Source organism: Lithobates pipiens, unplaced genomic scaffold (genome assembly GCF_037356315.1).
Source record: "Lithobates pipiens isolate NorthernLeopardFrog02 unplaced genomic scaffold, aLitPip1_a1.2 Scaffold_16, whole genome shotgun sequence".
In the NCBI taxonomy this organism is placed as follows: domain Eukaryota; kingdom Metazoa; phylum Chordata; class Amphibia; order Anura; family Ranidae; genus Lithobates; species Lithobates pipiens.
In genome coordinates this window covers 489,722,240-489,866,418 of record NW_027507748.1, presented here as the reverse complement: position 1 = coordinate 489,866,418, position 144,179 = coordinate 489,722,240, and the positions used below count along the sequence as shown (strand labels likewise).

Below are 144,179 nucleotides of genomic sequence, written 5' to 3'. Positions count from 1 at the left end.
ACCTGTAGAGTTCAGCAGACAACTGACAGATTTTTAGAGGGTGAATGAGGCAAAAACATAATGGAGATTGGAGAATAGAAAACAACTCATCTAGACAACATCAGATGCTAGTAGATTAATAGAAACTGTACTAGACACAAATTAATTTGACTTTTTCAAATAGAGCATCTTAAAGGGTCACTATTTTATTCCATTGATTCCCCAGCATAATTGTAATTTTTATTTAATTTAATAAAAATGGCTCTGGAAAAGTTTCTATATGTCCCAGCTCCATTTTATAAATGGCCACCAGTCTCAGTGGTTCCTGTGGGCCCTTGCCAGCACTGGCATTGGAACTTCTGGCTGTCTGTTACAGCCAGTATTCTGCATTGAGCCCTGAGCTGAAATGACCAGTTCAATGGCTCCATAGAAGCACACTGTAGAAGTGAATGGAAACACAACACTTGCATGTAGTGTTTATATTGGGAGTGTAGTGAGGCAAGTGGTACAAAAAGTAACAACTATGAGGGATGAGAAGATGAAAGGATTAAAAGTGCAGGTCATTAAGTGGAAGTGGGGTAGGATTTCCTTAAGATATGAGTTTTCAGGGATCACCTAAAGATGGACAGAGTAGGAGATAGCTGGATAAATTGCGGTAGAGCTTTCCAGAGGATGGGAGAGGCTCTGGAGAAGTCCTGGAAGTGAGAATGAAAGGAGGACACAGGGAAGCTAGAGAGCAGGAGGTCTTGGGAAGAGTCGAGAGGACGGCTTGGTTGATATGTTACATAGTTACATAGTTACATAGTAGGTGAGGTTGAAAAAAGACACAAGTCCATCCTATCTGTGTGATTATTAGTCAGTATTACATGATATGTCCCTGTATGTTTTGGTCGTTCAGGTGCTTATCTAATAGTTTTTTGAAAAACGCATTATTTTTAACTTTTTGCTATAATAAATATCCCCCAAAAATGTATAAAAAATCTTTTTCCTCAGTTCAGGCCAGTATGTATTCTTCTACATATTTTTGGTAAAAAAATTGCAATAAGCGACTATTGATTGGTTTGCGCAAAAGTTAGAGCGTTTACAAAATAGGGGATAGTTTTATGGCATTTTTATTAATATTTTTTTTTACTAGTAATGGCGGCGATCAGCGATTTTTATTGGGACTGCGACATTATGGCGGACACAGCGGACATTTTTGACACATTTTTTGGACCAATGTCATTTATACAGCAATTAGTGCTATACAAATGCATTGATTCCTGTGTAACTGACACTGGCAGCGAAGGGGTTAACCACTAGGTGGCAGTGTAGGATTTAAGTGTGTCCTAGGGGTGTGTTGCTAACTGTGGGGGGCGTGGCTGTGTTTTAAACATCACTGATCTCTGCTCCAATCACAGAGAGCAGAGATCAGTGTCACTGTTGCTAGGCAGATAGGGAGATGCTTGTTTACTTTAGCATCTCCCCGTTCTTCCTCCCCATGAGACGATCATGGGTATTGTTGCAGCGATTGAGGACCTGCGATCAGACTCACAGAGGTCCCGACCGGCGGGCGATGGCACGGCGGCAAATTTAAAGGGACGTACCTGTACGCCTATTTGCCTGTCCGTGTCATTCTGCCTACGTACATCGGCGTGCGCCAGGCGGGAAGTGGTTAATGTATCTTTTAGCCCCTGTACACACGGTCGGAAATTCCGACGGAAAAGGTCCGATCAGACCATGTTGTTGGATAATCCGACCGTGTGTGCGCTACATTGGACTTTTTCCTTCGGAATGTCCGACCAATCAAGTTTGAGAGCTGGATATAAAATTTTCCAACAACATGATCCGATCGGACTTGGTTGGATCGTTTGTAGAGAATTCCGATCGGACATGCATGCTCAGATCGAATTACGAGACCAAAGCTATTGGCTACTAGCCTGAACGTAGTCCCGTCGTAATGACCGAACGTCATCACGTTCTGAGCAATCAGATTTTTCGACAACTTTGTCCGACCATGTGTATGCAACACCAGTTTCAGACAAAATCCGTCAGAAAAAATCCAACAGATTTTGTGGTCAGAATTTCCGACCATGTGTACAAGGGCTTAGGGTATACCCCCAAATATCTTCTTTGTCTATTGTATGGATTCTGACCAAATACTTTTGGACCCCCTCCCTCATTAGTACCTCTCATTAGTGTCCACTTGTGTCATGTGTGGAGACCTCTAGTTCTCCAATATAGAGGAGTATAGCTCCCATGGTTCAGAGAAGCAGGATCTCATAGTCCATGGATAGTGTAGGACTCACTAATTATGGAGTACTTTGTCGCAGTAAGTGGGCTTAAGCACCAAATAGCAATATGGTGTGACCAAATCCCCATATATTTTGAAAATGTTTTTTGAAAATGTCTAGGTGTTTTAAATAAGCCTTGCTGGAGGTAAATGTCTTTTTTGCATGTGTACGCTGTAATATTTTGTTCTGTTGTATGGTCTTATGGCTGTACCATCTTTAATGCATCTTTTAGGGTGTGCCCCCCTAATATCTTCTTTGCCTATTGTATGTATTCTGACCAAATCCTTTTGCACCCCACTCCCTCATTAGTGCCTCTCATTAGTGTTGTCCACCTGTGTCATGTGTGGAGACCTCTAGTTCCCCCATATCTCCCGCATGCTTTTACCCTCTTCCTGCCTAGGCCAGTTTTCAGCTTTCAGCGCTGTAACACTTCGAATGACAATCGCGTGGCCATGCAACACTATTTCCATATGACATTTTTATCATTTTTTCAAACAAATAGAGCCTACTTTCTGTGGTATTTTTTCACCACAGTTTTTATTTTTCTTGTAAAACAAACAAAAAAAGAGCAATTTGTTGTTTCTGTTATAAAATTTTGCTAATAAATCATTTTTCTTAAAAAAATGTAGGCCATAATGTAGACTGCTACATTTTTTTGGTGAAAGTAACCAAAATCAGTGTATATAATTTAGTCTGTAGGAAAGTTATAGAGTATACAAACTGCTATATATCTGAAAAACCTAATGTACTAACGGCCTCATTTCTTGAGGCACGGAAACATCTAAATACAATTTAATGAAAATATAAACATAGGGCCCTACAAATATTTACATAACAATATATTAGGGCAGTGATGACGAACCTTGGCACCCCAGATGTTTTGGAACTGCATTTCCCATGATGCTCATGCACGCTCCAGTTTAGTTGAGCATCATGGGAAATGTAGTTCCAAAACATCTGGGGTGCCAAGGTTCGCCATGACTTCATTAGGGTATGTCCAAAACATGTCTGAGTAAGCAGTGTGTAATGGGAGCTCCTAAGCAGCAAATCATCTTCAATCTTAGGGTGCCAGAGTCTTCATATAGCATATGGGTATCATATATCTTTCTGAATCTTCTAGCCCACAAATATACTAGTCAATTTACACTCCAGATCTCTAATCATAAGGTGACCTCTACTTAAACCATTGACCTTTTATTTCCACCATTGCACATTTTCTTCAAAGTGCATTTGGAGCTCCATATCACCATACTCTGCCACCTATTCAGATACCTGTTATACTAAGTACACGCTCACCCAACTTTATTATTTAAAAGTGGAACTAACTTGCTCTATTTGTTCTCTCCAACCTCTTGCAATAACTCTTGCTTAGGGATGAGCTGAACACCCCCCCCCCCCCCGGTTCGGTTCAAACCAGAACCTTCGAATGGACCTAAAATTTGTACAAAATTTAGAACCCTATTAAAGTCTATAGGACTCGAACGTTCGGAATCAAAAGTGCTAATTTTAAAGGCTGATATTGTCCTGCCCCAGGGGACATGGATCAATGCAATTTTTTTTTTTAAATGGCTGTTTTTTCGAGAGCACTGATTTTAATGATGATTAAAGTGAAAAAAAGTGAAATATTCCTTTAAACATTGTGCCTGGGGGGTGTCTATGGTATGCCTGTGAAGTGACACGTGTTTCGAGTGTTTAGAACAGTCCCTGTACAAAATGACATTTAACGGAAAAAAAGGCATTTAAAACTGCTTGCGGTTTTAATGTAATGACTGGTTCCAGTAATACGGATGAAAATCATTGAGAAAAATGGCATGGGTAGCCCCCCTGCCCATTACCAGCCACTTTGGGTCTTGTATGAATATTAAGGGTAACCCAAATTTAAAAAGTAAAGGCGTGGGGCCCCCAGGCCCTATATACTTAAAACAGCAGTATACAGGCGGTGCAAACAAGACAGGGACTATGTAGGTTTGTTGTGTTAAGTAGAATCTGTTTGCAATTTTGAACTGGTACATTTTTAAAGTGTAGCTCCAGTCAAAAAATCTATTTTTAAGCTTTTTGGAAAACATAGGGAAGGGTTATCATCCCTGTATAATATTTTTGGCCGTCCATATTTTTTCATCTCACTTCCTCTTGTCTCCTTCCGTTTGCAAGTAGGAGACATTTGTAAATTGGATGCTTGAAAGTAGGGGCCTGCCCTATATGCTCTGCAGAAATGTGGCCCTAAGGTGTTGGTGGTGCCACAAGTTAACACTGTAAGCCCTCAAAGTGACTCTTGGTGGGCGCTGGAGCACCCTGCTGTGAACTATTATATCAATAATTGTAATTACATGCCATTGTTGAACAGTGGTAGAAAAATTGGGCCTTTGGTGGTTGTGGTGGTGGTGCTGGGGCCACAACACTGTAAGTCCTCACAGTTACTCTCGGTGGAAGCAGGAATAGGCCCTGCTTTGAAATATTATATCAAGAATTGTAATTACATGCACCTGTTAAACAGGTGCTGAAATATTGGGCCTTAGGCACTGGTGCCACAACACTGCAACACCTCACAGAAACTCTAGTTGGAGAGTAGGAATGAGCCCTGCTGCAAAGCATTGGATCAAAAATTGTAACTACACGCCCCTGTTAAACAGGGGCTGAAATACTGGGCCTTAGGCACTGGTGCTGGTGGCACGACACTGCAACTTCTCCAAGATACTCTAGTCGGAGTGCAGGAATGAGCCCTGCTGCAAAGCATTGTATCAAAAATTGTAATTACATGCCCCTGTTAAACAGGGGCTGAAAAATTGGGCCTTAGGCACTGGTGTTGGTGCCACGACACTGCAACCTCTCACAGATACTCTAGTTGGAGTGCAAGAATGAGCCCTGCCGCAAAGCATTGCATCACAAATTGTAATTACACACCCCTGTTAAACAGGGGCTGAAAAAGTGGGCCTTAGCCACCGGTGGCGTCAAACAGAACCAAAAATGTTTTCCAAGCTATCAGCAGGATCATTGAGGAGGATAGTCAGTCAACAAAACAGGACAGTCACTCAGCATAGTCAGTCTTGAAGGGATGTGACATTTCAAAAAAAAATATTCGATTACATCAGCTTCAGGTGCTTGGTGGCTGGTGGTGATCCAAGACTGATTCATCTTTATGAAGGTCAGTCAATCAACCGTGTCGGTGGACAGGCGCACCCTGTGATCGGTTCCTAAAGAACGCTGGATGCAAAACAGGCCAGTAGCTCAATTGTATACTGTGCAAGCTCTGGCCAATGATCCATCCTCAAGACCCAGAAAGCCAGAGGATTTTCGGTGGGAAAGGTGTCCAAGTCTGACCTTGCCCCTAGGTATTCCTCTACCATGTAAATCAGACCCTGGCAATGGTTGCTAGACCGATCATACCTTTGGGCTGTGGACTAAAAAATTGTCTGAACGCATCTGTCAGATGGCCACCTTCTCCACCGCTCCTTCTATGACTGACCAAAGCCTCAGCAACACGTTGTCCAGGACCAGGAGTTTGTAACCTCCCAGTCTCTGGGAACGCATTGCACAGACCTTTCTGCAAGGCAGCGGTACAATCTGATGCACTCTTCTCAAAAAAGGTCCACACCAAAGAACTTTTGGAATAACGTGCAGAGGCAGCGCCCGGCACAGGCAGAGCTCTGTGGTGTTATTCAGTCAGTGTGCTGCCCTTAAGCTGGCCCCTGGAGGGCATCCTGCCTCATTGGGGATGTGCCTCCTCCTCTCTCCTATCAAGCACCCATGTGGAGTCAGTGACCTCATCACCTCCTCCCTCTTCATCACTGGAGAAAACCTGGCAGTATGCTGCAGCTGGTGGAACATGACTGCCAGATTGCTGTCCTTCTTGAGCATCCCCTCTCTCTGCATTCAGGCAACTGCCTTCCTCTAGCTGGGTATCACCATCAGAGCCTTCAAAACGCTGGACATCCTACTAGAGAATGTACCTAACACTGTGCTTAAACAGTTTGAGGGACTCCTCAGGATGACATGGTGGGTCTAGGGAAGGATTGACTGATGACATTGAGATGAGGGAAGAGGATGCGTTGGTAGCTGCTTTGCTAGTACCCTGAGCCTGAGTGAGAGTGGGTGAAGAGGATGAGGAGGGCTTGGTCATCCACTCTACCAAGTCTTTGGCATGATGCGGCTCAAAATGTCCAGCTGCCAAAAATAAGGACAAGCGTGTCCCATGGCCACGTGCTGATGACAATGCACCGCATCCACGACCAGCACTGTTGTCTCTAGACACAGAGCCTGCTTGCCCTCTTTTATTGGCTTGTGGCTGTCTGCCTCTCCTTTGTTGGCCTTCCAGACATAGTAATGGCCTGCAGGGAGATGGGAAAACCAGCAATTGGGGTAGCTTTATGTGCACACTGTGCAGCTGACACAGTGCACCGACTGTAATTCCTGCTGCTGCCTGCCTGTGGTATAGGATCTGAAGAACACCAACAATTGGGGTAGCTTCAGGTGTATACTGTGCAGGAGGCACACTACACCCACTGTAAATGCTGCAGATGCCTGTTACAGAAACAGAACAACTCCAGCAATACGGGGTAGCTTCAGGTGTATACTGTGCATGAGGCACACAACATCCACTCTAACTGCTGCAGATGCCTGTGTTACCAAAACAGAACAACACCAGCAATAAGGGGTAGCTTCAGGTGTATACTGTGCAGGAGGCACACAACACCCAGGCAAAAAGACACTGTCCCTGCCTATCCTGCTCTTTCCCTGCACGCCAACACACTATACAAGGCCGCCGTGCTGGCGGCCTTACATAGTGTGGGGGGTGTACTAAACCTCCTGAGCTATAATTGGCCACAGGCATCCTGCCCGTGGCCAATTATGGCTCTCCTCGCTGCTGGTGCTGTGATTGGCCAAGCATGCGGGGTCACAGTGCATGCTTGGCCAATCATGAGCCATCAATGCACTGTGATGGCGTAGTGCATTGTGGGCCGTTCGCGACACACAAATATGGTGTGAATGGCCCACAAAGTTCTGATTTCGTCAAACAGGCGAACGGCCCGTGTTTGAGTCGAACATGCGTTCGAGTCGAACACCAAGCTCATCCCTACTCTTGCTCCTTGTTAGAGAGTATTTTACCCTATACCAGTCTCTCCTATACTCTGCCCACCCCTTCTTTACCCCTCTTCAAAACCCAGCATCCCTTATCTTCCCCATGGAAGACAGGACTGATGATCATTTATGCTCACTATGCCCACTACTACCCTTTCATTATGACACCTCTTTTGAAACTTTTTCTTTCCTATCTCTCCCACCACGCTGGGCATACCCACCATGTTGGTCAATCTAGACACTCCATAAAAAATTAGGATGATGCTGACTGACCTCTGCCAACAAAAAACAAAGGTGGCTGTCACTCAGGAAATGTATTTTTCAACCAGTAAGTACCACTGAGGAAAAATAGATATTTCACATTTCATTTAGACGAGGCGTTTAAGGGAGTAAGCATTCTCCTGACTGCTGGGCCCCCAATTGGAGGCCCACCTGGAACACAACCAAGAATACTTAATCAATCTTTCTCCTGAATATTCATCAGTTTCGCAAAATCCTTGTGTCCTATGTTTGATTCCTCACCTTTAGCAAATAGTTTATTTTGACCAAGTGGTATTCATGTTCACCGGGAACACTCAGGGTGGTACCATTCAAGCAAATTATAATATACACTCAGACCTATTGTAGGTTGAACAATTGTTTATAATCTCTGCTGACACTGAAAAGACCTTCAATAGGGTTGACTGGAATTTCATCTATCTCCCCCTGGAGTCCCCAACATATTTTCCTGGATAGGATCATTATATTCATCTCCTATAGCCCAGTTCAGAGTAAATTTTGACCCTTTCTAAATATCAGCATATTGGCATATATGCACACTGGCATTAAAATCCTACAGCATCTCTCCTTCTGCCCCCTTTTCCCTAACTTAGAGTATCCCAAATCCTCACATGGTCTAGAACACAATGCATTTCAAACATTGTGAAACAATAGAAAATATTCTTCCACTCACTTCTTCAGAGGATCAGCCTTGCTCACAACATCTCAGATATTGCATGACCCCAATGTCATCCCTTTAAGGATCCTACAAGAAAACCTACAAATCTACAGGTAACACATTTTCTCAAATCCCTATCTGCTACATCTACCTTCACCCATATGTTGACTCACTTTGAATGCTCTCTTTCCTCACCTACAAACTATTCTATTACCCTTGAAGACCTCTCAAACCCCACTATGCTTATTAGAGCATCGAGGAAGAGACATCTAAATCACCCTTTCACTTGAATAATGTTGTTTGTATCTTACAAGTTTTCAAACTGCAATAGAATATTAGGATATCAGTAACAATTATAAAGTGGCAAGCTGACAAGTATGAAACCTTCATGGAACTCATTATAAAGTCTATGTCATGTTTTCCTCACTGTTTCTGTAATACCTTGTATTTGCTCAATTCTGTTTACCTTCAATAAAATCTTTATGAAAATATATATATATATATATATATATATATATATATATATATATATATATCAGCTAAAAAATAAATAAAAACATAAATAAAAAAATTACATGCTGGTATCGCACATCGACCACACTACACACCATTTACCCTTTGCTTCCCGTGAAAACATGCTGGAGATGCAGTTTATCACCTGCTGACATGCTGCCTATCTTTTTCTGTTCAAACTTTTTGGATATAGAATCATACAATAGTCCAAATAAACAGGCATTCTTTGTCCCTTATCACAATATCACAATCCAAAGACATGCAGGTAGGTCAATTGGCTTCTGTCCAAAATTGGCCCTAGTATATGAATGGGGACCTTGGATTGTGGGCTCCTTGAGGGTAGGGACCAATGTAAGTGTGCAATGTACAGGGATAGGGACAATTGTAGACACTCACTCAGGTTGAACTAGATGGACTGGTGTCTTTATTCAACCTTACTAACTATGAAACTATGAATATGATTCCCATCAAAGCATACACGAATGCTGTAGTCACAAAATGAACCTGGTATGCTCTGCATGTATCCGTATGGGTTGGGATACATTAATGTATGGGATCATGTGTATGCCAGAGATGTGGAAATCCTATATTTTACCAAAAGTGCAACAGTGTTTTTTCCATGTTTAAGAAAATAACTCCTTAAATAAGGTATCTCCACCCACCAAGCATCGTTCAACTCCTAACTAGGGTTGGAATACAATGGTATTGTCTTTTATGTCTTCAAATTTTCATTTTTTTTTTTATTACACAATGCTGGACGATACCATATATTAATATGAACGGAGTAGTTGTTGTACTACCTTATGGAATAGTCACTGTACATGTAACAAAATGTACTGTACCATGCTGTATCATTGTTGTACCATATCAGGTCTATAAACCTTAAAATAAAGAATGCAATAAAAAGGAAAAGGAAAAAAGGCTTTATTATCAGTTTTACTTAATTGCTTTAGTTTTTTCTGCCTTGAGAAGGTACATATTTTTTAAAACAAGATTTTTGATAAAAAAATAATTTTAAAATCATCTTAATGTCTTAGCCTCATTGTAATTTTTGGATCTCAGTTATGATTCCTAAATTACCCCAAATTACAGTGTTAAAGTATTACTAAACCCAGGAATTTGCACTCCCTATATCTGGTCCCCACAGTACACAGAGCATGGGACTGCTAGTTTTAGTAAATATAAACTGCTAAATACATTTTCTCATCAGCAGTTAGAGCAATCCTGTGACCTCTATTGGTGTCTGGTTAAAGCTTGTAGGAGAAGTTTTAATTCTGCTCTCACTGTCCTATAAGACTGCAGGACCCCTGACCCTCTGTCTGGACAGTGCTGATTGGCCATGTGCTGATCACCTGCACTCTCCCAAGAAAAAAAAAAAAAACTCTGTAGCAATATACAACAAACTGAGCATGTGCAGCTTGCCCCCTTCCCTCTATAATATCCTGAGATGAGTTGGAGACACTGGAAGAAGGTGAAGATCAGAGGAGATTTGGACAGCTTTTTTACACAATGCAGAGGATTAACCTCTTAGGTTCCACAGTGAGTATAACAAGCATGCTTTACTGCATATACACACTGATTTTACAGTTGTGGGTTTAGTAACACTTTAATTAAAGTGCTGGATATCTCACTCATGATACAAACTGCTCCTTAGTGTAAGGTACACATTAGAACTTATTAGAGATTCAATGAAAATTAAGCTCTACAATACTTTGATTTTGGCCATTTTATTGCTACCAAATGCTAATCATGTAGCATCAATTTTAGAAGGTTGTTTGTCCCATGCATTTACAACTGTAGTATGAATTGCTGATTGATGAAAGCGTATTTTAGTAGCATGACTGTGCTATATAAAAACTATCCAAGTAGATTAGACCTAAGGGAGGTATCCCATAAGGGCTTTTTTCTGTTAGTAATTTCATGCTTATTATCCTGTCAGACAAAAGGATTTTCTTTAAGCTGTGTTTGTGACATGGTCAGGATGTTTCCTATTTGCTTTGTCCTAAATATTTTTGTAGTGGGGAATTATAACTTAACAAAATCAATGACATGAAAAAACCCTCTGTGACATCACCCTAAAGGTGAAACAAACATAGGAAGTCTGTAGTTATGTAAAGCTATTTTACATTTTTGATTGGATTGTTTTAAAGTCCTATTAAACCTCTTTAATTTAATGATGTTATGCAGTTAGCCTGTGTATACAGTAATTAAATATGTTGTTTTTTACTATCATTTTAACTAATAATTGTTTCAGCAAGGATTAAAAACACCAGCGCTGACAGCACCAGAGAGTCAGACTGATACTCTCTAATGGCCTGTACACGCGGTCAGACTTTCCGACGGAAAATGTGCGATCAGATCGTGTTGTCGGAAAATCTGATCGTGTGTGGGCTCCATCGGGTTTTTTCTATCAGAATTTCCGACACACAAAGTTTGAGAGCTGGATCTAAAATTTTCTGACAACAAAATATCATCGTTTAAATTCCGATCATCTGTAGACAATTCCGATGGACAAAGTGCCACACATGCTCAGAATAAATTACGAGACGAAAGCTATTGGCTACTGGCCCGTTTATAGTCCTGTTGTACCTGTTCTACATCACCGCGCTCAGAACGATCAGATTTTCCGACAACTTTGTGCGACCATGTGTATGCTAGACAAGTTTTTCCGACAACAAAATCTGATCATTTAAATTCCGATCGTGTGAAGACAATTCCGATGGACAAAGTGCCACGCATGCTCAGAATAAATTACAAGACGAAAGCTATTGGCTACTAGCCCGTTTATAGTCCCATTGTACATGTTCTACATCACTGCATTCAGAACAATCAGATTTTCTGACAACTTTGTGCGACCATGTGTATGCTAGACAAGTTTGGGCTAAAATCCATTGGAAAAAATCTGACAGATTTTGTCGTTGGAAAGTCTGACCATGTGTACAGGCCAGGGCATAACACAACCAGCTATCCAACAAGCCCCCTTGAACACTACTCTAATCAAAAGTTCTGCTGCATGAAATAAGAGGCATGGCCTTTAAGTGAAGAATGATATTTTATATTAACTGCTATTTATATTTTTATTCTTCAATATGCTGAATAAGGATGAGCCGAACACCCCCCGGTTTGGTTCGCACCAGAACCTGCAAACAGACCTAAACTTTGTGTGAACTTTAGAATCCTATTAAAGTCTATGGGACTCGACTGTTAAAAATCAAAAGTGCTAATTTCAAAGGCTTATATTCAAGTTATTGTCCTAAAAAGTGTTTGAGGGGCCTGGGTCCTGCCCCAGGGGACATGAATCAATGCAAAAACAAAGTTTAAAAACTGCAGTTTTTTCAGGAGCAGTGATTTTAATAATGATTAAAGTGAAACAATAAAAGTGTAATATTCCTTTAAATTTTGCACCTGGGGGGTGTGTATAGTATGCCTGTTTAGAACTGTCCCTGCACAAAGTGACATTTCTGCAGGAAAAAAAAGTCATTTAAAAGCACTCGCGGCTATAATGAATTGCCGGCTCCCCGTAATACAGAGAACAGTCATTGATAAAAAAAAAGCGTGGGGTTCCCCCCAAATTCAATTACCAGGCCCTTCAGGTCTCGTATGGATATTAAGGGAAACCCCGCGTCAAATAAAAAAAATGACATGGGGTTCCCCCAAATATCCATACCAGACCTTTTATCCGAGCACGCAACCTGGCAGGCTGCAGGAAAAGAGGGGGGACAAGAGAGCGGCCTACCCCCCTCCTGAACCGTACCAGGCCATATGCCCTCAACATTGGGAGGATGCTTTGAGGGCCTGTGACCCCTCAAAGCACCATGTCCCCATGTTGATGGGGACAAGGGCCTCATCCCCACAACCCTGGTCGGTGGTTGTGGGGGTCTGCAGGCGGGGGGCTTATAGGAATCTGGAAGCCCCTTTAACAAGGGGACCCCCAGATCCCAGCCCCCCTGTTTGAAATGGTAAGGGGGTACAAAAGTACCCCTACCATTTCACAAAGAAAGTGTAAAAAATTGTTAAAAAACACACACACACCATCAGCAAAAGTCCTTTATTAAAAATAAAAAAAAAAATAAAAAAAGATTCCAGCGGTGGTAATCCACTCTTTCTATCCGGCGATGGCTGATCTCTTCTCCGGGGTCCAGCGATGCCTGATCTCTTCTCCGGGGTCCAGCGATGGGTGATCTCTCCTGATGGTGACGGTTCTCTGTATTACGAGGAGCTGACAATTCATTATAGCCACAAGTGCTTTTAAATGACTTTTTTTCCTGCAGAAATTACACATTGTGGAGGGACAGTTCTAAGCACGGGAAGCATGCGCCCCTTTACAGGCATACTATACAAACCCCCCAGGTACGAAATTTAAAGAAATATTACACTTTTATTGTTTCACTTTAAGCATTATTGAAATCACTGCTCCCCTTTTAAAAGTTTTTTTTGCATTGATACATATCCCCTGGGGCAGGACCCAGGTCCCCAAACCCTTTTTATGGCAATAACTTGCATATAAGCCTTTAAAATGAGCACTTTAGATTTCTCCCATAGACTTTTACAGGGTGTTCCGCGGCTTTTCGAATTTGCCGCAAACACCCCAAATTGTTCGCTGTTCAGCGAACAGGCGAACAGGCTATGTTCGATTCGAACTCAAAGCTCATCTCTAATCCTGAACTGAAGATTTCCTAGATCATGGGGAAGATGAATAGAATGTTAAAGAAGTCCAACCAGTCCAGCCCAGCCAGTTAATCTCGTTTGGCTGTACTTCTCCAATGGATCACAGGCGTGCAGTTTGTTTTGCACTCCTGTGCACCATTATCAGCAGACGGTGGGCTGAAGTCTGCTCTCTGTTGACATCATGGATGTCAGTCCAGGCACTGTGTCATCCCAACAAAGTCTGGATCCGCCAGGTGCCTGGACTTACACCTATCTCAGCCTCTCAGCTAGCCTCTGAGAGCCAGATCTGGCTGCCCCTCCATAGCCCAGCGCTCCAATGAGCAAGGAGGGAGAAGACAAGAGAGCTGTGACTGACAGTCTGCAGCTCTCTGCTCAGGGAGCTCTGAAAATGTTTAATTGCTCGGTTCTCAGTGCCGAGGGGCCGGGGCAAATGCAGCATCAGAACGATGCTGCATCCACTGAGGTAAGTATGATTCTAACAAAAAAAATCATTTACTTCTCTTTTAATGTTTATTGTGTCTAAGCAGTACTAAATAATTAAAATTTTGTCTTGAATTCATGCTGAAAATTAGTAATGGTCTTCCTGTTATGTGCCCATGGCAAAAGCCTTTTAGCTGCTGCAGGATGGGATCATCAAAGGTACTTCTGCTTCTACTACATGAGATTTAGAACATGGTTTGATGATGTTGCTGTAGAATAGAAAGCTGTACTGGAGGATCTACAGTAAAATCCTTTCTATGCTTCTGCTTCAACAATTCTGTGGTGTTGTGCTTCCTGCACCTATTCTTCTGATTCTTCAATGCTACCCTTCCATTCTAGATGGGGGCAACTCTGCAATGAGGAAGTGAGAAAGCAAAGTTCTGCTCTCTACCAAGACATGTGCCTCCCTGCAGAAACACACTGTAGAACATGAAATAGTCAGATGAGAAGAGTCTACAGGCAATCCTGGTGATTAGTCTTTTGCCCTGAGGTTGCCTTCTTTGGGCTCAGCCTCCGCTGCACAGGTCACTTTAATGTGCTTACAGTAATCCAAACACTCACAGGATTATTTGCAGTATTTTTTTTCTTTACATATTTTTGTCTCCCCTCTTTTTATCAACTAGTTTTTGTAAAAATGCTCTATCTTTCTATAATTCTGTTGCTGTAAAAAAATGTTTTTTGTGTTCATGCCTAATAAGAACTTACACTAGTGATGTGATTTTTACATTATTTACATTTTTACATAATCAAAACTGATGGCCATTTCTAAAAGCATCTACATTTTTAAAATGCACGAATACCAGAACTGCTTACTTTGCCCTACCAATGTCATTGGTAATATTGATCAGAATGCTTTTCAAAGATATGCTCTAAAACGTATAAGAAAATCATGCAATGATGAACTGTCAGCAAGAATAGAGAACATGCGCTGGAAAAAACCCAACCGGAAATAATATCATGATGGGAAACTTTACCATAAAAAAAAAAAATTGTTTGCAAGGAAAAATGTGCTGGAGCATTTGTTTAGGAATATCATTTCACTTTAATTCTCACAGCATTTATATAATGATCTTTTCTAATTGCATATCTTTGTGATGCAATTAGAACCCCATGCCATTTGTATTTATTTTTTTTACATTTTGGCGTGGGGTTCCCCTTAGATTCTATGCTAGACCCTAAGGGCCTGGTACGGATTGGGAGGGGACCCTACGCTGATTTTTTTTTCTTCTGAATTTTCTATTGCTGGTATTGTTTTGTTTACATTGCTGAGTCATTGGTTGTTAATGATGCAGTGGCGGGCTTCCCGGCCTGCTGCTAAACAAGTAGCTACTGTGCCCCGTGCTTTGTGGGTTGCAGTGCAGAGTTTAGACACATCTAATGGAATTGTCCAAAAGGTAAGCTTCTTCTGGTCCCGTACTTACCAACTGGCCTACACCTTTTTATATAGACCCATCCAGAAAAACCTAGTGGAAACCACTTTGAATAAAAAAGTGAAAGACTGCACCAAAATGTTGTTTTATTTACTCCCCTATGTCTTTAACACTGTGAAGCAAATGATCTTCAGGTCATGGAATAAGTAAGCCATTCCTTTTGAGGAATTCAAATCTTGTATCGATGTTTGTATGACCTTTAAAAAAAAAGGTTGCCATCTTAAACAACTAGCTGTCTAAATTACACTCAATTTGTGAACCTTGGAGTATACACTATGTACCAGTAGATTTTCGAAAACTCTCCTCAGGATTGAAATCCCTTCTATATTTCTTTATTTTACCCTTCCCACCTTAATCCTTCCTTTCCCTTTACCCTCTCTCTTTTTTCTCCCTTTTCTTGTCTATTTTTCTCAACTTTCCTTGTGCTTCTCACTTACCTTCTATACATGATACCTCACCTCCACACCCAGCTTCTGGCACTGGACATCCCAAAGATTGTCATTCGTAACTAATAAACAAATAATGCACTTAGTAAAACAGAATATTCTTAAATAGGGATGGCCGAACGGTTCACCCGGCGATCGGTTCGCTGCGAATTTCGGCTGTTTGCGGTCCGCCCGATCGGCGGACTATTGCCGCTGTTCGCCCGGCGGACTTAGGTGTTTACTGTGTAAAAGAACTTTGACCTATGATGATCATGTGGTACAGGATAGCCAATTGAGACATTACAGCACATGGACACTTGGACATTCCCCCTAACTTATAAATAGACCCGATCTGGCGGCCATTTCACATTCTTTCTACTGTCACTATAGGGAGAGGTTGCTGTGTGGAGCAGGGAGAGACTGCAGTGACCCAAATCGCTAGCTATTAGGTCCACAAAAGTTCTTTTAAGGACTGGTATGGTATAGGTGTAGTTCAGGATATAGGTTTGAGGCACTGCTATTCAAGTCATTGTTGCAGCAGATTGTCTTTTCTCAGTGCAGATAGGTACAGACAAGACGCTGTGTGTTGCAGAGAGGGACAGTCAGTTTAATCATTAGCTGTTACTATTAGGCCCACAAAGGTCCTTTTCAGGACTGGTATGGTGTAGTAGTACAGGATATAGTTTTGAGTGCTATTCAAGTTATTGTTGCAGCAGCCTTTGTTTTGTCAGTTTAAATAGGGACAGACAGGAAGCTGTGTGTAGCAGTGAGGGACAGTCAGTTTAATCATTAGCTGTTACTATTAGGTCCACAAAGGTCCTTTTCAGTACTGGTATGGTAATAGGGTTGTACACGTATAATATTCTTTCTTCCAAATATAGAAAGAATATTATACTTGACTGCTGCCCTTCTGCTGCCCTCCTGCTGCAGTAGTCCTTTATGAGTATAGGGACTGAGGTACAGTCTGCTAATCCCAACCTACTAGTTCCACAAAGGTCCTTCTAAGGACTGGTAAGGTATAGCGTACTAGAGTATATAGGGTTGAGTGAGGTACAGTCTGCTAATCCTTAAGGACTGGTATAGGTCCACAATATATAGGGTTGAGGTGCACTACTGCTGACTGCTGCCCTATTCTGCAGTAGTCTTTTATCAGTATAGGGACTGAGGTACAGTCTGCTAATCACAACCTACTAGTTCCACAAAGGTCCTTATAAGGACTGGTAAGGTATAGTGTACTACAGTATATAGGGTTGAGTGAGGTACAGTCTGCTAATCACAACCTACTAGTTGCACAAAGGTCCTTCTAAGGACTGATAAGGTATAGCGTACTAGAGTATATAGGGTTGAGTGAGGTACAGTGTGCTAATCCTTAAGGACTGGTATAGGTCCACAATATATAGGGTTGAGCTGCACTACTGCTGACTGCTGCCCTATTCTGCAGCAGTCCTTTATCATTATAGGGACTGAGGTGCAGTCTGCTAATCACAACCTACTAGTTCCACAAAGGTCCTTATAAGGACTGGTAAGGTATAGTGTACTACAGTATATAGGGTTGAGTGAGGTACAGTCTGCTAATCACAACCTACTAGTTGCACAAAGGTCCTTCTAAGGACTGGTAAGGTATAGCGTACTAGAGTATATAGGGTTGAGTGAGGTACAGTGTGCTAATCCTTAAGGACTAGTATAGGTCCACAATATATAGGGTTGAGGTGCACTACTGCTGACTGCTGCCCTATTCTGCAACAGTCCTTTATCAGTATAGGGACTGGGGTACAGTCTGCTAATCACAACCTACTAGTTCCACAAAGGTCCTTATAAGGACTGGTAAGGTATAGCGTAGTACAGTATATAGGGTTGAGTGTGGTTCAGTTTGCTAATCCCTAGCTACTAGTTCCACAAAGGTCCTTAAGGACTGGTATAGGTGTACTATTTGGTGTGCAGTATATAGTTGTGTAATACACATATAAAATACTTGCACATACTTGACTTCCTTCTGGGGCTGCTTATTATGAGGGACTCCCACCATCCCTGTGCTGTGCTGACTTCCTCCTGGGGCTGTACCTCTGCTGTGCATATTATGAGGGGCTCCCACCATCCCTGTGTTATGGTCATTATGAGGGGCACCCACCATCCCTGTGCTATGCTGACTTCCTCCTGGGGCTGCTTATTATGAGTGGCTCCCACTATCCCTGTGCTATGCTGACTTCCTCCTGCGGCTGCTTATTATGAGGGGCTCCCACCATCCCTGTGCTATGCTGACTTCCTCCTGGGGCTGCTTATTATGAGGGGCTCCCACCATCCCTGTGCTATGCTCCTTATGAGGGGCTCCCACCATCCCTGTGCTATGCTCATTATGAGGGGCTCCCACCATCCCTGTGCTATGCTGACTTCCTCCTGGGGCTGCTTATTATGAGGGGCTCCCACCATCCCTGTGCTGTGCTGACTTCCTCCTGGGGCTGTACCTCTGCTGTGCATATTATGAGGGGCTCCCACCATCCCTGTGCTATGCTGACTTCCTCCTGGGGCTGCTTATTATGAGGGGCTCCCACCATCCCTGTGCTATGCTGACTTCCTCCTGGGGCTGCTTATTATGAAGGGCTCCCATCATCCCTGTGCTATGCTCCTTATGAGGTGCTCCCACCATCCCTGTGCTATGCTGACTTCCTCCTGGGGCTGCTTATTATGAGGGGCTCCCACCATCCCTGGGCTATGCTCATTATGAGGGGCTCCCACCATCCCTGTGCTATGCTGACTTCCTCCTGGGGCTGTACCTCTGCTGTGCATATTATGAGGGGCTCCCATCATCCCTGTGCTATGCTGACTTCCTCCTGGGGCTGCTTACGGTGCAGGTGTCAGTACTGTATATCACGATGCTGGTGTCAGTGCTTTATGTCACGCTGCTGATGTCAGTTCTCTCTATCATGGTGCTGGTGTCAGATCACTCTATCACAGTGCAGGTGTCAGTGCTGTATATCACAGTGCAGGTGTCAGTGCTGTATATCATGGTGCTGGTGTCAGTGCTGTATATCACGGTGCTGGTGTCAGTGCTATATATCACGGTGCTGGTGTCAGTGCTTTATGTCACGCTGCTGATGTCAGTGCTCTCTATCATGGTGCTGGTGTCAGATCACTCTATCACGGTGCAGGTGTCAGTGCTCTATATCACGGTGCTGGTGATCATCTCCTGTACCCTCTTCTTTGCCTACCCTGACCTTCCCTCTCCTCCATTGCCTTCATGCGCTCCACAGTCCTGAATTGTCACAATTGCACATATAAAAAAAGAATGCTTGTAGTTGTTGATCCCAGATTCACCTCATACATGTGTTATGTCATTGGCCATGTGGTGGGACTATGTGTGCACAGCTAGTAATTATTTTGTGGCTGCAAATTTGACCTGTAGGTTTGTAAAGTTTGCCTCCCATTGAAGTCAATGGGGCCCGCCACAAACGTTACGATCCATGGTGATTTTCAGTCTTCTCCTCCTCGTATTGTCTTCTGGCCATGTGGTGGGACTATGTGTGCACAGCTAGTAATTATTTTGTGGCTGCAAATTTGACCTGTAGGTTTGTAAAGTTCGCCTCCCATTGAAGTCAATGGGGCCCGCTACAAACGTTACGATCCATGGTGATCTTCAGTCTTCTCCTCCTCGTATTGTCTTCTGGGGAATGGGGCGCACTGTGTTGTGGGAACTGTGTGTGTCCCAGAACACATCGCTCCCCATTCACAAAGCACTGCGTGGCTCGCACATGCACAGTAGGAAACGGGCGGCTTCACTGCCTGTTTCCCTTAGTATGAATCGCTGGGACTCGATAGCCGAGGGATGGGTCGGTCTCGCGCGGCCGAAATCGCGGGCACCCTGGATAGGTAAGCATGCTTATTAAAAGTCAGCAGCTACAGTGTTTGTAGCTGCTGACTTTTAAAAAAAAAATCTTCAGCTGGCCCTCCTCTTTAAGTACCACAATGTTGGTTATATACCCCTTCTATACCCTTAACAAGGCAATATTATCAGTTCTAGGGACAGCATTTACATTCGCATTCTGAAAATGAAAGTTTTGTGTGTGGTGGGAAAATATCCATAAAAGTAGGATTTTCACAGATGTAAGACTGACACTAAGGTGAGCACACAATTCTGTAAAAAATATAGTTTAATAATCTTTAAAATCACACACAAAAATAATTTAGCATAACACGATACGTAATTGAATATACGCGTTCCATAGGCTTGATAGCAATTCAATAGATGGAAACAATCCAATGCGTTTTGCGAAGTACAAATCTCAGCTTTATTAGGGAATTTCACAATATATCTGGTAATCATTAGGTTGAGAAAACATATCATTATTATCACATTATGCTCATCAATCAATTCATATATAAAAGATCATTTACTCACATAGTATACAAAACTATTATAACCATGCTCACCAAATGTATCAGTGTTCAGTGGATTGTGCTCCCACAGGCACGCCTGCTTAAAAAATCACTCTCCAATCAATGGTCAAGGATAAGAACCAGGAACTTTGCAAGCACAGACTGAATCATACGGCAAGAGATGCGGCGGAGAAGATATTCAGTACATATATAGTCACTATGATATTTGAAAAAAACAAAACAGATTAAAGCGGGAGTCCACCGGGACTCTGCGTTTTTTTTTTTTAAAAGCCAGCAGCTACAAATACTGCAGCTGCTGACTTTTAAAATAGTGACACTTACCTGTCCAGCGCGCTCGCGATGTCGGCACCCGAAGCCGATCTCTAGATCGTCTCTCGAGTGCTGCCGCCGCCATCTTGGGTATGGGAATCAGGAAATGGAGCCTTTCGGCTTCATTTCCCGGTTCCCTACTGCGCATGCGCGAGTAGCGCTGTGCAATAAGGACGGTCCCCGCTGCCTCTGGGATCTGTGTGTTTCCCAGCAGGCAGCGGGGCACTTGCGGAAAGGGGCGGACACTTGCGGAAAGGGGTGTAATCTACGCCCCTTTCCGCAGAGAGCTATCCCGGAAGTGGGTGCAGATACCTGTACTGTACAGGTATCTGCACCCCCCTCCCCCCTGAAAGGTGCCAATTGTGGCCCCGGAGGGGGGGAGGGTTCCGATGAGCGGAAGGTCCACTTTAGGATGGACCTCCGCTTTAACAGTCTAAAGCTGGTAAACATATAAAATCTTTAATATATATATATATATATATATATATATATATATAATTTTTATTTATTTATTTATTTTCTATAGTCACTATTGGAAAAAAATACCCAGATTAACAGTCTAAAGCTGGTAAATCTGTAAAAACCTTTAACTTGTAATTATAGTAGATATTTAAATGCAGTTGCTAAGATAATTGGTTAATCAACATGCAGAGCCACTAATACATAATCATTCACTTACACAGACTATTATCTAAATTATGTATAATTTTTAAGTTTATATAAGTTACATCTCCCCCAAACACTGCAGTCTATAATATGTCCAGTCAAAGTGGTTCTAAAAGCATATTTCTATGGACGCACACAGCCTCATCAGGAAGGTAAATGATGGATTTACAGAAAAGTTTAGTGTAAAGGGAGAGAGAAAGAGAGGGTTAGGCATTTTTTCAATGCTGGTATCTCTGTACAAAGCATCATTAGCCACAATTACAAATGGAGGTAAAAGTTAATGTATCATAAATATTTGGTCTAGGAGAGTATATAGGATGAGCACTCTAGCATCTGGCAAAATACAACAGATATTTACAGAACACAAAATAAACATGTGGTATAGTAAATGCATGTTGTATATATAGCTATTTTTGAGTAGTGAAAAGCTAAAAAAAATCTACATATAAGTTTTACTGTATGCATCCTAGTGGGGAGATTTTCTTGCACATATTGTTCCTGAGATGTAACAAGAATTGAGAGGAACTCTCAACAAAGTGAGGGAATTCCCTTTTAGACAGCTTTCATCAGAAGTGATGACCCCCTCGCCCCTTACACACACAGACACACACACTGAGGTTTTTTTCCTATGCTCCTGACCCAGTGACAACAGGAGATTTTATATTTTCTCTCTTTGTAGTCTCATAAGCAATGGTCATAAGAGCACTAAAAAAGAATAAAACTTTGGGGGTAAGGTGGCAACACAGAAAAACAGTAAATCGAGTTTTCAATTGGAGATGAGTGGTTATGCTCTGGAAGGTAAGATGTCACTGTTCGAACTACTTCTACACTATTTTATTTTATTTCATAAATAACATAATTTGTGAAAAAAGGATGTAATTGCTTAAAACCTGTGCTAAAATCTTATTAAATAAAAAGTGTGAGCTAATACCTGTGACCCTTAGTTTCTCAGCAATGCCAATTAAAAAATTTACTGATGCTACTACATATGAATAATAATTATGACCCTGCGAAAATAAAATCAGTAACAGCTAGTGACAATGTACTGGAAATTGCAATTTGGTAAATGCATTTAGATTAGGAAGCATTATTAGATCATTTATAGCACTGAGTGATAAAAACAGTAGAACTCAGTTACAGCTGTTATGGATGATACAATTTAGCAAATATGAGGATTGTGAGGAGTCAAAGCATAATGCAAGGGTAACAATGAGTGAGAGCATCAAGGGAGGGTAATAATGAGTGGGGACATCATGTGAAAATGATGATGTATTATCTGTTGTAGCACTAACACATTCTGAGTAAATGAGTGAAATATTATGCAAAATGTACTATGTAATTTGGACTCTATATAGTAAAATGGGCACAAATTAGGTGCTGTAGGACAGTTAATTATTTTTTGTTCAACTATCGTAATTCTGTATAACGGAAGGCGAAAGATCCTCTACTTTTATACATGTGACTATGAAGCACTAAGATTGACCAGAGCCCTGAGCAGCACTAGAAAATGTGATCAATTCAATTATTACATTTTATGCGGCGTACACACGACCAGACTTTTCGTCAGCAAAGCTCAGACGGAACAAATCTGTCGGACAATTTGATCGTGTGTGGGCTCCATCGGACCTTTGCTGTCCAAAAATCTTTAGAAATAGAACATGTTTCAAATTTTTCCATCGGACCCAGTTCCTATGGAGAAATCCACTCGTTTGTATGCTAGTCCAATGGACGAAAACCAAAGCTAGGGCAGCTATTGGCTACAGGCTATGAAATTCCTTATTCTAGTCCGGTCGTACGTCATCACGTTTGAATCCGTCTGACTTTGCCATGATTGTGTGTGGCCAAGTCTGTTCATTCGGAAAGTCGTCTGAACTCCGCCAAAAGTCGGGAAGACTGTCGGACCTAGTCTGCCGGAAAGTCCAGTTGTGTGTACACGGCATTAATGTCATTGAGTTATCCTCTCCTGACAGTCTATGGGAATAGGTAGACACAAGGCTGGAAAGATAGTTTGTGCAATATATGGAGGCCACCCAAACAGCTTCAGTAAGAAAATAATGCAGTAAATCTTTCTTTTTTACATAAACCTATTCATATCCGAGATATAGATCACAGGTTCAGCAATGTAATATATATTATATATTTACTCAAAACTATATTTCTACCACTTTACAAAATGCTGGTCCAGCCACATCTTGAATTTGCCTTCCAGCTCTGGTCCTCAGGAATAATGTGCTGGAACTGGAGAGAGTCCAGAGAAGTGTTTCAAAGCTAATAAGGTGACTGGAGGACCTCCCTGGAGAATAGATGCTGGAGAGCATGTATGATAGCGATATACAACTACCTCAGTTGTAATTCTAGCATAGGGAGGAAACTATTCAGTTTGGGGGGGGGGGGGGGGGGGAGAAGCGGTTTTAACTTAAACTGCATAGGGTATTATTTACTGTTAGAGGGGTAAGAATATGGTGGCAGTGGTGTCAGCAGAAAGTGTTGATAATTTCAAGAAATTCTTAGATGGACACTTTAGCGAACATACTATACAGGGATATATGAAATAATATTTACATAGACACACTCAAACACACATAGACACACTCGCACACACATACACCTAAATAGGTTGAACTAGATGGACTATAGTCATTTTTCAACCTTACTGTATCAACTATGAAAGCAATGCTTACAATAATACACAGTAATACACATTATTTTTTTATTTTTATTTATTTTTTTAATACTGCTGCATGTATTATTTGCGGTCTTTTGAGTTTCATTAGGCAGTTCATCCAAATGCATCACAGTGGAGCAGTCTGGTGTGCAAGAATATAGGTTTGTGTCAATTGGAGTACATTTATACAGCAAATTGGTATGATCTAGACAAGGATGAGATTCTGGTGTGACACTACCATGGATTCTGATCATGGGTTTAAGGTTTGCAGTCCTAGCAATTTATGTGCAGCTTTGGCAGGCATTTTTTTTTAAACTATATTGCACTACATGGACTTTGAACCATGGCCATGGGGTTTTTGGATAAGTCAGCCCCTTCACTATAAAAGTGAAGCAAACAACAAAGGGAAAGATTAGTTCAATTTAAAAATAATGCTTTGCTTCTGATAGCTAGCTCTTTGGGCAATCACCCCTTTTCTGGCCTGTTTGTTTTAGTTATTCTTTTTTTTTCTTCTTTTTTTTTTTGAAGGTGCTACATCAAAGGGTAGCTCCACATTTGCAAATAAAAAAAAACCTTCCTAAAAGCATCCCCTCTGCTGCTGTCCCCTGTGCAATTATGTGTCTTTGTCTAACATCATTCACTGCCTGCAGATGCTGGTGTGCATCTCTGTACACTTGAAACATCTCTGTACACAGCCCTGGAAGCTGTGTAGAAGCATCATTTTTGCAATGGCTCCTGGTCATTGGTTAGCACAGTAATATGACAGTGCTGGCCAATGGGAGCTTCTTCTTAGTTTCAAGACAAAAGAAGAGACTCTTATTGGCCAATGTTGTGAAATCACTAACCAATGTCTGGGAGCTATAGAAAACAGCATGTATCTACATAGTTTCAGGAGCTGTGTATGGATGTTTCAAGTGTACAGAGATGCACACTAGCAACCCAAGCACCAAGCAGCAGTAAGACGGCTGTTAGGAAGAATTAATTTTTTATTTATTTTTTGGTGTGCAACTGGGGATATTCTTTAAGTTTAAGGTCTTCAAAGTGCATTGTTCACTGGTTGCTGACCAAGCACACTGTGAACAATAACAGACAGGCCTAAATTGAGAGATTTTTTTTTTAAACCTTTTAAGATAATGCAGTATGGTGCTGTGATAAAACGAAGCTAACAAACTATACATACAAATGTTGTGCTACTGCCCAACCCAAGCTATATCTGCTTCTCAAAAAACATTTTCATATAGCTTTTAGATCTGTTGTAGTTGCTAATTCAGATAAAAAAAAGCATGTGTCTCTGCTAAAACTATCTGAAAAAATAAATGTTAACCTCAAATTAATCATATTAGGGTGCTGTGTCCCCTGTATATAGCCAAAACTATCTGTAAAAAAAAAATAAACATCCCACAGTCAAATATGTACTGTCGGAATATGCTATTTCCTTAAAGAGGAAGTCAACTTCCCTGTTTTTTTTGTACCTATGAGTAAGTCTATAATAATGCTTACCTATAGGTACTGTAAATATCTCCTAAACTTGCATCATTCAGGAGATATTTTCTGTATACACTGCTGATAACATCATCGGTGCATGCACTCTGAAGGATTGGTTGCCCATGCCATTTCTTCAGAGCCCTGTGCCATGATCAGCAACTCCCATGTGCATGTGCAGGCATGGCATCATTGTGGCCCTGTCCACCCACAGAGCTGGAGCCTGTTCTAAGGTATTTCATAATGAGCTAGTATTTGTTTTTGTTTTTGTTTCATCAGGGTTTACAACCTCTTTAACTGTCTATGAAAACTGTGCTGCTCTGGAACATCAAGAACAACATTAAGGACCCCTCCAAACATATAATTTAAATGATTTTTGTATTTTCAAAGTAGCACTTGAAACTATACTAAAAGTCCCTCTATATGCTGTGCAGTAATCTTTAGGCATTGGTTCATATCCCCGTTGGCAGTGTCCAGCTTAGCCTTTGTTTGACAATAGCTTGTTTATTTGCCTTCAAATGGCCGGAATTGAATAACAAGATTTGCCCCTTACCCCCAAAAGATTTCATGGGATTCAGTGCTAAGTTTGGAAACTTTGCACCCTAAAAGCTCAAGTTATGTGACTCAGTCCAGTTTTAATAAAGTAAAGTCCATTTAACAATGTACAGTAAAAAATGCCAATTAATTTGATTTGACTGGTTTAATAAAACAGACTGTCGATGTTTGCATATCATAGCTTTTTTTTTAGTTAGATTTAACAAGCTGCTTAGAATACCAAGTTCTTTGAATATAACGGATATAACCACTTTTGCTTTGGATATAATGAATTTAAGCATCTTTGGCAAAATAATTATATAATGTATGGTTTAGTGTTAAAATGAATTCAGAACTGATGAAAATCAGCAGTATATGTCACAGAAATCTCGCTGCTCACTTGAAAATGTCATTTCAATTTATTCAAACAAACAGTATATAGAAGAGGACTTTTTCAAGCTCAGTATACAGAAGAATTTTGTTTCAAGCTGAACAAAACAATGTTATCGTTGTAAGAATATTTTGCAATAATAGATTAAATATCTGATTGCGGCTTAGTCTAAAAGGAACCTGTGAGTATTGAAATTCAGAAGCTGAGCTCTTGCTACATTTATAAAAAAGGTATTCTCCTTGCTTCACTACCCAATAACTAAACTTCACTAGCTACATAATTGTTACAGACTTGACTTGATGGACTTGTGTCTATTTTCAACCTCACCCACTATGTAACTATGTGAGATTAATGACTCAAGTTATAAAACACAGGATGCGATTTTCACAAACATTTTCTTGTAGAAAATTAGTCTCTCCTATTTAAAGTGATTGTAAACATTTGTGTTTTTTTTCCCTTTTTTAAATAACAAACATGTCATATTTACCTCCACTGTGCAGCTTATTTTGCACAGAGTGGCCCGAACATCCTCTTCTGGGGTCCCTCGGCAGCTCTCACTGCTGCTCCCCGCATCAGATAACCCCCTAGGGGAAGCAATCTCCCGGGGAGGTTACCTCGTCTGGATCCTGAATCCATTTGCATCCATAGACACAAATGCTGGCTTCACTTCCTGGTTCCCTACTGCGCATGCGCAACTCGCACTCTACTATCACACTGGTCCCTGCTGTCTCCTGGGACCTGTGTGTTTCCCAGAAGACAGCAGGGGGATGGAGAAGGCACCGGAAGTGGTGTAGATACTCGCGGGTGGCTCGGGTATCTATGCCTGGAAGTGGGAGCAAAGTACCTGTATTAGACAGGTATCTGCTCTTCCCTCACCCCAAAAAGTGCCAAATGTGACACCGGGGGGGGGGGGGGAGGAAACAGAAAAGCGGAAGTTCCATTTTTGGGTGGAACTCCACTTTAACCACAATGTGCAATAATGTATGTTATGCATGTTGGAGCACTGGGGTACTATTCATTCCAAATGACACCCCAATACACCTTAATTGCAGCACCCTGCAATGCAAACTGACAAACAGTAATTTCTTACATGTGTTGTAGTGTGTTGGGCTGCTAAAAGTGGTACTTGTACCTGTGTTGTAAGTTTTTGTGCATTAGGCAGCCCACTTACATGAACAGGCTGTCCTAATGTAAAACACACTGGGGGTCATTTACTATTATTTACTTGGAAGTGCAGTATCTGTAGATCCGAGGGGCACATGCAAGGAAAATAAAAAAAACAGCATTTTAGCTTGCACATGATTGGATAATAAAGATCATTTCCAAGCAGCTTGGTGTGAGGGTGACAACAGTTGGTGTGATTATTCACAAATGGAAGAAACACAACATAATTGTCACTCTCCCTTGGTCTGGGGCTCTATGTAAGATCTCTCCTCATGGAGTTTCAATGATCATGAGAACGGTGAGAAATTAGCCCAGAACTACATGGTAGACTCTTGTCAATGATCTCAAGGCAGCTGGAACCATAGTCACCAAGAAAAACAATTGGTAGCACATTACGTCATGAAGGACTGAAATCCTGCAGTGCCCACAAGGTCTCCCTGCTCAAGAAATCACATGCACAGGCCCGTCTGAAGTTTGCTAATGAACATCTGAATGATTCAGAGGAGAACTAGGTGAAAGTGTTGTGATCAGATGAGACCACGATCTAGCTCTTTGGCATCAACTAAACTCACTGTGTTTGGAAGAGGAGGATTGCTGCCTATGACTCCAAGAACACCATCACTGTCACACATGGAGGTGAAAACATTCTGCTTTGGGGGTGTTTTTCTGCTAAGGGGACAGGACAACTTCAGTGCATCAAAGGGATGACAGCACCATGTACCATCAAATCTTGAGTGAGAACCTCCTTCCCTCAGCCAGGGCATTGAAAATAGATTTTCGATGGGTATTCCTGCTTGACAATGACCCAAAACACATGGCCAAGGCAACAAAAGAGTGGATCAAGAAGAAGCACATTAAGGTCCTGGTGGGGTTTAGCAAGTCTCCAGACCCCAATTTCACAGAAAATTTGTGGAGGGAGCTGAAGGTTCAAGTTACCAAACATCAGTATAAAAACCTTAATGACTTGGATGGGATATGCAAAGAGGAGAGGGACAAAATCCCTCCTGAGATGTGTGCAAACCTGGTGGCCAACTACACAAAACATATGACCTCTGTGATTGCCAACAAGGGTTTTGCCACCAAGTACTAAGTCATGTTTTGCGAAGGGGTCAAATACTTATTTCACTCATTAAAAAGTGTTTTTCAGGATTTTTTTGTTTTTGTGTTTTTCTGTCTCTCACTGTTAAAATAAACCTACCATTAAAATTATAGGCTGATCATTTCTTTGTCGGTGGGCAAATGTACAAAATCAGCAAGGGATCAAATACTTTTTTCCCTCACTGTTCATACATATTATTAGGCACTGAAGCCAGAATCAGGATTACATCCAAAGCTCACATGCGTACAGCTTTTAATACACATCATCAATGGCTGCTCTTCTTTTTCTATTACTGCAGGTCCTTGTAAAGAATAGAAGTAGTGAGAAAATATGCAGGCTGTCATTGCTGACCTCTCCTTCTGAAAATGATTGTAAGGCCTTATGCACCCTGGACATTTTTAATGCTGCTGTTAGGGGCATCCATTTTTTTTATTGCTTCTAAACACCCCTACATGTTAGCCTATGTGTTCATGCACATGCTTGAGCATTAACTAATATCAATGGCCAGAATACATTATTATTCTGGCCAGTGAAATTAATTAAAGCTCAAACGCCCAAATGTGCCTATATGTGTTTTATGTGTATACGAACATTTTTCCTGAAAAATGCTGTTGCCAGGAGGAAAGGCATCTAAGAGAGTTGGCCAAATGTCAAATGTGCATGATGTCCTGCCGGGCTTTCAAATTGTACATCCTTAAATTACATGTGTTAGTATTTTTTTTTAACCAACGTTTTTTATTGTATCATAAAAAAACACACACAGATTTTACTTATATCAAGTATGGTCTTATACCAATATTGCATAGATGTTAAAGAACATACGAAATTGTGCCCATTGTACCTTTTGGGATTTAGCAAACTGAGTCAACCAAGTATCTTTTTAATGCATTGGCCATGGAAACAAGTTTTTATATTTTACGAGGGACTGACCTAAAGCAAATATGCAGGGTCGGCTTCTGTCAAATGTGCATGCTGGAAAACCAGCATCCACTTGGCATCCAGTGTGTTCTGGCGGGGGGGGGGGGGAGGGGTGGTCCCCCTGTCAGACTACAATAGCAGGGGAGATTGTTGTACTAACATTGTGTGTGTTAGTACAGAAATCTATCAGGTATTTTGTTCGTTAAGCCCTTTGGGTTGAATATAAAACAAAAAAACTTATAGCATGTACTAGGCTTTAGACTGAGTGACTAGAAATATGAGATATTCAGGCAACTAGAGCTCAGTACAGGCATACCCCACTTTTTTTCCAAGCAGTACTTAGTAGCAGTAGAGTACAGGAATACCCCACTTTTAAGTACACAATGGGGTTTATTTTCTAAAGCTAGAAAGTGAAAAATCGGCTCACTTCTGCATAGAAACCAATGAGCTTCCAGGTTTTATTATCAAAGCTTAATTGAACAAGCTGAGGTTAGAAGCTCATTGGTTTCTATGCAGAAGTGAGCCTGATTTTGCACTTTCCAACTTTAGGAAATAAACCCCATTCGGGGGCGATTTCAGAGACATCTGTGCAGTGTTCCTGAACAGATGTCTATTGAAATCGCACCCGAACTTGCCAAAAGTAGTACAGAAACGACTTCTCGGAATCGGTGTGGCGCCACAAAGTCGGCGTCAAACCGATTTCGGACGGTGCTATTGCCAACAATAGCTGCTGATTTGGCATGCAATTTGACATGTCAAATTGCATGCCAAATCGCATGAATGTGATCTAGGCTCACAAAGAAAAAAGATAACATGCTGAGGGAAAAAAAAAAATCCAAGAATAAAATTGATGGAGCAACTCCTATAGATGCACAAGATAGTTTCAGAGCATTGGATTCTGGGATGTATCCTTGTTCCAATTATTCATATAATTCTGTTGTAAGATTTGAACACACGCTTCAACCCTCATGCTACAGAGGAGCTGACTTGGTACTAGCTGGCATGCATAGCTCGTATTACTTAATTGGCAACATATTTTTTTTTTTTTACCCATGGGTACATTTATTGAGAGAACTGGTTTTGGATTATTTGCTTATTTTTAGATTTTTGATGTTTTTTTTTTTTTTTTCATTTTTGAATATGTCAAGAAACAAATGCAAATGTAAGCTTTTGTTCCTACCTGACAGTTAAATGTCAGTTTCCTTTTTTTAGAATGCCCCCTATTAACGATTATGCTGAAATGAGTCATAGAATGTGAATACATCCCATTAATGCGTGCATGGTGGTAATGCACAATGGAAGCAGCAAGGGGAGACGTAGCAGAGATAACGAGGTGGAGTTGTAAGTAAAATGACACAATAAGCCATCTCTTACTGGGAAGGGCTTAAAGAATGAGTCAAAAGCCAAGAAACCTCTTCGCTTACGCCCATTTCCCTGCTTCTAGCAATCTGACTAATAGTAATCTGAGCTAACAAGAAAGCTAGAAAGAGAGGAATGAGAACAGAGAATCTGACAGTAGCTATGTTTGGAGCTCAATGGAAGGTCCTGTCAAAATCATTTATTCTCTGCCTTACAGCTTCGACAGGGTTAAACTCATCAAGTAAACTCAGGGTAGCAGGGATATCTGCTCAGAATTTTAACTAAGAAAAGGATGCGAGTCACTGGATCAGCTACTGCATACTAGGATCCAACTGCAGTGGGATCTTCAGTGAACTATTCTTGTTTCCTAAAGATTACATGCATCATTGTGGATGTGTTTGAGCTTGCAGGAAAGTTCAGTTTGCAATGTCAATGGATATCTCTCTAAAGAGGTCTGCTTTTAAAGAAGAAAAATACCATTTACACTGTTGGAACCTGTTTTACTTCTGATTCAGCTGATTTCACAGGTACGATCCTATTGCTGTTACATTTTCTAAAGCTTTACATAAGAGTGACTCACTTTTTTTTTTCCAGAGTACTAAATTGCATTTGTTTGGTTATTTGTTTTATATTCAATAACTATGCTATGAGCTGTTCTGTTTGTTAAGTGTCTGTACATTATAACCTGATTCCAAGGGGATTAGGAAATGCAGTAATGATATTACAGTTTGATATAACTTTTCTCGGTTGCTATGTATGCCGTTACCAGTTCAATACAAAAGCCTTTTGCGCATTATGAAGGTATTGATGAGTACCTGTAAAAGTTTGTGTAATCATTTATACATTGAAGAATTCGAAAATGCTCCCCCAGAAATTGGATTTTTAGGCAGCAGAATTATGGGTCAAGTCGTAATTTTATAAATAATCCAAAATTTATTTTTAACAAAATTTGTGGACAAAATTGTTAAAATATAAGCTCCAGCAGTACAGTAGTACTATAACACATATGTCTATGGGTATACAAAACAGACTGAAATGTTCATACAGACAGATAATAACAGATATTAACAGTGGTCCGCCATGTATACATTATCCTATTACTATGCAGAAATATGGACAGCAGAGAACTCATAACTGACAGCCAGCTGTCATTATGTAGGATTTAAAGGAAGCTACCCATAGGGGTTGATTTACTAAAGGCAAATCCACTTTGCACTGCTTGTGCTGCTATTCAAAAGGGGACTAGCAAGTGGACCTGTTTGATTGTTTCTCTAAAAATCATGTGCTGTTGCCCCATCTGGCTAAAATCAGTTGGATCAGGCTACTATTTTCTCAAGTCTATGGGGTTGATTTACTAAAGGCAAATCCACTTTGCACGACAAGTGCACTTGGAAGTGCAGTTGCTGTAGATCTGAGGGGAAGATCTGAAATGTGCGGAAGCTCTGCTGATTTTATCTTCTAATCTTGTACAAGCAAAAATGCTTTTTATTATTTTCCTTGCATGTCCCCCTCAGATCTACAGCGACTGCACTTCCAAGTGCACTTGTATTGCAAAGTGGATTTGCCTTTAGTAAATCAACCCCATAGACTTGAGAAAATAGTAGCCTGATCCAACTGATTTTAGCCAGATGGGGCAACAGCCCATGATTTTTTAGAGAAACAATCAAGCAGGTCCACTTGCTAGTCCCCTTTGAATAGCAGCACAAGCAGTGTCTACCTATCACTTCTTCTATCCATGACAATAAATATGACTACTCAGCCAAGCCAAGCATTTCTATTTATGCACAGGCTAGTCCAGAGTTGTGCCTGAGGGTTGTCAGGTCATGCCTGCTTGCTCAACTGTTCTCTCAAATCTATGGGAACTTTAAGAGGAGAAATTAAGTAGGGATAGAGAGTGAGGAACTGTATTAGGCCAACTATGTAAAAATGTTTACACATATCAAATGCTAATCTACAGGGTAATGTTAACACTAAAGACATTGACCACGTTTTGACCAGAATATTTACATTCATTAAACCTTTATCGCAGATGCACATTTCTAGAGAAAGATACTGATGATATTTTGACAGATGGGACCCTTGCCTCAAGTCAAGGGGGTTGATGGTTTGAAATTAAGGTGGAATATTTATCTTTTAAGAATGTGGTTTTAGATTTAAAAGCTGAAAATAACTCAGGGTACCTTATACAGTTCTAGAGAGTAGAATTTATCACATATTACTTTGTGATGCTTATATTGTACCAGGTTGTCAGCAGTAGTAGTAGAGCATACAGTACATTTAAGCATTGTTATGTATATATGTATATATTGTACTGTTTATAGATCTTGCAAACACTAGTTATTTTAATTTTAATTCAAATATTTATTGTAGACCTTATCAGTGATAGGAATGCTGAACTTTTTTGTGTTTTTTGCAAAGTTCTATATTTAAAAAGTGATGTAAAGCAATATATATAAAAAAAAAAAAATAGAATATGAGAAAATTCTGTTTTTCAAATTAATAATATGACTTTTGTTGCTGGCTAATGTAATAATTTTAAGCTGTTATACATACAGAAATTGTTTTATTTACTGTATACTCAATATTTGATTCCTCTTGTCCATGGCTTTAAAAGTTCCACTGAATAGAGTATTCTGATTAGATAAACATCTTAATTTAATTTTAAATTAAGATTAATTATTAAAAAATGTCATTAATTCAAAATAGATGTGCTTAATGTCATACATATGGGGAAAGCTCAGCCAAAATGTGATGAAGGAAATAACAAACTGTGTGCACTTTCATCTTTACAGTTTGTCTGCAAAGCATAATTAAATTGTTTACTGAAAGTCTCTAGAACGAAATTATAATTGCACAATTAATAAATAACACTATCCTATGTCTATGTCTCAAATTGTAGTACTTTAGATCAGTAAATAAATAAATAAAATGTCATTATCTGTGTTACCATATATCAAAGAATAAATTCCAACAAATGAAGACGACAGGTTGCTTTTAGAAATGCATGGAGTTTACCTTATGTTTTCCCTGTGCTTGAGTGGGTTTCCTCCAAGTGCTCGAGTTTTTTTCCCACACTCCAAAGACATGCTGGTAGGTTAACTGGCTCCAATATAATTTGGACCTGCTATGTGAATGGGGGATTGGGACCATAGATCATAAGCTCCTTAAGGACAGGGGCTGATGTGAATATACATTATATAAGTTCCTGGGAAAATTGTTGGTGCTATACAGTATAAATACCTGTAATAATATTAAATAAAAAATATTCAGGCCTTAAATATATGGACAAATCTATATTAGCTAGTTTTCATTGAAAGACACTTTAAAACACCTAAGCGGATTAGATGAAAAACCATTAGATTCATGGATACCTTTGGTCTAGTATTATTAGCAATAGAAGTCACTTGAGTCTAAGCCCTTGTACACACGGTCGGACATTCTGACAACCAAATCCGTTGAATTTTGTCCGATGGATTTTGTCCGATGGATTTTGTCCGAAACTGTTGCATACACACAGTCGGACAAAGTTGCCGGACAATCCGATCATTCAGAATGTGGTGACGTTATTTCATTACGATTGGACTACGTTCAGGCTAGTAGCCAATAGCTTTGGTCTAGGAATTTGATCTGAGCATGCGTGGCACTTTGTCCGATCGGAATTCTCTACACACGATCGGACAAAGTCCGATCGGATCATGTTGTCGGAAAATTTTATAGCCCTGCTCTAAAACTTTGTTGGTCGGATATTCCGACAGAAACAGTCTGATGGAGCACACACACGGTCGGATTATCCGACAACATGGTCCGATCGGACATTTTCCGTCGGAATGTCCGACCGTGTGTACAAGGGCTAAGGGTAGAGGTACAAACAGAGGATGTGCCTCTACTAAGCTGCTTGTGTTTATGGAACAAAAAGATATGGTAGATAAAGTGGATTACTGGCTTCTGTGGTGACCTTGTATTTACTTAAGCACTACTAGACCATTTGTTTTATGAGTTCTAAGAATCTGGTAAGTTGCATGGTGTGACATTTGTTTGGAGGTGGATACACAGTAGTTTGCTACTGCTTCAGTTAAAGGTGTTTCTACCTATTCAGTTAAGGGTGGAGGCAAATGCTCACTGCTGTTGAGGAGGATTTATTAGATGCTATCATGTTTTCTGCAGACTAAGCAGTTAAAGAAGGAATGTATACTGTAAATAATATAATTATTGTAAAAGATAATATAGGTTGTATTAGCCACTTCAGCCCCGGAAAAAGGATTTACCCCCTTCCTGACCAGAGCACTTTTTGCGATACAGCACTGCGTTGCTTTAACTGACAATTATGCAGTCGTTCAACGTTGCACCCAAACAAAATTGACATCCATTTTTTCCCACAAATAGAGCTTTCTTTTCGTGGAATTTGATCACCTCTGCGGTTTTAATTTTTGTGCTTAAAAAAAGAGCGACAATATTGAAAAGAAAAGCAATATTTTTTCTTTTTGCTATAATAAATATCCCCAAAAAATATATAAAAAAACTTCTTTCTCAATTTAGGCCGATATGGATTCTTCTACATATTTTTGGTAAAAAAAAATCTCAATAAGCGAACACATCGGACACTTTTGACACTATATTTTGTGACCATTGTCAATTATATAGCAATCAGTGCTATAAAAATGCACTGATTACTGTGTAAATGATACTGGCGGGGAAGGTGTTAAACACTAGGGGGTGATTCTAACTGTAGGGGGGATTGTCTCACTAGGACATGACAGAGATCAATGCTCCCGATGACAGGGAGCAGCAGATCTCTGTCATGTTGCTAGGCAGAACAGGGAAATACCTTATTTACATAAACATCACCCCGTTCTCCCCGTGACCGCGGGCCCCAGGCAGACATTGAATCCGCGGGACCCGCGGGCACGCTCACAGAGTACGCGGCGCATGCGTGCCCCACCTGCAGTGCGCATTGCGCCCACAATGTCGCAATTTAAACGGGATGTATATGTACGTCCATTTGACCAGCCATGCCATTGTGTCGACGTTTATCATCATGCACTGGTCGGCAAGGGGTTAAGCACCACTATTCTTTTTTTTAATCTGGTTTAATTGGATGTCTATACCATCTAGCTAGCTGCTAATATACATTAAATGTTTTGCATTAGTGGAGCACAGATTATTTCATATATTTTACGTTTATAAACTGATTAGGAGTTGGTATGGAAAAGTGATTATACACCTTATTATAACACACAATGGATAAACTTATATAGGATTTCAGTTTAAATTCAGATGTAGAAATAACCGGTAATTAGAAGGCTCATTGGGTAGAGGCCAGTGGTTTTAAAGAGCATGCAAATTTAATGGTTCACTGCTATTAATCTCAAAATCATTAATTTAGTCTTTTACAACAGAAACTCTGCTTACTAAGTTTGTTTGGAAAATACTCTTTGTCTTTCATGCCATAAAAGTTATTTAGATATTATAGGGCGTCATCAGCTTAAGACCCTTAAGTACTGTATGTTCTGCTGGCCAAAGCTACCTCATTATTGACTGCAAGTTTTTTTCACAGCAATATAATTTTATTAGACATTTATTATATAATATTTGTTTGGTAAATAGCTGTATTTTGCATTGGAAGCTATATTTAGATCTCTGGCTGTGTGCCATTTATTAAAATATCATGCTTGGATGAGCTGCACTCATCTCTCAGCTAATGGTTGCTAGCAACCGTAGTATAAGAGGGTTAGGGTATCTCATAAAATGCTTTAATGTTTATTTTTAAACCTGACATTTTCCAGTGATTTTCTAAGATTTTATAATTAAATGCAAGTGCGAGACAGTAAGACAAATCTCTGTTTTATATATATATATATATATATATATATATATATATATATATATATATATATATATATATATATATATATAATTTTGTACACATTTTTATCTATTATGGTCAGGACTAAATTATAAAAAAATTTTTTTCAACCCCCTGATTAGAGATGAGCCAAAGCTACCTGACTTTGGTTTAGGGCAGGTTCACCAAACACTACTAAGGTTGAGGTGGTGAATCCAAGCTCCATTGAAGTCAATGAGGGCCAAAAGTAAAAAGAAAAAAAAAAGGCATATTTCTAAAATAATAAGGAAAGGATTGTCAAACAAATGGTATGGGAAGCTGGGCGTTGCTCTGGTGAATATGAACCAAGGTATTTAATTCTACTTGGCAATGAACAGCCATTCTAACCCCTTCACACCTAAGGGTAAAAGGGTAAAAAGTGTTAGTAAAACTGTACATATCATCACACCGACTTTGTTCATCCAAGTGGATTATACCTTGTTTTTTCAGGACAAATTGGGATTAATTTAGTAGTAAATGGTTATGGATATCTCCTGATTTTTTATTTTTTTTGTATTATCAAAGGAAAACTGGCCCAAAATAGTAAAAAAAAATTTTTTTTAAATGTAGCTGTATATTTATTGTTAGCAGTGATACCAGACATGTGTATGTCAGTTGTTGTTTGTACTTATAGTACAGCCCAGAAGCAATAGTGTGCATTTTGCTTTTTTCTTGTCCTACCTAAAACACATTGACACTGATGCTAATTTAGAAAAAAAATATCCTGCCTAAAATATATTAACACTGACCTTTGACCCTTACTAGACTCAAACACTAACCCTGGCGCTGACCACATCAAACCTTGAGCTAGGTATTTTTTCTTTATTTTTTATGTTATTATTTATTTTTTCCAGGCACACTTTTTTTTCCCTTTCTGCACATTATATCTTTCCTCTCCATTCACAGAGAGAGAAAAACACAGGGGCAGGCTTCATAGTGACTGATCACTGTGGTAGCCAATCAGAGCCTACCACGGCAATCAGGTGACCCGGAATCAAGAGATCCCAGTGAAACCCCAATCTCTGTGCTGAGAGTGTGCTGTGTGGCACACTCCCAGCACAAAAGGAGATATGCATCTATGCAGCCCCACAGAAAAAAACCCAGTGCCGTGGAGCGGCATACTGTATATGTAATGTTAACGTTAATGTTAATAATGTTTATGGGCAACATTACAAATGCAAAATTCCCTTGATTAAGATGTCTGGGGGATGTCCCGAGACTTCCTGTGAAGTGGCACATGTATACCATGTATGCAATCTACTATAGTAAAACTGACATTTACAGAGAATGAAAAAAAAAATCTGTTTAAATTAACAATAATTTACATCTCACAGATGTTTCCCTGTGCTTGCAAACATATGGTTGGGAATGTTCTCCAGTTACACCAGACCCTTATACTAATTGAGGGTCTTGTATGAATGTTAATGAGGGATCCCACACAAAAAAGAAAAAAATTATTTTGGTTTCCCCGAAAAATGGTCAGTCCTCTAACTTTAAAAAAAGAGTTTTGTATGGATGTCAACATAAAAAAAAATTGCATGGACCCCATATAAAACAAGAAAAAAAAGGATGAGGGAGGGGGCACATGCACGGCTTCCAGCATGGCAGACATGTCTTAGGTGAGCTCCGGGACCCATGGGCTCTCCACTTCGCTACACAAGCCAGAATCAGCCTCGGTGGAAAGCGTATACATCTTCCCCATGCAGTGGGCACCCCATGGGCAAAATTGGCCAGCAGCAGCGCTACTACTGTCCTATATTTGAGCCACGATCAAAAGCGGTAATGGGCCATTATATCACTAGGCCCCAATCCTCAGCCTCGAGTTCCCCTGCAGATCCCTTCGCTATGATGGATCCGCTATTAGGGAAAGAGTTTCCGCTCCAGTAATCAGACACCCAGGGCTAACACTCCCCCTGCACAAGCTATCTTAACCCTGGACATGCTGGATGAAAAATTGCAGAATCTCCTGCTCCAAATTACCCGCAACATGGCTGTGGAAGTGGGAAAAATTGCACTAGAGCTGAGGGGAGAAATTGCACAAATAGGCGAGTGCACTGATCCTCTGGAACATAAATTCGATGAGATGGTGAATTATGTCCAAGTGCTGGAGGAGGAAAACTATTCCCTCAAACACTCAGTCTCCCAACTGCAGCTATAGCAGGAAGACCTAGAGAACAGGGAGAGATGGCAAAATCTATGTTTCCGAGGAATCCCTGAATCTGTAGGTGACAATACCCTGCGCCCATATCTCTTGGGTCTCTTTTTTTCATAGCAGGCCTCATGCCCTCAACATTGGGGGGTGGTACTTTGCCAGGAGGATCCCCCTGGCAAAACACATTCTCCTCATGTTGATGAAGACAAGGTCCTCTTCCCCACAACCCTGGCCTTGTGGTAGCAAAGGTCTGTGGGCAAGGGACTTATTGGAATCTGGAATACCTTTAACCAATTAAGGACCAAGCCTCTTTTTTTAGATGTGTTGTTTACAAGTTAAAACAGTTTTTTTTTGCTAGAAAATTATAATTTTTTTTTATAACACCCTTGAGAATAAAATGGCGGTCATTGCAATACTTTCTGTCACACTGTATTTGCACAGCGGTCTTACAAGCTCACTTTTTGGGAAAAAAATACACTTTTTTTGATTAAAACATAAGACAACAAAAAAGTTATCACCATTTTTGTGTATTGTAAAAGATAATGTTACGCCGAGTAAATTGATACCCAACAACAGTTCACGCTTAAAAATTGCACTTCCTCGTGGAATGGCGACAAACTTTTATACTTAAAAATCTCTACAGGTTGCATGTTTTAAGTTACAGAGGAGGTCTAGGGATAAAATTATTGCTCTTGCAGTACCGATCACATCAATACCTCACATGTGTGGTTTGAACACTGTTTTCATATGCGGCCATCTCTCACATATGCATTAGTTTCTGCACTCAAGTTTGGTGGGACTGGGCGCATTTAAAAAAAAAAATTCTTAATTATTTTACCTTTTTTTATTTTTACACGGTTTTAAAAAAAAAAAAAGTGTCACTTTTATTCCTATTACAAGGAATGTAAACATCCTTTTTAATAGAAAAAAAAGCATGACAAGACCTCTTAAATATGAAAAAAATAGACCTCAGATCTCATATTTAGACTAAAATGCAATAAAAAAAAAAAAAAACATTTGTCATTTAAAATAATTATTTAAAAAAATGTCCCTTTAAGAGCTTTGGGCAGAAGTGACGTTTTGACTTCGCTTCCGCCCTGCAATGTCATAGAGACGGGTGGGGGCCATCTTCCTCTCACTCATCTCCATGCACAGTCACAGAGAGGACCGGATTGCCTCCGCCACTGCCGATGGCTCCGGTAAGCGGCGAAGGGCACCAGAGCACGGTGGGAGGGTGGCCCTCTCCCGCCGCCGAGAAAAGTGAATCTGCCACAGAGACCACCAAACACGAGGATACCAGGGTTATGGCAGCTAGCTGCTGCCATAACAATGATATAGGTCCTCAAAGTAAGGACGTATATTGGCGTGCGGTGGTCCGAAAATGGTTAAAAATAAGGAGGCCTTTAGATACTGGCCCTCCTATATGAATAGTTAAGAAATGCATAGTGATCCTATTTCTTAATTGCTGCAAATGAAAGCTTCTTGTGTTGTCATCTGGAATATAAACAAAGAGGCAGGGTATACCTAGTGATGTTGTTGACCAAGTAAGGCCATGGTCATATTTTGTCAATGTCCACATATGGGCATGTGGACTGACATGATGTCACTCTCTATGCCTGACCCTTTGTTCACATGGCTGAAGATTTCTGACCAGCAAATGAGTGGGGCCTGGGTAATGTCATTGGCTGCTAAGCACACCGCAGATGCCACCCGCTGCTTTCTTAACAACCATTGACAGTGAAAGAAAGAAGATGTCATATTTGGTAGTAGTAAAAAAACACTACTATATATAACATTGTGCTCCAGCCAAATGCCCTAACAAGCACATTTCAGTCCAAACCTATGTTTGAACTGAACTGAGACTACATCTGATATTCTCACTCACAAACAGTTTAATCAGTTAAAGGAGGAACACTCTCCTTTCTTATATTCATTCGGAGACATATGTATTTTTAATTATATATAGGCAATTATAAAGTAAGCAGGCAGGGCTGGGCTTTCTTATAAAAAAAAAGCCTACTATGCAGTGCACATACTGTTTTATGGAAGCATCCTGTATATTATGTTTCTTTGTTAACTAAAGGTATTAATAGAAAGGCATGATAGAAATAATACATTTTATAAACGCTAAAAACAAAATTAATTGAAAAAAAAATATATATATATATATATATATATATATATATATATATTTACATATGTGTGTGTATATATATATATATATATATATATATATATATATATATATATGTATTTTTTTTTTTTTCTAATTTTTTTATTTTATTTTTTTACTGTTTTTTTTTCCTTTACTGAAGTATTAGAATGTATTTATTTATTTTATTCATTTATTTCAGGTACTTATATAGCGCCTTCAATTTACACAGCGCTTTACATATACATATACATTCACATCAGTCCCTACCCTCACAATCTACGGTCCCTAACACATATTCATACATATACTAGTGCCAATTTAGACAGGATCCAATTAACTTACCAGCATGTCTTTTGAGTGTGGGAGGAAACCAGAGTACATGGAGGAAACCCACACAGGCACACGGAGAACATGCAAACGCCATGCAGATGGTGTCATGGTCATAGAATAGAAATAAATGTTATTATTTTAAATGTTTCAGTAAATTAATTCTAGATTATGCACAAATTCATCATGTCCTTTTGTTTACTTGTTATAGCAAAGGGGAGTTGTATATTCTTCTAGAGATCTCCAACTCATCTGTTATTTAAGATGCTAATGGGACTATTGTCTACTGATTGTAATCCAGTCCTTGGATGTCATCATTGCTGACATTATATGTAATTATGGCCCCTGAGGCACTCTATAGCATTCTAAACTCACATTCTGTAACACTTGACCCAAATCACACTGTCACTTGCTGCCAAAATTGGGAAATTATGCAGGAGGCAAGTGATACAAAAGGTATGTGATGGATTAGCTGATGGAGTAAGTAAAAATACATTTTATAGGTAGGATAGGCTTCCCAAAAGAGATAAGACAACAAGGTGACTAAACAGCAGTAAAGGATGGTTTGAGTGATATTTTGACATAGGGATGGTGCTGTGGCTTGAGGCAGATTTGCATATGGTTTTGTATTTTGTAGTTATTATTTTGAATGTTATGCATTTGGTGAGCTAAATACTGTGGTTGGTTGGTTAGGAGTAGAGGTACACTAACAATGAGGGAGTTGCAATAGTCAAGGCAAAAAATAGCTTCATTTGAAGCTTTGTGGTGTTATTTGTCATGAAGGGGTGAATTTTGGAAATGTTTTGAAGATAAAGGCAGCAATATTTGGAAAATGATCGGATCTGGGGCCAAAAAGAGAGTCTAGTATTACACCTAACACCCTGGCTTTTTTTGTTTTTTTTAATTCTTTATTTTCATAATATAGTGATACAGTTTTTCATATCTAAACACTTACACACCTACATCTTATGTTTAACACCGTGCCATTTATCATTTAATCGTGCTTAATTTCTTCTATTACATTACCATATTTCCTTATATTCACTATTATTTTTTTTCCTTAACCTGGGATAGCCCTGGTTATTTGTTTTTAAAGATAGAAAAAACAAAAAACAAATGATAAAACATAACAAAAAAGAAAGAGAAAGAGGAAAAGGACAAAAAATAAAAATAAATATAGAAAAATAAAAAAATAAAAATAAAAAATAAAAAAATTTTCGTTTCTTTTTCTTCCTCCTCTATCTCCCCCCTCCCCTACCCCTCCCAAAAATGAACGACCCTCCCACGGATATTTAAATACCAGAAAACATTGAGATTAATCTTTGTTTTAACCTTGTGTTATGACCCAACTTGTATATCTCTCCCCTTAACCCTGCCCAGAAAAAAAACATGGAAGGATTTTCATGTCCCCGTTCTAGACCAGGATCAAAATGGTAAAACAGGGATATTATAGAGACAGGATGACCCCGGACCAGAATGTGGACATAACAGACAGGAGAGAGGGAAAAAAAGTAAAAAAAATAAAAGGGAACCCCCCTAATGGTTTTGTTCCCTATATATAATATAGGGTTTCCACACTTCATGATACCTATCCTCTTGCTCTCTCAATATCATAGTCAAATTTTCCATTTGTTGGATCTCCGATACCCTGCTCATCCATTGGGATTTGGTTGGAGCCACCGTGGTTTTCCATAAAACTGGAATGCATGCTTTTGCTGCTGTAAGCAAATGCCTTAAAAGAGACTTTTTATATTTCTCTATGGATACCGGAACATCATGCAGTAAAAAAGCTGCCGGATTTTCCCCAAGAGACACATCTGTTATTTCCTTCACTATTTCCGATACCATCTTCCAAAAATCTTTTACTCCGGGACAGTCCCAAAATATATGTAACAGAGTACCCTCGGCTCTCTGGCAACGCCAGCACAAATTTGATACTTGTGGGTATATCCGGTGTAATACTTCTGGGGTCCTGTACCATCTAGACAAAATTTTATAGCCCCCTTCTTGGTATCTAGTTGCTATTGACACCTTATGCGTGAACATGAAGATCTTATTTTTCTGTAAGTCTGAGAAAGTGACTCCTAGGTCACTCTCCCATGCTCGTAAGAAAGCCAAATCTTGTGAGGCTTTTTGTTCCATCCGCAATGCATACATCATTGAGAGGGAGTGTTTCAGTGGTTCACCTTTTAAGCATATCTGTTCAAACCCAGATAGTGTCCTAATCACCGGTATTCTCTGCCTACTTGATCGAAGAAAAGCATTTATCTGTACTCGCCTGAATGGGTCCAAGTCCTCTCTAAATTCTTGTTCGATCTCTTCCTTATACATTACATGATTATCAATTGAGAAATGTATAATCCTACTGATTCCCTTTCGTCTTAGATCCCTAGATCCCTCGCCTTAGATCTGGGGCCAAAAGGAGAGTCTAGTATTACACCTAACACCCTGGCTTAACAGGGTGATTGATTGTAGTGCTGTTAATCTTGATGCAGGCGTTGGTGAAGGGGATGCAAAGGGAAGAATATTACAAGCTCAATATTTGAAAGATTGAGTTTAGGCAGTGGTTTGACATTGATGCAACTATGTGAATTTGGAAGTTAGTAATGCATGAGGATGTACTTTTGAGACATAAGTGGTGAGCTTACCTTAGAAGGTGTAGATGTAGAGAACACTTGGAGGGCTTTGGAAACCCCTACAGAAAGAGAGAGAGAAGGGGAGGAGATAGAGTTGTAGGTGACACTGAAGGTGTACTGAGATAGGTAGAAGGAGAACCAGGAAAGAGATTTATTTTGGGAGGGCAGTTTCTGTGGAGTGTTGTGGGCACAAGCCATGTTAAAATGGGTTGACATTTTTGTTAAACAATGGGATAGTGGCTCAAACAGTTGTAGACTAGGCACTCCGGACATTTGGAGATAAATAATGAGATGGGTCTTAAGTTGAACAGACAGGTGGGTTAAAGTTAGAGAAAAGTAGGGTTAAACTGGCACAGGTTTCTACAGGTATTTGTTTGCTGGTTGGAGGGGTGGGGGTTAAAGATTTGGAGGGCAAGAAACTGATAAGGTTGTGGTCAGAGAGAGAGAGGAAAAGGGGTGTTTGAGACAAGGAATTTAGAGGTGGGAGAATACAAGATCAAAGATATTGCTGTCAGAGTGCATAAAAGTGTGTGTTTATTGCCCTGGGCTAGAAGACAAGGTTAAGTTTAGGAGCTGAATGAAAGCTAGGGATCACCTTTAACAGGCATGCTAAAATCACCAAGGATGACAGGTGTATTTCAGAGGAAAGAAAATAGGGTAGCAAGGCAGAGAAATTGTCAATAAATAGGACACTGGTCCCCAAAGGCCAATTAATCACAGTAATCCTCAAGATGACAGGGATAGAGATGGAGGTATAGGAAGCACTTGTTAAGCACTTTGTGGGGATAGAAGGAATACAATTCCACCTCCCTCACATCCAGTGGGTCTGCAAGTGAATCCAGGGGAGGTTACCATGGGAGAGGGCAGCTGGAGAGGCATAGTCAGATTCTTTAAGCAATTTTTTACTCACAGGGAGTAAGTTAAAGGGTGTACAATAAGAAACCACTGCTCACAGGTGATGTTAGCTGGCCATGATGCTCAGACTGCACAGCAATTGAGGTGCATGTACTGCCACTGCTGCAGCCTTTCACGTATACAAATTATTGGATGGCTGCACACTCAATACTTGCAAAAAAAAAAAATATATGCTTTATTAAAGAACAAATCATAAAAACATCCACAACTGACCAAGCAGGGGAGGAAAAAGCAGGTAGACACATTTCACACAGAAGTTTGTGCTTTCTCAATATCACATACAGTTGCAGTCCACACATCATATCATTGAGTACTAAACATGTGTGTATAATCAATCAACGGCAAGACATCAAACCGAGCTCCACCCGTGTGTGACAGAACATACTGTATTTCAGTTTACAAAATAAACATATAATCAAAAAGTCCTCACACAAAAGGTTGAACTCATGGTATAGTAGTTAACTCAAAAACATGCACAGTATATAATAACAAAAAACAAGTATAAAAACATTTATGCATACTTATAGGAGATCCATGCACAAAAATATACACATGTTCATGGATGGATGGAGCAACTGAAATCAAAGTATCCTCAAATGATTCCAAAACTATCTTGCATATTAAATAACTGGTTACTGACAGATAAATCAAGCCATCAAAAACAGAAAACTGAAGTATTGAGCCAAAATATTACCACCCATGATCCAATCTGATTTACGAAGCGACTAAAAATAAAGCTTTCTCATATGATCCCAAAACTATCTTATATATTTAGGCTGGTTACAGAAAAATAAATGGAACCACCAAAAACAGGGGAGAGAAAGACAAGAAAACCAAAGGATTAAGCCAAAGTATTACCACTCGGGATCCAATTTGATTCAACTATAAAAGTGTGTCAAATCCCACTCAAAATTCAAGCCATTCAGAATTCTGGACTGCAAAGCGAATATCCAAAAGACTTGCACAGAACAACAAAATGGTCACCCTCCCTCCTAGGTGTCAAAATTTTCACTGTAGCCTGGATCTGTATTAAAGACTTTCCCCATTATGAGCCTCATTAAAATGTTTTGCAACATTGGTGGTGTGTTCTTTTTCGGTATCATAAATTTGATCATGCAATCTACTGTATCTCTTAACCGTCTAGTGGTGCATCCAACATATTGGATACTGGACTCCTTACACATTATTAAATAAATAATAAGCTTAGTGTTGCAATTGAAAAAAAGTATTGACACCATAAACCCCACCACCAATATCGGATCGAAAATCTCCCCTCTAATAATGTGAGGACAACATGGAAAATTGGTCGCCCCACATTAATAATTGCCTACAAAGTCTAACCATGTTTTCTTTTGGTTGCATGAGCTGAAATAGCTCGGTAGTAAAGCGTTACCCAAAGCAGGTGCCCGGCGAGACAAAATTTTGGCATAAGTCATCATCATTTAGTATGAGAATATGCCATTCTATTATCCTTCTAATCTCTCTAAATTTGAGGCTGTAGGGAGTATAGAACACTAGAACCTCAATGATTAGCCGTTTTTATCCTGTAGTAATGCACTTCTTTGGATGGTAGCCACAGCATCTACAGCCCTACGCATAGCATCTCTATTGTACCCCCATGAAAGGAACCTGTCAGTCATCTCCATCTTTTCACTACCAAAGTACACATCCTCACTGCATATTCTCACAAGCCATATGAACTTCCCCCTTGGTATGCCACAAATGACATGATGGATGGAGATGTCCAGAATCAGCATGGATAAGTGTATAGACTAGAAACATCACAAACAATCCACTTATCATCTGGTTCCCATGTAACACTATCCAATATCCTCAGGAGTTGTTGAGTGTCCATTAAATAGCTGGGAAGTTTTTTAACAATAGGTTGTAGTTGGGTACCTACCCAGAAACTAAGCTGCTCATTAAGGGACCCGATCCCAGCTACTATGGAACTCCCAGTCAAAGGAGATAAACCCTTATGTGTCTTTGGAAGGTGGTGAAATATTGGAATTATAGGGATGTCAGGGACCATAATTCCTCAGACAAAACTCCTGTTCGAACCCCTTTTCTTTATAAGATTGCTCAACGCCCTTTTATAGCTACAAGTGGGATTCTCCTTTAATTTACAATATGTGTTACTATCAGACCATTGACGGAGAGCTTACTCATTGTATGGAATAGCATCTTGAACTACAACAAACCACCTTTATCTGAGTTCTTTATTACTATGAAGGTATCCATGCTCAAAGTTTTTAGTGCATTATGATCCTCCATAGGAAGATTGTATTTCTGTATATTACCTCTACTATTGGAGTACAAGGTCAACCTAATTGGATCTCTCTCAACAAATCTTTGGAACAAGTTAAAACACCTGCCTCTGGAATTAATAGGGTAGAAATCAGAATGCAGCCTAAAGGGGACCTCTACAGGAGGAGTAGTGTCCCCGTCATGGCTGAAAACCGATTTCCCCTGCTCCTCAAGGTATTGCAACGTACGCGCATCTTGAAAGCTCCCACATGGCTCAGACTGAGCAGACAAAAGGAATCATCCACATTAACCCCTGATTATCCTGAAAAAAGTTTCCTCAATGTCAGAGCATGGACCCCCTATAAGTATACATAAATGTTTTTATAATTTTTTTGCGATTATATACATGTTTTTTAGTTAACTACTATGCAATGAGTTCAACCTTTTGTGTGAGGACTTTTTGATTATATATTTATTTTGTAAACTGGAATATGTCCTGTCACACACAGGTGGAGCTCGGTTTGATGTCTTGCAGTTTATTGATTATACACACATGTGTTTGCAGCAAATTTCACAAGTTGTATATTTTTCGATGTTTTTATCTCAAAGTGCCCACTAATCAAACCTAAGCAGTTTTCAATTGTTAAGATTATCAAATGCATTAAAGTAGTCTAGAACTATTCCAGACTAACCTTGTGAAGAAAACCACATTACATTACCTGACTATATTTATAGGATGATAAGGACTTTTCAAATGTCTTTACAGGGATGGTGTTATGTAATAACAAAACATTTTTTTTTCTTGAAGGGGATATATTTTTGGGCTTTGTCTTAAATTTACATCTGAAACGGTAATTTCTGAGCATGGCTAGAAGACACTGAGGTTTATTTACTAAAGGCACATAGAGACAGTGCACTTGCTCCAGCGCTTAATAAATGAGCAGAAGCTCTACTGACTTCCATCATCCAATCATGTCCAAGCAAAAATTGTGTTTTTTTTTTTTCCTTCCACGTGATTGGGTATTCTTTGCAAAGTAAACATTTACCTCATTTACTAAGTTCTGGAGCAACCGCACTTACAGAGTGAAACTTCACTTTGTGAAGTGTACAGTCAATGTGCCTTTAGTAAATTAACCTCATTGAGTAGCTTTTTCAGCACCAATAGTCAACTGGTATGTTTAGGTAGGTTATGTGCATGATTGTTGCCATTCTATTATATACCATTTGGGCAGGGTTCTATAATAGATTTTATGATGTTTGGTGCAAGTGAAGGATGTCAGCTAGAGACAAAAAAAATCTGGCATGTAAATTAGTTTTTAAGGGAAAAGAGGCATAAGGCACTGACATCCTGACTGCCTCAAGTACATATCTGTTTAACCCCCCTGACGGTCTTCCCGAGTCTGGCTCGGTATGGAATTTTTGTACCATTAGCGGTAACCCCGAGCCAGACTCGGGACTGCATCGCTGGATCCAGGAGGAGGTTTACTTACCTTCTCCCTCGGATCCAGCGTTGTCTCCCCGCTGTACGAGCGAGCCGTGTCTCGCTCAATCCATCACGGAGATCTATCACGTTCCCTGCGAGCGCTGCGACGCACGGGGACGGAGATCGGCGCCAAATTCAATAAGTGAAACACACAGTATACATACAGTATAATGTAATCTTACAGATTACATTGCTGTATGTAAATATGTCACATCCCCTTTGTCCCTAGGGGTCTGTCCAGCGTCCTGCATGCAGTTTTATATTATAAAAACTGTTCTTTATGCCTGGAAACTGGAGATTGCCCATAGCAATCAAAACTGTCCCTTTACATCAAAAATGGTTTTAGACCAGCTAGAAAATAGCGATAATAAATTGGAATCACTCGCAGAATTGAGCGACAGCGATTTGTGGGGAGATCCGTCATCAAATACTGAAAAGTAATGACAGTGACAATTCTGCAACTGAGCAAATTTCAGTGTTTTTGATTTGATTACATTATTTAATCATTTTTATTATTGTTATATTATTATTTGGTACAATTATTTATAGTTATTTATTATATTATAATTGATGATTTCATTTCTCAAACTTTATTATACCCGGGATGTCTGCTAGACTCTGGTTTGGACAGATTTAAGAGAGTTATTCCTAAGAATTACAGGACTACAATATAAAACGCCAAATTTTCATGCAAAATAATTGTACCGCTTTTAGCACCTAAAATCCGAAATAATCGTACCGCCAGGGAGGTTAAAGTGGTTGTATACTGTTTTTTTTAAACTTTTACCTACAGGTAAAAATAAAAAAATATCTCCTGAACCTGTATGGTTTAGGAGATATTCCCCTCGCAATGCGTCACTGACTGCAGCAGCGCATGCGCACATGGAATTTTTGGCTGAAAGCCCGGCAGACACCGGACTTTGCCGGAAAGAAATCTCCCGCGCGCATGCTATGAACTTTCTTATTCTAGTCCGGTTGTACATCATCACGTTCGAATCCATCAGACTTTGGTTTGCTTGTGTTTGGCCAAGTCCGTTAGCTCAGAAAGTCCATCGGACCTCCACCGAATGTCCATCGGGAAGACCATCGTACCTAGTCCGTCGAAAAGTCCGGTCGTGTGTACGCAGCATTATGCCTCATACACACGATCTGACTTTTTGACAACGAAACTGTGGAATTTTGTTCAAAGGGTGTTAGCTCAAACTTGTCTTGCATACACATGGTCACACAAATGTTGGCAAACAATTATGAACATAGTGACGTACTAGATGTACTACATGGTTTTTCAGCTCTTTAGCGCCACCCTTTGGGCTCCTTCTGCCAATTTTGTGTTAGTAGAAATTTGTTGAGAGTTCATTTGCGCTTTTCTTTTTGCATTTTTCATTTAGCGCTTTTCAGTTCACGCTTTTCATTTCGTGCTTTTCAGTTTGTTTCTGAATGGCCGTTCGTCAACCAGACATGTTGTGGAATCAGAGGGAGGAGATAACATGTTATTTATTATTGGCCTTGGAGTTATTGCTTTGACATTTTTTTTGGTTTAATAAAAAAAAATGGGTGAACTTAGCCTTTAAGTGATGTACCTAGTATTGAAGTGCTTGTGTTGTGTCTCTAGTCCAAATACTTGTATCTACCCATGTGCAAGCGTGCAAACCCCCCCCCCCCCCATGATATTTACACAGTTATCAGTATAAAAGTACAAAATATATATATGTGTATATATATATATATATATATATATATTTTTTTTTTTTTATTATGTACTATAATGTACCTCTCCCACAAAATAAAACATGTCAGTGCTATGCTTTCAAACCCTAAAAGTGCATAAATGAAATAGCTCTAATAAATGTGCACATGTGCTAAAATTGGTACTATAATTCACCACCTCCTTTTTTTCTCTTTGCAATATATGTAAAAGTTCATCAATAGTTCATTGGGAAAGAGTCCATATTAAAGTGCTCAGAAATAAAGTGCCAACTCCACTCTCTTGTGCTTGTAATCACATATACTCCACCCCCTTTGCACCATACTCACCAGCAATCCACGACCCCTTACTAAAATAAGTGTGTCTAATAACCCTTTGTAACCAAATACTTCCTTTGCTCCAATCTGTGTCTACCTTCTACTTTCAGGCTTTCTCCCAGGCTGTTTGTCTGCTCTCTCTCCTCTCCTCCTCCAGATCCAGATAAAAATAACTGAAGAGGCAGCCCCCAATAGCGTTGCATCTCTGTTTATTTTGGGCAAGAAGATATACAAATCCACTTGTTATTCACAAGCTACAGAGCATTTGAACGCGTCTAGGAAGCTCCATGGACCAGATATAAAGTAACCCGGAAGAGGCATAATGCTGCGTACACACGGTCGGAGAATCCGTCGGAATGCGTCTTATCGGACCGTGTCGTCAGATAATCCGACTGTGTGTGGTATGCATCGGACTGATTCCGTCCGAATCTCCGTCGGACCCAATTTTCCAACATGTTGGAAATATTTCCCAACCAACTGGGCCGGTCGGACTTAATCCGATCATGTGTAGAGAATTTTGATCGGACCAAGTGCCATGCATGCTCAGATCAAATTCCTACATCAAAGCTATTGGCTACTAGCCTGAATCTAGTCCCATCGTAACAAAATTACGTCATCACGTTCTGAAAGATCGGATTTTTCGACAACTTAGGCCGCGTACACACGGGCGGATTGTCTGCTCAACTAAGTTCGACAGACAATCGGACAGACAGTCCGTCCAACATTTGAATGAACGGACTTGACCACACACGATGAACAGACAGTCCACTGAAAGCTTGCATGATGACGTGTACAGCACGTACGACGGGACTAGAAAAACGACGTCCAATACACTGCAATGCAACCTTCGGCCATGTAAATCCTTTCTGAGCATGCGCCATACTTAGTCCGTCCAACTTGCCTACACACGAGCGGACTGTCCGCTGAAACCAAGTTTGGACGGACAAAACCAAGTTTGGACGGACAAAATTATGGAAATTCCAAAAGACTTAGTCCGTCAGACTGTCCGCTGAAAAAGTCAGCTGAAGCCCACACACGAGTGGATTGTCTGCTGAAACACGGTTCAGCGGACTAAGTTGGGCAGACAATCCGCCCGTGTGTACGCGGCCTTAGTCTGACCGTGTGTATGCAACAGTTTCGTACACAATCCATCAAACTAAATCTGACGGACAAAATCCGACGGATTTGGATGTGGAAATCTCCGACCGTGTGTACAGGGGCTAAGAGCATCTGAACGTTGCATGTCACTTCCAGTTACCTCATTTCCAGTTGAAAATTAACTGCCCACGCCATATGTAAATGTTACAACTGACAAACGTGAATTACTTGATTACATTCTAAAGATCTTGAAAAAATCCTGATTAAAGTTAGGGAACCAAAAAAACTTGAAATGGTCTGTGTAAAATGGACTGAATGTTTGCATCCAGTGACCCTAAATTATTGTGCGCCATCTGATAAAAAGTTGCATTTGAATGTGCCAAAGGAATTGGCTTAAGAAAAAAAATTCAGAAACTCTTACTCTCCCGAACCATTGTATGCCTGTTCCACTGCTCTTTGTTTTGATCTCAATGAAAGTATCGATAGCATGTCTTTTGCATAAGCAAATCTAATAGATACTTGACCTATTTATAGGTTGCAAATACGACAGTGGACAATGTCTTTTTTATTTAACTAGGTGTACACTAGGGTGTAGAGAATGAAGGGAAATATGTCATTTATAATCGGCTATTTCTGAACTGTTTTTCATATGTTTATAGTTAGGATACAATCTCTTGTATTCAGAAGAGGAAGTTGTAAATGGAACACAGGTAATAGGAGGAACAATAGTTGTTGATGAGTGCTATGCTGGGTGGGAAGAGGATTTAAATACCTATTGTAGGTTTATTTGATTCAGATATACAATACCAATGTGATACAGCTATTTTGTGCTGGAAATCAATAATTACATAAACTGGTTGAGCAGGAACAGGTGTTTGAAATCCATTTTCAAGAAAAGCAGCAGGCTAAGGATTTGTACATAACTAGAATGCAGGTTAGGCTATGCATGAGTTGAGATGTAATATCCCAGGCTGTGGCCCTGGCAATTTTTTTTCAGACTTAAAGATGAGTGCAAGAAAAAGCTTATAAAGAGTACATGTAGTGGACCAGAATCACAGCCAATTTCAGGATAGTGACAACAAAGGGCATAATCTAATCAATGTCCATTTATTAGAGACAGGTTCATATATATATATATATATATATATATATATATATATATATATATATATATATATCCCTTTCCCTTAAAATTTTGCTATTTGTCATACATATCTGCAAAGACAACACTATTCTTTAGGCACATGGCCTGCTAAACAACTTTTTCTGTTCTGCACAATTATCTATCCGGGCAGTAGGTAACATGCAGCCTAAGGACAGGTTCATAGGAGTCTCAGTTTGCAGGTACAGACAAATGCAAAGTCATGTGAGTAGTGTCTGGGTTCAATGTTGTGTTAGCCAAAGTTAGTTGAGAAACATTTTATAAATCTGTAGCTCTTACTAGAGAACTGAACAGAAGCATGACCAGAATCCTGGGCTGCAGGTCTAGTAGGAGGCTGTAAATTAACTATACATTCAAACAGTCCTGAAAAAAAATATTGGATGGGATTTGGATTTCAAGCCAAATGGACAGCACAAATTGTATAAACTCTAAAAGGTCAAGACAGGAATTGCAGTCCAACAAACCATTCGCTCAGCTAAACAATTCTTCTTCAAACAGGAATAAAAACAAGGCACTTACTCCTGGTTGAAACAGATGTGCTCTAAATATATGACTCTTGGAGCAATTTTAACACACTCAAAACAAAATGTGTCTAGATTTTAGCCTTGACAATAGCTTTTTTTTTTAAATGGAAAGTTTCAGTATCAATGAAAGGAAGGTAGTAGGTGCAGGATTGTTTCTCCCAAAATGCAGCTTTCTTCCAGGAGTTTTATTGTGAGGCTAATGCATATTTTCACATACAACAGATGACCTGTATGCATATTTTGAGGTTAACCAAAGAGAATAGCTTGGTGATCAGAGAGCAGTGCAAAAAATCTAATACGAGGAGCAGGTTTAGGATATGTGCTCCGCTAAAAAATTCTTCTTCAGGAATAAAAATAAGGCTCTTACTCCTGGTTGAAACATCTGTGCTCTAAATATATGGCTCTTGGAGCAATTTTAAGTTCAATGATTTTTATTCAAAATTTTTTTAACCACTTAAGCCCTGGACCATTTTGAAGCTAAAGGACCAAGCCCCTTTTTGCGATTCGGCACTGTGTCACTTTAACCTTCCTGGCGGTACGATTATTTCGGATTTTAGGTGCTAAAAGCGGTACCATTATTTAGCATGAAAATTTGGCGTTTTATATTGTAGTCCTGCAATTCTTAGGAATAACTCTCTTAAATCTGTCCAAACCAGAGTCTAGCAGACATCCCGGGTATGATAAAGTTTGAAAAATTAAATCATAAATTATAATATAATAAATAATTATAAATAATTGTACCAAATAATAATATAACAATAATAAAAATTATTCAATAATGTAATCAAATCAAAAACACTGAAATTTGCTCAGTTGCAGAATTGTCACTGTCATTACTTTTCAGTATTTGATGACGGATCTCCCCACAAATCGCTATCGCTCAATTCTGCGAGTGATTCTAATTTATTATCGCTGTTTTCTAGCTGGTCTAAAATCATTTTTGATGTACAGTGACAGTTTTGGTTGCTATGGGCAATCTCCAGTTTCCAGGCATAAAGAACAGTTTTTATTATATAAAACTGCATGCAGGACACTGGGCAGACCACTAGGGACAACGGGGATGTGAAATATTTACATACAGCAATGTAATCTGTAAGATTACATTATACTGTATGTTTACTGTTTGTTTCACTTTTTGAATTTGGCGCCGATCTCCGTGCCCGTGCGTCGCAACGCTCGCAGGGCACGGAGATCGGCGATGTAATGCATCGAGCGAGACACGGCTCGCTCGTACAGCGGGGAGACAACGCTGGATCCGAGGGAGAAGGTAAGTAAACCTCCTCCTGGATCCAGCGATGCAGTCCCGAGTCTGACTCGGGGATACCGCTCTTGGTATAAAAAATCCACCCCGAGTCAGACTCGGGAATACCGTCAGGGGGGTTTACTGACAATTGCGCGGTCGTGCAATGTGGCTCCCAAACAAAATTGGTGTCTTTTTTTTCCCACAAATAGAGCTTTCTTTTGGTGGTATTTGATCACCTCTGCGGTTTTTATTTTTTGCACTATAAACAAAAATAGAGCGTCAATTTTGACAAAAATGCAATATTTTTTACTTTTTGCTATAATAAATATCCCCCAAAAATATATATATAAAAAAAATTTCCTCAGTTTAGGCCGATACGTATTAGTCTCCATATTTTTAGTAAAAAAAAAGCAAAACGCATTTATTGATTGGTTTGTGCAAAAGTTATAGCATCTACAAAATAGGGGACAGTTTTATGGCATTTTTATTTATTATTTTTTTACTAGTTATGGCGGACATGTCGGACAATTTTGACACATTTTTGGGACCATTGGCATTAATACAGAGATCAGTGTGATTAAAAATGCACTGATTACTGTAAAAATGTCACTGGCAGTGAAGGGGTTAACCACTAGGGGGCAGTGTAGGGGTTAAGTGTGTGTTTTTTTACTGTAGGGGGCGTGGCTTGGCGTGTGACATCACTGATCATCTTTCCCTATAATAGGGAACAGACGATCAGTGGCAGCCTCACTAGGAAGCACGAGGAGAGGTTTGTTCACATTTACCTCTCCTCGTTCTTCATCTCTGTGACCCGATTGCGGGACACCGGCGGTGATCGGGTCCCGCGCCCACGGTCACGGAGCTCAGGACCGGGTCGCACGCGACCCACGACTGGGCACTTAAACGGCAACTTACTTGTGCCCAGCCGTACCATTCTGCTGACGTATATCGGCGTGAGGCGATCCTTAAGCAGTTAAACATAACAGAAAAAAACAGGAACATCTTACACGTGATGATCATTTATGTAGTACTATTCAGTGCAACAATTGTTGTTATGCATTCATAGTTTGAATATTTGTACGATCTCTCAGTAGGCCGCGTGTCGCCATCGCTCACAGGCACAGATCCTGTACACGACACCAACGCATATATATAGAGCCCCTGCATTCACATTGTCTCCAGCAAAGTGGGGACATTTGGTGGTTAAATCCTGCTATTCTGGTGGGTGTTGAGTACCACTTTAATATAATTTTTTGGTGGTATTTAATCACTAGTGTTTTTTTATTTATTTTTTGTGCTATAAATAAAAAAAAGACCATACCTTTTGTAAAAAAAGTGGCTTTTTCTTTGTTTCTGTCATAAAAGTTTGCAAATCACCATATTTTCCGGCGTATAAGACGACCTTTTACATGTAAAAAAACTGCCCAAAAAGCACGGGTCGTCTTATACGCTTGGTCAGCCCCTCGGATGCCTGCTTGGTGTTCGGTAATACTGTATGTACCTTCGACTACATACAGTATATACCACTGAGCCAATCCTGGTGAGTGATGTATTCAAATGAATACAGAGCCTGCTCGGATTGGAGTAACAACCTCTGCCTATCAGAGAGTCAGAGAGGCGCGGGCTGATGATGTTACAGCCTCTGCCAATCCAAGCAGGCTTTGTATTCATTAATAGAATACATCGCTCGCTGTGACTGGCTCCAGCAAAAGCAGGAAGAAGGAAGAAATATGAAGCCTTGGAAGCCGGGTCGTCTTATACGGGAAGCACAGTTGTAAAAGCGTTTTTGTCCTGTAAAATTAGGGGGTCGTCTTATATGCCGGGTCGCCTTATACACCAGAAACACTAAGTCAGGAAAGTAGAAAATACCCCCTAAATTACCTATTTTTAGAAAGTAGACATTTCAAGGTATTAAGTAAGCAGCATGGTATGTTTTTTTAAGTTGTAATTTTTTCCCACAATTCTTTGCAAAATTAAGTTGTTTTTTTTTTTTTTTTTTTTTTTTAAATTGTCATATTATTAGGTTATTTCTTACACACAGCATATACATACAACAAATTACACCCCAAAATACATCTGTCACTCCTCCTGAGTATGTCAATACCAAATGTGTGAGACTTTTACACAGCCTGGAGGCCCAACATTGAAGACGCACCTTCAGGCGTTCTACAAGCAAAAATTACACATCTCATTTCTCAACCACCTATTACACTTTTGAAGGCCCTGGAGCACCAGAACAATGGGAATGACCTCATTTTTGGAAAGCTAACACTTCAATTTATAATCTATGAGGCATAATGAGTCTTTTGAACGGTTCATTTTTTCCAGAAGTTTTTGGAAAATGTGTAAAAAAAATGAAAACGCATTTTTACTTTGATAGGCTACAGATAGATACTTGGGTACTCTAATGTTTGGAGACAGGTACTCGAGTAACTTGATGAGCGGGAGACAGGTCCTCGTGTACTCTGATGGGCTGGTGACAGGTACACGGGTATTCTGATGGCTTGTGACAGGTACTCGGGTACTCTGATGGGCTGGTGACAGGTACCTGGGTACTCTGATGGGCTATAGATAGGTACTTGGGTACTTTGATGGGCTGGTGACTGCTATTTGGGTACTCTGAAGGGCGGTGACAGGTACTCAGGTACTTGGTACTCATATGAACTGTGACAGGCTCTTAGATAGACTGTGACAGGTACTTGGGTACTCAGATGAACTGTGAAGGTACTCAGGTCCTCGGGTACTCAGACGAACTGTGAAAGGTACTCAGGTACTCGGGTACTCAGATGGACTGTGACAGGTACTCGGGTACTCAGATGAATTGTGACAGGTACTCAGGTACTCAGATGGACTGTGACAGGTACTCAGATATTCTGGTACTCATATGGACTGTGATAGGTACTCGGGTACTCAGATGAACTGTGACAGGTACTCGGGTACTCAGATGAACTGTGACAGGTACTTGGGTACTCAGATGGACTGTGACAAGTACTCAGATGGACTTGACAGGTACTCAGGTACTCTGGTACTTATATGGACTGTGACAGGTACTCGGGTACTCAGATGAACTGTGACAGGTACTCGGGTACTCAGATGAACTGTGAAAGGTACCCGGGTACTCAGATGAACTGTGACAGGTACTCGGGTACTCAGGAGGAGACATTATCTTCCTCCAAGAGACCCACTTGCTGCCAATTCTTTTATTGCTTAAATGGATTATACCTTTTATTCTTCAATACATCACTCCTATTCCAGGACTCAAATGTTTGTTTTGGGTACATGGTCTTTTCCATATGTAGTTTCCTCCTCTATAGAAATGGTCAGATCACACTCCCATCACTCTGAAAATTCCTGCATCTCTAAACACATTCCTGCTATCGGGTCCTGAGCATAACCAGCTTTTATTCTGTTTGTTTTGGTGCTCAACCTAATATCTTTTAATGTAAAGGATCTCAATAGCCACTATAAGAGAAGAGTCCTGCAAAAGGAACTCTACTCTCTAAAAGGAGACATTCTCTTCCTCCAAGAGACTCACTTGCTGCTAATTCTTTTAATGCTTAAATGGATTATACCTTTTATTTTCCAATACATCACTTCTATTCCAGGCCTAACATGTTTGTTTTGGATACATGGTCTTTTCCATATGTAGTTTCCTCCTCTATAGAAATGGTCAGATCAAACTCCCATCACTCTGAAAATTCCTGCATCTCTAAACACATTCCTGCTATTGGATCCTGAGCATAACCATTCACTTACAGATGCGTTAACCTCTTAATTTTCTTTGAACACATCAGAAGATGTCAACTGTTTCAGGCTGCATTCACACCTGAGCGTAGCGTTTTCAATCGTTTTTTGCAGCGATTTGCGGCTTTTTTACCGCGATTTGCCGCAAATTTGTGCAGGGCAAAAGGTCACCAATGTTAAAAGAAGAAAAACGCCCAAATCAGCCCGATTTGCGTGACAAAAAAGGATCCGGAACTCGTTTGAGCTTCAGGCGTAGGGCTTCAGGCGACTTGGAGTGGAGATGTGAACCATCTCCATTGAGAATAACGGATTTTTTCTCCTCCAGCGTTTTGTAGCTTCAGGCGTCAAGCTACAAAACGCTCAGGTGTGAATGGGGTCTCACCCCTGAAATGCCTACTAGTCAGTTTTTAGAGGGAAACTAATACAATTGGGCTTCTAAGCAAAGACATGTAGTTCTCAGCAATTTGATGCCTTAACCCCCCTGACGGTCTTCCCGAGTCTGGCTCGGGGTGGAATTTTTATACCAAGAGCGGTAACCCCGAGCCAGACTCAGGACTGCATCGCTGGATCCAGGAGGAGGTTTACTTACCTTCTCCCTCGGATCCAGCGTTGTCTCCCCGCTGTACGAGCGAGCCGTGTCTCGCTCGATCTATCACGGAGCCGATCTCCGTGCCCTGTGAGCGTTGCAACGCACGGGGACGGAGATCGGCGCCAAATTCAAAAAGTGAAACACACAGTATACATACAGTATAATGTAATCTTACAGATTACATTGCTGTATGTAAATATTTCACATCCCCTTTGTCCCTAGTGGTCTGTCCAGTGCTCTGCATGCAGTTTTATATAATAAAAACTGTTCTTTCTGCCTTGAAACTGGAGATTGTCCATAGCAACCAAACTGTCACTTTACATCAAAAATGGTTTCAGAACAGCTAGAAAACAGCGATAATAAATTTTAATCACTTGTAGAATTGAGCGATAGCGATTTGTGGGGAGATCTGTCATCAAACACTGAAAAGTAATGACAGTGACAATTCTGCAACTGAGCAAATTTCTGTGTTTTTGATTTGATTACATTATTGAATAATTTTTATTATTGTTATATTATTATTTGGTACAATTATTTATAGTTATTTATTATATTATAATTTATGATTTCATTTTTCAAACTTTATCATACCCGGGATGTCTACTAGACTCTGGTTTGGACAGATTTAAGAGAGTTATTCCTAAGAATTACAGGACTACAATATAAAACGCCAAATTTTCATGCAAAATAATGGTACCGCTTTTAGCACCTAAAATCCGAAATAATCGTACCACCAGGGAGGTTAATACAATCTATAAAATAAACTGAACAGATAAATAAATGAGATCACTTCAACCAATGCTTCAAAATCACTGCACCTTAGGAATGCTCTTTGTTTCCTACTCCTATACAACTACAAGAAGCAGGTTAAATTGCTTAAGGCTAATTTGTATCACTCTAAATAGTGTTGATCAAACATTTTTGGCTGAGCAAAAGTTTTACCCAAACATCTCCTGTTCACCATTTGGGTGAACACCTGAATTTGTGGAATGTTCGCCCACCAAGCACCTCACAATTCACTTCATGGTTCACAGTGAATTCTAGGGTCCAAATTGGATGAAGCAATATACCTAACCATTAGTAAGGAGCAAAGCTTTGCCAATTAGAGCACAGAGCACTTTTAAAGCCCTGATTGTACAAAGTGATGATGACTTTGTCCAGTCATGGCTTAGTGCTCATAGTCCCACCCCACACTATAAAAGGTTCCTTCCCATAGGAAGCCTTTGCAGTGTGTTTTTGGAGTGGAGATAGATAGAGCAGGGCTCAGTTTACTACTAGCGAGTTAGTGTGCTAACTTATTGTGACTCTGAGTTTAGAGTGTTAGTGTAGATTTAGTATAGTGTTAGTATACTGTAGTGTGTCAGTATAGTGTAGTGTGAGCACCACCACCAACACCCAAAGACCAATTTTTCCACAAGTGTGACAGGGGCATCAAATTAAACATTTTTACAGCAAGGCTAGTTCTTGCTTTCATCAAGAGTACCTCTAGTAGCTTACGTGGTGAAGGCACCACCAACACCCAAAGCCCAATTTTTCATGCAACTATGTGACGGGGGGCATCAAATTTAATTTTTTTTACAGTAAGGCTAATTTGTGCTTTTATCAAGAGTACCTCTATAGGGTTACTGTGTGAAGGCACATCAACACCTAAAGCCCATGGTTCTTTGGGAGGCTACCCCAAAGCACCCTTGCCATGTTGAGGGCATGTGGCCTGGTATGGTTCAGGAGGGGGGTGCTCTCTCGTCTCCCCTCTTTTCCTGCGGCCTGACAGCTTACATGCGCAAATAAGGGTCTGGTATGGATTTTTGGGGGACCCCCACGCCATTTTTTCTAAATATTGGCGTGGGGTTCCCCTTAATATTTAAATAAAATTTTTGGGGACCCCACTACGCAATTAAAAAAGAAAAATTGGTTAGGGGTACCCCTTAATATTCATACCAGTCCCAAAGGGCCTGGCAATTGACTGTGGGCGGGAATCCCATGCCGTTTTTTTCAATGACTTTTATGTGTATTGCTGGGACGCACAATTCATTATAGTCATGAGTACTTTTAACCTCCCTAGCGGTGACCCCCGAGTCTGGCTCGGGTTGGGATTTTAGTTCTACCCACGAGCGGTAACCCCGAGCCAGACTCGGGATCGCATCGCTGGATACAGGGAGGACACAGGGAGAGTTACTTACCTTGTCCCCTGGATCCAGCGATGTCCTCCACGCTGTGTGATCGAGCTGTCCTCCGCTCGATTCACAGTGCCCGAATGCCGCCGAGCTCTGTTCCCTGCAACATTACGAAGAATTACAGGACTACAATATAAAACGCCAAATTTCCATGCAAAATAATTGTACCGCTTTCAGCACCTAAAACCAGAACTAATCATACCGCCAGGGAGGTTAAATGACTTTTTGTTCCTTTAGAAATATAATTTTGTGCAGGGGCTGTTGTAAACACGGGAAACGTGTTTTCTTTATAGGCATACTATAGATACCCCCCAGGTATGAAATTTAAAGGAGTATTTCACTTTTATTGTTTCACTTTAAGCATTATTAAAATCACTGCTCCCGAAAAAACTTCAATTTTTAAAACTTTTTTTTGCATTGATACATATCCCCTGTGGCAGGACCCAGGTCACCAAACACTTTTTATGACAATAACTTTCATATAAGCCTTTACAATTAGCACTTTTGATTATTCATGTTCGTGTCCCATAGACTTTAATGGTGTTCACATGTTCAAACTTATTTTTTGTCTGTTCACATTTTCTACTGCGAACCGAACTGGGGGTGTTCGGCTCATCTCTACTCTTGTCCCATCTGTTTATTACCACGGAAATCTTCACAGTCTCCCTTCCTCTAAAGCCCCAGGCTTAAAGGGATTCCCTAATGATGAGCATTATAGCAAGTTTGCAGATTTCCTAACCCATATATATATATATATATATATATATATATATATATATATATATATATTAGAAGAGCGGCCCAGAAACCTGAGAAAAGTCCTGTTTGGGGTTTATACGTCTCCCAGGCTCCTCCCATACACGTTCAGGGATCTCTGATCCATGGTCCAGTTCGGGTCTTGGTCCTCTTCCCCCAGGCTAATTTAAGCTCACCTGAGACAGACAGCCTTTGCTCTCTGCCTGGGAAACACAGACAACACTGGTCTGTGAGAGCGAAAGGTTGGTAAAAAGCTGTTAAAAGGTATTTGTGGAAGCTGACAAGCTGTAGGCTTGCTCAGCCTGGTAGCTAGGGCCTGTATATATTGTATAGTTAGTGCCAAGACACGGCTAGGTTTTTGTTTTGTTATTTTGTTCCCATTTGTTTCCTGGAACACTGTACATATATAGCATACAGACATATATAACACAAACAAACACCACACTGTTTGTCACTACCTCACTTTAGTTAGTATCTGTGCCTGAAAGATTGCTCATTCCAGGGAGCTTTGTACCTGCTACCTGACCCCCAGGCTAATATATATATATATATATATATATATATATATATATATATATATATATATTATATATATATATATGAAGAAGTAAATAAAAAATAAAAATAAAATTACTGGGAGCCTAAATGGTCATTAATTAGTTAGGGTGCTGCTCAGAATGTAAGGGCAGGGTGTTCACACAGCATATGATCATCCAAAGACAAAACAAAGCATAAGCGAACACCTAAAGGCTACCTCCTATTACTTTATTAAATATTTGAAATAGCATGCCATGGTATACATAATATTGCCACAGTGTCCATCTCCGCTCCAGAATACCCGTTACCCCTACTCACCAAAGTAACCACCTAAGACCTGCATCAAAATCCCCCATAATCCACCCCCACTATTCCCCTTGGACCCCTATACAGATGGACCAGCTGGAAATGACCTCCCCAGGGAGCCTGGATGGCACGGCTGCAGCTAACTGCGCCCCCCCCCCCCAAGATGTGACCCCTGATAAATGCACCTGCAATAAGTATATTTATCCAAGAGTGCAGGGACTCCAGTGATCACCCAGGATGTGATATATATACTTTCATTGCAGGTGCATTTATCAAGGGTCACATCTTGGTGGGCAGTTTCATGCTGGTCCATCTGACTAAAGGTCCTAGGGAAATAGGGAGAGCGGGTTCTGGGGGGTCGCAGAAATGCGTAAATTTACACGATCCCTACAATCTCTCTAGCCGTAGAAGCAGAGAAAGTGTTTGACTGATTGCACTGGGGGTTCCTAGAGGAAGTCTTAAAGAAATTTGTTTTTTTGTGGTGCAATTTTTTCCACCATCATGGCTCTCTATGCCTGTCCTTCTGCAAGAGCCATTTCATCTGGCGCTCTGTCCTTGGAATTCCTTACTACAAACAGAATTAGACAGGGTTCCCCGTTATCACCGCTCATATTTGCACTGGTTATGGAGCCTCTTGAACACTAAGTCAGATCCTTTTCTTATGCCTCTGGTATACAAACTGGCCTCATTCATAACAAAATATATTTTCTCTTTTTTTCTATTTGCTGATAATGCAATCTTAGTTCAACATATTATCTCTATGTTCGGTGCTACATCCTATTATAAAGTTAACAAAAGCTAATCTTAAATATTAGGCCTTAAAATATCTCCTCTAACTGAAAGCACCATTCAGTCACATTTTCCTATGCTTGGACAACCACCCACTTAAAATACCTCAGCATTCTATTACTGTCTTTGTCAGAAAAAGTTTTGTCCTAAATTTTTTGTATGTTCTTGATAAACTCTCAAGAAAATGAAACCACCTAACTACTTTCGAATTCTCCACTGTGGGTAGGATAGCTGCTTTTAATATGTCCTTTCTCTTCCTAAACTACTGTACCTATTCCATACAGTTCACATCCCTATTCCTCAACAGTATATCAGTGAAATGTACTCCCTTCTCATTTGCTTTATTTAAAAAGGGAATGAAAATTTAATATGCTTTATCTTTCTTAGAGAAAACATGTTCTAGTAGATGTCTTATCAATACCCAAACTTTATTATTATTACCAAGCCTTACTCTTAGACCAAACTTGACATTGGTGGAATACAGATTCCCACAAATTGTGGTCATGGTTAGAAGCTTCTCTTTACCGACTAACAATACTAAAACCACACTGATGGCTTCCCTCTGGAAACAGACCCCTCAAATCTCATTATATCCAGCTATTTAATCCACTATTAATACTATCCATTCACTATTTCTCCTAGTTTAAATGATGATAGTTCTGACATCATACTTCCACTTGCACTTCAATACCTACAAACCTCATCTTAATCTTAGAGCATGGTTTCAAGCAGGTATTCATTATATTAAAGACATATTAGAAAATAGCACAATACTCCCCTTTACTGACATTCATAATGAATATGTTTACCTTTAACCAAATGTTATTGTTATATACAAATATATACATCCAAATAACTCTCACTCTAGATGTGTCTTTATATTGTTATTTAGTTCTGTTGAGTACCCCAAAAAGAGGAATTTACCTTTTTTATGACAAAAGACTTAGCACATCCTACGGTATATGTTTGTTAAAACTTTTACCATACTTGGATGGAAGCGAGATTTGAGAGTTACATACTCAGATGCTGCTTGGCAATCAGCCATTAAATGGACTTATAAATCCACTAAGTGCACAGGCCACTTTGAATTATATCAAAAGATTTTACACAGATGGTATTTCAGTCAGTACAAGTTCTCTAGAATGTGCCCTACAATTTCTCCAAATTGTTGGCTCGAATGTGAGTCTACAGGTTCACTAATGCATAACCTCACGGAGATGTGTTCCAAAATAGCTGTTAGACTCTACTCAGTGCCAATTTGCAGGAGAAAATTCTAAAACCAAATATATGTACATTGATCATATGTTGAGCATCCCTATGACATTATCTGCCCCTATAGCTAATAAACATTTTCCACAAAAATAGAGTGATAAAGTATAAAGTACTAATAGCGTCACTACGTCAATCATCTCTGTAATTAACTGGCATCCATGTGTTATTCACACAAGTTCCACATAACAATATACTTGTGTTGCTTTATGTTTTTCCATGCACTATTAACTGGACTGTCACCATGAGAGTCCCACTCCCTTAAGAATTTATACTCACCAGACATACTTAATTGTCACGCCTTTGTTTATAGTGCTCTTTAACACTCTCAGGGGGGGGGGGGGGGGGGTACCACTCATGCTGGGACCACTCCAGGAGTCACTGATCTTATTGTAGGAAAAAAAAACTTCACATAGTGCAATCCTGTTCAAGTAGACTTTATTAACCCACCCCCCCTTTAAAACTGCACTTACAAACAAAGCTAGTATACATGCATTTGTCAAATCAATACATGTTCCTTATCCACCAATCAGTACATGGCATCTCACCCACCATGCTGCTGCTCACTCTGTAGCTTGTGTCCGTTACTGTCGGTGGCGCGATGATGTCACTTCCCGACGCCCCATGGTCCCGACTGATGCGTTTCATCTTAACTTCATCTGATGAAGTTTTAATGACAAAACGCATCAGGCAGGACCATGCGACATGCCGCTGACAGTGACGGACATCAGCTATAGAGCAAGCAGCAGCGTGATCTGTGAGACGCCATATGATTGGTGGATAAGGAACCGATATTGATGTGACAAATACATGTATACTAGCTTTGTTTTTAAGTGTGGGGGAGGTTTTTTATTAAAGTTTGCTTGAACGGGATTGCGCTATGTGGAGTTTTTTCCTACAATAAGAACAGTGACTCCTGGAGCAGTCCCAGCATGAGTAGTACTATCCCTTTGAGAGTGTTGAAGAGCACTATAAACAAAGGCGTGACAATTAAGTATCTCTGGTGAGTGTTATCTTTTAAGGAAGCACAACAGGTTCACTAATGCATATTCTTTGGTACTGCCCTTCACACAGGTCGTACTGAAAACACATTTTTTAAATAATATCTGAATTTACAGCATTGCCCATTTTACGTTCTGTTGACATGGCACTCCTGCATATTAATATAGTCTCTGTTCCTGTTTCAGCCAGAGCAATAGTGATACACATTCTCTTGGCAGCTACATTAAATATCACATGCAATTGGTAATCTCTTAACATACCTAATATGTCAGATGTAGCCAATTACTTGAACCATATCTGCTCTCTAGAATGTATATTTACCATTAAAAATTATAAATTCCAGTCCTTTAACTCCTCCTGGAATCTTTGGACGTATGTAAACTAATCCCATTGCATATTTGCTATGCTTCCAGCTATAAAAATCTCTGTACGCTTTGTTTATTAGCAAGTAACTACCAAGACCAACTTTCTCATTATATAAGGTCCCGAAAGATATTTCTACAATACAATGCATTACTTGGAAGGTTCCTGTATCATATACAATATATTGCTTCTCACCACTGTCGATATTGTTTATGTCTCCAAACACTTTGAGATAAGACTCCTCAGTCTGTATGATATAACTCTCTAGGAAACTGTTCTGCACCAACATGTCTGTTGCCTGTTCTGTGTTTTTAACTTGATTCATATTGTGTTATTCTTTGTATTTCTACTCTATGAAGCTTTAATAAAAAATATTAAAACATAAAATCTGGTGCAGCTCTGCACAGAAACAAATCAGCTTCCAGTTTTTATTGTCAAAGCTAAATTGAACAAACTAAAGTTAGAAGCTACCATGCACAGCTGCACTGGATTCAGAGTAATCCAGTTTTAGTAAATCTCCCCCATTGTGTAATGAACAGGCAGAAAAAAAATATTACTAAGGCACAGGCTTTGAAAGTACCTAAACTGTACAAGATTTCCTAGAGGAGTTTGCTCTAAAATAATCCCCAGGATTTCTATGCTGACAAAAGCTAAGAGTAAAGGCAACATTAAGTAAGGTACCATTTGTGAATCAGAATATTCAAAAGCAATGGCAGAAAGCAGAAGCCAAAGGCCAGTTCAAGTAAAATCAGGTTGGAACAGTGAAATCTAAATGCAGAACAAGACAGAGATGCAGATTTGAGCCAATGCAATATAGTCAGAAAATGTACAGATGTTAAATAGGCTCAAAGCGTGCTCCAACAAGGGCATTCTTATATGCCCACAAGCAAGGAGTAGATGAGCAGGTGTGGATACAATGGATACACTGGCTAGAGCCAGATAAAAATAAACACATCTAAGAGAAAAGCAGGAAGAAATGCAGACTGCCAAATAGTTTAGCAGTAGCTATAGTAATCACTGTGTTATAATGAACAGTAGCAATGAAGGGGTACTTATGTACTAGACATGTGCAGAGTAAAATATTTCGTTTCGGAATTTCGTTTTCGTCCGAAAGCTTAATTTATTTAGTTACTCCCGAAATTCGTTTTTATTTATTTCGTTTTTCGTTCAAAAATTGCATTCGTCCGAAAATCCACATGAATTACGGTCGAATCTGTCTTGGAAGGCTTATGGTGTCTGTCGAATGTATAAAGAAGATTCGACGGAGCTAACTATATAGCATACTTTAGAACCCTATTAAAGTCTATGGGACTCCAACGTTCAAAATCTAAAGTGCTAATTTTAAAGGCTAATTTGCAAGTTACTGTCCTAAAAAGTGTTTGGGGACCCGGGTCCTGCCCCAGGGGACATGTATCAATGCAAAAAAAAGTTTTAAAAATGGCAGTTTTTTCGGGAGCAGTGATTTTAATAATGATTAAAGTGAAACAATAAAAGTGTAATATTCCTTTCAATTTCGTAGGGGGGGGGTTGTCTATAGTATGCCTGTGAAGGGGCGCATGTTTCCCGTGCTTAGAATTGTCCCTGCACAAAGTGTCATTTCTGCAGGAAAAAAAGTCCTTTAAAATCACTCGCAGCTATTATGAATTGTCGGCTCCGTAATACAGAGAACACTCATTGAAAGTCATTGATAAAAAAATAAATAAATAAATAAATAAAAAAGCGTGGGGGTCCCCCAAATTCAATTACCAGGCCCTTCAGGTCTGGTATGGATATTAAGGGGAACCCTGCCTCAAATTTAAGAAAAAATTTGATGTGGGGTTCCCCCTAAATATCCATAACCAGACCCTTCAGGTCTGGTATGGATATTAAGGGGAACCCCGCGTCAAATTTTAAAAAAAATTGACGTGGGGTTCCCCCTAAAAATCCATACCAGACCCTTTATCCGAGCACGCAACCTGGCAGGCCGCAGGAAAAGAGGGGGGGACGAGAGAGCGCCCCCCCCTCCCTCCTGAACCGTACCAGGCCACATGCCCTCAACATTGGGAGGATGCTTTGGGGGTCCGTGACCCCTCAAAGCACCTTGTCCCCATGTTGATGAGGACAAGGGCCTCATCTCCACAACCCTGGCCGGTGGTTGTGGAGGTCTGCGGGCAGGGGGCTTATCAGAATCTGGAAGCCCCCTTTAACAAGGGGACCCCCAGATCCCGCCCCCCCCCCCCTGTTTGAAATGGTAAGGGGGTACAAAAGTACCCCTACCATTTCACAAAGAAAGTGTAAAAAATGGTTAAATAAAACAAACACACTTTTGAAAAATTCCTTTATTAAAAAAAAAAAAATAAAAAAAAGATTCCAGCGGCGGTAATCCACTCTTGCTATCCAGCGACGGACGATCATCTCTCCAGCGATGTCTAATGTCATCCAGCGCAGCGAATCCTCCGTCCTTCTTCTGTCTCCTCCACGGAGACACTGCAAGGATTCCGGCGGCTGACGTTTCTTAAATACGGAGGGCGGGGCCACCCGTCACCTGACCCCGCCCCCCTCTGACGCAAGGGGAAACCCAGGGTTCCCCGTGACGTATGGGTGACCCTGCCCCCCTCTGATGTAACGGAAACCTGCCTGTGTTACATCAGAGGGGTGCGGGTCACCCCTACGTCACAGGGAACCCCGAGTTTCCCCTTGCGTCAGAGGGGGGCGGGGTCAGGTGACGGGTGGCCCCGCCCTCTGTATTTAAGAAACGTCAGCCGCCGGAATCCTTGCAGTGTCTCCTCCACGGAGACAGAAGAAGGACGGAGGATTCGCTGCGCTGGATGACATGAGACATCGCTGGAGAGATGACTGTCCGTCGCTGGATAGCAAGAGTGGATTACCGCCGCTGGAATCTTTTTTTTATTTTTTTATTTTTAATAAAGGAATTTTTCAAAAGTGTGTTTGTTTTATTTAACCATTTTTTACACTTTCTTTGTGAAATGGTAGGGGTACTTTTGTACCCCCTTACCATTTCAAACAGGGGGGGGGCCGGGATCTGGGGGTCCCCTTGTTAAAGGGGGCTTCCAGATTCTGATAAGCCCCCCGCCCATAGACCTCCACAACCACCGGCCAGGGTTGTGGAGATGAGGCCCTTGTCCTCATCAACATGGGGACAAGGTGCTTTGAGGGGTCACGGACCCCCAAAGCATCCTCCCAATGTTGAGGGCATGTGGCCTGGTACGGTTCAGGAGGGAGGGGGGGCCGCTCTCTCGTCCCCCCCTCTTTTCCTGCGGCCTGCCAGGTTGCGTGCTCGGATAAAGGGTCTGGTATGGATTTTTAGGGGGAACCCCACGTCAATTTTTTTTTTAAATTTGATGCGGGGTTCCCCTTAATATCCATACCAGACCTGAAGGGTCTGGTTATGGATATTTAGGGGGAACCCCACGTCAAATTTTTTCTTAAATTTGAGGCAGGGTTCCCCTTAATATCCATACCAGACCTGAAGGGCCTGGTAATTGAATTTGGGGGACCCCCACGCTTTTTTTATTTATTTATTTTTTTATCAATGACTTTCAATGAGTGTTCTCTGTATTACGGAGCCGACAATTCATAATAGCTGCGAGTGATTTTAAAGGACTTTTTTTCCTGCAGAAATGACACTTTGTGCAGGGACAATTCTAAGCACGGGAAACATGCGCCCCTTCACAGGCATACTATAGACAACCCCCCCCCCTACGAAATTTAAAGGAATATTACACTTTTATTGTTTCACTTTAATCATTATTAAAATCACTGCTCCCGAAAAAACGTCCGTTTTTAAAACTTTTTTTTGCATTGATACATGTCCCCTGGGGCAGGACCCGGGTCCCCAAACACTTTTTAGGACAGTAACTTGCAGAATCTTTTCTCTCTGTCAAATCTTTTTTCTCTGTCGAATATTTTCTCTATATAATCTTGGACTAATAGAGGTAAGGTTAGGCACATTCGACCACAGGTTCTATAGACAGATTGTTGTCAGAGTCATGTCGAATCTCCTATTCTATATCGAACTGTTGTAACAATGAAAACGAAAATAAAGCATTTATTTATGTCGGATCTTTCGTTTTTCGGATTTTGTGCTTTCGTTATCGTTTGTCAAAACGAAAACGAAAATAGCTGAAATTCGGACGAAAATGCATTCGGACGAAAACGAATGCACATGTCTATTATGTACTGTAATAAAAAAAATTAAAAACCATAAAGTGTATATAATTCTGTCTTTGGGTGACAGTGCTCACTCACCATACCATATCTATGGAGAAGAAGTGCTGTCACCCTAGAACCTGACTATCGAACACCTCCTATTCTTCTCTGCTCCATGACATAGCGGGAAGTGACAGTGTCTTTAAAAAGGGCAGCCCTCTAACTCACTGATACTTACCATGCCGGCACTCATTTACCACATTTTACTCTATTGCAGCCAGCTACAATACCTGGTGCTTCCAGGAGTAAAAGAACATGAGACCTTCTTCCTGCAAATTTAAAGAGACAATGACATCTCGTCCATTCCGGGAAAAGTGAAAGTGCTTTTGCAAAGGTCCCCCCATCCACACAAGTTATGCCTGTCATACCAGCAATTTCCTCCTGCTTCTGCCTCTGTTAGAGCCTGCGATAAAACTCACTGCTATAGGAGCCTATGACCTCCTCAAATGTGACAGTGCTCAGGTCTATCAGCCAATTGCTAAACCTGTCACGCTGTGTCCAGGAATTGATCCTGGGACCTGGTGATGGTTTCCTACTGCCTGAGCCACTGGGGAATTTCCTTCTGTGTAGAGCCCTTGCTATGCCCTACTCCTTGATCTTGGACCCTGGCCTCTCCCGGTGTCCAGCTGTAGGCAGTCACATGGTTTAGTGACCTATAACTCATCTATACTCCTTCCTGTCTTTGCCCTAGTATAGGTACCTGTTGTATGTTATTGTGTTTCTGGTTGCTGACTTTGCTTGTTCCTGGCTCTGCTTCTTAGATGACCCCCTGGATTAATGCTGATTTTGTTGCCGACCCTGCCTGTTCCCGACATCACCTTCTGGTTGATCCCCATGTACGTTTGCCTTGGTCAGGTGACTTGGATCATTTAGGATTGCCATTTCTCCCACATGGTTCCTGTCTTCGGCCTATACTAACCATGAGCTATTTGCTGGTGGTTCCTTGTTAGGCTGTTGGCACCTTCTATTGTGGTCCCCTAATAATGGCTGCGGTATCTCAACCCTCCCTCCATCTGATACTGGGATAACAAGACTACCGGTCAGGAAACTGGAGTGATGGTTAGAATCTCCTGGCAGACCTGACAAGGCCCAAGCACCAGCATGTGACTGGATGATCAACATCACTACTCCCATTAGTGTACAACACTGTTGATTTCAGTGCAGGCTACTGAGCAGGCAGGAGCTGCAGGGTAGTGCTAATAAGATGAGTATAACTAGAATGAAGTGCACATTACAAAGGCACTGCCAATTTGCCATTTATGGGCTAGGTGACAGTGTCTCTTTGAAGAGACCCTGTTATGAGCTTAAACAATTAAAAGGTAAAAGCAAAGAAAATCAAGTTTTTAAAATGCTTACTTGCAGTGCTTTTTCCTTTCCATAAACAGTATTTTAATGTATGCAATGCCTCATAATTTGCTAGAAAATTTAACTACCGTATTTATTGGCGTATAACACTCACCCCAAGTTTAGGAGGGAATTTAAAAGAAAAAAACTTTTAGGAGGGAAGTTTAAGAAAAAAAACTCACATTTAAATGCCCATCATTGCAGCCTTGTCAATCATTTGCAGCCTTGTCAATCATTTGCAGCCTTGTCAGTCATTTGCAGCCTTGCATTGCAGCCTTCCATTGCAGCCTTCCATTGCAGCCTTGCATTGCAGCCTTGTCAGTCGATTGCAGCCTTGTCAGCTATTTGCAGGCTTGTCAGCTATTTGCAGGCTTGTCTGTGTCTTTGCCATTTTAAAAATGGGGCAGCCGAGATACAGATCGGATGACCTGTGTATCTCAACGGCACTCGTTCTCGCCCGTTCTCGGCGGCTTTCCGGTATTTTCGGCGGCACTCGGCCATTCTTGGCTATTTTCGGCCCTTCTCACCTATTTTTGGCTGCACTCGATCATTCTTTTCTGAAAGCCGCCGAGAATGGCCGAATGTGGCCAAAAATAGCCGAGAACGACCGAATATACCCGAGAATGGCCGAAAATACCTGAAAGCCGCCGAGAGTGGCAGAGAAGTTTAGGAACGGCGGGGGATCGGCATATAACACGCACTCCCGATTTCCCCCTGATTTTAGGGGGAAAAAAGTGCATGTTATACGCCGATAAATACGGGTACTTAGAGAAAAGTAAATTCCCTATCATAACCCTTTCCTTCTTGCCATGTTATAGCCCTCTCCTCTTCTAGAAGTGTCTTAATTACTGCCTGTGCTGGCCACTTCTCCACTACTTCTCTCTCCTACCTACATGTCACTTGAGGGACAGTTCTGAGTCTGCTGGACCTGCTGACATCACATCCAAGAAACATCAGTCTCAGGGCTTTTTGATGTCTACACAAGGGAGGCTTATAAATACACTAAATACATACAGTATATAATCATATGGCAAGATTGTTGTTGAAATGAATGGTCCGGGGCAGAGGTTTCTTTAACCACTTGCTGACCGCCTAATGTACAGTACCACTGCAGGTGGTATTTGGCTCTATTGCACGAAAACACGTACTTGTACGTCATTTCATGCACTTGGGGCATGCATGTGCCACCGGAGGGGTGATCATGCACTAATTGGACAGAAGGAGAGCCAATCAGTGAGCCACCCTCGATCATTCCCGAGAGAGGCAGAACGGTGGTCTGCCTATGTAAACAGACAGATTGCCATTCTGACAGGGGAGAAGATAGAGCTCTTGTGTTCCTTCTAAGCAGGGACATAGGTCTCTGTCTTCATCCAGTCAGAGCAACCTCCACACAGTTAGCAGGCATCCCCTAGTGAGACATTTCAACCTTTGATCACCCTTGATCTGAACCCCTTCCCTGCTAGTGTCATTAGTACAGTAATATTGCATGTTTTTTCACAATGATCACTGTAATAATGTCACTGGTCCCCCAATTGCGATCTGCAGTGGGTGTCAATGTTATTGACATCCCAAACGCAAGTTGCAAATGCAGTGTGTTTACCTGCAACCAGATTGTAAGGTACAGAAGTACAATGTGATTCAGTTACTCTGTGTTTTTTTTTAATGAGGTATCATATATCAGTATAAAACATGTACAGTACATGTGATGTCACAAAATATTCAAAAAAGTATCCAGAAGTACAGATGGGAACTCAGTTTACAAATGTGATACCAATGCATATGAAAAGAACAGCACATGATGACATATCAAAGAGTATATGGAAAACATAAGAGCCTAAGTCCCGTTACACACTGGGGCGGTTTTCAGGTGCTACAGCTCTAAAAATAGCGCCTGTGTAGCGCCTGAAAAAAAACAGCCCCTTTCACTCCAGTGTGAAAGCTGGAGGGCTTTCACACTGGAGCGGTGCGCTAGCAGGACAGTGAAAAAAGTCCTGCTAGCCACATCCTTGGAGCGTTGAAGGAGCGGTGCATTCACCGCTCCTAAACCGCTCCTACCCATTGAAATCAATGGGGCAGCGCGGCTATACCGCCGGCAGGCGGTTTTAACCCTTTTTCGGCCGCTAGCAGTGGTTAATACCGCCCCGCTATCGGCTGCATACCACCGCTAAAACGACAGTAAAGCGCCGCTAAAAATAGGGGAGCTTTATTGCCGACTTTATTGCCGACTCCCACACCACCCCAGTGTGAAAGGGACCTTAAAGGCATAGAAACTGTGGACAAAACTTATAAACAAGGGAGCCTGATTAGGCTCAAAATATACAAAGAGATTTTCAAATAAAACAAGATGAGGGTAGACCAAATTATGGAGATCGTCTATAACAAAGCACTAAGGCCCCTTTCACACTGGGGCGGTTTTCAGGCACTACAGCACTAAAAATAGCGGCTGTGTAGCACCTGAAAAAGCCGGCCCCTTCGGTGAAAAAAGTCCTTTTAGCCGCATCTTTGGAGTGGTGAAGGAGCGTTGTATTCACCGCTCCTAAACCGCTTCTACCCATTGAAATCAATGGGGCAGCGCGGCTATACCGCCAGCAAAGCGACACTTTGCGTGTGGTTTTAACCCTTTTTCGGGCTGCTTGTGGGGGTTAAAACCACCCCCCTAGCGGCCACATACCGCTGCTAAAATGACGGTAGATCGCCGCTAAAAATAGCAGCGCTTTACCGCTGACGCCTGCACCTCCCCAGTGAGAAAAGGGTCTAAGACAGAGCAGAGGGTTATTATACAGTGGTATAAATATACCTAAGAAAGTCCTATTACTAAACATCCCAATAGTCCCATTGTATTATTGAATACAACCATGGAGTCATGGCAGTATGATAAATGCGCTCCATAAATGTAATAATATCCATTCTAGTGATGACTTGGGCCCAATGTGTCTCTGGGGAGTGCCAATTCAGGGCTATATTCTATTGAGCTGCACTAAAAAAGTTATGCAACAGTCTTCTACTAAGGAGGTGAGGGGGCATCCAAGATTGGAGCAAACAGGCACATGGGTAAAGTAATGCCCCAGACACACGGTCGGAAATTCCGACGGAAAAAGTCTGATTGGATTATGTTGTCGGAAAATCTGATCGTGTGTGGGCTCTATCGGACTTTTTCCGACGCACAAAGTTTGAGAGCAGGATCTAAAATTTTCCAAAAAAAACAAAATCCGATTGTTTAAATTTAAACGATCGTGTGTAGACAATTTCAACAGACAAAGTGCCACGCATGCTTAGAAAAGGGTAAGAGACAAAAGCTATTTGCTACTGGCACATTTATACTCCCTACGTACGTGTTTGACGTCACCTCATTCCGAACGATTGGATTTTCCGACAACTTTGTGTGACCATGTGTATGCAAGACAAGTTTGGCCCAAAATCCATCTGAAAAAATCTGACGGATTTTGTGGTTGGAATATCCGACCGTGTGTATGGGGCATAAGAGTAATAGGAAAACCTGCATTGCGGGCAATTTTAGAGGTGATCTGTTGCCAAAAAGGATGGATATAAGGGTGGCTAACTCTGAGCACCCCCTCCCCCCCTGAAAATGTGGGGAAATAGATGGATTAACCTGTGAATTTTGACTGGGGTCAGATACCACCTAGTGTGTGATTTCAAAGCCATTTCCTGGACAATTCCTGATGTTAGAGAACATGCAAAGCCAGTCTTCTGAGGTAAAAGGTCCACCTAAGTATGACTCCCAGAGGAAGTACCAGTCTAGGCAGTACAGGGCAAATTTTGGTGACAACAGTACTAGGGAGCAAATAACAAGGGAGCAGCTTAAAACTCATTTTTTTTCGAGCAGGTTCTCTATCAGCATAGGAACATTTCTGCACAGCCTAATTGACTTCTAGAGTACATATTTCCCTTTCTTTCACAGTCTGTTGCTTGGGGAATTACAAGTGGATAATATCAACAAAATTCTCTAGTGTATAAATGGGATGCCAATACACCTCTGTACACAAACAAACACAGCTGCACAATTTTTAGCAATGTAGCATATCAGTGAAGTCACAGCTATAGAAATGTTGACGATATATTATGAAGTTACATTTATTGTAATACATGTGTTCTATCTCTTTGTGCCTGTTTAGTCACGTTATATAAAAATATGGCAGGTTTTCCCCACCGTCTGGAGCTAACTTTGTTAATGCCTAAAGCTTGGTTATGCTTATGTTATGTTATTCTTACTTGCAAAATCAGTTGTTAGCCACTGGACCAGAACAACATTGTTAACATACCCTATAAGCCTTTATCCAGTCAGAACATCTGACCTGTTGCAATAAATTTACACTATGTTCATTTTTGTGAAATCTCTAATATAGAAATTATGAACAAAAAAAAAATAAAAAATTGACAATCAGTCCAACACAAGAACTGTGATATCCGTAGATTGTTGAGGACCCATACTAGTAGACACGTGAAGGGTGCACCAGATAAAGCTCATTTTTTTTTTCTGTTTTTAGTCTCTCCTTTTAAAACAGGAGGGCTTGATCTAGAAGATATTTATCTTTTCATTATCAATATCAGTCCCTTTATTGTAAGGTCTATAATCATATTTGCTTCCTTTGCCATTTAGATACTCATGGTAGATGGGGAGCACTCCTTGTGTCCCCTCCATGTTTGCACTGTATGGGTCTCCGGCGGTCTACGGATACTGCGATTTTTGTTTTGGGCTGATTGTCTATGCTTATGAAGTTGACACTAAGGCCGCGTACACACGGGCGGACTGTTCGCCCAACTTTGTCCACTGAACAGTGTTTCAGCGGACAGTCCGCTCGTGTGTGGGCTTTCAGCGGACAGTTTCAGCGGACAGTCTGACGAACAAAGTTTTTCGGAAATTCCGTAAAACTGTCCGCTGAAACTTTGTTTGAGCGGACAGTCCGCCCGTGTGTAGGCTTGTTCGTCAAACTAAGTTCCGCGCATGCTCAGAAAGGATTTACACGCCGAAAGTTATAATGCAGTGTATAGGACGTCGTATTTTTCGTCCCGTCGTACGTGCCGTTCACGTCATCGCGCACGGTTTCAGCAAACTGTTCGTTCGTCGTGTGTGGCCATGTCCGGCCATGCTAATTTTGAGCGGACTGTTTGCCCAAACTGTTTGACGGACAAAGTTGGGCGAACAGTCCGCCCGTGTGTACACGGCCTAAGGTTTTTATTACGATCGAGGTATGATTATTGTTGTTATTTATCAATATGCTTTTGATATTTGTACTTATATTACAAAGTGACCACCTATCTCTTGCTGAAAAAGATTGCTTTTTTAAATAATTGAAAAGCTTCAAACCCGATTAATTGTAAAATTGTATTGATGCAACATGTGCATTTGATTGGTGGTGTAACAAATAACAGTGTCATAAATCTTCTCTATCACTCTTGGTTTTACCATGTTTTTTTTACCATGTTTTTAATTGTTTAAAAAAAAAAAACATGGCAGGTTTTGTCACAATTTGCTTAGCTTCTAGAACAGAATTTAAGATGGTCCACATTGCTTTTTAAGCCGGCTATAGATGGATGGAAATTTTGGAAAGTTTAACGGCTTCAGCCCCGGAAGATTTTACCCCCTTCCTCACCAGAGCACTTTTTATAATTTGGCACTGCACCGTTTTAACTGACAATTGCGTGATTGTATGATACTGTACCCAAACAAAATTTGCTTCCTTTTTTTTCCACAAATAGAGCTTCTTTTGGTGGTGTTTGATCACCTCTGTGGTTTTTATTTTTTGTGCTATAAACAAAAAAAGAGCGACAATTTTGAAAAAAAAACTATATTTTTTTACTTTTTGCTATAATAATTATCCACAAATTAAAAAAACAAAAACAAATTTATTTATCTAATATAGGTCAATATGAATTCTTCTACATAATTTTTGGTAAAAAAAAAATCGTATTTAGCGTATATTGATTGGTTTGCATAAAAATTATAGTGTCTACAAAATAGGGGATAGATTTATAGAATTTTATTGTTTTATTTTTTTACTACTAATGGCGGCAATCTGCGATTTTTATTTGGAATGCGACATTGCGGTGGACAGATCAGACACTTTTGACACATTTTTGGGACCATTGACATTTATACAGTGATCAGAGATATAAAAATGCACTGATTACGGTGGTAATATCACTGGCAGGGAAGGAGTTAACACTAGGCGGCAGTCAAGGGGTTAAATGTGTTCCCTCGTTAGTGTTTCTAAGTGTATGGGGCTAGGACTGACTGGGGGAGGAGACATATCGCTGTTGCTACTTAGTAGGACCAAATGATATGTCTCCACTCCTCTGACAGAACAGGAATTTGTGTGCTTGCACACACAAATCCCTGTGCTTGCGCTCGTGCATGTGATCGCGGGTAGCCAGCGGTGATCACACCCGCTGGCCACGTGCATCAGGACACCCGCCATGCACAGGGTTTCGCCCAGTGGTGCCATTCTGCCGCAGTAAATAGATGTGAGCCAGTTGGGAAACGGTTAATAGGAACCATCCAAATTTAGATCTGTCTATGGCCAGGCCAATTGTACTGAAATCAACTTAGGAGAACCATCCTATCCAATTTTGCTGCCAGCATTTATTCTGCCAGTGGGGAGGGCTCTCACTCTACCTGCCAGTAGAACACAAAAACACCCGTGTTCAATGGTCAAAGAATTGCATAATCTATGACCTGCCATAGTTATGCTACAAAAAACAGTTTATTAACTGCTGCAATTTAGTTCGTAATACTTGGGACAAATGTGTAAAAATTTAAAGATGTTTTAATAAAAAAATAAAAATAAGAACTGTAAATAATTTTAACATCTGGAAAAAGGGAGAAACTTCTTTAACCACCTCAATACAGTGCACTTATTCCTGCCCAAACCAATTTTCAGCTTTCAGCGCTCTCACACTTTGAATGATAATTACTCCGTCATGCAACACTTTACCAATATGAAATTTGCATCCCTTTTTCCACACAAATAGAGCTTTCTTTTGGTGGTTTTTATTCACTAGTGTTTTTTTTTTTTGTGCTATAAATGAAAAAAAAAAAACATTTTGTGAAATTGCCTTTTTCTTTGTTTCTGTCATAAAATTTAGCAAATTAGTAATTTTTCCTTCATGCATTTTGCCCAAAATTTATACTGCTACATAGCTTTGGTAAAAATAACCCAAATTAGTGTATATTATTTGGTCTTTGTGAAAGTTATGGAGTCTACAAACTATGGTGCCAATCAATAAAAATTGATCACATCTAATCAGGCCTTCAATACATCAGGTGTATCTCATTTCTCGAGACACTAACAAGTCAGGAAAGTATAAATACCCCCCAAATGACCCCTTTTTAGAAAGTAGACATTCCAAGGTATTAAGTAAGTAGCATGGTGAGTTTTTTTTTTTAAGTTGTAATTTTTTCCCACAATTCTTTGCAAAATGAAGATTTTTTTTTACAAAATTATCATATTATCAGGTTATTTCTCTCACAGAGCATATGCATACAACAAATTACAACACAAAATGCATTCTACTACTCTTCCAGAGTATGGCAATACCACATGTGTGAGACTTTTACACAGCCTGGCCACATACAGAGGCCAACATTGAAGTAGCACCTTCAGGCATTCTAGGAGCATAAATTACATCTCTCATTTCATTCCTACCTATCACAACTTTGAAGGTCCTTGAGCACCAGGAAAGTGACCCCATTTTGGAAAGAAAACACCCCAGTGTATATTCTATGAGGCATGGGCTGCAGGTAGGTACTCTGATGGGCTGCAGATAGGCATTCGGGTACTCTGATGGGCTGGTGACAGGTACTCGGTTACTCTGATGGCCTGGTGACAGGTAATCAGGTACTCCAATGGGCTACAGATAGGTACTCGGGTACACTGATGGGCTGGTGACTGGTATTCGGATACTCTGATGGGTGGTGTCAGGTAATCTACAGGGCAGTGACAGGTACTCAGATGGACTGTGACAGGTACTCAGGTACTCGGTACTCATATGAACTGTGACAGATACTCAGGTACTCAGATGGACTGTGACAGGTACTCGGGTACTCAGATGAACTGTGACAGGTACTCGGGTACTCAGATGAACTGTGACAGGTACTCGGTTACTCAGATGAACTGTGACAGGTACTCAGGTACTCAGATGAACTGTGACAAGTACTCGGTTACTCAGATGAACTGTGACAGGTACTCAGGTACTGGGGTACTCAGATGAACTGTGAAAGGTACTCAGATGGACTGTGGTGGGTACTCAGATGAACTGTTGTGACAGGTACTCAGGTACTCATATGGACTGTGTCAGGTACTTTGATGGACTGTGAAAGGTACTTTGATGGGTGGTGACAGGTCCTCTTTATTGGGGGGGCAATGAGTGTGATTAGAGTACACTGTAAGCGGGAACAAGATGTTACTGCAATCTCCTCACACACGATCGATGTGTGAGGAGGAAAACCCAGTAACATCTCGTTACTGCTTACAGTGTTTACATTTAGTGATCAGATGTGAAAGGATCACAGCCGATCATGTGGTAAACAGCCACCTGCCAATGGCTGTTTACCAGTGTCAATGACGAGCAGTGTTCCTGGGAACATGCTGCCACCGACGTGCGCGCGCAGCTCGTTTTTCACCTGCAAAAAGATGTGCATTTTTTATTTTTATTTTTTAAAGGTGACCTTAGCCTTTAAAAAATATCCCTCATTCTGCCTGGACTTTACATATATGTTTATATTTTCCCTCATTTATTAAATCACTAGAGGAAAAAAGTATTGCATAGATACCATGCAGGTGATTTTTTGCTATTTACATTCAATATTGACATTCTACAAGATTAGCTAATTTTGTTTTCAAAAGATATCTCCTAATTGACATTGTCCAAAAAATATGGATTCATTGTCAGAAAAGGGGTTACACACAATGTACAAAGAATGTGTGAGACATAAAATGAAACACCATTTTTCAGCTTTGTTTTTCCCATGCACAAAATGTCGTTCAGGAGGTAAAATGATGCATGCGATAAAAGACCATAGTGTACCGTGCTGAGCAAAACATACACAAAATTCTTGACTCTGACATTTACCTTTTGCCGCAGGTGAATAGAGTAAACCATTAAGTAATCTGACAAAGCAAACATAGCATTTCAAAATAATCCTACTTCAGAAGAAAATATTTTCTTTAATTACTTACTTACTTTGCACTTTGCTTATTTACAGTGTGGTCTTGTTTCCGTAAAAAATTCTACAGTAAATGGCACTTTTGGCTTTGTGAAACACCTGTTCAAAGAAAAGGACTTGGGGCTTTGCTTTTGTTCACCACACGATAACCTTCATACACTGCACTTAGACACAAGAAGTGAGAAAAGAATACAAGTAAACACCAAAAGAACAAAGAATGTTATGTTCTGGCATGTCAAGGCAGAAAGAACTCTGAATAGCAAACACACACATATGAGAACTAGTACTGAATTCCTTAACAACATGCTGATTTGATGGATGCAGCCATTATTGGCCATGACTTCGCATCTCTCATTGTACATTGTAACCAAATAAAAGGAAGTTCAAACATTAGCTGATTATAGGGACATAACAAAAAAATAACTTTTTGATCTCTGATAACCGTTGTTCAGATCAGAGATCTTAAGTACTCCAAAATTAGTTTTTTTTTACAACCCCTAGGGTCCTTTAACATGGGCGTTATAAGTTCAGTCATTTTTTGTGCTAAGAAAAAACAAAAGAATGTTGCTTTAGGTTACATCAATTTACACAACCATATTCAGTTCAAATCAGTTTCTTTTTTACATCCATTTTTTACAGATCGAGTTTATAAGAGTCATAGGTTACAAAAGTACAAATGAAAATTCTATTTCTTGCTAAAAACAGATGTAAAAGGGAATGGATGTAGAAGGATCTCTGTTTACATTTCTTTATGTTCACAAAAACAGAAAAGGATGCAAACCTATTCTGTTTTTGTTTTTTTAGTTTTTACATTGGCCCGCCCACAGACATACATTGTGGTTCAGTCTGGATTCACCTGGAAAACTGTCATGCAGCTCGAGACTGAGCACCTTTGTGAAGGAGTTCTTATGCCGCGTACACATGATCAGACTATCCGGTGGACTTAATCCAGCGGACAACTCGCCGGATTTTGCAGTGGAGGTCCGCTGGACTTTCTGAATGAGCGGACCTGCCCACACACGGCCGGACTTTTCCAGCAGACTAGGTCTGGCGGACAAGCCGTCGGACTATGGTGGGAGTCCATCAGACTTTTGAAATGAACGGACTTGCCCACACACGGAGTAAAGTCCGTTCATTTTGAACATGGCTCCAGGTAGATGGAACTAGTGAAGAAGGTCAATGTCGCCGCCTCCATCGGCGAGATTGACACCTCGCTAGCCCCATCACCTGGTATGGACTTAAAGGGGAACCCCTACGCTGAAAAAACGGCGTGGGTGTCCCCCCAAAGTCCATAGCAGACCCTTATCCGAGCATGCAGCCCAGCCAGTCAGGAAAGGGGGTGGGAACAAGTGAGCGCCCCCCCCCACCTGAGCCGAACCAGGTCACATGCCCTCAACATGGGGGGTGCTTTGGGGAAGGAGGGACCTCACCCCAAAGCACCTTGTCCCCATGTTGATGAGGACAAGGGCCTCTTCCCAAAAAAACTGGCCGTTGGTTGTCGGGGTCTGCAGGCTGGGGCTTATCAGAATCCAGGAGCCCCCTTTAACAAGGGGGGCCCCAGATTCCATCCCCCCACCCTATGTGAATGAGTATGGGGTACGATGTACCCCTACCCATTCACCTGGGGCAAAAAAGTGTACATGAAAAAAACCACAACACAGGTTTTTAAAATACTTAATTAGACAGCTCCTGGGGTCTTCTTCCGTCTTCGGGGGTCTTCTCGCCAGACTCCTTCGCTATCTTCTGCTCTGTTACTAGCTCTTTTACTAGCGGAGGAGCCCGGCTTTCTCCTTCGTCGCCGCTACCATCCGGGGGTCTTCTTCCAACTTCAGGGGTCTTGTCCCGATCTTCGGGGGTCTTGTCCCGCTCTGCGGTTCTTCTTGCCTGGCTTCCGCTTTCTTCTGCTGTCGCCGCCACCTTCTGCTTCTTCTGCTGCTTCTTCTTCTTCTCTACTTCCCAGCATCCTCTGGGATTGTGACATCATAATGGGCATGGACATCATCCAGCGATGTCCCTACATAAGTCGCCGCACGCTGCGTGCCTGTCATTGTGGCCAGAGACAGCGACGAGGCAACAGCTCAAGAAGAGAAGAACAGAAGAACAGAAGAATAGAAGAGAAGAACAGAAGGCGGTGACAGAAGACTGGGCCACCACTTGTAAAAGAGCTAGAAGAAGGCACGGTGGCCCGGCAAGAAGAACCGAAGAGGGGGACAAGACCCCCGAAGTCGGAAGAAGAGGGCGGCGGGGAAGAAGAAAGCCGGGCTCCTCCGCTAGTAAAAGAGCTAGCAGAAGATAGCGGAGGAGTCCGGCGAGAAGACCCCCAAAGACGGAAGAAGACCCCCGGAGCTGTGCAATAAAGTATTTTAACCCTTGTGTGTTGTTGTTTTTTTTTTACATTTTTTTCACAGGTGAATGGGTAGGGGTACATTGTACCCCATACTCATTCACATAGGGTGGGGGGCCGGGATCCGGGGGCCCCCTTATTAAAGGGGGCTCACATATTTTGACAAGCCCCGCAGACTCCGACAACCAATGGCCAGGGTTGTCGGGAAGAGGCCCTTGTCCTTATCAACCTGGGAACAAGGTCCCCTTCCCCAAAGCACCCCCCCATGTTGAGAGCACGCGGCCTGGTACGGCTCAGGAGGGGACGCTTGCTCGTCCCCACCCCCTTTCCTGGCCGGCCGGGTAGCATGCTCAGATAAGGGTCTAATATGGACATAGAGGGGGGCCCCCACGCCGTTTTTTCGGTGTAGGGCTTCCCCTTTAACTCTATACCAGGTGACGGGGCCAGTGACGCCTCCTTCACTGATCCCGGCTACCTGGAGCCTCGCTCAAAATGAGCGGACTTTGCTCTGGGCGGGAAAAGTCTGTTCATTTCAAAAGTACGGCGGACTAGCATATACACGGCCGTATTGTCTGCCGAAATGCGAGTCCGGCGAACATATTTATGCGCAAAACTACTTTCTTAGTCCGCCGGACTTTTGGGTAAAAAAAGTCCGCAGGAGCCCACACATGGGCGGATTGTCCGGCGGACTTGAATTTCCACAGGATTGTTTGATCGTGTGTACATGGCTTTATACAGATTTAGACAGATTTGTGAACAATATTTGAGAGAAATAGGCATTTTGTGTACATAGAAAATGTCATAGATCTTTGTGTTCAGCTCATGATAAATAGGGGAAAACACAAAAGTGTTGCGTTTATAATTTTGCTTAGTGTATATGTGTGTGATTTTTTTGTACATTAAAGTAATAGAGGGAACAGGAAGTGAGAGGAAATCCCTATAAATTAAGGGAATCCCTCAGGGTTCACCAGGTCACCAGAACTAGTGTGGAACATGGGGACACTAGTTCTGGTGACCTGGTGGACCCCAAGGGATTCCCTTAATTTATAGGGATTTCCTCTCACTTCCAGTTTTGACAATGGGACAGGAAGTAACGGTAAATTCCCTAATGGAACATAAATGACAAACTAAAATGACAGGGGTTATAACACTCCATTACTCTATTCAAATTGAAAAATAAAGTTTTCCCTTTAGTTACACTTTCCAGCAGCCTTTCTCAACCTTTTAGACACAGAAACCCCTGCTAAAAATGACTATATCTACAACTCATGATACATTAGTGCGATGTTAAGCTGGAAGAATGCTCTTTACACTTGTGGTCACTGAGAAGAATACCCCTTTATAGATAGCTAAAAAGATCAATGATGTCAGTGGGAAGATAGCTCTAAAAATAATTGTGAATAAGTAAAGTATCCCCACTACATAAGACATATGCTCTAACAAGGGATTAAACCATTGTTATATGCATGTATATAGTATTATGTTTGGAGTGATTGGGAGTTTTCTTTGCAGAAAATGATCTACAGTATATGCTTATATATTTACAAAAAAAGTCTCTAAACATCTGGCGAAATTACTGTAGAAAAATACCGTATTTATATGCGTATAACACGCACCTTTTCCCACTTAAAATAGGGGGAGAATTGTGTGTGCATGTTATATGCTGATATAGGCTGCCACGGAGGGGAAGGGGGGAATGAGTGCCACTGAAATACAGAGCCACAATCTCCTGTGTGCTTGACTCAGCTTGCAGTCATGCCCTGTCCTGCCCCCTGGACGGCTCTAACCGTTGATGTCCTGGCATTGGACCGCTGTTATGTCCATCATAGGCATTCCCGAGCCAAGGGGCGTAACCATCTGTTGATAATTCTAATGGTCATTACCCAGTGATTAATAGAGTGTGATGCTTTTTGAATTTTGCGGAATGCAGTCATCCACTGATTGTCCGTGAATGTTTTTCCTAAGTCTGCCTCCCATGTATTGATCGATTTTGTCTTCACAAAGGACTGCTTGTCCTGTAGGATGGACTAGAAAAGCAAGATGCCTTTCCTCGCGGGGCGCTTGAGAGTGAAGAAGTTCCATGCAATGGATGGTAATTTTAGTGTGGGGGGAGGGTTGTGTTTTAGAAAGTGTGCTACACGAATGCACATAAACTGATATCTGTTGGGGGACCATATTTATCCATGATCTGTTCACTGGTGAGAGCCTTACCATTGGACAGTAGATCCTGGATGGTATGGATACCGTATTTAGGGAACTGTCTTAGAGACAGCATAGGGATTCTAGTTTCAATTAGGCTAATTGGAAATTTGTAGTCTACGGTGTTGGGGAGTTTATGGGCATGATTTAGGAAGAACCTCCATGCTTGTAAGGAGGCTTGTATGGTGGGGGCGGTGGAGTGGAGAGCCCAAGGCTTCCATACATCACTCACGAGTAGCGCTACTAGATCCGGTATCGGGGCTATGTGTTTTTCTAACTCAACCCAAAGAGGTACATCTACAGTTTTAAACCAGTGTTGGAGTTGGTCCAGTCTAGTCGACCATAAGTAATCAGAAACGTCAATTAGTCCCGCTCCACCTACGCGGCTGTGAGGAGTCAGGTTGTTAGGAGAGCAACAAGCTTTTTTCCCGTTCCACAAAAATCTCCACAGAGTGGTAGACAAAGTCTTAAGGAAATGGGTCGGGATAGGTAAAGGTATGGATCTAAACATATACAGTATGAGAGGGAGAACCAGCATCTTACACGCTGCTAATCTACCCATCCATGACAATTCAGTCCTGGCTATGCATTTGAGTGTTTCGTCAACCTTTAGGAGCAGTGGTTTGATGTTGGTAGAGACCAGAATTTTCGTGGATTTGGTGATTATAATTCCTAAGTAGGGTATGCCATCATCCTTCCATTTGTATGGGAGGGCATTTTGAAGCTGGAGTCTGGTACGCTTGTCAATTCCTAAGTCTAAAATCAAGGATTTAGCAAAGTTAACTTTGTAGTACGAGATCTCTTCAAATTTCTTCAAGGTTTCATGAACTAAGGGAAGAGACTGGGATGGATTTATTAGCATCAGGACAACGTCATCTGCGAATAAATTGATAACGTGACTACGGGGTCCTAACGTGTGTCCAGAGACATTGACCTGGGATCTAATGGCCTCCGCCAGGGGTTCAATCATAAGATTAAAAATAGTTGGGGATAACGGACAACCCTGGCGGGTGCCATTAGGGATAGAAAGAGGTGTGGAGAGCATACCAGCGGTCAAGACATGGGCAGATGGACTGGAATACAAAGCCAACATTGCACTGGAGATAAGACCGTGAAAGCCAAATCTCTGGAGGACTTTTTTCATGTAGCACCATTCCACTCTATCAAACGCCTTCTTTGCGTCTATAGAGAGCAGCAGAGAAGGCATTTTAGACATATTGGCATAATGAACAATATTGACAATGCATCTAGTTGCGTCAGAAGTTTGTCTCCCCCTTATGAAGCCCATCTGGTCGCTCTTGATTAAGGATGGTATAAACTCTGCTAGTCTAAGGGCGATTCGTTTGGCATAAATCTTTATATCCGTGTTCAGAAGGGAAATAGGTCTAAAATTACTTGGAGTAGTGGAGTCCTTTCCAGGTTTAGGTATGGTGGTCACGTAGGCTTTTAACATCTCCTGAGGAAATGTTGTTGAGTCTGCTGCTTGTGTGAAGATTTTTTGGAGATATGGGGAGAGGATAGTGGAACACGTTTTGAAATACTCGTTATTTAATCCATCAGGGCCAGGGGATTTCCCATGAGGAAGTGAGGTGATAATGGATGCTATCTCAGGAATCATGAAGGGTGAGTTCAACAATTCAAGTTGTGATTCAGAGAGCATAGGGAGATCCAAATCTTTGAGGAAATGCCTCAGTATTGTGCAAATTGGTTCGCGATATCCTGAGGATTAATAATTTTGTGGTGAGATGTGGGATGTATTAAATGGGAAATTCTAGTTTTAGTGCGTATCGCTCTGATCCTGTTGACAAGGTATTTGCCTGCCCTGTTTGGATTGGCGTAAGTGCGCAGCTGCAAACGACGAAGGTAGATATCATAATTCTGGGCCAGGTGGTCCCGCAATTTTTCCCTAAGCACAGATAGCTGCTTGGTCAGTTGGTGTGAGGGTGATGACTTTGTGAGGGCTTCTAGGCTGTGGATGTCGGATGTTATGGAGTCTATGGTCGCTGTGTATCTCTTTTTTGCTCTAGCGCCTAGCTGGATGAGGATACCTCTGATAAATGCTTTATGAGCATTCCAGAGTGTAAAAGGACTCTCTACTGAGTGTTCATTTTGTTGGAAGTACTTTGTAGATTTTGAGAGATCAGTTCCCTAGTATCGGAGTCTTGTAGTAGTCTAACATTGCAGCGCCAGATGGGTGAAGAGGGGGAGACACCCTTCTCATGAATGGAGAGTGATATGGCAGCGTGGTCCGACCACGTAATATCATAAATCTTAGAGGATGATACATTTTGTAGAGTCCATTTATCTGTTAAAAATAAGTCTATTCTTGAGTAAGAACCATGCCTATGGGAGAAGAAGGTAAAGTCTCTCTCATTGCCATGCGTACATCTCCACGCGTCATACAATCCCTCCGTTTGGAGGATCTTGTTAAGGTATGTTTTGCTACTACGGGTGACAGTAGAAGTGTCCAGTTGTGGATCAACAATTAGGTTGAAATCGCCTCCGATAATGAGACTACCATATTGGATAGATTGCACTTTACGGAGCAGTCTGTTCATAAATCTGACCTGTCGGGTGTTAGTGGCATATATGGACACAATGGTGTATGGTTTAGAGTTGATGTCACCTTGTACAATGATGTAGTGACCGTTGTCAGCTATGATGGAGTTTTTGAGGTGGAAGGAGACAGTGTCACAGAAGGCTAGGACAACACCACCTCTCTTTTTATTTGGAGTGGGTGCTATGAACACATGTGGGTAATTCCTATGTGTGCATTTGGGATGATTGTCCTTTTGGAAATGGGTTTCCTGCACACATAGGATATCTGCCCTGAGTTTCTGGGCTTCGGACCACAACGAGTGACGTTTAACAGGGTGGTTGAGACCTCTGGCATTAATGGAAACACATGTAATAGTCATTTTTCAGGTAGGAGATGTCTTGCAAGCGTACTCACTGTGTCCTCTGAGGATTGCCAAGGTCAACTTAACTCCATGAGGTCGGCACATAACGTACTGCCAGGGTATCCGGATATGCAGCAGAGCAAGAAGTGTCTTTCCAGGATGTGCAGGTCTGGTGCTAAGAAAACATAAGGTGTAACCACAAAAGTAAACAAAAACAAACATAATGTTAAAAATAGAATCTTGAAAGTGATCCAGGTGCAGACAGAGCTTCATATATGACAGATGTCAGGGGTAAGAACAAGGGATAAGATGAAGAGCCTTTGTGTCCGAGGAGAGAACTGAATGGTTAACGGTGTATGATCATGCATTTCCATCGGTGACATTTTTGGGGACCCGTCTGTGTGATACCACTTGCCACTCATCTGGAATTGAGCGGAGTTGTGTGGCGGGTTTCTAGAGGGCTTTGCTGTGGTATTATGCTACATTGTCGCAAAAGTGCAATACCTTCTGCTAGAGTGGAGATTGTGTACGTGGTGCCATCGTGTGAAATGGACAACTTTTCTGGGTAACGCCATTTGTGAGGCACATTGTGATTGCGCAAGGCCTTTATGATGGTCGCCAGGTTTCAGCGCAGTTGAAGGGTATGCCTTGACAGGTCTGGGAGCAGGATTAGTTCTGCATATTGAGAGAGGTTGTTGTCTCGTTTACGAAACGCAGCCATAATTTGTTCCTTGATATGATAGTAATGCATCTTAAGCAAGACATCCCAAGGAGCGCCTTCAGGAAGGAATGCTGGTTTGGGGATCCTATGAATCCTATCAATGGTCAAGTCTTGAGGGGATAACGCAGGGATAATGGTGGAGAATAGGGATGAGCCGAACACCCCCCGGTTCGGTTCGCACCAGAACTTGCGAACGACCCCCGCGTTCGGTACGAACGTTAGAACCCCATTGAAGTCTATGGGACTCGAACGTTCGAATTGGAAAGTGCTAATTTTAACGGCTAATATGCAAGATAGTGTGCTAAAAAGGGTTTGGCGACCTGCCTCCTGCCTCAGGGGACATGGGTCACTGCAAAAACAAGTTTTAAAAACTACCGTTTTGGCGGGAGCACTGATTTTAATGACGATTAAAGTGAAAAAAAAAAGTGAAATATTCCTTTAAATATGGTGCCTGGGGGGTATCTATAGTATGCCTGTGAAGTGCCACGTGTTTCCCGTGTTTAGAACAGTCCCTGCACAAAATGACATTAAACGGAAATAACACCATTTAAAACTGCTTGCGGTTTTAATGTTATATCTGGTTCCTGCAATATGGTTGAAAATCATTCAGAAAAATGGCATGGGTAGCCCTCCCTGCCCATTACCAGCCTATTTGGGTCTTGTACACATATTAAGGGGAACCCCGTACCCATATTAAAAAAAGGAAATGCGTGTGGCCCCCAGGCCCTATATACTCAGAACAGCAGTATACAGGCGGTGCAAACAAGACAGGGACTGTGTAGGTTTGTTGTGTTAAGTTGAATCTGTTTGTCATTTTCAACCGATACATTTTTAAAGTGTAGCTCCAGTCAAAAAAAATATATTTAAGCTTTTTGGAAAACATAGGGAAGGGTTATCACCCCTGTATAATTTTGTTTTGTCGTCCATCTTTTTTCATCTCACTTGCTGCTGTCTCCTTGCGTTTGCAAGTAGGAGATGTTTGTAAGTTGGATGTTTGAAAGTAGGGGCCTGCCCTATATTATAGCGGTATGTACTGGGTACAGAGCACGCAGACAGCACGCACTATCTCCTAACACTACTGACTGCAAGCTCTATTATTAACCACTTGTTAGCCCAATGTTTGCATAAAGTGAAAGATGAAGTTATGCTGAGTAAATAGATATCAAACATGTCACTCTTCAAAATTGCACATGCCCGTGGAATGGCGCCAAACGTCGCTACTTAAAAAATCCCCATAGGCGACGCTTTAAATATTTTTTTACTGGTTACATGTTTTGAGTTGCAGAGGAGGTCTAGGACTAGAATTATTGCTCTCGCTCTAACATTCTCGGCGATACCTCACATGTGTGGCACATGCGAGCACATGGGGACATGGGCGCTTTAATTTTTATTTTATTTTTTTATTGTTCATTTTACTTTATTTTAGTTTGACATTTTTTTTCCCAAAAATATATTTTTGATCACTTTTATTCCTATTACAAGAAATGTAAACATCCCTTGTAATAGGAATATGGGATGACAGGTCCTCTTTACAGTGAAATCTGGGGGGTCAATATGACCCCACATCTCACCTCTAGGCTGGGAAGCCTGAAATAAAAAATTAAAAAAAAGATTCTGGCTTTGATCGTACTGGCGAGTTGGTAGAAGCACCAGAGGGTGGTGAGGGGTGGGGGGCGTCTATGGCTGGGTACTTCAGGGTATCACCGAGTATGGCTGGGTATCTCTGAGTATGGCTGGGTATGGCAATTTATGGCAGGGTATTACAGAGTATTGGCGGGGTATTGGCGGGGTACTACAGAGTAATAGCAGGGTACTGCAGAGTATTGGGGGTACTGCAGAGTAATGGCGGGTACTGCAGAGTATTGGGGGGTACTGCAGAGTAATGGGGGTTACTGCAGAGTAATGGGGGGTACTGCAGAGTAATGGCGGGGTACTGCAGAGTAATGGCAGGGTACTGCAGAGTATTGGGGGGTACTGCAGAGTAATGGGGGTTACTGCAGAGTAATGGGGGGTACTGAAGAGTAATGGCAGGGTACTGCAGAGTAATGGCAGGGTACTGCACTGCAGAGTAATGGCAGGGTACTGCACTGCAGAGTAATGGCAGGGTACTGCACTGCAGAGTAATGGCGGGGTACTGCACTGCAGAGTAATGGCGGGGTACTGCACTGCAGAGTAATGGCGGGGTACTGCAGAGTAATGGCGGGGTACTGCAGAGTAATGGCAGGGTACTGCACTGCAGAGTAATGGCGGGGTACTGCACTGCAGAGTAATGGCGGGGTACTGCAGAGTAATGGCGGGGTACTGCAGAGTAATGGCAGGGTACTGCAGAGTATGCACTGGTATTGCAGAGTATTGGCAGGGAATTGAGGGGTTAAATTCGGTGAGCAGCGATGTGGGCACTGCAGATGCAGCCCACATCGCTGCTGACACCGATCTCTTTCCCCTCCGCTGTACCGATCGGTACAGAAAGGGGAGGGAGGAACAGGCGTCATAACATGACGCCGGTTTGTTTCCAAGTGATCACTCCGTCATTTGACGGAGCAATCACGTGGTAAACGGCCGCTATGAGCGGCCGTTTACCGTGATGCGCCGGGTCTTATGGACCCGGCGGTCACGGATGCTCTCGAGTGCGCACACCTCGGGGCACGCGAGAGCAGAATTCTGGGAGGCCGTTAATTAACGGCCTCTCTGAGTTAAACAACCGCCCTGAAGCCGTTAATCGGCAATGGGCAGTTGTTAAGTGGTTAAAGCTAGATCACTAGCTATATAGGTGAGGTGAATATAGTGGTGTATACTGCAGTCAGGGCACAGACAACAACCACTACACAGCAGCAAGATAGGAAATCAGCCAAAAACGATTGGTGTGTACTGTGTTGAAGGTACACAGAACACCCACTGCTTCAGATGCAAAGTAACACACTACAGGAGGCCGCCTTAAAGGCGGCCTTATATAGTGTGGGGCGTGCACTACACAGTCTGAGCTATGATTGGCCACAGACAGGATGCCTGTGGCCAATCATGGCTCTCCTCGCTGCCGGCGCTGCGATTGGCCAAGCATGCGGGGTCACAGTGCATGCTTGGCCAATCATCGGACAGCAATGCACTGCGCCAACGCAGTGCATTGTGGTCCGCGTGCGCGTCACTCGAATTTTGACGCGAACGGCCAAAACGTTCGGAATTCGCCGAACGCACGAACAGCCAATGTTCGAGTCGAACGTACGTTCGACTCGAACACGAAGCTCATCCCTAGTGGAGAATAGCGTGTGTACATACTGCAGCAATTGGTTTGGAGGTATGGCCTCAGAGATACCTCTAATCTTAATGTTGCACCTCCTAGAGCGGTCCTCGAGGTCTGCCACCTTACTTTTCAGCCATGCTATTTCCTCACCATGGGACCTGTGGGCCTCCACTAAAGCATTGAAGGAGGTAGTGCATTCCCCCATGCTGCGTTCCACTTGATCCACTCTGTTGCCCAGGGCCAATACTTCTCTATGGCAGTTAGTGACTTCCACAGTGAGGTCAGCTTGTATTGAGGCTTTGAGGGACAGCAACATCTCCTTAACCTCCCTGGCGGTACGATTATTTCGGATTTTAGGTGCTAAAAGCAGTACTATTATTTTGCATGAAAATTTGGCGTTTTATATTGTAGTCCTGCAATTCTTAGGAATAACTCACTTAAATCTGTCCAAACCAGTCTAGCAGACATCCCGGGTATGATAAAGTTTGAAAAATGAAATCATAAATTATAATATAATAAATAATTATAAATAATTGTACCAAATAATAATATAACAATAATAAAAATTATTCAATAATGTAATCACATCAAAAACACAGAAATTTGCTCAGTTGCAGAATTGTCACTGTCATTACTTTTCAGTATTTGATGACGGATCTCCCTACAAATCGCTATCGCTATCGCTCAATTCTGCGAGTGATTCAAATTTATTATCGCTGTTTTCTAGCTGGTCTAAAACCATTTTTGATGTAAAAGGACAGTTTTGGTTGCTATGGACAATCTCCAGTTTCCAGGCATAAAGAACAGTTTTTATAATATAAAACTGCATGCAGGACACTGGGCAGACCACTAGGGACAAAGGGGATGTGAAATAATTACATACAGCAATGTAATCTGTAAGATTACATTATACTATATGTATACAGTGTGTTTCACTTTTTGAATTTGGGGCCGATCTCCGTCCCCGTGCGTCGCAACGCTCGCAGGGCACGGAGATCGGCGATGTGATGCATCGAGCGAGACACGGCTCGCTCGTACAGCGGGGAGACAACGCTGGATCCGAGGGAGAAGGTAAGTAAACCTCCTCCTGGATCCAGCGATGCAGTCCCGAGTCTGGCTCGGGGATACCGCTTTTGGTATGAAAATTCCACCCCGAGCCAGACTCGGGAATACCGCCAGGGGGGTTAAGGACTGTATCTGAGACCGGTCGGTCGGAGGTGGGGTAGGCGGCAATCGGGTCGGAGACTGGTGTTTGTGGAGTAAGGCCTATAGGAGCGGATCCGCTTACCTCCATGTCGCGATCCGCTCGGTTTACGCCAGGAGAAGAGATCCTTTGCCTTTGCTTGGCCGGGCTTCTTTTCGTCGGGCTAGCAGTCCCTGAGGAGGATCTGCTAAGGGAAGTAGCCCGGAGATGTTGTTGTTGCGAGGCCTTCTCCGGGTGCTCAGTCTCGCATGATCCGGCGCCATTTTGTACAGACCCACACGCTCCGAAGAAGTTCGGAAGTTTCCGCGGCGTCTGCGGGTTCTTCTTATTTTTGGGCATGCTCAGTGGATGCGTCGGTATCTGCGCTATGCTGCGAATGAAATTGTGTGGGTCTATGTCACCGATGGAGTTGCGAAAGGGTGATTCTCTCCAGCGGCCGAGCGGAGCTCTCAGCTCAGACGTCCATCTTGGAGCTCGGTCGCCACGCCCCTATAACCCTGTTTTTTGTATTTTTGTTTTTAATTGTTTGACATCTGTGTCCCCATTGAAAGATATCCCCTCTATTACTTTACTGAGGGCAACTAAAAATTTGGGATTTCCTTTCTTTAACTTTTACTTTCAGTGATAATGGTAAGCAGGCCAAATACAGAAGGTGAATTTCCCTAATGGGGACACAGACAACAATATAACCCAATGTGTGTTCTAATCCATCTCCACTCTATCCATTTTAGTTCCACTCTATTCTTTTAGTTATACTTAGTAAATTTAAAACTAAGTAAATCAACCCCAATGATTTCCATATTTTCATATTTAGGTTTCTAAGCATTACTATTGAGTGAACTGATCCAAAAAGTCAGAGACTACTCAAAAATGGATATTATATTTGTACATTACTTAACCACTTGGGATCCGCGCTATTGCAAAATGACGGCAATAGCGCGGACCCACATTTTCGGGACTACGTCTATTGACGTAGTCCCGGTTACGAGCGGCCTGCGCGCCCCCTGAGGGGCGCGCGCGGCGCGCTCTGTGATCGGCGAGTCCGTGAGACTCGCCTGATCACTGATCCGTGTAAGGGGTCGATCCCGACCCCTTATCACGTGATCAGCTGTCAGCCAATGACAGCTGATCATGTGATAAAACGGAGCCGGTAATCGGCTAGTATTCCTCCTCGCGCTGACAGCGCGAGGAGAAAAAAAAAAAGCCGATCGCCGGCGGCCGTGTTCGGGACATCAGTCCCGATCACGGCCAGCAATATAAAAGGACACCTGCCCCCTGCCAGTGCCCACCTGCCACCCGCAGTGCCATCCTGAATAAAGTAAGTGCCCCCCTGTCAGTGCCACCCAGCAGTGCCCATAGTGCCCACAGTGCCACCCAGCAGTGCCCACAGTGCCACCCAGCAGTGCCCACAGTGCCACCCACAGTGCCACCCAGCAGTGCCACCCACAGTGCCACCCAAAATCTGCCTCAGGTGCTGCACCCCAGTGCCGCCCATCAGTGCCCAGCAGTGCCGCCCATCAGTGCCCAGCAGTGCCGCCCATCAGTGCCCAGCAGTGCCACCTATCAGAGCCACCTATCAGTGCCACCTATCAGTGCCCATCAGTCCCATCTATCTGTGGTACCTATCAGTGCCCATCCGTGCCACCCATCCGTGCCACTTATCCGTGCCACCCATCCGTGCCATCTTATCTGTGCCCATCTTTGCCCATCAGTGCCGCCTTATCTGTGCCCATCGGTGCCGCCTTATCTGTGCCTATTAGTGCCGCCTTAACTATGCCTATCAGTGCCCACCAGTGCAGCCTATCAGTGCCCACCAATGCAGCCCATCAGTGCCCACCAATGCAGCCCATCAGTGCCCACCAATGCAGCCTATCAGTGCCGCCTAATCAGCGCACTTCAATGAAGGAGAAAAATGACCCGTTTGCAAAATTTTATAACAAACTATTAAAACATGATTTTTTTTTTTTTTTTTTTTGCATCTTTTTTTGTTTGTTTAGCAAAAAATAAAACTCCGAGCTGTAACTAAATACCACCAAAAGAAAGCTCTATTTGTGGGAAAAAAATGATAAAAATTTCATTTGGGTACAGTGTTGTATGACCGCGCAATTGTCACTCAAAGTGCATCAGCGCTGAAAGCTGAAAATTGGTCTGGGACTGAGGGGGGTTTAAGTGCCCAGTAAGCAAGTGGTTAAAGATGCACTGCATTCTGCTTACATCATTTGTAATAAAAAACATATTTGCCATCATGAAACGTCCCTCCAACCACTTGCATATTTATATTGACTGAGATTTTGTACTTGCTCCCTCCACTGAGTCTGGCTGCATCTATTTTAACTGTGGGCAGCTGAAGCTTCTGCCTGTTTACTTCTTTGATTTACAGAGACACAAAGACACACCTCCAGCTCTGCAGCCCTGCAGCTCTCTGTAGCCCTCTTATGAATCACTCCCATGCCTTCCTGGCAAACTCTCATGACAGTGAGAGAGAGAGCTGTACATGATGTCATAAGCTTAGGCTTTTTACCAATGTATTGTATGAGGTATTTATTGGCAGAAGAAACATTTTTTACTTTTCAAAATTAAAACAACAAGGGCAGAAGATTTAATAGATGGAAAGATGAAGAAATGACTGAAATTCTGCTTTAAATACCACAGGCCTGGATCACTACTTCCTGTAATCACACATGCATTTAATTATTTTATTTCCTCCTGTGAATTGGCTTTTCCATGCAGTATTTATGGAGTATGTTCAGTGTTTTTCAGTAAATACTGCAAAACAGCATAGTGAATTGAGAGTTTCAGGATCACATGCGATATTGTGTCAGGGCACCTAAATATTGCACGCGAGATGCTTTAATGAATGGATCCCTGAATGTTGTATTTTTATTTGGAATCATTTAACTGCATTCCAAAAAAAATAATTATTATGAACAACATCATCCCAACAAATGGGACACAGTCGCTAAAAAAAACTGACCTGGAGGAGCATGCGCTGCGTGTAATGTGTGATGTGTGAGAGCCGAGCTCCGGTCCCAGTCTCCTTGTCTGCGGGCCCTGCACTGCTACTTCAGCATCCATAGAAACTTCATCAATAGCCAGTGGCCCCCGGGCATCCTTGGGGAAAAATTGGATACCAAAAAGATATATCCTGCGGATTTATCCTGCCATCACAGTCCTGGCCTAGTCAGCACATGGAGCACTTCCTTCTTAGGCCACAATCCCCAGCCTCCAGTAGCCCGGCCAACCCATCGGAACAAGCCGAACTCCACCTAGCGGTGGAAAACACACCTGCAATTCTAATTAAATGTACCAGTCCAATAGGTGTCCTTTCTTCCTATCTAGTCCTCCAAGTTTGATTTATCCTTTTGAGTTGTAGTCACCAAAACACATCAATTACCTTACCTAACCACATTAAATCATTTTTCATGAGCAGGATATCCAAATCTTTACTGTGATCCAGACAAAAATATTACGAGTATGCCAACCAACCACATAGGCTGCTAGTTAACAGACTTAAACCACGTCCTTTCCTATCAATCCCTGATCAGCTAATGCAGCCAGATGGTACCCTCATCTATTGTCCCAGGGCTAAGGTGTTTGGTGACTTTTACCAAGGACTTTATAACTGTTTGAGCTCTGAATCTAATTCCTATTTTACACAGGCAAAATTTGACAACTTTATGGCCTCCTTAAAATTACCTGAGATTTCCCCAAACAACGATTTATGCTTAACGCACCTATCACTGCAGAGGAAATAGTGAATGTGGTTAAAAGGTTTACCGTCCGATAAATCCCCAGGTCCAGGTGGGCTCCCTTATATCTAATACAAACATTTTCCACAATTTTAAGCCTGTATCTATTGACCCTATTTTCCTCCTTACTAAAAGGCACCCTCCCACATGCATTTATAACTGTTATTCCTAAACCAGGTAAGGACCCCTCATTGCCAGACAACTACCAGCCCATCGCTCTGACTGCCTAAGTTGGCCATTTATGTTTGCAGTCCTTTCTAGATACGGGTTTACTGGCCCATTTATTCAGGCCTTACAGGCGGTATACTCTAATCCTTCATCCAAGGTACAGCTGTCTTCTCATTTGTCGCAGATGTTTCCCCTAAATAATGGCACCAGACAGGGCTGTCCTTTGTCGCCCCTTGCTCTTTATTCTAAGTTTGGAACTCCTTGCCTTGGCCATCAGGTCCCATCAGACATTCTGGGGGTACCACTGCGACATCGGGAATATACTCTATCACTTTTTGCCGATATTTTGTTGACTCTCACCCATCCGCATATACCTTTACCTTCCCTACATAGCACCTTGGCCTCCTTTGGATCCTTATCGGGGTTTAAAATTAATCCTTCAAAAACTGAGGCTCTACCCATTAACATCCCACTGGACCAACTCACCCATATCCAACACAACTTCAAATATCGTTGGTGCACTCACACACTTAAATACTTGGGCATCCATATCACACCCTCTTACTCCTCCCTATATCAAGCCAACTTTCCCCCTATGTTCACGGAAATAACTTGCCTTTTAAATCAATGGACTTCTCTCCCTATATCTCTTCTTGGAAGAATTAATGTTCTTAAGATGTTGATTTTTCCCAAACTGTTATACTTATTTGAGACTCTCCCAGTCTCAGTCCCAATGTCGTAATTGAAAGCTCTCGAAAGGAAATGTCTCCACTTTGTATGGAACAATGCCTCCCATAGGATCGCAAGCTTAGTAGTCCTAGCCTTAAAACATAGGGGGTTTTGCTGCTCCGGACGTCATTAAATATTATTATGCATCCCATCTCCAAGTATTGACCTCCTGGACATCTATGAGGGCCCCAAATAGATGGACTGAGATTGAAATGGGGGTTATGGTACACCCATGTTACATGCTATGGCCCTCCTCAAACAAACACATGCCTCAACTAAGATCCCTATGCTTGGTATCAATGCTCTTTACTCTATCTATTTGGAAGAGATATTTGGAGCGGTTCTCCCTCTTTTCCTGCCTTTCATTCTTGAATGTACATTTTAACCCAGACATCCCTGATGGTTTATCCTATGTACGGATGCTCCCATGGACTCGAAAATCTTTCAATTGTGACACCTTGTACATCCAGTGACACGTAGACTCCTGTCTTTTGAAGATCTCCAAGCAAAACATCAGCTCCCTACATCACTTTTGTACTCATATATACAATTATCTTTTTTTCCTCTCTAAATCTCCCTCATTATCTCTAGAGAAACCCACCAACTTTGGACTTTTATGTGCCGATGGACCATATGAACCCAAACTAATCTCATCCATATATAAAATCTTACACAAAGCTCCCCCCCCCCACAAATATTACAATGACCTATATCATTAGTTGATTGGGGAAAAATCTGGGGTTCCTCATCCAAAATCTCACGCTGTGTAGTGCAGAGAGAAACTACATTTAAGATTTTGCTCTTCTGGTATAGAACCCCAGACATACTACACACCCCCAACCCTATGGCCCCTAGACAATGCTGGAGATGTAATGAAACTACGGACACTCAATTCCACATCTTCTGGGAGTGTTCTTCTATTGGCCCTTTCTGGAAAAACTCTTGCAGAAGTTATTAAATATCTCCATACCTCTAAACCCCATACACTTTCTATTAGGCCTCCCCTTTTCAGGTATCTCTAAAGCCTCAGGGAGACTAGTGGCTTTCATTCTACTAGCTGCAAAACGAGTTATACCTAGAAACTGGTTGTACACTACCCCCCCCCCCCTCCACATTCCATCAATTTCTTTCTATAATGGCTGATATCCATAGGATGGAACATCTGACTGCAATGATCGATGACTCATTACCCTTTTTTTATAAGATATGGAAAATTTGGGATGATTCTCAGTATTCCCTCAAACAATGCATCTTGAATACCTTATCTTGTTTACACCTCCTGTTATGTTTCCGGTGACATTTGCGTTTCCTTATCTTCTTGATGTTAACTATTAGCTATGTTGTCTTTAAGACTTTTTGATGTTTTACTTTCCTTTATTATTTTGTATGGTTAAGTAAATATGCGTTATTGATCCAATATGGAAAACTTTATTATCTGACTATACCATGCTCTTGTTATGTCTCACACACTACTCTATGTACTGCATTGTAAGATTTCTAAAAATGTTTCAAATAAACAATAAAAAAAAAAAATTGTTTACCTGGCACATCAGAATAGGCTGCCATTGCTGACATCACCTTTTGAGAATGTTGCTTTCCTGGCTGTTAGGCTAATGCTTTGGCTTTAACACTTTCTAATTCATTGACCTTGAACAAGCATGTAGATAAGTGATTTTAACACTTTTCTGACACTCAATTATGCAGGTCAGTGATTCAAGTGTATTGAAGCTAGACACAGCAAGGCAACATTTTCAGAATGGCAGTTCCAATACTTTCATGTCTACAAACAAATTCTTCAACTATGATAAGTGGTAAATGTGATTGATGCCTCACCCTTCATTGTAACTGGACCACTCATCTTATGAAGTGCACACATTCCCTCTTGATGCATAAGGAGAAAAACGTTTGCCATATTGTGAGGCAGATAGATAATAGCTGTGTGAATTATGTTCAAAGCTTAGGAACACAAACCCAATATCTAGAAATCGCAAGCATTCTTGACATTAGGATTCATTTAATACAATACATTAGTTCTATAATATTATCTAAGAACTCGGTTTATATTTTGTTTGCAGTTGTTGATCTCAGAGCTCTTTATAATGGAAAATGTCAGCCATCCATCAAACTTTTGAATATCACCGTGAGTGCTCCATTTGCATCTTGTTGCTGAAGATTTAAACTAAACCTGTCATGAAAGAAATATACAAGCTGCCATTGTTGTCCTACTCCTCTTAACTACTTGCCCTCTGGAAGATTTACTCCCTTTCATGACCAGGCCATTTCATGCTATATGACATTATGTTAATTTAACTAACAATTGCGCCATCATGCAATGCTGTACTTAAATTACATTTATGTCATTTTTTTCCCCACAAATAGCACTTTCTTTTGGTGGTATTTGATCACCACAGGGTTTTGAATTGTTTGCACTACGGGCATACCCCACTTTTAAGTACACAATGGGGTTTATTTACTAAAGCTGGAAAGTGCAAAATCCGGATCACTTCTGCATAGAAGCCAATGGGCATCTAACCCCAGCTTGTTCAATTAAGTTTTGGTAATAAAACCTGGAAGCTCATTGGTTTCTATGCAGAAGTGAGCCTGATTTTGCACTTTCCAGCTTTAGTAAATAAACCCCATTGAGTACTTAAAAGTGTTTTTTTGTTTTTTTTTGAAAAGCAAACAATATTTTTTAATTTCTGCTATAATAATAAAAAATAAAAAGAATCAAATTTCTTCATTCATGTGTATTCTGCTACATATTGGTACATCTTTATATGGGGGCACAGTGGTGTAGTGGTTAGCACTCTCACCTTGCAGTATAAAGGGTCACTGGTTTGAATCCCTACCTGCCTGGAGTTTGCATGTTCTCCCTGTGCCCACGTGGGCCTCCTCCAGGCACTCCAGCTTCCTCCCACACTCCAAAGACATGCAGGTAGGCTAATTGGCTTCTGTCCAAAAATTGGTTCTAGTATATGAATAGGGACCTTGGATTGTGGGATCCTCAAGGGTAGGGACTGATGTGAGTGTGCAATGTACAGGGATAGGAACAATTGTAGACACTCACTCAGGTTGGACTGGTGTCTTTATTCATGTGTATGTAACTATATTTTTGGTAAAAAAAAATCACAATAAGCGTATATTGATTGGTTTGCGTAAAACTTATAGCATCTGCAAACTATGGTATATAAACTGGAAATTGTATTTATTTATTTTGTATACTAGTAATGGCTTATAGTGGGACTGTGATATTGCGGCAGACAATCTGGCACTAACTGACACATTTGACAGTTTGTGGGAACTAGCAACACTAATACATTGATCAGTGCTAAAAATTTAAACTGTCACTGTACAAATGACACTGGCTGGAAGGGGTTAAACATCTAGGGTGCTCAAGGGGTTAAATTTGTGCCTAACCAGTGTTTTTGTGTTTACTCTAAGGTGCTTTCACTAAGGGATGTGTTGGTTTTCATTTCTTTCTTTGCAAGGAAACAAAATCCAGCACATCCCTACTGACAGGACAGAGCTCTGCCTTGTTTACATAGGAAGAGCTCTGTCCTGTCTTCTTGCGTGCCAATCAGTAGGTGCCAGGGGAAATCCATTGGCCGTCACCTGCTGATGGGCTTGTGCTGTGTCTAACTGCACCCCCTACCGAGAAGAACAGAATATATATATATATATATATATATATATATATATATATATATATATATATATATCATATAAAAGGCCCTTTCACACAGGTGGATGCTCTGCCGCTGTTAAAGGCATGTTTTGTTATTTTGAAATTCAGAGAATCCTGGCACAGCGTTCACTCGCAGTTGTACATTACGATTAGCTGCGTTTACGTGCGTCTACATGCGGCTATGTTTAGCTGTGTTGGAACATTCTTGCCATTTCTGATGTGCCTTCTGTTTTTTTTTTCTTTCTTTGTTGCCGCTGGTATCCGCAGAAGAAACAATACACTGAGATTACCTGCAGTTATGTGTAGATAACTGCGCTAAATTGTTCCTGGAAGCAGTCAGCTTTATTTTTTCTATCTGCACAAAACCGCATGTAAACGCAGTGTGTGAAAGGGACCATAGGAAAGCATTGTGTGCTTTTAGCTGTGGTAGATAACTTCATCTGTCCGCAGCTAAAATTGCAATTCTATCTGTCCGCTTTAGGTGAGGGGGCAAGGGATAACATTTGAAAAATACAGAGGTTGAGCTTTAACCGGTTCCCGACCAGCGCACGACGATGTACGTCGACAGAATGACACGGGCAGGCATATTGGCGTACAGGTACGTCCAATATTCAATGCCGCCCTGCCATCGGGAGCGCGCCGGCGCCGGCGCGCTCCCGCGCTGGTCAGGACCCCCGTGAGTCCGGTCGCGGGACCCGCAGACTCGATCGCCGCAGGCATCCCCGCGATCGTCTCACGGGATGGCTGAATGGAGGAAATGCTGTGTAAACATCATTTCTCCATTCTGCCTAGCAACTAGTGACGCTGATCTCTGCTCCATGTGATTGGAGCAGAGATCAGTGTTCACTAAATGAAAGCCCAACCTCCCCACAGTTAGTAACACACCCCTAGGAACACTTAACCCCTACACTGCCATCCACTGGTTAACCCCTTCACTGCCAGTGTCATTTACACAGGAATCACTGCATTTATATAGCAGTGATTACTGTATAAATGACAATGTCCCAAAAATGTGTCAAAAATGTCCGATGGGTCCCCCACAATGTCGCAGTCACAATAAAAATCGCTGATCGCCGCCATTACTAGTAAAATAAAAATAATAAAAAATTATTAATAAAAATGCTATAAAACTATCCCTATTTTGTAAACGCTATAACTTTTGCGCAAACCAATCAATAATTGCTTATTGCGATTTTTTTTACCAAAAATATGTAGAAGAATACGTATCGGCCTAAACTGAGGGAAAAAAAATGTTTTTTTTATATATTTTTGGGGGATATTTATTATAACAAAAAGTAAAAAATTATGCGTTTTTTTTCTAAATTGTCGCTCTATTTTTGTTTATAGCGCAAAAAATAAAAACCGCAGGCGTGATCAAATACCACCAAAAGAAAGCTCTATTTGTGGGAAAAAAAGGACGTCAATTTTGTTTGGGAGCCACGTCGCACGACCACGCAATTGTCAGTTAAAGCGACAAAGTGCGAAATACAAAAAGTGGTCTGGTCTTTGACCAGCAAAATGGTCCGGTCTGTAAGTGGTTAAACAGGGTAAGGATTTTGGAGAGTTGGTCGCTTTCAGTAAAATTTGCACTTTGTACTATTTGTGCTCACATGTATTTACATTGACCTATAGAAAAAAAACAATTGGACCCTTTGTTTAAATCAGGACCCTTTTATGCCACCACGGTGCGTTTCTATGTGTTTACCCAATTCACCTTCGCAGCTCACTTGCGCTGCAATGCAGAGTATACATTTATAGTCCATTGTGGTGCGTTGGATGGACAGAGAATGCATGTTCACACATGTGTTTAATGCATCATAGCAGAACAAGCTGGCGTGAATGGCCCCAAAAAACTTATTTTAACCCCCCTGACGGTATTCCCGAGTCTGGCTCGGGGTGGAATTTTCATACCAAAAGCGGTATCCCCGAGCCAGACTCGGGACTGCATCGCTGGATCCAGGAGGACGTTTACTCACCTTCTCCCTCGGATCCAGCGTTGTCTCCCCGCTGTACGAGCGATCGGCGCCAAATTCAAAAAGTAAAACAAACAGTAAACATACAGTATAATGTAATCTTACAGATTACATTGCTGTATGTAAATATTTCACATCCCCGTTGTCCCTAGTGGTCTGCCCAGTGTCCTGCATGCAGTTTTATGTAATAAAAACTGTTCTTTATGCCTGGAAACTGGAGATTGTCCATAGCAACCAAACTGTCCTTTTACATCAAAAATGGTTTTAGACCAGCTAGAAATCAGCGATAATAAATTTGAATCACTCGCAGAATTGAGCGATAGCGATTTGTGGGGAGATCCGTCATCAAATACTGAAAAGTAATGACAGTGACAATTCTGCAACTGAGCAAATTTCAGTGTTTTTGATTTGATTACATTATTGAATAATTTTTATTATTGTTATATTATTATTTGGTACAATTATTTATAATTATTTATTATATTATAATTTATGATTTCATTTTTCAAACTTTATCATACCCGGGATGTCTGCTAGACTCTGGTTTGGACAGATTTAAGTGAGTTATTCCTAAGAATTGCAGGACTACAATATAAAACGCCAAATTTTCATGCAAAATAATGGTACCGCTTTTAGCACCTAAAATCCGAAATAATCATACCGCCAGGGAGGTTAAAGCACTACAGCAGAACAAATACTATTATAGGCAATAAAGCATACTTAATGATAGCTTAGGTTACAGCAAAATTGCCTCAGGCCATGTGTCCCAGGAAAGATTTTCTTAGGGCCCATTCACCCATGTGCATTGTTGCAATGCTTTTACTCCATGTTCTTGCCACACCTAACAATGAACCTGCTTTATGTGCAGTCCATTGTGGTGCCATTCATTGTGTGTGCTATGAATGACACACCAGAGCACAGCACAGCCCATTGCTTGTTGTGGTGTGCTGCGTTGCTAAAAAAGGCGCTGCATTTTTTTATCTAATGTGATGTGTTAGCAGTCTATTTATTATGAATTGGCTGCCATAAGACAACTCATGGTAATGTATAAAGTAGTGCATATATGATAATGTACTCAGGTACTCTGATGGACTGTGACAGGTACTCGGGTACTCTGATGGACTGTGACAGGTACTTGGTTACTCTGATGGACTGTGAGTGACAGGTACTATGATGGGTGGTGACAGGTCCTCTTTATTGGGGGGGGCAATCAGTGTGTGTTGGTGTACACTGTAAGCGGTAACGAGATGTTACCGCAATCTCCTCCTCACACACGATCGGTGTGTGAGGAGGAGAACCCGGTAACATCTCGTTACTGCGGTTTGTTTACATTTAGTGATTGGCTGTGAAAGGATCACAGCCGATCACGTGGGTAAACAGCCAGCCAATGGCTTTTTACCAGCATCGGTGATGAGCAGTGTTCCCGGGAGCATGCCGCCACCGATGTGCACGTGCAGCGCCATGCACAGTGGGGGTGTGACCATCTGTGATCGGCCGTGACTTCAACACGGCCAATCACATGGTAAACAGCCATGCACAATGGCTGTTCACCCCTCTCGGTGGCGAGTGTTGTCTCCTTGACACGCCACCACCGAAGGAACAGGGATGATCGCGCGTATACCCTGTTTAAACGGGAGGACGTCACATGACGCCCTCCTGCCACAATAGGTGCACCGCCTGGCCGTCATTTGACGGCTGGCGGTCAGCATCTAGTTAAGAGATATTTACTGTACATGCAGCCAGTGACATCACTGGTGCGTGCTCGCTAAAGGAAGAGCCAATTGTGCTATTTCCTCAGAGCCGCATGCCATGACCGGCAGCTCCCACATGCATGCAGAGGCATATATAGTGAAAATGGTACTGAAACGGTGCCCCTGTCGAAACATTTGAAACCCATCTTTCAGATAACCTTAACAAAAAAAGATAACAAAACTACAAGTCAAGCTCTTTCATTTTTCAATTAACAAATTATGGATTGGCACTGATGAACTGCACTGATAGGCAACAATGGTGAGCTGCACTGATAGACAGCACTGATAGGCAGCATTGTTGGGCTGCACAGATGGGCACTGATTTATGGCATTTATGGGCATTGATAAGGCAGCACTGATGGGGCAGCACCAACACTGTTAGGCGGCACTGATGAGCTGCACTGATGGGCACTAATAGGTGACACTGGCACTGACAGGTGGCACTGATAGGTGACACTGGCAGTTGACATTGATGAGCTGCCCTTATAGATTGCACTGATAGGTGACACTGGTACTGATAGGTGGGCTGGCACTGATGTGCTTCACTAATGAGCACTGGTAGTGATAGGCCTAGGAGGCACTGACAGCCCCCTTCCCACCCTCCCTCCCTCCCTCCCAAACAGTTAACCCACTTCAGACAGAGACAGTACACTGAGCTGCACTTATCTGCCCAACTTCCCCAGTCCTATGCAGAGGCAGAGCTCACTTGTACAGCGCTTCCTCCTCTTTGCTTGCAGCAGTGCCAGCGCCGCCCACACTCTTTTCCCACCAGCCTCTTGGGCCAGCCTCTGGATGATGTCATGCCACCTGGGACATCAAGGAAAGTTGCGTGCTCAGCCTCAGAGCGCTAGTACAGAGGCTATTCAGCTCAGCGTTCTCTAAGGCAATGTGTGTAGCGGCCACCGAAGTAGGCTGGCTCGCTGTCTTGGGCCTATAATTCAGCTGTCTTGCGAGAATGCAATCTCTGTATTGGGCCAATATCATGGTAGGGGCCTGGAGCTGCAGCTCCAATATCCCCTACGTTAATCTGGCCCTGGGAAGAAGAGACCATGGTAAGTCAGTGCCTTGCTGCCCAGCCACTCATGAGCGCCCCCTTCATATGGCACTTGCCATATGTGCCATACTCTGGACACACCACTGCATGGATGTGTGAGAGTGACGTCAATGTAGCTCTGGCCAGTCATAGAGATAGTCCGCAAATGCAGAAGCAAGGTGGGTGAAGATGAAAGCGGCCTCCAGCGATGAGATCTTGGCATTGGAAGGCTTAATTTTAAGATAAGTTTAACATAATGTGCTAGTATGTGTTGCATACTAGCACATCATGTCTTTACCTTGCCGGGTAAAAAAATAAAATAATCCAGCGGTTTACAATCAGTTTTATAAATGCACTGAAGATGTTGCTGCATTTTAAATAATGGTTGAATTACCTCATACTCTTATGGTGTCGTGTCTATATTGCTGGCCTAATTTCCTGGTTGAACAAGGTCTGTTTACCACATATGTCAAGTAATGCTAGTAGTCTACTACTACTCCTAAAGTTGAACATTTACATATTTACTGCAGTTGCAAAATGTTATCACTTCCTACATACATCATTTTGAAGTGAGATTTTACTGCATTCCCTGTGCTTTTGGATGGTCACGTCTGTATTTAAATAGTTGTACATAATCTTACATATTGTATTTATTGACATATAACACACACTTTTTCACCCTGAAAATCGGTTGCAAATAGTGTGCGCATTATAAGCCGATGCTGCAATTTGGGCTGCCTACGAGGGAAGAGGGAGGAGGACAGGACGAGCACCGTCAGATTACATACAGCGCAAATCTCTTGTTTACTCAGCAGCCTCTGTAATAGGAAGTCTCATCTCCTGGGCCGGCATTGGACCAGTGTTCTGTCTATCATAGGACTCAAGTAACAAGACACAAGTCCATCCACTTCAATCCCCTTAAAAAAACACAACACACACAAATCACACAAATCAAAAACATCCATATATAGTGCATTATCCTTTACAATAATATAATAAAGCATGATCCAATTTGCTCCAGTGGGGAAAAAAATCCTTCCTGATCCCCCATGAGGCAATCAGATATTCCCTGGATCAACTTTACCTATAAATATTATTATTCAGTTATATTTTGTGCATTTATGAAAGAATCCAGGCATTTTATGAAACAATCTACTGAGATGGCCGAGACCAGCTCTTCAGGGAGTCTATTGCACATTTTTACAGCTCTAACTGTGGTGAAGCATTTTTCATACTTGAATGTATTTTTTTCCCCCTCCAGATGTAAAGAGTGTGCCCCTTTCCTCTGTGATGACCTTAAAGCTAATAACTCTACATCAGGTTCACTATATGGACCACTTATGTATTTATACTGTACATGTTGATCATATCCCCCCTCTCATTTTCTCAAGAGTTAATACATTCAGTTTCTCTAATCTTTATTCATAGCTGAGCTTTTCCATGCCTCTTATCAGTTTGGTTGCCCTTCTATACACGTCCTGTAGTTCCCTGATATCCTTTTTTGAGAACTGGTTCCAAAACTGAACTGCATATTCCAGATAAGGTTTTTACTAATGATTTGTACAGGGGCAAAATAATATCTCTCTCTCTGCAGTCTATACCTCATTTTATACAAGAAACCATTTAGCTTACTTTGGAAATCGCAGCTTGGCATTGCATGCCATTAATAAACTTATCATCTACCAGAACATCCAAATCCTTCTCCACCATTGATTCATCTAGTTGTACTCCCTCTAGTATGTCTATTTGTTATCAAGTATGGCATGCCTTGAATGTAGCTGTTTTGTAAAACTGTTAAATCAATGGGTTTAGTTCCATTTTAAATAATTCCATACTTTGATTATGTTTCCCTATTTTGTTTTCCTCTTCTTGTCACCTCTGAACATTTGTGGGAAAGTTGAGTAAACTATAAGGTACTGTAAGTATGTTCAGGGAATACTGAGGACATTCTCAGGACTCTTAAAATATATGAAACTGTAGCATCTTGTATTCTGTTGGCTTGTGCTATTGAGAAAATAGATGTGAATATAAAGCCAGAGAGAAGCTGAAAAACAGTAATAGAAAATGTTAATAAAGAGTTTCTGTGCTGCATTGGACAACATTTACATCTGAGCTAATGGCCAGGGTCCCAGATAGAAAGCAATTGTGCTGCAAGTTTGAAAATGACTTTCTAAGCTATTGCAAAACTTGTCAGGCTTCACAAGATTTTTGCACAATTTCAGCAAGCCCACCTTGCATGACTCCAGATTGACTTTCTTTGCAAACATTCTGCACATCAGCTGCAAGTTCTGGTTCAGTTATGTTGTGTAATAGTCATCCCACCACAGGGGTCACTGTGGATACATTTTCATGCTGTAGACTTGCAAAGTTCTTGCTTTAGACTCATCATTGCAACTTTGCTCTTGCTAGAGACTTGGCACGCAAATTTGCTACAAATTGGAAAAGTGTCAACTAGAGCTTCAAGTGCTTTGCAAGAGTACAATTTTCCAGTAAAAATGTGCAGCAAGTTAACAGACTTACAATTCAACACTACCGCTAATGCGTGGCAAGTTATACTTGTAATCAGGGCTGATATGCAGAACCCTTTAGAATCTCTAATGATTAGTGAAGGTCAGCTTTATGCAGTCTGGAGGAGGATTCTCAGTGTTATTTGTTGAATATCATTGCAAATTGGGCAGCAGACCTAATTTTCCTGCCAATGTGTGTGCTTAAAGCTGACCTCTACTTAAATTAGAAATTATATCTACTATTATTCATCCAAGTAAAATAGTATATAAAACACAACCAAGTCTGCCCTTGCTTATGTGGAGCTTTGACATTTGTTTATATTCTCATCGTCATCAAGTTTTAGTTAGTCTCCTGCATTGGGTGTTTTGTTTTAACTGAGCACCAAAAATAGATAGTCTTGACATTTGTAGATTAACCTCCTAAAAACAAAGTAAAATATGTCAAAGTTATCTTATCATAAGCCTATTTTTACCGAAAGGAACATTTTTGCACTTTTCAAAGCTTGAGTTTTTGTTTTGTGTCTAATAGTAGAAATTCATACCATATTTAGCAATAGAGCAGAAGATTATATATCCTTTGTAATCCTTGGAACGAAACGTATTGTACATTGCAAGCTAGGAATGATCAAACAATTTACATTGATAACATAGTATTTGATGTATTTTAGTTTTTACAGACAATAAAAGGTTAGCTCTAACAAGACCTGATAAAACTATGCACCCCATGTATGACTTCTGAAAGAGTATTGTGATGATAAATGCTGTTCTCTTTTCCTATCACCTCTACATGAGAGCATTTCATTTAAAACCTCAGAAACAGTGTGAGGGCATTAGATAGAATGTACTGAAATGTGTCAGATCTTATTTCATTTCAGATGTCACATGCTAGCCGTATGTTTAGTTTTAGAAAGCATTTGATGTGTAATTGTGTAGAGGTATAGTACATTCTCTGGGAAGACTTCCTGCTTTCACTAAAGGTTTTTGTGGTTCTAAAAAAATAACACAATGCATGTAGGGTGTTTTTAAGAACATTTAATGCATTCAACATTAGGAACGAACTGTGAAATAATAGGGTTTTAAAATGTGCTAATTAAAATGGAGCGGTTTTGTTTCGCTGTAATATGCTTTAACTACTTAAGGATTGGAAGAATTCCCCCCTTAATGACCAGGCCATTTTTTGCGATAGGGCATTGTGTTGCTTTAACTGACAATTGGACTGTCGTACGACACTGTACCCAAACAAAAACAGTATAATGGAGGCGGCTAGTCGGCAAGTGGTTAAAATATAGATACTTATAATATCCTTCATATATGGCAAAGGTATGTTAGCTTTCAGCATAGAACAATCAAGGTTTTTGGTGCAGCAAGTCCTCCCTACCATAACGCCACTCTCGTTTACGTTCTTGCTAACTCTCACACAAACCATACTAACCTCTTCTATGTAGAGATCATTTTTATCAAAGATTTTCTTTTCTCAAAACACAAAACAATCCAAAAGAGCTTTTGTCTTTAAATGTATTTTTTTCATTGTAAAGGAAAGTATACACGTTCAGTTTTTTTTATTCAACCAGCAGGTTGAAAAAAAAAAATTGACAGATCCCTGCATCAACACAATGATGTGTGATGCAAGGATCTTTCACTATTCTATTGTATTCTGACAGTGGGGACTCAACATGACCATTCAACAGAAACCGGTCTTTCCTGTTGAACCAGCCAACTTTCAGTACGTCTGTACCAGGCTTAAGTTTTACTTTTTCAGCTGACATAATACTCAGAGACGTGTAATTTGTTAGCAAGTCCAAATAATATGGAAATACTAGAGTGACATATTTGGAGATGCACAGCTAGATGTTAAAATGCACAAATTCATGCGTGTCTTCATTACCAAAATCAGTATTCTCTTTTACATAACCTCTATTAAATTCACAGTAAGATACATAAAACAATTTACTTTAGTAAAGGACAATGAAGGCAAGACATAAAAAGTGAACATAAACTCTGATGGGCAGTTGGGTTGGGGGAGAGGGTGGTCAGGTTCTGCTAAGACCACAAGAAGCTGTAAACACTTAAAAGCAAGTTTAACCCCTTAAAGACCAGGCCATTTTTTGCGATATGGCACTGCGTCATTTTAACTGTACGACGCTGTACCAAAACAGAATTGACTTCCTTTTTTCCCCACAAATAGAGCTTTGTTTTGGTGGTATTTAATCACCTCTGTGTTTTTTATTTCTTACAATCTATGAGGATCTTGCGAGCTACCTGTTTTAAAAGTGACAAAATATATAGAAAATAAAATATAATAGACAAGTACTAATCATTGACAGCTGCTAGCACTGATCACGTCTCCTAACATTAGTTACAACAAATACTTTTAAAGTGGCAATAATAAAAAAATATATATATGTTATTGATAATAATAAAGGAACCGTGATAAACTAACAAAAATTATAATATATTCCAAAGCTGCATATAGGATTTTTGATTGCTGTAATGATAAATTCTGTGTTAAAGTGGTTGTAAACCCTTACAACCAACTCTGACCTATAGGTAAGTCTAGATTAAGGCTTACCTGTAGGTCCAAGAAATATCTCCTAAACCTACACGGTTTAGGAGATATTTGCCGAAAGACAGGCATCGCTGTCTACGGCGCATGTGTTATAGACAGCAGCGTGCAGGCGCACTGAGCGCGCCGCTGTCAACGGCGATATGCCGCGAGTGGCGGCTCCCATGCACCTGCGTGGTAGTGACGTCATCGCGGCCTCGCCGAATGACAGCGGCGGAGCAGCGATACCCGGAAGAAGATGGATGCTCCGGACTACAAGGGACAGTGGTGACTTCGCTGGCTCCTGTGTTAGGTAAGTGACACATAATGGACTACTATGCATTGCATAGTAGTCCATTATGCTTTACCTTTGCAGGGAATCAAAGAGGAAGTAAACTCATCAGGGTTTACTTCCTCTTTAAGTGTCACATTCAACAGACAAAATTAAAACAATAAGCAAACTAATAAAAGTTATATATATATATATATATATATATATATATATATATATATATATATATATGGAGCCACTAAGGTGAATCATAATGTGCTATAGTGTACTTAATAGTGAAGTTCTAATCAAACGCAGATCAGTCCAACATAATCAGTATATAGTCCTTAATAAAGATAACATGGTGATTCATAAAAACATGGAAATAACATGTTGCAGTGTCCACACTCAGGTTCTCCCCACCCTCAGGCAATGGTTGCTCACCTTAGAGCGTGTGAACTCGCAATTAAGTTCGGTCAAACACACATATGAATCACCTCGGGGATTCTGTTAGTTATATGGATCCAGACTGCTCACTGATGCTGGATCCTCATATACAAACAGTAGAAAGAGACTCTGTAGCATGATATCGTTTAACACAATTTTATTGCACAAACAAAAAAGCCCCAGTACAGGGTACTCACATGGGTTAGGTGCATTAAGTACACCAATCTGTAATGTGCCTTAAAATGGTGGGTTTTGTTTGAGGTCGTATGTCTGTTCTCTGTGAATCTTCCCCGGGGGGTGATGTTTCTTGCACTATAAACCATAAAATTAGAGACATTTTTGAAAAAAAATTTTTTTTTTAACTTTTTGCTATAATAAATATCCCCAATTTAAAAAATCACATTCCTTAATCAGTTTAGGCCAAAATGTATTCTTCTACATATTTTTGGTAAAAAAAAAAAAATCGCAATAAGATATATTGATTGGCTTACGCAAAAGTTTTAGCATCTACAAAATAAGGATAGATTTATGCCATTTTTATTATTTCATTTTTTTTACTAGTAATGGCAGCAATCTACATTTTTTAGCAGGATTGCGGTGGACAAATCAGACACTTTTGACACTTTTGTGGGACCATTGACATTTATACAGCAATCAGTGCTATAAAAATGCACTGATTACTGTGTAAATGTCACTGGCAGGAAAGGGGTTAACACTAGGGGTGATCAAGGGTTAACTGTGTTCCCTCATGTGTGTTTCTAACTTTGGGGGGTGGGGCTGACTGTTGGAGGAGACAGATCGCTGTTCCTAATTACTAGGAACAGCAGATCTGTCTCTCCTCCCGTCAGAATGGGGATTGGTTAAAAGGAAAAAACTGCACTAGTATACAACAAATAACATTTTTACCTGTTCTTATCTGATGCTACAATTTCCCCACCCCCCTTCCTTTTAACTTCCCCTTTCCCTTTTTCCTTCCAATACAACAAATAACAAGAGCTGCAACTCAAAAGTGAAGTACACACCAAATCAAAAATTAAGAAAAAATAGCTACTCTAATAGTGAGAAAAAACATATACACAATGTAGTGAGCAGGCAATGAACAAGTCAAATATTCACATGATAGTAATTAGAGCATGACCTGCAAGAAAGGAAAATACAAATGGGTCTAGTCCAAAGAAAGAACACACATGGGGCTTCTTGAATGAGCAAAAAATAATTCATTATAACAGATGGATAAGTGATATAAAAATAATCAGTGAAAAAAATATAATGTGAGGTTTAAATAAAAAATAATCATTGAATACATATACTTATAAGTCTCTTTCATGAAACTTCCCAACAGGGAATAGGGGTTAAGAACACCATGTGAGGGATCCTCTTTACTTTATGGACACTGTGAATCCACCACTAGGGATTGGCGAATGGTTCGGCCCGAGAATAAGTTCAGGCTGAACTTTGGTTGTTCGGATGTTCTGCGAACACTGAACAATATGCTGTGTTCGGGGCAAATTCAAAAGCCGCCAGAACACCGTTAAAGTCTATGGGACACTAACATGAAAAAAAGCGCTAATTTTAAAGGCTTATATGCAAGTTATTGTCATAAAAAGTGTTTGGAGACCTGGGTCCTGCCCCAGGGGACATGATTCAATGAATTATTGAGTGATTATTTTTAATGCTGAAAGTGAAGCAACAAAAATGAAATATTCCTTTAAATATTGTGCCTGGAGGTGTCTATAATATGCCTGTAAAGTGGCACATTTTTTCCCATGTTTAGAACAGTACCACAGAAAAATGACAATTGTAAAGGAAAAAGTACCGTATATACTCGAGTATAAGCCGAGATTTTCAGCCCCTTTTTTTAGGCTGAAAGTGCCCCCCTCGGCTTATACTCGAGTCACCGTCGTCTGCCTACCCGATCAGCGTGTCGTGCAGACAGACGGCGGCCATTCCACTATTCAAAAGCCGCGCCTCCCTGTCTGTGATAGGCGGAACACTCAATTTCCCAGCAGTCAGTGGTCCGCCTATCTATGGGACACTAACATGAAAAAAAGCGCTAATTTTAAAGGCTTATATGCAAGTTATTGTCATAAAAAGTGTTTGGAGACCTGGGTCCTGCCCCAGGGGACATGATTCAATGAATTATTGAGTGATTATTTTTAATGCTGAAAGTGAAGCAACAAAAATGAAATATTCCTTTAAATATTGTGCCTGGAGGGTGTCTATAATATGCCTGTAAAGTGGCACATTTTTTCCCATGTTTAGAACAGTACCACAGAAAAATGACAATTGTAAAGGAAAAAGTACCGTATATACTCGAGTATAAGCCAAGATTTTCAGCCCCTTTTTTTAGGCTGAAAGTGCCCCCCTCGGCTTATACTCGAGTCACCGCCGTCTGCCTACCCGATCAGCGTGTCGTGCAGACAGACGGCGGCCATTCCACTATTCAAAAGCCGCGCCTCCCTGTCTGTGATAGGCGGAACACTCAATTTCCCAGTAGTCAGTGGTCCGCCTATCACGGACATCCGCTCATCCTCATACTACGGACGAGGATGAGAGGATGTCCGTGATAGGCGGAACACTGACTGCTGGGAAATTGAGTGTTCTGCCTATCACAGACGGAGGCGCCCGTTTTTGAACAGTGGAATGGCCGCCGTCTGTCACAGACGAGGAGGAGAGGCACGGCGATCCTGGCATGGCCACCATATGTTTTTTAAACATGCAGATCGGTGCAAAATGGCACACAGAGGCTGCAGAAGGACACAGAGGCTGCAGAAGGACAAAGAGGCATGCACAGGACACAGGTAGGCTGCGATGGACACAGGGATGGACACAGTGATGGACACAGTGATGGACACAGGGATGGACACAGGGATGGACACAGTGATGGACAAAGGGATGGACACAGGGATGGACACAGGGATGGACACAGGGATGGACACAGGGAGGTATACAGCTGCAGATGGGCATTGTTGACCCTCTTTTCCACTCTTAAGCTGTAACAGTAGCTGCTGCATGTCTCACCCTCGGCTTATACACGAGTCAATAAGTTTTCCCATTTTTTTTGTGGTAAATTAGGGGCCTCGGCTTATATTCGGATCGACCTATACTCGAGTATATACGGTAATTTAAAACTGATCGTGGCTGTAATGAATTATCGGGTCTCAGCAATATAGATAAAACTCATTGTAAAAAAGAGCATGGGATCCCCCCAGTCCATTACCAGGCCCTTTGGGTCTGGTGTGAGTATTAAGGGGAACCCCAAACCAAAGTTTTAAAAAATAATTGCGTGGGGGTCCCTCTAAAATCCATACCAGGCCCTTCGGGTCTGATATGAAAATTAAGGAGAACCCTGTGCCAATTTTTTTTAAATGGCGTAGGGGTCCCCCAAAAATCCATTCCAGACCCTTCAGGTCTGGTACGGATTTAAACGGTAACCCTGTGCCAAAATTAAAAAAATGTCATAGGGCCCCCCCAAAATCCATACCAATCCCTTATCCAAGCACGCAACCTGGCGGGCTGCAGGGAAAGAGAAGGGGATGAGAGAGCGGCCCCCCTGAACCATACCTTGCTTGTGACAGCTCTTATATAACTGAGGTTATGTAACCGGGTGATCCCCCTCTGACGCACAGAGACTTCCCCATGGCTTCCCTGTGGCATCAGAGGGGGGCAGGGCAACACAGTTACGTAAACGGATGACCCCACTCCCTCTGACACCACGGGGAATCCATGGGGAAGTCCCGTGGCATCAGAGGGAGGCGGGGTAAATTGGTGGCCCCGCCCTCAGTTATATAAGTGCTGTCACAAGCCAAGAAGCATTGGATGGTGGGAGCCTTCCATGGAGGTGGTGTTTTTTTTTTCTTTTTAAGTCCATCGGACGGGATGAACTAACTTTGTGAGACATTTTTATTTTTTTATAAAAGGACCTGTCCCAAGCTGTGTCTTGTCTTTTTTGTACCATTTTGACCTTTTCTTGTGAAATAGTAGGGGTACATTTGTACCCCATTACAATTTTACACAGGGGGATGCTGGGATCTGGGGGTCTTCTTGTTAAAGGGGCTTCAAGATTCTGATACGCCCCCAACTGCAGACTCCCACAACCACTAGGCAAGGGATGTGGGGATGAAGCCCTTGCCCCCAACAACATGGGCACAAGGTGCTTTGGAGGGCTACCCCAAAGCACCTTCCCCATGTTGAGGGCATGTGGCCTGGTATGGTTCAGGAGGTATGGTTCATCCCCCTCTTTTCCTGTGGCTTTGCAGGTTGTGTGCTTGGATAAGGGTCTGGTTTGGATTTTGAGGGGAAACCCTACGCCATTTGGCGCAGGGTTCCCTTTAATTTCCATATCAGACTCGAAAGGGCTTGGTATGGATTTTAGGGGGACCCCACACAATTTTTTTTTAAATTTTGGTTTGTGGTTCCCCTAAATATTCATACTAGATCCAAAGGGCCTGGTAATGGACTGGGGGGGGAATCCCATGATCTTTTTTTTCAATGAGTGTTATCTATATTGCTGAGACCTGACAATTCATTGCAATCAATTTTAAATTAGGGTATTTATCGGCGTATAACACGCGCCGGCGTATAACACGCGCCGGCGTATAACACACACCTCAAGTTTAGGAGGGAATTTAAAAGAAAAAAACTTCTAGGAGGGAAGTTTAAGGAAAAAAACTTACATTTAAATGCCCATCAATGCAGCCTTATCAGTGTCATTTGCAGCCCCTGCATTGCAGCCTTGTCAGTCATTTGCAGCCTTCCATTTAGCCTGGTCAGTCATTTGCAGCCTTCCATTTAGCCATGTCAGTCATTTACAGCCTTCCATTTAGCCTCGTCAGTCATTTGCAGCCTTCCATTTAGCCTTGTCAGTCATTTGCAACCTTCCATTCAGCCTTGTCAGTCATTTGCAGTCTTGTCTGTGTGTTTGCCATTTAAAAATGGCCCCGCCGAGATACAGAGTGGATATCCTGTGTGTCTCAGCGGCACTCGGTAGTTCTCGGCAGTTCTCGTGGCTTTTGGGTATTTTCGGCTGCACTCGGCCGTTCTCGGCTATTTTCTGCCATTCTCGACTATTTTTGGCTGAAAATAGCCTAGAACGGCCAAGTGCAGCCGAAAAAACCCAGAAGCAGCAGAGAACGGCAGAAAGGTTTAGAAACAGCGGAGGATCGGCGTATAACACGGACCCCCGATTACCCCCTGATTTTAGGGGGGGAAAAGTGCGTGTTATACACCAATATACACCAATAAATACTGTACTTTTTTCCTTTACAAATGTAATTTTGCTGTGGTACTGTTCTAAACAAGGGAAAAATGCACCACTTTACAGGCATACTATAGACACCCCCAGGCACAATATTTAAAGGAATATTTCATTTTTATTGTTTCACTTTAAGCATTAAAAAAATCACTGCGAACGTAAAAATGTATGTCTTTTTATGACAATAACTTGCATATAAACCTTTAAAATTAGCACTTTTGTTTATTCATGTTCGTGTCCCATAGACTTTAACGTTGTTCATGTGTTCGGCTAAATTTTTTGCTTGTTCGCATGTTCTGCTGCAAACCGAACAGGAGGGAGTTCGGCTCATCCCTATCCACTACCCCATAGATTGAAGGCATAGATTGAAGGCATACCAGCTAGACAAACTGTAGAAGCTTGTGGCCAATACCGGACCTGGGCCTTTGGGTCCTCCCGACACCTCTAGTGGCTGATCAAGCCGAGTGTTCCTGCAGGCTTAGTGGGAATCAGCACTCAAATGAGGTTTAAGCCCATAGAAAGAAACAAAAAAGTTTGCCATAGGTAAAACCAGATGGTTTTTATTGGTAACAAAATCTGTTAAAAACAGACCATATATAGCAACTATATATATATATATATATATATATATATATATATATATATATATGCACATACATATATACATACACCCTGCATCCAGTGTAGCCAAGCTTATATTTGACTGCAGACCATTCCTGGTGTACTTTTTCTAATATACTTCAGGTGGTGTAGTACACAGTACACAGTACACAGTACCGTGCACCCATAGTACAGTTGCTACTACTTTTCTGGTGGTGTACACAATACAATACAACCATAGTTGTTATTAAATGTGAAATACAAAAGAATTAGCGCGCTAACCTGTGAAGATAAGTAAAACAGCTGCTACACACGAATGTGACAAAATTCATATACAAAAGGAAGATAACAATGTAGCGCTACATTGTTATCTTCCATAGTTGTTATTACACTTCTGTTGGTGTACACAGTGTCGTGCACCCATAGAGCAGTTGCTACTACTTTTCTGGTGTTGTACACAGTACACAATACATACAGTGCACCCATAGTTGCTATTAGACTTCTGATGGTGTTCACAATACCGTTCACCCCTAGTGCAATTGCAACTACTTTTCTGGTGGTGTACACGATGCATACAGTGCACCCATAGTTACTATTAGCCCTTGTACACACAATCGGACATTCCGCCAACAAAATCCATCGGATTTTGTCCGACAGATTTTGTCCGAAACTTGTGTTGCATACACACGGTCGGACAAAGTTGTCGGAAAATTCGAACGTTCAGAACGTGATGACGTTATTTCATTACGACAGGACTACGTTCAGGGTAGTAGCCAATAGCTTTGGTCTAGGAATTTGATCTGAGCATGCGTGGCACTTTGTCAGATCGGAATTCTCTACACACAATCGGACAAAGTCCGATCGGATCATGTTGTCGGAAAGTTTTATAGCCCAGCTCTAAAACTTTGTCAGTCGGATATTCCGACGGAAACAGTCTGATGGAGCCCACACACAGTCGGATTATCCGACAACGCGGTCCACAAAGGAAAGACAGATGCTCACAAGCCACTAAAAGAGGGCAAGCAGGCTCTGTGTCTACAGTCAACAGTGCTGGTTGTGGACCAGTCGTGGACCAGCTTCTAAGAATATTTTTGGTTCAGGGCAACTACCACCATTGCCTAAGGCCCAATTTTTCTGCCTCTGTTTAACAGGGGCATGTAATTACAATTTTTGATCAAATATTTAACAGCAGGGTTCGTTCCTGCGCTCAACAAGATTATCTGTGAGGTTTTACAGTGCTGTGCCACCACTGCCTAAGGGCAAGATTTTCTGCCCCTGTTTAACAGGGGCATGTAATTACAATTTTTGATCTAATATTTCATGGCAGGGCCTGTTCCTGTACTCAACAAGAGTATCTGTGAGGCTTTACAGTGTTGTGCCACCACCACCACCGTCTAAGGCCCAGCTTTTCTGTTCCTGTTTAACAAGGCATGTAATTACAATTCTTGATATACTATTTCACAGCAGGGCCAGTTCCAGTGTCTACCAAGAGTAACTGTGAGGGCTTACAGTGTTCTGGTACCACCAACACCTAAGGCCCAATTTTTCACAAAGTGCATAGAGTAGGTCGTATAGTATATACAGGTGGTCCCCTATTTTAAAACATTCAACTTACAAATGATTCCTACTTACAAATGGAGGGCGACAACAAGAAGTGAGAGGAAATCTACCCCTAGGAAGGGAAAATGTTCTCCTGTAAGAGTTAATATGGGAAAAAGGTGTCTCCACTGATGCTTTATCACCAATCCTAGTTTCCCTAATAACGCTAAATTTTCAAAATCCAATTGTCATTGGGACAGAAAGTGAGGTAAAATCTTATGAACAGGGGCACAGACAGCAAAACAAATGTTACAGGGGTGATAACCCTTCCCTATGTTATCCAAAAAGCTTAAAAATAGATTTTTTGGCTGGAGCTACACTTACCAAATGTACCTGTCCCAAATTACAAACAGATTCAATTTAAGAACAAACCTACAGTCTCTATCTTGTTTGTAACCTGGGGACCAAATATATACTGCTGTTCAGAGTATATAGGGCCTGGGGACCCCATGCCTTTTTTTTGTAATTTGGGTGCAGGGTTCCCCTTAATATCCATACCAGACCCAAAGGGCCTGGTAATGAGCTGGAGGGGACCCATGCCGTTTTTCTCAGTGATTTTCATCTACATTACATTACAGCTGCAAGCAGTTTTAAATGACTTTTGCTTTAGAAATGCCATTTTGTGCAGGGACTGTTCTAAACAAAGGAAAAATGTGCCACTTTACAGGCATACTATAGACACCCCCAGGCATGATATTTAAAGGAATATTTCACTTTTATTGTTTCAATTTAAGCATAATTAAAATCACTGTTCCTGAAAAAGCTGCCGTTTTTAAAACTTTTTTTGCATTGTTACATATCCCCTGGGGCAGGACCCGGGTCCCCAAACACAGACTTTAACGGTGTTTGCGTGTTCGCACAAATGTTTTGCCTGTTCGCATGTTCTGGGGGAGGGTGTTCGGCTCATCCCTAGTCACTGTACCCCTTAAATGTTTTTTTTTAACACAAATAGAGCTTTTATTTTGGTGGTATTTAATCACAATTTTTTATTTTTTTGCTAAATAAATGAAAAAAGACTGAACATTTTGAAAGAAAAATAATTGTTTTTTCTTTGTTTCTGTTATAAAATTTTGCAAATAAATAACCTTTCTTCATAAATTTAGGTCAAAATGTATTCTGCTACATTGCTGTGGTGAAAATAACCCAAATCAATTTTATAGTCCACAAGCTATGGTAAACACAGTATTTCAAAAAATTGATCAGTCCTGATGTACTGACACCCTATCTCCTTTTTTGAGATCCATAAATGTCAGGAAAGCACAAATGCCCCCCAAATGACCCATTTTTGGAAAGTAGACAGTCCAAGGTGTTTAGTAAGAGGCATAACAAGTTTTTTGAATTTGTATTTTTTGTCACAATTATTTGGAAAACTAAGAAAAAAAAAAAAATATATATATATATTTTTTTTTTTTTACATGCTGCCACCAGTGCAGTACAGCATTATCATATAACTGGTGTAGCAGTGGTCAGGTACACTGACTGGTGACTGTATGTTAAAAAAAATATGTTTTTTTTTCAATTTCTTTTTTTTTTGTTTTAAATTTTGTTTATTTGTATTGCATTTTTTTAATTTATGTTTTCTAACACCAGAGCAATACAGTGTTATCATAGTAACACTGTACTACTCTAGGGAAGTAATCAGGATTTTTTTTTATACATTTTGATTGCATATACCTTTGAATTTAATTTAATATAATAATAATAATTTAATATAGGCAACCGTTTTTACTTTCACATTCAGTGTTTTTTGTTGTGATTGGCTGTGAATGATCAAAGCTAATCACATGGACTGTGATTGGCCCTGTCTGTACCATGTAATCACTGTGACAAATCACAGCTAGAAAAAATTGTATACAATGGATGGCATGAAAGAAGCAATCCATTGTTTACAATTGACGTGTGATCTGCTGTGAGTGGTCACAGTAATCACATGATACTGACAGCAGGCTGGTGTAGTGATCAGTCATCACAGTTGGTAACAGGTTGCGCTGCTGCACGGCCCTGCAAGACATGCCTTCTGGGAAGATGCTATATGATGTCCTCCCAGAACAACAGTGCTCTTGCCAAGCTGTCATTTTACTATAGTCCGGACGGGAAGGTGTTATGATAAGGGGCCTCAAGATATCAATCTGCCTCAGTAACAGATGTTTTTTTTTTTTTTTTATAAAAACGGCAAAAGCCTGAAGAGCCTAGTATGAGTTATAGGGGAACCCTCATACTGTTTTTCAAAACTATCGCTGACTCCTTTAAATAAACAAGGATTAACTTCATCTTTACTAGATATTTATCCTAGATGAGGGTCTTGTATAGATGTTAATGGGGACTCCCACACAAAAAAACTAGGGTGTGGGATTCATCCAATATTTATAACAAACCTTCTGGGTCTAGTGTGAATTTTAATTGAAACCCCACCAAAAATACAAAAAAAAAAGTGTGCAGTCCCTCAAAGTGCCACGATGTACATCCATGCAGCCTGAAAACAAAAGTCAAAACAGAGGATCCTAGTCCAATTACTTCACTCACCAAATGACAGCTCCCCAGCTGTCATTATTATTATAAGGGAAGGGTGGTAACATCACAGCCCAAAAATGGCCATATTTAGGCAATTGTATTACCCCCCTATCTCCAAACCTTTGCTTACATAACTGTGTGTTGAAAAGAGTATGTAATCAGCTTGACTTGCCCTCCATGTAAGAGGAAGTATTTCAGAGAGACAATATAATCACAAACATTTTTAGGGCCATAGCACAAAGGTAGGCTGCAATCCATGAGATGAGAGCATGATTTACACTGCGGCAAACATTAGAAAATTTGCAGCTGAGGCACAGCTTTGGAAGCATTATGTGTGTGCCATCTTTACAGTGCTGGAACAGAATGGGGCAGGGTAATTATAGCTGTTAATGGTGGAAAGCCAGCAGAGATTTCTGGAGCTGGTAACAGCAGGGAAGACAGGAGCTGGTAATGATGGACGTGTGGTGAAGGTAGGAGATGGCATTAGTGTAGGGCACAATATTTTGGTCAGTTGGATAAGAAATAATGTGGTTGGTAGCATCAGCTGCAGCCATTTTTTAATCATTGCTGACCCAGGACTGGTTCATTTTCAAAAAAGTGAGCTGGTCTAAAGTTACAGGGAACAGGGGCACCGTCACTCAAACACAAAACCTGCAAAAAACATGCTCCAATGAAAGCCCTCTCAGAAATTAAACTGAGCACAGAGCAAGGCAGAAGTTCCAGTGCATATTGTGCAAGCTCTGGCAAGTGGTCCAGCCTGGGCACCCTATAGTCCAAGGGTAATAGGGTAGTTATTCCTGCGCTGCCACTATTATGAGATAGATCGAGGAACTGCTGCGTTCACCGAGATGGATCAAACCAAATCCACTTAGTTATAACGTGAGGGTAGGTTGGTGTCGCGCTGTTCTGGTTTAACCACTTCAATACAGGGCACTTAAACACCTTTCTGCCCAGACCAATTTTGAGCTTTCAGCGCTGTCGCACTTTGAATGACAATTGCGCGGTCATGCTACACTGTACCCAAATTAAATTTTTATCATTTTTTTCCCACAAATAGAGCTCTCTTTTGGCGGTATTTGATCACCTCTACGGTTTTTATTTTTTGCGCTACAAATAAAAAAATAACGAAAATTTTGAAAAAATAAATGTTTTTTTTGTTTCAGTTTCAAAACTTTGTAAATAAGTACGTTTTCTCCTTCAGTGATGGGCACTGATGGGGCTACACTGATGGGCACTGATAAGGCGGCACTGATGGGCACCAATGTGGCACCAATGAAGTGGCACTGATGAGGTGGCATTGATGGACACTGATATGTGGCACTGATAGGCGGCACTGATAGGCGGCACTGATGGGCGACACGGATGGGCGACACGGATGGGTGACACGGACGGACACTGATAGGTGGCACAAATTGGCACTGATAGCTGGCACGGATTGGCATGGATGGGCGGCACAGATGGGCGGCACAGATGGGCATGGATAGGCAGCACAGATGGGCATGGATAGGCGGCACATATGGGCATGGGTGGGCACTGATAGGCGGCACAGGTGGGCACTGATAGGCGGCACAGGTGGGCACTCATAGGCGGCACAGGTGGGCACTCATAGGCGGCATTGGTGTTATACTATAGTAATGGATGCCAATCAGTGCCAAACAATAATGCATGCCAATCAGTGATGCCCATTGTGGGTACTGATTGGCATCCATTATGGGCACTGATTGGCATCCATTGTGCTGACTGGCATCCCTGGTGGTCTAGGGAGGATTACCTTTTCTCTGGTGGTCTGGTGGCGTCCCTGGTGGTCCAGTGTGGGCATCTTCGGGGGGGCTGTGCTGATAATCGATCAGCACAGACCCCCCCTGTTAGAGGAGCAGCCGATCGGCCCTCCTCTACTCGCGTCTGACAGACGCGAGTGAGGGAAAGCCGATCACCGGCTCTTCCCATTTACACTGTGATCAGCCGTGATTGGACACGGCTGATCACGCGGGAAAGAGTCTCCGTCGGAGACTCTTTACTGAGATCGTAGTTGCCGGGTGTCAGACTGACACCCTGCAATAACGATCGCCGCGATGCGTGCCCCCGGGGGCGCGCAGCGGCTCATAATCCTGATCACGTCATATGACGTCCGGTCAGGATTATGAAACCACTTTGCAGCCGTCAATTGCCTATAGGGTGGGGCGGCAAGTGGTTAAGGTATTACACGGGAGGGGATAGTTCCCTATATTTCTCACTCAACAAATATGAGTGGGAGAGGTATTTCTCACTCAAAGATATGGGGGAGGGGTATTATCCCTTAACACAATATGAAACTCTTCCCCTCTAGCTAGAAGTGCATATAATACAGTTATATTTATATAAATTATCAGACACTGAAATAAACCCAGGCTATTAAAAAAATTAAAAGATTTTTATTTTTATATTTTTAATTAGTAAATGCACTACAGGGGTGCCTGCACCTAGACCCCACACAAGAAATATAATACTTGTTTGACCAGAAAGGTAAGTTCAGTGTAATCGTGGTACACCAATACGAACAATATAGTCAGAAGAATTATCAGAAAAGTAAACGCACTGCAGAGCAGCTATGGTCAGCTGACTAAACATTCACCAGAATGGAAATATAAGCTTAGCTCCATCACCTTCAGCAGACCCAGCAAGCAAAAAAGTGCTATGTGCTAATAAAACCAGGGTAAATAAATAACAACTACATGTGTCTTGGTGCAGTGTATAAAACTTAATTTAAAATAAAAGTGAAATCAGGTGACCAAAATATATTAATAAACGTGCTTATCATAAGATAGAATAAACATGATGTGAGAAAAAATGATAAAATTATAAAATCTGTTTCTAAACGAAAAATAAATACCCTACAGAGCCTCTAAATCAGGTATATAAGGTTTATCTCGTTGAGAAGTGCTAAGTGCAATAAATTAATAAACGTGAATTTCATAAGGTAGACCAAAACATAGTGTGGGAAAAAAAATGATAAAAGTAAATACCCTACAGAGCCACTAGATAAGTATGTTAAGCTTTTTTTAAAAAACACACAATTCCAAAAGTGCTAAGTGCAATAAAGATTAGGTACCGATACGCTAACGAGACTCTAGAGCAGTGATGGCGAACCTTGGCACCCCAGATGTTTTGGAACTACATTTCCCATGATGCTCATCCACTCTGCAGTGTAGTTGAGCATCATGGAAAATGTAGTTCCAAAACATCTGGGGTGCCAAGGTTCGCCATCACTGCTCTAGAGCAACATATGTGAAAGCAAAAGTGCATAAGTATCAAAATAATAAACACACTACAGAGCCAAGTTCATATGTGCAGTGAGCTGCATGTGGATCAGCAAGCTGCTGAATTTACTTTAGCAAATTAGTCCAACACACAGGTGATGGGAGGGAACAGTAAGGGCACTTCAACAGTATATATATAGTTCCTCAAGGTGCTCGTTTTTTTGTTGTAACTGTGCAATCTGATTGGAGAAACACCGCTTCCCAGTGGATTCCTTTTTTCATGACCATACACTCAGGTGGGCAATGGCCCCTTACCTTATGGTAAGGCAAAAAACTTAACCACTTGACCACTGGGTACTTAAACACCCTTACTCAGTCATGCAACACTGGACCTATATGAAATTTTTGTCCTTTTTTTCACACAGATGGAGCTTTCTTTTGGTGGTATTTAATCACCGCTCGGTTTTTTATTTTTTGTGCTATAAAAGAAAAAAGATCGAAAATTCTGTAAAAAATGAATATTTCTTCGTTTCTGTTATAAAATTTAGCAGATTAGTAATTTTTTCTTCATACATTTTGGCCAAAATTTATACTACTACATATCTTTGGTAAAAATAAGTACAAATTGGTGGATATTATTTGGTCTTTGTGAAAGTTATAGAGTCCACAAGCTATGGTGCCAATATCTGAAAATTGATCACACCTAAAGTACTGATGGCCTATTTGAATTCTTGAGACCCTAACATGCGAGAAAAGTACAAATACCCCCCAAATGACCCCTTTTTGGAGAGAAGACATTCCAAGGTATTTAGTAAGAGGCATGATGAGTTTTTTGAAGTTGTCATTTTTTCCCACAATTCTTTGCAAAATCAAGATTTTTTTTACTTTTTTTTTTCACAAAATTGTCATATTATCAGTTTATTTCTCACACACAGCATATGCATATCACAAATTACACCCCAAAACACATTCTGCTATTACTCCCGAGTACGGCGCTACCACATGTGTGAGACTTTTACACAGTGTGTCCACATACAGAGGCCCAACATGCAGGGAGCGCCATCAGGCATTCTGGAGCACCCAGGACAATTCTGACATTTCTCTCCTACATGTAAAAATCATCATTTATTTGCTAGAAAATTACATAGAACCCCAAAATATTATATATGTTTTTTTAGCAAACACCCTGGAGAATACAATGGTGGTCGTTGCAACTTTTTATCTTGCCTTGGTATTTGCGCAGCAATTTTTCAAATGCTTTTTTTTTGGAAAAAAACTGTTTTGTGCTTTAAAAAAAAAAACACAGTAAAGTTAGCCCAATTTTTGCATAATGTGGAAGATGAAGTTATGCTGAGTAAATAGATACCTAACATGTCACTCTTCAAAATTGCACACACTTGTGGAATGGCGCCAAATGTCGATACTTAAAAATCCCCATAGGCAACGCTTTAAATTTTTTTTACTGTTTACTTGTTTTGAGTTACAGAGGAGGTCTAGGGCTAGAATTATTGCTCTCGCTCTAACGTTCGCAGCGATACCTCACATGTGTGGTTTGAACACCGTTTTCATATGTGGGTGGGACTTCTGCATGCCAGCACATGGGGACAGGGGCGCTTTAAAAAAAAAAAAAAAATGTTTTATTGTTCATTTTACTTTATTTATTTTAGTTTGACATTTTTTTCCCCAAAAATAAATTTTTTGATCACTTTTATTCCTATTACAAGGAATGTAAACATCCCTTGTAATAGGAATATGGCATGACAGGTCCTTTTTACAGTGACATATGGAGGTCAATAAGACCCCACATCTCACCTCTAAGCTGGGAAGCCTGAAATAAAAAAATAAAAAAAAGATTCTGGCTTTGATCGTATTGCCGAGTCGGTAGAAGCACCGGAGGGCGGCGGAAGGGGGGGATGTCTATGGCTGGGTATTGCAGGGTATCACCGACTATAGCTGGGTATTGCAGGGTATCTCTGAGTATAGCTGGATATCTCCGAGTATGGCTGGGTATCTCCGGGTATGGCAATTTATGGCAGGGTATTGCAGAGTATTGGCAGGGTATTGCAGAGTATTGGCTGGAATTGTACTGCAGAGTATTGGCGGGTACTGCAGAGTATTGGAGGGTAGTGCAGAGTATTGGAGGGTAGTGCAGAGTATTGGAGGGTAGTGCAGAGTATTAGTGGGTATTGCAGAGTATTAGCTGGTATTGCAGAGTATTGTCGGGTATTGCAGAATATTGGCTGGCATTGCAGAGTATTGGCTGTATTGCAGAGTATTTGCGGGTTTTGCAGCGTATTGGCTGGTATTGCAGAGTATTTGCGGGTGTTGCAGAGTATTGGCTGGTATTGCAGAGTATTTGCGGGTGTTGCAGAGTATTGGCTGGTATTTCAGAGTATTTGCGGGTGTTGCAGAGTATTGGCTGGTATTGCAGAGTATTTGCGGGTGTTGCAGGGTATTGGCGGGTATTGCAGAGTATTTGCTGGTGTTGCAGAGTATTGGCGGGTATTGCAGAGTATTGGCAGGTATTGTAGCGTATTTGTGGGTATTGCAGAGTATTGGCGGGTATTGCAGAATATTTGTGGATATTGGGGGTATTGCAGAGTATTTGCTGGTACTGCAGAGTATTGGGGGGTATTGCAGAGTATTTGTGGGTATTGCAGAGTATTTGTGGGTATTGCAGAGTATTGGGGGGTATTGCAGAGTATTGGCAGGGAATTGAGGGGTTAAATTTCGGTGAGCAGTGATGTGGGCACTGCAGATGCAGCCCACAGCTCTGCTGACACCGATCTCTTCCCCCTCTGCTGTACCGATGGGTACAGAGAGGGGAGGGAGGTTTGTTTACAAGTGATCACTCTGTCATTTGAAGGAGCGACCACGTGGTAAACGGCCGCGATGAGCGGCCGCTTACCGTGATCCATGATCGAGAGCGGAATTCTGGGAGGACGTTGTTAAGGACGGTTGTTAAGTGGTTAAGGTTCATCCCACCGGGTTAAAACTTCTCGCCCTCCAGTACCACCGCCACCCCCCTCCAGTACCACCACTGCATTGGTGACACAGGCTGCACTGGTGACACAGATTTCACTGGGGACACAGGTTTCACTGGGGACACAGGCTGCACTGGGGACACAGGTTGCACTGGGGACACAGGCTGCACCGGGGACACAGGCTGCAACGGGGACACAGGTTTCACTGGGGACACAGGCTGGACAGAAATGTTTTACTTTGTTGTACAGTGGAAAAAAATATAGTATCAAAATCATGCTTTTCGGGGGGGGGGGGGGGGGGGCCTTCCTGATTTCTTGCACCGGGGCCCTGAGGTTTCTAGTTACGCCTCTGGGAGGGATGGTCTGGGTGATATTTTTAAACAAGGATTGTGATATGACTTGGGGATGAGTTGTGGATGACTGTATATTTTTAATAATTTAAACTGTATCCATTGGATTAGCAATAGCTAATGGAGAGATTGCAATTTGCAGAGAGGGGCAGCAGACATTAAGCAGTTAGTAAGGTGTGTGGTGCATTCCTCTAAGGCTGCACAATTAAACTGGAATCCCCCACCCTGCACAGCCAAACACACCAAATTTTTATAGGCACGCCACAGACAGAGAACAGTCCATGACTTTCTTTTTTTTGTGGTTTATTTAGGTAATAGCTTGGGTAGGGATGGGTGGTTATGGGATGCCCATATAACTTCAGCAGAACTTCAGGGACATTCTTCCTATATACAGTCTCTATATATAAGCTCCACTTTTTCCTCCAGCGAACACTTGCTTGCAGAACCCAGCTGGATCACTATGTGAAGAGCTGAAAGTCAGATTAAACACAATGGCCCATTACAGGCAGGAACCCAATGCCCCTTGGTTGTGTAGCAAAAATTACAGTGTCCAGCTTGTACTCTTCTTTCCTTGGCTACTGATCTCAGCACCACCTCTTCAGGCACTGCCAACCCAACCCTGCCTGCAGCTGCCCCTTTACCAGCCCTTCATGCTAACTTCTCCACCTCAGTCCTCCAGACAGACACTAACCATCCCCCCAGGATAACTTTCAGGAGATCTCCCAGTACTGCTGATCTGCTCCTGCTATCCTCTCTCCTTGCTCTTGTGCCTCCAGGAAGGGCTTTCTCCATGTGTTAAGGCAGGATCCTTCCAGAACCCGAGCACTGGCCCAAAGTCAGCTCCCCCCAGACTAGGGGGTACCCTTGAGGGCCACGACAGCCTCCTCACCACTCTGTCTCCATCTTCCACCTGACTTCCCTGCTGGCATGACTCATGCCTATTATGAGGTAGCCTGCCCTCTGACAGCCCTTTACTGGGGATTGGCTGAGGCCCCCTAACCATCCCCCCCAGGATAACTTTCAGGAGGTCTCCCCCAGTACTGCTGCTCTGCTCCTGCTATCCTCTCTCCTTGCTCCTGTGCCTCCAGGAAGGGTTTTCTCAATGTGTTAAGGCAGGATCCTTCCAGAACCCGAGCCCTGGCCTAAAATCAGCTCCCCCCAGACTAGAGGGTACCCTTGAGGGCCACAACAGCCTCCTCAGCACTCTATCTCCATCTTCCACCTGACTTCCCTGCTGGCATAACTCATGCCTATTATGAGGTAGCCTGCCCTCTGACAGCCCTTTACTGGGGATTGGCTGAGGCCCTCAAAAATGTTGCAAACAGCTCCTCCTAACCTCTCTCCACTTTGTTCAGAATATTCTCCAATGTCCCAGAAAACAGCGGGAGGCACCAGAGAGCCTGCTAGGATGAGTCATCTAGCCCTAACTTACTGAACCCTGACCCAGATTCACAGCTTAGGCTTAGCCCTGAGCTAAAGCATTTTACCTACACTAAAAAAAATCTACCATAATACCTAGTACAACTAGATGGTGCTAAAGGTAGATGAATTAGGTAGCAGAATTCACAAAAGACTTATGGTCTCTTTAAAGGTAGTACAACAAGGAGGAAGTTGCAATAGTCAAGATGAGATATAACAAAGGAGTAAAGTAGTATCTTAGTTGTGTCATTGGTTAAAAAGGATACATGTCACAGAGATGGCATTATCATCCTTATCCAAAAGTACTGGATGATTTATTTGCACCCAACCGCTGATCACAAATGTAAAGGAGTAAAAGGAATGCATACATGTGCTGCTGGAGCAGTGAACAATAAATAAACCTTTTAAATCTTTACCTAGCATGGACAAATCACAGCTTTACTTTAATATGGGTATTCCTTTCCAGGTGCAAATCCTGTGATGCATAGTTCAGGACCAGTTAAAGCGGTTGTATACCGCTGGACTTTCCTTTTTCTCTTCATGCAAGGTAAATTCATAATGTGCTAGTATGTATCACACACTAGCACATTATGTGAAACTTACCCTTAAACAAAGCTGTTCCAGCGGTGCAATGTCACTGCTGCAGCCACTTCCATTTTCACCTGTCTTGCTTACAGGTTTGCAGGCTCCGGCTCTGTGAATGGCCAGAGTCTCTATGACGTCACTCCCACACATGCATGCGGAAACCAACATTCATGGCACAGGGCTTGGAAGCACTTGTGGCCATTCCTTCAGAACGCATGCACCCTTGATGTCACTGCCTGCATGTAATGTAAATATCTTGGGAGATATTTATACTACCTATAGGTAGGCCTTATTATAGGCTAGGCTATAGGTACATGTTAGCAGAGGAAGTTTACTTCCTCTTTAACAAGCAAAAATTCAAAACCACTCAAAAAAGCCTGGCAGATACAAAGATTACTTTAAAATTCTTTGATAAATGACCCTTAATGATTACTCTGCTCAATCATGATTTCAACTTAACCATTTTTTTTCCTGGGCTCCCAAAGCCTGCAGTGATAGTGATTGTTAAAGTGATTTTGTGGATAAACAATGTACTGGGTATTAAGTATATACAGCAGACAGTGTGCATATGTGTGATTTGCACTGAACATAGTTTTAAAAGGTTTTAATAAATTCCTAAATATTTAGGAAATCGATTTTTGGTTGTTGTGATGCTACAAATATGTGTACAGTTTTCCACAAAAACAACTTGCATAATTGTGTGTTTGTCTGGGGGAAAAAAAGGTTAAGCAAGTTAAAGTTAACAACTGGCACCGGTATAAGCCATTTATTGTTTATGCAAACTTTTTGTGTGAAATCTGGTGAGCATACCAAATCTTTCTGTTATAACATGTTATAATACCAATTTTAATTGAATGTGTTTTAGCTTACAGTTTTGCTATGTTATTTTAAAATTCATATCTACTGTACATTGCATTTCCTTAGTTGAACATTTGCAGTTATTTTTGCACTTTTAGGAATATTTTTGCAATTTCTTGCTATTAAACTATATTTTTTTCTCTTCAGGAAAAATTATCACGAACATCATGATCTCAACAGTCCTGGTTTATATACTTCTGAGTACCTCAGCAACATGTGCTACATTTGATACTATACTAACAAAATCATGTGAAAATGTGTGTTTGTGTGATGAAAAAGATGGTTCCTTATTTGTGAACTGTGAAGAAAAAGGCATCACACAGTTATCAGAAATCAAAGTACCACAGTCCCAATACCTAGAGCTTAACCTATTAAACAATGATTTGTATAAATTACATTTAAATGAGTTTTTGGAATTCAGCAATTTAATTTCTTTACACCTTGGATTTAATAACATTGTGGAGATTGAACCAGGAGCATTTAATGATCTACGCATGCTGAAGAAACTTCATATTAATCACAACTCACTGGAGACACTCAGAGAAAATACTTTTCTTGGACTTGAGAATCTGGAATTCCTCCAAGCAGATAATAACTTTATTACTACCATTGAAGCAAATACATTCAGCAAGCTTAACAGACTGAAAGTTCTTATCCTAAATGATAATGCCATTAACTTTTTGCCAGCAAATATTTTTCGCTTTGTACCTTTGACTCATTTGGACTTAAGAGGAAATCAGCTACAAACTCTTTCTTATGTTGGATTGTTAGAGCACATTGGCAGGATAATAGAACTTCAGTTGGAGGACAATAAGTGGGTTTGCAACTGTGAATTATTACAACTAAAAATCTGGCTGGAAAATATGCCTCAGCAGTCTTCAATAGGTGATGTTATATGCTATAATCCTCTTGATCTTAAGGGTAGTACTCTACGAAAATTGAAGAAAGAGATGTTCTGCATTACCACTCCTAGTAGTGACCTAGAGGAACCCTCAGTACCTTTATCACTGTTGGGTACATCTTCCATTAGTGATGGTCAGATACCAACAAAGTTAACATTCCTTCCAAAGATTCCAACTAAAGAGACCTATGTATTCCCAAAGGCTTCTACTGCAACTCCTGGAATTTACTGTCCTATTCCATGCCATTGTTCTAACACTGGTTTCTCTGGTACTTTGATTCATTGTCAAGAACGAAATATTGAAAGTATGTCTGACCTTGAACCACCTCCTGTAAATCCAAGAAAGCTCATTTTGGCAGGCAATATTATTCACAGAATTTATAAAAATGATTTTACTGAATATGGAACATTAGAAATGCTTCATTTAGGCAACAATCAAATTGAAATAGTTGAAGAACTATCTTTTCAGAATTTGACTAAATTACAGAAGATGTACTTGAATGGAAACCACCTGAGAAGTTTAAATCCTGGGATATTTATGGGTCTGATGGCCATTGAGTACTTATATTTGGAATACAATGCTATTAAGGAAATTATAACTGGAACTTTTTCCGTAATGCCAAAATTGAAAGCCCTCTACCTAAATAATAATTTTCTAAAAACATTACCAGAAAATGTATTTTTAGGAGTTCCATTAACAAAGCTTAATCTTAAATCAAACCAGTTTGTAAGCATCCCCGTGAGTAAGGTTTTAGAAGATCTGAATTTGCTGACCCAAATTGAAATTCAAGACAATCCATGGAATTGTACATGCAGTTTACTTGGATTAAAAAAATGGATCCAAAACCATAAACTACTTGTTGTCAGCGAGATTTTATGTCATTCCCCTAGAGAGTTGGCAAAAATTGAATTGAAATCTCTTGACAAAGAAGATTTGTGTCCTGAATTATTAAATAATCCAGTGTTCCCTACTCAAAGTTTCAACAACCTTACTCCACCTTTCACAGCTGCAAATCAAGTTGATACTATATTAAAATCACTATCTGATTACATACCCCTTTCCGTGTTAATCCTTGGTCTTCTAATTCTTTTAATAACAGTTGTTCTTTGCTCTGCTGGAATAATTGTTCTTGTGTTGCATAGGAGACAACGCTACAAGAAGAAACAGGAAAATGGAAAAATAAGGGAAACCAGCCCTGTTCACATTCAGTACAGTATGTATGGCCATAAAACAACTCGCCACACTACAGAAAGACCTGCATCAACTATTTCTGAACAAAGAATAGCAAATCCAGTTGTTCAGGTATATCAAACGCCTCCATTCACACCAAAACATTTAGAAAAAGAGGAAGATATGGAACTTAATGATCCAAAGAGAATTTGCAGAGGACTTTTAGAAAGGGAAAATAATTCACAGCAAGGAGATTCAAATGTAAAATTAAAAGCAAGTGATCCAACAGCAGAATTTTTATCCTTCCAAGATGCAAGTTACCTTTATAGAAACTTGATTGAAAAAGAAAGGGAAATCCAACAACTTGGAATTGCAGAATATTTAAGAAAAAGCATGGCACATTTGCAACCAGATATTGAGGTACATTATCCAAGGACCCGGGAGGAAGTAAAATTAATGGAAACAATTATGTATACCAGACCAAGGAAGGTTTTAGTTGAACAAACCAAAAATGAATATTTTGAACTTAAAGCTAATCTCCATGCAGAACCTGACTACTTAGAAGTTTTAGAGCAGCAAACATGAACTTCACTCAATATTAAGACTTTATAGAATACTTCCTTTTGAACTCCGCTATGACAATATGAAGTGCCTTAGTGAATTGTCTTAATCAGACACTAAACAAACACACTCATAAAACCATTTGGAAGCTCAGGGATATGTACATATCTGGAGATGTGCTTGTGTTTTAAGATGAATATTGGATGTTGTAAAGAAACTGTATATAATAAAGCTCTGAATTATTTTACCACTTTATTTATATTTTGTAAAATAAACCACAAATCTCTCAGAATATTGACTTTACCAATAAAATACATTAGCATTAGCTATTGCCAATGTAACCGTTGAAGGGTTAAATTCTACCAAAATTACAAGTTTTGCTATAACATCAATGTTGAATTGTGGCATGCTTGTGTTTTGAGTTTCTTCTGTAGATACATGGGTTTATTTTATAAAACTGAAGAGTGCAAAATCAGTCTCACTTCTGCATAGAAACCAATCAGCTTCCAGGTTTTATTGCCAAAACTTAATTGAACAAGCTGAGGTTAGAAGCTGATTGGTTTCCATGCAAAAGTGAACCTGATTTTACACTCTCCAACTTTATTAAATAAATTCCACAATGTTGGTGTACATATCTGCATATATATTTACATATCTGTTTATGCCTATGAATTTTGTATTTATGTATATAAAATTGTATATTTTGAGCATAAATTTACACTCATAATTATTCAATTTAGTAATAAATGTAAGAGCTGTATATGAACTAGAGATTAGAGCATATTTAAAAACCTGACTTGACCTTCTTTTATGAGACACAAAAAAAATGTGTTAAAAAAAAACATATTCTACAAAAGCTGTAAAAAATACATTTTTTGAGGTTATTAGATTTGTGTTTTTCCACCACTGTGTTTTTCACAGTAATTTAAATTCTTTTTAGCAATATATTTGACCCATGAAAAAAATTATCCAAATACAGTTATTTGCATATACTCAACGGTATTTATAAAGAAGCCATGTCTTCATCCCCACAGTTTACTCATCAGGGTTATAAAAATAATCATAGACCTTAGTTGCAAGAGACTTGGTCTTGTCATTACCTTAGCCTGCCCAGTGCCTAGAAATATTAGCATGTTGCAATGTTCTGGTAATTTTGAGAGTCCATTCTGTTATGAACAATGGATGTCTGTGAAGCAGATGTAAAAAATGTTCTATGGTCATATGCAAGGTTCATCACACCATCACTGTATTGCTGCATTATTTAAAGACGGCTAGACTCTGGACAAGCCATGGGCATGATAAGAGCCAGTTGCCTGCACATGAGTGTTATATTTGTCAGCCTAATAAGCATGCTAAGATGTGAGTGGCACTGGCCTTATTTTTTAAGGTGCATGTATGATTTAACTGGTCATGATAATACAACTGGTTAAAAAAGTGTGTAAAATATAGTCAAACATGCCTTTATTTTAAAGTTGTAAATATAATACACCTTGACCCCCAAATAATTTGGATTATCCACAGCAAATATTAAACTGTAAATAGTTTAAATTGGTGTAAAATCTGTTTTTGTGTAGTAACACCTGTGCATGGATATTCACTTCTTAGAATATGTGTTTTGTTTTTTTGGTATAAAAATTATTTTTTGCTTCTGTTAAGATGTCACAAAACAGAATTGTTCAGAAATGCACTAAAGCTTTATACTACAAAATCGGCAGGTTTGTATAAGTTATTTATTTTCCATTTTTATATATTCATTTCTCACAAACGCTCTGTACTTTCAGTGCCTTTAAAAATAATAATAAATAAATTAACAACATTTAATCAATGTCCATTTTTATTATGTTGAATTTAATGCTGTCTTTTTTTTATTATTTAATTAATTTTTATTGCCATTTCAAACACAAATATGAAAAGAACAGAAAAATATAGTCAGGCATTTTAGCTCAAAGAAAGAGAAAGAAAAGAAAAAGGGAACAATTCAAACAAACAAATATATTATATAAATTTTAATATCTCTGCTTATAGAGCATTTTTTTATTTTTACCAAAACAACAAATGCAAAAACAAAAAGAAGGAGGAGGAATAGGGAAGGAGGAAGACAATTAAAAAAAAAAGAAATGCTATCTACTACATTTGTTAAAGGGACATTTTTATGCTGCAAGTGTGTTTTGACACTTGTTTACAACACCTGCTACCATTTTTAATTGTCTAAAGTTTAGAAAATGTTGGCATAGAGTACTACTTGCCTCTGATCTTTACAGCAAGGCTCTTTCCACTATAACTTTAAACTCAAGGTGCTGCAATCTGCAAATCGTGACAGGTGCTGTCATTGTTGCACTCTGAGCTATGTCCTGCTGCTCTTTTCTTTTTCTTATATTTGAGATCCAGGTAAGAAAATACAGCAAGATCTCCCAAATTCCAAGTCCCATCCTTGTAGCACGACTGATATGAAGACACATGACATGGTGATTTAGCAACTCTCAGTCAGAGATTATTTGTAAAATCAAAGCTAATTATACAAATAATGATGTCACTTGACTCAGGGCAGTTGTCTGGCAGTTGTACTGATCCATACGCCTCAGTGTGTTTCAAGCCAATGACCTTGAGTAAACAATAAAATCAAGTGTACTGAAAGCACTGAAAAAAGCAATGGTAACTGAAAAATGGGCTGGTAATGAAGAGGCATTACAAACTGGTACTCAAGTGGTTAATCTCATTGATGGGCTGTCATTACAGTATGTACTGTAAAGATGGGAGGTTTTCCACCAGGACTAATAATCAACATCTGTCATACTGGGAGGGCTGCATACTCTGCTTAACGCACCAATTGTGTACTCAGCTTTATGGATTTAATTGAAAAGGTAAGGTATGCAGTATATTTACTTGTAATTTTTTGAAATGTGCACTACATAAAAAGGTATTTGCAACTTGCCCACCAGGCCAGTTCTGATATTTCTCTCCTACATGTAAAAAACATAATCTTTTTGCTATAAAATGACATAAAATGACAAACATTATATATGTTTTTTTTTTTTAGCAGAGACCCTAAAGAATAAAATGGCAGTCATTGCAACTTTTTATCTTGCACGGTATTTGCGCAGCAATTTTTCAAAATTGCACACACTCGTGGAATGGGGTCAAACTTTGGTACTTAAAATCCCCATGGGCGATGCTTTAATTTTTTTTAATGGTTATTGTATTTTCCGGTATATAAAACAACCTTTTACAGAGAGGCGTGGGCTGATGAAGTTGCAGCCTCTGCCAATCCGAGCAGTCTTTGTATTCACATATAGAATACAACGCTTGCCGTGATTGGCTCAGGGCGGTATGGTTCCAGCTCAAGAAAAAAAAAGGAAATATAGGAAATATGAAGTCTCGAAATGGGAGTCGTCTTATACAGTGAGTATAGGCAAAAACTGTAGAAAAAAAGTAAAATTAGGAAGTCGTCTTATATGCCTGGTCGTCTTATACACTGGAAAATAGGGTACATTTTTTGAGTTACAGAGGAGGTCTAGGGCTAGAATTATTGCTCCTGCTTTGATGTTAATGGCAATACCTCATATGTGTGCTTTGAATACTGTTTATATATGTGGGTACGACTTGCGTATGCGACGGGGATGGGGGCGATTTAATTTTTTTTTATTGTTCATTTTACTTTTCTAGTTTGACACTTTCTTTTTACTTTTTTATCACTTTTATTCCTATTACAACATCCCTTGTAATATCAATAAGCACGACAGGTGCTTTTTCCTTTTTACAGTGATATGGGGTCAATAAGTCCACAGATCTCACCTCTAGGCTGGGAAGCCTGCAATAGAAAAAAAAAAAATCTTACAATGCTTAAAATACACAAAGGCATGCAACAGGCATATACAATTTCCTAATCTCTCATCTCTATCATATGTCCACCTCTCACTGCTCAGCTGATCTATTACAAAGCGATGAGAGGGCAACAAAGTGATGAGGAAACGTGTCAAGGTGTGACCACGGAGCAACCCATGCCGTTGGACTATCTGTTTACCCGGCCTGGGAACATCACTTTGTGAGAGATCAGTTGAGCAGTGAGAGGTGGACATATGATAGAGATGAGAGATTTGGAAATTTTATATGCCTGTTACATGCCTTTGTGTATTTTAAACATTGTAAGTGTGCATTTGTAAGGGGGATTATTTTATCATATTTTTTTTTTTTACTGAATTATGCTATGTGTACATTTTTCTTTTGCTTGTTGTGAGCAATACTTAGATGGACAGACGCAGTGCCTGCTGACAGAGATTGTTAAAAACGCAAACGTAATACCTATGGATGTCTGGTAAGTACATTACCTTAGAGGATTGATGCACACACGGTGTGGTGATGGTATTCAACTGAATTTAAACCCGTATGAACTTTTCTGATGGACGATCCATTATTCACTACATTTTTTATTGGACATTGTTATTTCAATCCTTTCTTGTGATTGTTTAGTGCTGCTAATGTTATAGTTTTCCTGTAGAATATAAAAAAATATTGTATTTTTCTATACCTACCCTGAGAAATTCTCATATAATACTTTTAGTATGTAAAACATACATAACGTGATGGATTGTGTGTTGTAAGCTATGCAAACAACATAGCTATGTAAAAAACTCAACAGATCAATCTCAGTTTGAACATAAAGTTTCATTGTATGGACAGCTAAGCTTGTTCACAGTAAAAAAAAAGTCAAGAAAATGTAATTTTCTAAATTTATGACAATGACCTTTTAACTCTGTTGAGGGATTAAAACTCCTGTTGTTGACTTTTTTATTGCCATCTGTGTACTTCTGAAAAAAATGTACCTCTATAGTTGTCCTAGTAACCATTTTTACTGGGACTGAAAGAGCCAAACAAATCCTAGTCTAAATCTACTTCCACTCCTATTCTAATGCTACGTACACATTGTCAGAATTTTACGACGGGAAATGTTAGATGTGAGCTTGTTGTCGGAAAGTCCGACCATGTGTACAGTGGTGTGAAAAAGTGTTTGCCCCCTTCCTCATTTCCTGTTCCTTTGCATGTTTGTCACACTTAAGTGTTTCGGAACATCAAACCAATTTAAACAATAGTCAAGGACAACACAAGTAAACACAAAATGCAATTTGTAAATGAAGGTGTTTATTATTAAAGGTGAAAAAAAATCCAAACCATCATGGCCCTGTGTGAAAAAGTGATTGCCCCCCTTGTTAAAACATACTATAACTGTGGTTGTCCACACCTGAGTTCAATTTCTCTAGCCACACCCAGGCCTGATTATTGCCACACCTGTTCACAATCAAGGCATCACTTAAATAGGAGCTGCTTGACACAGTAAGGTCCACCAGAAGATCCTTAAAAGCTACACATCATGCCGAGACCCAAAGAAATTCAGGAACAATTGAGAAAGAAAGTAATTGAGATCTATCAGTCTGGAAAGGGTTATAAAGCCATTTCCAAAGCTTTGGGAATCCAGCGAACCACAGTGAGAGCCATTATCCACAAATGGCGAAGACATGGAACAGTGGTGAACCTTCCCAGGAGTGGCCAGCCGCCCAAAATTACCCCAAGAGCGCAGCGACGACTCATCCAAGAGGTCACAAAAGACCCCACAACAACGTCCAAGGAACTGCAGGCCTCACTTGCCTCAGTTAAGGTCAGCGTTCATGCCTCCACCATCAGGAAAAGACTGGGCAAAAATGGCCTGCATGGCAGAGTTCCAAGGAGAAAACCACTGCTGAGCAAAAAGAACATCAAAGCTGGTCTCAATTTCTCCACAACACATCTTGATGATCCCCAAGACTTTTGGAACAACATTCTGTGGACCGATGAGACAAAAGTGGAACTCTTTGGAAGGTGTGTGTCCAAGTATATCTGGCGTAGAAGGAACACTGCATTTCATAAAAAGAACATTATACCAACAGTAAAATATGGTGGTGGTAGTATGATGGTCTGGGGCTGTTTTGCTGCTTAAGGACCTGGAAGACTTGCCGTGATAAAAGGAACTATGAATTCTGCTGTCTACCAAGAGATCCTGAAGGAGAATGTCCGACCATCTGTTCGTGTACTCAAGCTGAAACGAACTTGGGTTCTGCAGCAGGACAATGATCCTAAACACACCAGCAAGTCCACCACCGAATGGCTGAAGAAAAACAAAATGAAGACTTTGGAGTGGCCTAGCCAAAGTCCTGACCTGAATCCTATTGAGATGTTGTGGTATGACCTTAAAAAGGCCGTTCATGCTCGAAAACCCTCTAATGTAACTGAATTAGGACAATTCTGCAAAGATGAGTGGGCCAAAATTCCTCCAGGACACTGTAAAAGCCTCATTGCACGTTATCGCAAACGCTTGGTTGCAGTTGTTGCTGCTAAGGGTGGCCCAACCAGTTATTAGGCTTAGGGGGCAATCACTTTTTCACACAGGGCCATGATGGTTTGGATTTTTTTTCACCTTTAATAATAAACACCTTCATTTACAAATTGCATTTTGTGTTTACTTGTGTTGTCCTTGACTATTGTTTAAATTGGTTTGATGTTCCGAAACACTTAAGTGTGACAAACATGCAAAGGAACAGGAAATGAGGAAGGGGGCAAACACTTTTTCACACCACTGTACATTTGCTGTTGGAATTTCCAACAACAAATGTTTGAGAGCAGGTTCTCAAATTTTCAGACAAAAAACTTTGAGCGTGTGTACACAAGTCTGAGGCACAAAAGTCCATGCATGCTCAGAATCAAGCATAAAAACCACACTGGGTATTGAACTTCATTTTTCTCGGCTGTTCATACATCTTGTACATCACTGAGTTCTTGATGTTCTGAATTTCCGACAACATTTGTGTGACCGTGTGTATGCAAGACAAGTTTGAGTCAACATCCGTTGGAAAAAAGTCCATGTTTTAGTTGTCGGAAAGTCTGATCATATGGACATGGCATAATGCTATTCAATGTATTCAATGTACCCTGCAAAAGAAAATGTCTACATTCTAGGACTATTCTATCTACCCTGTAAAATAAATTATGTCTATGTCACATGACCAGTACTAGCTTCAGTGTAAAGGAGAGACAGTGACAATGGCTTCAAGTGCCTGGGAGATGATGTCACCCCTAGGCTTACTATGAGGCATCCATTGTCGGCTGTCCCTCACCTACACTGAAACTGCAGCTGGAAACCAGTCATTTGACCTGACTGGAGCGACTTCAGAATAGGTAACATATGAAGCAATACAATCAAATTAATGGGATTTCACCTTCTAGGGTTAGACAAATACTAGGCCAACTGATTAAAAATTAAGCAAAGATTTATTTAAGGTTACATATCAATTCTTAAATGACAGAATTTGTTTAAAAACAATGTTACAAACTGATTTTCCAGGGTATTGTTATCCTGGCTAAAAAGTTTTGGTTAGAGTGGCCAACGTGTTTCATGGGCTAACCTGCTTTGTCAGGGCCTCAGAGCTTGTTATATACTGTAACAATATACAAACAGGATATTATCCATCAAAAACATTTATTATTAGATATTTGATATGTAAGAGTAGACCTATATCTTTTTAATATAAAGTAATAGCTCTACTTGATTGGTGTATTAGTTTGTCCAGCCTGATGGCAAAAGAGCCTAGGGGGCCCATGGGGATTGTCTCCAAAAAACCCCAGTAGAGAAAGATGTCACCATTTATGTATGGATAAAGTTGATAGTATTGATATTGATGGTAAGTACTTGATATACCTATAAATATCCAATATTAATGTAAATGTGAAAATCAGGTAAGAACTCAAGGAAGAATGGGGAGGGGTGGGAGGGAGGAATAAGTAACGAGGGGAAAAGGAGGGGGGAGGCAAGGAGGAAAGGTGGGGGGAGTGAGGGAAGAGGAGAAGGGGGAGAGGAAGGGGAGCGGGGAGAACAAATAGGGGGGGAATAGGGGAAAAAAGGGGAAGAAAGTAACAAGTGGAAGGAAGAAAAAAGGAGATGGGAAGGAGTGGGGAGATAAGGGAAATGGGGAGAGGGGAGGTGGAGGGAAAGGGAGGGGAAAGAAAGGGGGGAGGAGATGGGGGCAAGGAGGGGGAGTGGGAAAGGAGTGTTTTATTTTCTTCCCTCCTTTCTTTTTTTCCCCTTTCTCTTCCCACTCTCCCTCTTTGCCCTCTCTCTCCTTCCCCCTTCCCCTTTCTTTCCCCTCCCTTCCTCCCTTTCCCTCCACCCCTTCCTCTCCTCTCTTCTTTCCCTCCCCCTCCTACCCCCTTTTTTTCTTCCTTCCATTTTTTCCTCTTTTCCCCTAATTTTCCACTTTTTCCTCCCACATTTACATTAATATTAGATATTGATAGGTATATTAAGTATTTACCATCAATACCCATGCTATCAACGTCGTCCATTTATACATGGTGACATCTTTCTCTCATGGGGTTTTTGGAGACAATGCCCACTGGCCCGCCAGGGTCTTTTACCACCAGGCTGGACAAACGAATACACAGGCACATTTTTTACCACTCTTATGTGCTTTACTTATTCAATACTCACCTCTGCCTCATATTCCGTCATGGTGGATAAATCAAGTAGAACTATTAGTTTGCTATAAAAAGATATCATAGGTAGTTGATCTGCTGCTCAAATGTCTTCTTTTTTTTTTTGCCAGAATAACAACACTCCAGAACACCCGTTTGTAACATTATTTTTAAACAAATTGTGTCTTTTAAGAATTTATGTAACAGACAATTGAGTACTGTCCATGATACTTTTTTATTTGTACTAACATACAATTTTTTTGGATCAAGCTTTCGGGGTATGTCCCCTTCTTCAAGGTCCCAGCAGTACTAATTCACAAAACTTTTAGCAGCATGTTAAAAAAACGCAATCTCTGAGGGAAAGGAAAAATGAAAAACAAACACACACACACAAACAAATGTACATGGCAAGCTAGCATAGCAAGCTAACATAGTTTGTGAGATAAGACAGGGAGTTGTAGCTCTCTCATAAATTATGTTAGCTTTATTACCCTTCCAATGTACAATTGTTTGTGTGTGTTTTTTTTTTCTGTTTTTCCTTTCCCTTTTTTTTTTTAACATTCTGCTAAAACTTTTGTGAATCAGTACTGCTGGGATCATGAAGAATTAGACATACCCTAAAAGCTAGTCCTGAAGAATTGTATGTTATTGCAAAAAAAAAAAAAGGATCATGGATAGTACTCAATTGTCTCTGATGCACGTACACCAATATGGTTACAATCACCTGAAGCATGACTTTATATGTAACTTTAAATAAAGCTTTGTTCAATTTTTAATCAATTGTGCTAGTATTTGTCTAACCCTAAAAGGTACATGTAAAGTCCCACAAATTCTATTGATTTGCTTTATGTGTCTCTTACGGGATGGTACCTTCTAATGCCAGGATTTCCAACAGAAAAGGTCAGAATCATTTCATCAGATATTCCGATCGTGTGTGGGCTTCATCAGACTTTTTATTTCGAAAATTCTGACGGACCTAGAAATAGAACACGTTTTAAATGTTTTTGACGGAATCAATTTCTAGCGGCAAAACCGTTTATCTGTATACTGTTCCGACGGACCAAAAACAATGCATACTCTGAAGCAAGTGTTAGACGGAAGCGCTCGTGTGGTAAAACTATTATTCGTATTGGAGCTAGCACATTCCTCACGCTGCTAATTCTGTGATCTTTTCTTCTTTAGAATGCTGGAAGAATTAAGTTGTTTTGCTGCTTATATTCACACAGAGTTCTCACAAACTTCTTTATTCATTATTTATCCTCATCTCATGACTAGTGATGGACGAACTTCCGAAGGGACGTTTCGTGAATGCGATCCGCAAA

The 144,179-nt window shown here is 41.0% G+C and overlaps 1 protein-coding gene across 2 annotated transcripts; it reads left to right on the top strand.

Moving 5' to 3' along the window:
* The first annotated feature begins 30,833 nt into the window (after positions 1-30,833).
* SLITRK6 (SLIT and NTRK like family member 6) lies at positions 30,834-136,182 on the top strand. 2 transcript variants are annotated; one of them, XM_077483052.1, is made up of 3 exons: positions 30,834-31,287; positions 103,156-103,355; positions 131,876-136,182. In XM_077483052.1, the coding sequence occupies exon 3, from the start codon at positions 131,896-131,898 to the stop codon at positions 134,383-134,385; it is 2,490 nt and encodes an 829-aa protein (XP_077339178.1). In that variant the 5' UTR covers positions 30,834-31,287; positions 103,156-103,355; positions 131,876-131,895; the 3' UTR covers positions 134,386-136,182. The 2 variants fall into 2 exon arrangements, with proteins under 2 accessions (XP_077339178.1, XP_077339177.1); XM_077483051.1 differs by lacking the exon at positions 103,156-103,355.
* The last annotated feature ends 7,997 nt before the right edge of the window (positions 136,183-144,179 follow it).

What these genes read in the sequence shown, in the direction of transcription:
- SLITRK6 (XM_077483051.1), top strand. Translation starts at nt 131,896, where the DNA reads ATGATCTCAACAGTCCTGGTTTATATACTTCTGAGTACCTCAGCAACA.